The sequence below is a fragment of the Aquarana catesbeiana genome, linkage group LG12 (genome assembly GCF_042186555.1).
Source record: "Aquarana catesbeiana isolate 2022-GZ linkage group LG12, ASM4218655v1, whole genome shotgun sequence".
Classification (NCBI taxonomy): Eukaryota; Metazoa; Chordata; class Amphibia; order Anura; family Ranidae; genus Aquarana; species Aquarana catesbeiana.
Genome location: NC_133335.1, coordinates 103,315,059 through 103,459,237, shown reverse-complemented (window position 1 = coordinate 103,459,237; position 144,179 = coordinate 103,315,059). Strand labels below are relative to the sequence as shown.

The 144,179-nt window shown below is 45.1% G+C and overlaps 1 pseudogene; it reads right to left on the bottom strand.

The window, feature by feature from the left end:
- Positions 1 to 74,219: 74,219 nt before the first annotated feature.
- Positions 74,220 to 129,364, bottom strand: LOC141113358 (uncharacterized; annotated as a pseudogene).
- Positions 129,365 to 144,179: the final 14,815 nt, after the last annotated feature.

Here is a 144,179-nt window from a genome sequence, read left to right as displayed (position 1 = left end):
TGTCACGGAACGCCCCACACTCCGCTTGAGTGCTTCCGTCATATACCACTTCCTAAGTTCTGGAACACGAGTCCAATGGATCTGGCTATAGGAACCCCAAGAACTAGACAACACCAGTCTTGGAGTACATCAGAACTACCTTTATTTTTAGATCTCACAGACCTTTATACAGCAGGGATGACTCAAAGCTAACCTAATTAACATGACCTAATTTACTACAAAATGTACCCAGACCAGATGACAGTCTTGTGGGCACCGAGCTTCACACATTAATACAATTAACAATACAAATTTAATGGAACGGTTGGGACTTTGAGTGAGGCATGGGGTTGTGCCTCCATCCCGAATACATGAAAAAAGGAGGGGGGGGAGGCCGGAGGCCACATGGGACTTTAAATGAGGCAGTAGACAGGTTGGAGTAAGGTAAAAAAATGTGTACAAGTTTATTAGTAAAAAATTCTGAGTATACAGCACATGTGAAAGGTTACGTGTGCATGCGCACAAACCATAGCCTACATGAATGCATGTGTAGACAACAATCAAAGAAAGTGTATCTAACCATATATAATTGTAACAAATATACACTGTACAATAGATGCATAAATATATGCTGGGGAGCACAGAACACATGATGTAAAAGGTGAGTATGAAAAATAAAAAATAAAATGATGAAGTACATCAAAAAATTGATCAATATCAGATCCAATTAAAAGCCCAGTGGCTGCATCCTTGGTGCCCGACGCGTTTCTGTGAATACACTTCTTCAGGGGCGGATGCTACAGGATTTCTGAAATTACAAAATATGAAGCCATCAAAAAATAAAAAATAAAAATAAATACGACCAGAAAGGACAGTATGTCAATTTCTGGGTACTCACAATGTAGCCAGACTGTGGTACAAGGCAGGGACTGGGCACGGAATATGCTCTCCCCCGGAGCTGGGGTGGCAGGCACTTGAGCGCAGGACAGGCGCACACGGGCATCATCCTCAAAGCACAACCATCATCTCCACAACAAAGCCAATCATGGGTCAGGGTGGTGGACAAGGATCTAAAGTGGATGAGTAAATCCATGAGGATAATCAAAATGCTGGCACTTAAGAGTAAGGGGAGTAAAGAAAGTAATATGATCATGGGGTATTACCTTGGAGGTGCTTGAAACCAGAGCTAACCACCACTGTGGCGTCTGCATGGTGTAGAAAGGAGAGGGGAGGATGTGCCCGGGGCGACGCCTGATATGCGTCCCGACCGCGCCAATGATTGCCACCGACGTCACGCTACGGGCCGACAGTGCGTGGGGCGGGGCCCCTGCTCGGCGGCAGGGACCCACCCAGGCTGACGCCATTGCGTACAGCTACGTCGGCACCAGATGGAAAACAATGCGCCCGCACATCGGCGCCAACTAGTGACGTCATGCGCAGGAGCATTGCGTGGCGCCGATGCGGTGTGGGCATCCACCCGATCCCCCACACCAAACCAGCCCAAAAACAAGGGGGCGGACGTGGGGGGGATGGGGAGGGCACGCAGAACGCATCGCAGCTCCGGGAGAGAAACAACCCGAAGCCCAGAACCCAGCCAACACACTGGATAGTGCAAGGTGCGCCCAAAGTTGAAGCAACATGTAGTTGCACACAACTATGTGTGTGGACCATAAAGGTACACTGCCACACATAAATCAACCCCAACAATGGCCAGCAGGGGATAACTGCTTGGCAAACTGTCTACTGCCTCCATCCCTATTGAAATTTAATGGAACGGTTGGGACTTTGAGTGAGGCATGGGGTTGTGCCTCCATCCCGAATACATGAAAAAAGGAGGGGGCGGAGGCCGGAGGCCACATGGGACTTTAAATGAGGCAGTAGACAGGTTGGAGTAAGGTAAAAAAATGTGTACAAGTTTATTAGTAAAAAATTCTGAGTATACAGCACATGTGAAAGGTTACGTGTGCATGCGCACAAACCATAGCCTACATGAATGCATGTGTAGACAACAATCAAAGAAAGTGTATCTAACCATATATAATTGTAACAAATATACACTGTACAATAGATGCATAAATATATGCTGGGGAGCACAGAACACATGATGTAAAAGGTGAGTATGAAAAATAAAAAATAAAATGATGAAGTACATCAAAAAATTGATCAATATCAGATCCAATTAAAAGCCCAGTGGCTGCATCCTTGGTGCCCGACGCGTTTCTGTGAATACACTTCTTCAGGGGCGGATGCTACAGGATTTCTGAAATTACAAAATATGAAGCCATCAAAAAATAAAAAATAAAAATAAATACGACCAGAAAGGACAGTATGTCAATTTCTGGGTACTCACAATGTAGCCAGACTGTGGTACAAGGCAGGGACTGGGCACGGAATATGCTCTCCCCCGGAGCTGGGGTGGCAGGCACTTGAGCGCAGGACAGGCGCACACCGGCATCATCCTCAAAGCACAACCATCATCTCCACAACAAAGCCAATCATGGGTCAGGGTGGTGGACAAGGATCTAAAGTGGATGAGTAAATCCATGAGGATAATCAAAATGCTAGCACTTAAGAGTAAGGGGAGTAAAGAAAGTAATATGATCATGGGGTATTACCTTGGAGGTGCTTGAAACCAGAGCTAACCACCACTGTGGCGTCTGCATGGTGTAGAAAGGAGAGGGGAGGATGTGCCCGGGGCGACGCCTGATATGCGTCCCGACCGCGCCAATGATTGCCACCGACGTCACGCTACGGGCCGACAGTGCGTGGGGCGGGGCCCCTGCTCGGCGGCAGGGACCCACCCAGGCTGACGCCATTGCGTACAGCTACGTCGGCACCAGATGGAAAACAATGCGCCCGCACATCGGCGCCAACTAGTGACGTCATGCGCAGGAGCATTGCGTGGCGCCGATGCGGTGTGGGCATCCACCCGAACCCCCACACCAAACCAGCCCAAAAACAAGGGGGCGGACGTGGGGGGGATGGGGAGGGCACGCAGAACGCATCGCAGCTCCGGGAGAGAAACAACCCGAAGCCCAGAACCCAGCCAACACACTGGATAGTGCAAGGTGCGCCCAAAGTTGAAGCAACATGTAGTTGCACACAACTATGTGTGTGGACCATAAAGGTACACTGCCACACATAAATCAACCCCAACAATGGCCAGCAGGGGATAACTGCTTGGCAAACTGTCTACTGCCTCCATCCCTATTGAAATTTAATGGAACGGTTGGGACTTTGAGTGAGGCATGGGGTTGTGCCTCCATCCCGAATACATGAAAAAAGGAGGGGGGGGAGGCCGGAGGCCACATGGGACTTTAAATGAGGCAGTAGACAGGTTGGAGTAAGGTAAAAAAATGTGTACAAGTTTATTAGTAAAAAATTCTGAGTATACAGCACATGTGAAAGGTTACGTGTGCATGCGCACAAACCATAGCCTACATGAATGCATGTGTAGACAACAATCAAAGAAAGTGTATCTAACCATATATAATTGTAACAAATATACACTGTACAATAGATGCATAAATATATGCTGGGGAGCACAGAACACATGATGTAAAAGGTGAGTATGAAAAATAAAAAATAAAATGATGAAGTACATCAAAAAATTGATCAATATCAGATCCAATTAAAAGCCCAGTGGCTGCATCCTTGGTGCCCGACGCGTTTCTGTGAATACACTTCTTCAGGGGCGGATGCTACAGGATTTCTGAAATTACAAAATATGAAGCCATCAAAAAATAAAAAATAAAAATAAATACGACCAGAAAGGACAGTATGTCAATTTCTGGGTACTCACAATGTAGCCAGACTGTGGTACAAGGCAGGGACTGGGCACGGAATATGCTCTCCCCCGGAGCTGGGGTGGCAGGCACTTGAGCGCAGGACAGGCGCACACCGGCATCATCCTCAAAGCACAACCATCATCTCCACAACAAAGCCAATCATGGGTCAGGGTGGTGGACAAGGATCTAAAGTGGATGAGTAAATCCATGAGGATAATCAAAATGCTGGCACTTAAGAGTAAGGGGAGTAAAGAAAGTAATATGATCATGGGGTATTACCTTGGAGGTGCTTGAAACCAGAGCTAACCACCACTGTGGCGTCTGCATGGTGTAGAAAGGAGAGGGGAGGATGTGCCCGGGGCGACGCCTGATATGCGTCCCGACCGCGCCAATGATTGCCACCGACGTCACGCTACGGGCCGACAGTTTAATTGGATCTGATATTGATCAATTTTTTGATGTACTTCATCATTTTATTTTTTATTTTTCATACTCACCTTTTACATCATGTGTTCTGTGCTCCCCAGCATATATTTATGCATCTATTGTACAGTGTATATTTGTTACAATTATATATGGTTAGATACACTTTCTTTGATTGTTGTCTACACATGCATTCATGTAGGCTATGGTTTGTGCGCATGCACACGTAACCTTTCACATGTGCTGTATACTCAGAATTTTTTTCTAATAAACTTGTACACATTTTTTTACCTTACTCCAACCTGTCTACTGCCTCATTTAAAGTCCCATGTGGCCTCCGGCCTCCCCCCCCTCCTTTTTTCAATTAACAATACAAACAACAATCTCCCCCCTCCTCAGCCTAGACCATTCGTCTATTAGCCAGGGCTGGTGGCTAATGTGATCAGCTCTCTCAATTAACATAAACACATGTTGATAACACCAGCATTTCCTCACAGGATGTGTCCCAGCAGAATGAATCAGTCTTATCAGCAGGGGGCTGCTGGAGGAATCCCCCCTCCCTCTTCAGGGACACAAATATACAGTAAGGAGTCCCCATACAATATATACATGACTGAGTCCGATTAATACAGTTCAGACTGGATTTCTCATTCACCTCAAATGCTAGGGCCCATAATCGGTGGGCAACAGGCTTGCACACAGTCCTCTCCAACAGCCTCCGCTCTGGCCATGCCCGTGACACAGGCCCACTCATATCACAACCCTATGGGACTCATCTGGAACTATCAAAAAGACACCACAAGAGGTCAATAGAGTCATGCAAACATTCTATTCTTCCCTTTATGCTCCATACCCCACAAACCACAGTTTAGCCCAAAACTTCCTTGACAAGCTTGAATTACCATCAGTTACTGCTTCCCAGTTAGAGACACTAAATGCGCCTATATCCAACACAGAACTTTCTATCGCCATCCACCAACTTGCCCTTGGCAAGGCCCCAGGTCCCGACGGACTCTCAGGGGAGTTTTATAAGACTCTCCACAAGGCCGTTGAACCCGTCCTCCTCAATTTCTACAATAACATCTGGAAAGGAGGGCCATACCTACCCTCTGGAAACCAAGCCATCATAAAACTAATTTAAAAAAAGGGGAAAGACCCTCTAGACCCGGGTTCATACAGGCCCATTTCACTATTAAATTTGGATGTCAAGATCCTCTCAAAAATAGTTGCCACCAGACTTGCCAATATCATCCCCTCCTTAATCCATCCAGTGCAGTCAGGTTTTGTAAAAGGGAGAATGGCTTCACTAAACATCCGCAAGGTACTGATGGTATTGGACCATGCTAAAAAACACCCAAGGGGGGGATTTTGCCATTATCACTCTGGACGCGGAGAAAGCCTTTGACAATGTCAGCTTCAATTGGCTTTCCTTAGTCCTGGCAAGGCTAAGCCTAACAGGTCCATTTAATCATCTCCTTAACTCCATATATTCTCTACCCGCAGTCAGACTGGTAGTGGCAGGTCTCCTCTCTGAAGAATTCCATCTATATAAAGGTACGAGGCAAGGCTGCCCCTTATCACCCTTACTCTTCAACTCGGCCTTGGAACCCCTCTTTAGATTCCTAAATACTAAGGCATCTTTACATGGAATTCACTTAGGTGAACACGAGCTGTGGTCAGCTCTTTTCGCAGATGACGTACTCATATTCTCGGGCAACCCCACTTCCAACATGACCACCATTAAACAGATCTTCGATGAGTTTAGACTCTGCTCAGGTCACTGTATCAATTAAAATAAAAGCAAAATTCTTCCTCTAGGCCCCACATCAAACCCACCCTGGACATCTCATTCACCCTTCACCATAGCCAAATCTCACATTACTTACTTGGGTATTAAGATTGGTAAAATCCCTTCTTCTATGTATACCTTAAACTATCCACCTCTAATAAACAAAATCATTCAAGAATTGGAAAACTGGATGGATCTGCCTATTTCGCTCCTGGGGAGATGTCATTTATTTAAAATGGTTAGTTTCGCACGTCTTCTCTACCCACTTCAAACCATACCTTTGCTCATAAAGCATAGAGACAGCCTTTGAATAAAGCCACCTCCAAATTTATCTGGCGACTGAAGAGGCAGCGCATAGCGCTGACTAAACTGCATCTCCCCAAGGGCAAAAGAGACATCAGTCTACCAAATATTACAGTTTATAACTTAGCTTGCTTATTGAGGATAGGCCTAGACTGGATACAACAGGCATCTCGGTACTAAAATTACTCTCTCGAATCTGCAATGACACACCCTTACTCTTTGGTGGCCCTACTACACTGCCATTGGAAATCTTTACGTCCAGACCTACAACATAACCTTCTCCAAAGAGATACAGTCATCGCATGGAGGAAGGTACGAAAGAGTGAAAAACGATCCCCCTTCATATCTAGGCACTCACCTATCCATTTCCTCTGGGAATGGACCACAAAATCTACACTTTATGGTCAAGAAATGGTCTCACAAAATTTTCCTCCCTATGGGATATGGAAACAGGTACACCATATGCATTTTTAGACATAGCCCAGAAATTCTCTGTACCAAACTCTTATGTATTCTTCTTCTGGCAATGTGTCAACTTTATCTGCACCTCTTGTAGGGAAGGAGACAAGATATTTAGTAGATCCATCACAAACTGATTGCTACATGCAGGTTCATATACCACGTCGGGCATTTACAAACCTTTACTATGCAAGATCACCTCCTCTATTTCATCTTCTTCTGTTGCGCACTGGGGCAAAGACTTTCTGGATCCAGAGTTGCTTGACAAACGAATGCTGGGATACAACAAAGTCCTCCAATTGATACCATGTGAATAGTGGAGGGAAACACAGATGAAAATTCTGCATCTCGCCTACATACCATTCCTCCCATCAACCCCCAGTCGTTCCTCTGCCCTCTCTGCAAACAGGCAAGACCTACTTTAACACACCGCTTCTGGTCATGTTCATTCATCTACACTTTCTGGGAACAAATTATATCTTCATACAATTACCTTGCTGCACCTCCCTAAAGACCCTCTGCTTCTGATCGTTGGATACTGGGACAAGCAACTTATGACTTGGTCCTCCAATGCTAATTAGCATCCTAAAGAGTGGATTCTCATCAGCCTCTTTGCGGCTAGAGCAATTCCTAAAAACTGGACTTCTTCATCCTGTCCAAAACAAGAGCTACTGTCGCAACTAAACAAGGAAATAATCACTACTGATTTTAACCTTCCTGTCGCAAACAAATGCTTCTTCTCATGATGGGGGGCATTCATAAACTCAACAAAACATCCAGAGTCACTCAAGTCTTTTCATAGCCCGGTCGTCTACTACAAGAATCTCCCATTGCAAGAGGACAACGATGGCACTCCTTGAGTTCTCTTTCACCCATTATACCCCTTTAAGCCTACTGGGTGTGGATCCAGACCATTTACTTCTAACCCGCAAATGTCCAACTTATAAGGTCAACTCTCCACCCTTGGCTGATTAACTAGTACAAATTATACACCCAAGGAAAATAGTTGCAGGTTGCCCCCCCCCCCCTTTCTTTACTTCCTAGTTTCCCCTCATAACTTAGCATTCTTTAACAGGAGAATCCATCCATCCAGTTCTGTATTGCGGTTTTCAGTTATTATTACCAGTTTCACTGGATTTACTGCTTTATGTAGAAAACTTGTTTTTCTAACAATTGTCCCCTCCCCCACGGGGTACCAGAGTACATTGACTACCCACCCCCACTTATTCATTTACATATTTCATTAGTTTTATCAATTATATATTTTCATTTGTATCAGTATATTTTACTTTATATTATTTTATTTTATTTTTATATTTTTATTTTCTAAATTTATGTTGTATTAATCTCTACTCTTCCAATGTTACAATGTATTATTTCAGGCGACGCAGAGTTCTTCCTGTCGCTCACAATATATATCTTGTCTCATTCTTACCCAGTCGATGGGCTCTTTTCTTGTCTAGTTTCAATTACATTGTCTCATTCTTACCCGGTACTAAGAATGTAAGGGCTGACGCCTTGTCACGACAATTTTCCTTCACTTCCAAGTTGAAGTCGGTTCCGGTTCCTGTGATTCCTCCTGATCGTATTCTGTTTATGGTTCGCACCAGTCTCACTTCTCCTTTGAGGAGAAGACAACATTTTTGCTGCTCAGGTCCATGTTCCTCCTGAGAAACCTTGTGACTGCTGCTTTGTCCCAGAGAGTCTCCATACTGCCGTGTTCCTGTTCTCCCAAGGCTGCTGGCCACCCTGGGAAGAATCAACTCTTTTGGGCCATTTCCCAACAATTCTGGTGGCCTAGTCTACGTGCTGATGTAACCGCCTTCATAGCTGCCTGTTCCATGTGTGCTCAGAGTAAGACTCCACAACACCTTCCAGTGGGCCTCCTACAACCCATACCCAATGGAGAGAGGCCCTGCACCCACCTGTTTATGGATTTAATTGTGCAGTTACCCAACTCCCAGGGAATACAGTTATCCTTATGGTGGTTGACCGGTTCTCAAAAGTCTCTCATTGTATTCCACTTAAGAATAGGGATGAGCCGAACACCCCCCGGTTCGGTTCGCACCAGAACCTGCGAACGGACCGAAAGTTCGCACGAACGTTAGAACCCCATTGACGTCTATGGGACTCGAACGTTCGAAATCAAAAGTGCTCATTTTAAAAACTAATTTGCATGGTATTGTCCTAAAAAGGGTTTGGGGACCCGGGTCCTACCCCAGGGGACATGTATCAATGCAAAAAAAACTTTTAAAAACGGCCGTTTTTTCGGGAGCAGTGATTTTAATGATGCTTAAAGTAAAAAAAAAAAAGTGAAATATTCCTTTAAATATCGTACCTGAGGGGTGTCTATAGTATGCCTGTAAAGTGACGCGTGTTTCCCGTGTTTAGAACAGTCCCTGCACCAAATGTCATTTTTAAAGGAAAAAATCTCATTTAAAACTGCTTGCGGGTTTAATGTAATGTCGGGTCCTGGCAATATGGATGAAAATCAGTGAGACAAACGGCATGGGTACCCCCCAGTCCATTACCAGGCCCTTTGGGTCTTGTATGGATATTAAGGGGAACCCCACACCCAAATTAAAATAAGGAAAGGTGTGGGGCCACCAGGCCCTATATACTCTGAACAGCAGTATACAGGCGGTGCAAACAAGACAGGGACTGTAGGTTTGTTGTTAAGTAGAATCTCTTTGTAATTTTGAACGGGTACATTTTTAACGTGTTTAGCTCCAGCCAAAAAATCTTTTTTAAGCTTTTTGGAAAACATAGGGAAGGGTTATCACCCCTGTGACATTTGTTTTGCTGTCTTTCCTCCTCTTCAGAAGATTTCACCTCACTTTTTGTCCCAATGGATTGGAAAGCATCAGTGGAAAGGAGAAATGTTTTTCCCATATTAACTCTTACAGGAGAGAATTTCCCTTCCTAGGGGTAGATTTCATCTCACTTCCTGTTGTCTCCTTCCGTTTGTAAGTTAGTTGTTTGAAAGTAGGGTCCTGCCCTATATACTCAGCAGAAATTTGGGCCTTAGGTGTTGCTGTGGCCACAACACTGTAAGCCCTCACAGGGCCCTGCTGTGAAATATTAGATCAAGAATTGTAATTACATGCCCCTGTTGAACAGGAGCTGAAAAATTAGGCCTTAGGCACTGGTGCTGGTGCCACAACACTGCAACTCCTCACAGACACTCTAGTTGGAACGCAGGAACGAGCCCTGCTGCAAAGTATTGCATCAAAAATTGTAATTACACACCCCTGTTAAACAAGGGCTGAAAAATTGGGCCTTAGGCACTGGTGGTGGCGCCCAGAACCAAAAATGTTCTTACAAGCTATCAGCGTGATGATTGAGGAGGAAGAGGATAATTACTCAGGGATAGTCACTCAGCATCAGCATAGGCAGTCTTTGAAGGGATCTGAGATTTCAAAAAAAATTATTCGGTTACATCAGCATCAGGTGCTTGGTAGCTGGTGGTGATCCAAGACTGATTCATTTTTATGAAGGTCAGTCGATCGACCGAGTCAGTGGACAGACGCACCCTGTGATCGGTTACCACGCCTCCAGCAGCACTGAATGTGCGTTCCGAAAGAACGCTGGATGCAGGACAGGCCAGTAGCTCAATTGCATACTGTGCAAGCTCTGGCCAGTGATCCATCCTCAAAACCCAGTAACCCAGAGGATTTTCGGTGGGAAAGGTGTCCAAGTCTGATCTTGCCCCTAGGTATTCCTGCACCATGTAAAACAGACGCTGGCGATGGTTGCTGGAACCGATCATACCTTGGGGCTGCGGACCAAAAAATTGTCTGAACGCATCGGTCAGACGGCCACCTTCTCCACCGCTCCTTCTTTGACTGACCGAAGCCTCAGCAACACGTTGTCCAGAAACAGGAGTTTGTAACCTCCCAGTCTCTGGGAACGCGTTGCACAGACCTTTCTGCAAGGCCTCCCGAAGATGTTTCATCCTCTGCTCCCTCTGCGATGGCAAGAAAAGGTCCGCAACCTTACCCTTGTAACGTGGATCAAGGAGGGTTGCCAGCCAGTATTGGTCCTTCTCCTTGATACCACGAATACGAGGATCCTTACGCAGGCTTTGCAGGATCAGGGAGGCCATGCAGCGTAGGTTTGCTGAGGCATTCGGTCCGGAGTCCTCTGGGTCACTAAGGACGACATGGTCCGCAGCCACCTCCTCCCAGCCACGTACAAGTCCATGTGTTTCTTGGGACTGATCCCTTAAAGACTGCTGCTGATGCTGAGTGCCAGGCTCCACCTCCATACTGACACAATCTTCCTCCTCCTCCTCCTCCTCCTCCTCCTCCTCCTCCTCCTCGTCCTCTTCCTGTGTGATCGGCGGGCACGCAGGAACACTGTCTGGATAAAGGGGGTCTTGAGAGCTAAGGAAGTCCTCCTCTTCCTGCCTCTGTTCTGCCTCAAGTGCCCTGTCCATTATTCCACGCAGCGTGTGCTCCAACAGGTGGACAAGGGGGACAGTGTCACTGATGCATGCACTGTCACTGCTCACCATCCTCGTGGCCTCCTCAAATGGTGACAGGACAGTGCATGCATCCCTGATCATGGCCCACTGGTGTGGGGAAAAAAAACAAGCTCCCCTGACCCTGTCCTGGTGCCATAGTCGCACAGGTACTCATTGATGGCCCTCTGCTGCGTGTGCAGCCGCTGCAGCATGGCCAACGTTGAGTTCCACCTGGTGGGCATGTCACAGATTAGGCGGTTCTTGGGCAGGTTAAACTCCTTTTGGAGGTCCGTCAGCCAAGCACTGGCATTATATGACCGGCGGAAATGCACACAGACTTTCCTGACCTGCCTCAGGACATCCTGTAAGCCCGGGTACCTGCCCAAGAACCGCTGCACCACCAAGTTAAGGACGTGAGCCAAACAGGGCACATGGGTCATTTGTCCCTGTCGGAGGGCAGAGAGGAGGTTGGTGCCATTGTCGCAAACCACCATTCCTGCCTTAAGTTGGCGTGGCGTCAACCACCTCTGAACCTGCCCCTGCAGAGCTGACAGAACCTCTGCCCCAGTGTGGCTCCTGTCCCCCAAGCACACCAGCTCAAGCACCGCATGGCATCTTTTGGCCTGCGTACTTGCGTAGCCCCTTGAACGACTACGGAGCACCGCTGGTTCCGAGGAAGAGGCCATGGAGGAAGAAGAAGAGGAGGGGGTGGAGGAGAGAGGTGTGTCACAATCATTAGCATTTTGGAGGCGTGGTGGCGGAACAACCTCCAACACTACTGCACCTTGCCCTGCATCCTTCCCAGCTGCCAGCAGAGTCACCCAATGCGCCGTGAAACTTAGGTAACGTCCCTGTCCATGCCTGCTGGACCATGAGTCAGCGGTAATATGCACCTTACCGCTGACCGCCCTGTCCAGTGAGGCATGGACATTGCCTTCCACATGCTGGTAGAGAGCCGGAATCGCCTTCCGTGAGAAAAAGTGGCGTTTGGGTACCTGCCACTGAGGAACCGCACATTCCACAAACTCACGGAAGGGGGCAGAGTCTACCAACTGAAAAGGCAGCAGTTGAAGTGCTAGCAATTTTGCCAAGCTAGCATTCAACCGCTGGGCATGTGGATGGCTGGGAGCAAACTTCTTTCGGCGGTGCAGCAGCTGGGGCAGGGAAATTTGCCTGGTACAATCTGACGTCGGTGTACCAAAATCAGATTGCCCACAAGTACTTGGCTGTGACACACCTAATTCTACACCTTCATTCCTCTCAGTGCAGGTCTCAGAGAGGACTGAAGGTCTAGTGGGGTTGGAAATCTCAGCTGATGAGGAGCAAGGAGAGGTCCTCTTTGTTCTTTGGTGTGGGTCTTTTAGATACGCTTGCCAACGAACTGCATGGCAGGTCAACATATGTCTGGTCAAGCATGTGGTACCCAAGCGGGAGATGTTTTGGCCACGCGAGATACGCTTGAGACATATGTTGCAAATAGCAGCGGTGCGATCTGATGCACTCGTCTCAAAAAAGGCCCACACCAAAGAACTTTTTGAATAACGCGCAGAGACTGCAGCGCCCTGCACATGTGGAGCTTTGGGGTGTGATGCAGTCAATGTGCTGCCCTTAGGCTGGCCCCTGGAGGGCATCCTGCCTCGTTGGTGATGTGCCGCCTCCTCCTCCTCCTCCTCCTCTCTCCTATCAGGCACCCACGTTGAGTCAGTGACCTCATCATCCCCTCCCTCCTCATCACTGGAGCAAACCTGGCAGTATGCTGCAGCAGGGGGAGCATGACTGCCAGATTGCTGTCCTTCTTGGGCACCCCCTCTGTCTGTGCTCATGTTACTGCCTTCATCGAGCTCAGTATCATCATCAGAGCCTTCCAAACGCTGGGCATCCTCCTGGAGCATGTACCCAACACTGTGGTCAAACAGTTCGAGGGACTCCTCAGGAGGACATGGTGGGGCTAGGGAAGGAGTCACTGATGACATTGAGCCGAGGGAAGAGGCCGCTGCTTTGCCAGACAAAGTACCCTGGGCATGGGTGAGAGAGGATGAGGAGGATGAGGACGGCTTGGTCATCCACTCGACCAAGTCTTCCGCATGTTGTGGCTCAACATGGCCAGCTGCCGAAAAAAAGGCCAAGCGTGTCCCATGGCCACGTGCTGATGAGGATGCACCGTCTCCACGACCAGCACTAGACACAGAGCCTGCTTGCCCTCTCTTATTGGCTTGTGACTGTCTGCCTCTCCTTCTTGGCCTTCCAGACATACTAATGGCCTGTAGCTGCACTAAGCTGGGATATATATATATATATATATATATGTACTGATACTGCAGCTAGCAAAATCAACTGCCTGCCTGTAGTATGAGAACACCACCAACCTTCTACAGGTAGCTTTAGCTGAACACTGTGAGGTGGACGCACCCCACTAACTTGTAGGTTTAGCTGAACACTGTGAGCAGGACGCACTGCACTAACTGTAAATAGTCTAGCTGCCTGACTGTGGTACTAATAGGATCAAAAGAACACCAGCAATTTTCTTCAGGTAGCTGCATTTACTGTAACAAGACAAGCCTGCCTGTCAGTAAGAAGATAACAGAAACGGATCTAGCTGAACACTGTGAGCAGGACGCACCCCACTAGCTTGTAGGTTTAGCTGAACACTGTGAGGTGGACGCACCCCACTAACTTGTAGGTTTAGCTGAACACTGTGAGCAGGACGCACCCCACTAACTTGTAGGTTTAGCAGAACACTGTGAGCAGGACGCACTGCACTAACTGTAAATAGTCTAGCTGCCTGACTGTGGTACTAATAGGATCAAAAGAACACCAGCAATTTTCTTCAGGTAGCTGTATTTACTGTAACAAGACAAGCCTGCCTGTCAGTAAGAAGAGAACAGGAACGGATCTAGCTGAACACTGTGAGCAGGACGCACTGCACTAAATGTAAATAGTCTAGAAGATAACAGGAACGGATCTAGCTAAACTGAATACAGTGTGTATATATATATATATATATATATATATATATATATATATATATATATATATATGCAACACCTGGGATGCATATATATAGACAATACACTTTAAGTGCAGCTAACTGACTGACTGTCCTGCCTAATCTAGCTAACTCAAATGAAATGACACTGTCTCTCTCTCTCTCTATTTCTCAGCACACCGGAACACACTGCACAGGGCCGCCGTGAAGGCGGCCTTATATAGTGTGGGGCGTGTACTAAATCCCCTGAGCCATAATTGGCCAAAGCCTCCTTGGCTCTCTGTTAAGGCGACGGTGTGATTGGCCAAGCATGCGGGTCATAGTGCATGCTTGGCCAATCATCAGCAAGCAATGCACTGCGATGCCGCAGTGAATTATGGGCCGTGACGCGCCACACGAATTTGGCGCAAACGGCCCATATCATTCGCCATTCGACGAACGATCGAACAGCCGATGTTCGAGTCGAACATGGGTTCGACTCGAACACGAAGCTCATCCCTACTTAAGAAGATGCCCACTTCGAAGGAACTGGCTTCCATTTTTGCTTGAGAGATCTTTTGCTTACATGGGCTACCCAAGGTGATTGTCTCAGACGGGTAGTCAGTTTGTGTCCCGGTTTTGGAGAGCCTTTTGTGCACAGTTGGGAATTCAGCTTGCTTTTTCCTCTGCGTATCACCTGCAGTCTAATGGGGCAGCAGAACGAGCCAATCAGTCCTTGGAGCAATTCCTACATTGCTATTTTTCTGACCATCATAACAATTGGTCAGACCTATTACTGTGGGCAGAGTTTGTGTACAATAGTGCCTTGAATTCTGCTTCCTGATTGTCCCCATTTATGGTGAACTATGGTTTCCAACCTTCCATGTTGCCTGACTCATTTGTTCCGCAGAGTATTCCTGCGTTAGAGGAGCATCTCCATTCCACTTGGGCACAAGTCCAGGAGGCTTTGTGACATGCTAATGAAAGGTACAGACTCCATGCTGACTGCAGACGCCTGCCCCCGCCTTCCTACCAGGTTGGGGACAGGGTCTGGCTGTCATCTCATAACCTCCAACTTCGTGTTCCCTCACTGAAGTTCTCACCTCAGTTTATTGGGCCTTTCCGTATTCTTTGCAGGATTAACCCAGTGGCTTAAGCATTAGACTCCCGTAGGTTCCATGGGCACATACAGTACCTGGTGCAATGGAAGGGGTACGGTCCAGAGGAACGCTCTTGGGTCTCATCCTCGGGCGTACATGCCCCTGTCCTCTGTGATTTCCATAGACGTTTTCCCCTCAAGCCTGGTGGTCCTCCGAGGGGGAGGGGTCATTGAGGAGGGGGTACTGTCAGGGTTGGGCTCAGCCCTTCCTTCTCTGAGCTGGACGCTCAGCTGTTGGTTAATTGCCAGCTCCTATCTCTCCACAGGTACTCAGCTGTTGATGATATCCTGCTTGTCAGTCCTGCCTACTTAAGCCATCCAGCCCAGAGGATCTCTGCCTTCACCTTAGTCAACATCACAGAGACGCAATCCTGCATTCCTGTTAAAAGACTTGCTTGGCTGACATCCCTTCTGGCTCCAGACCCCGCTTGCTGTTTTACTACGCTTATCTCCGGCTCCCTGATGTTTGGCTTGTCTGACTATCCTTTCCGGTTCCTGAACTCTGGCTATGTTTTGACTACGTTTGTTCTATTTATTTTTATTATTAAACAAGTGTGATTAAACTGTACTTCTGCTTCAGTCTGATTTCATGGTTTCTGACACCGACGTACACAAACGGCGATTCACCCTGGAGAGCCAACCTGCCGCAGCATAATGACGGTGGCTGGTCCTTAATCGGTTAAAGTAATGTACTTACAGCAAACTTTACTCAGATAAAGAGACAATTTGTTGACTTGGCTTGCTAATGCACTATAGTGTGCTTTATTCTTTGCATATAAGGGGTTTACTGTGGTTGGTACTGGACTGCACAGAGTGGTGAAAGGCCACTTTTGGGAGAAAGCCATCATCCCTGCATTGTTGCTTTTTGAGTGAAGTGGCTGCAAATATAATTCAAATGACAAGCACACATGACCCCATAATTTTAAGAGGACAATTTTTTGGTAAGCAGATGGTGTGTGCCCTGTCTTGGTGGTGATACACTGAAGTCGGTGCAAATAGCTTGCAGTGGATCTGCACAAGTTAATCATGACACAATTTTATTGGACTTTTTGTATGAAATGTATTTATTTATTGCACTAGCACTTTGGACGTACATATATTAATTATTCTCTCTATCTATCACATTGCACTTTAGGCACTTTTACATGAGCAGTCCAATTGGATCCTCCTGTCTGTTTTTCTGGTGGACCCAAGTAAACCCATTCTCTTGGAGCAGCAGGTGTAATCTCCTATCCAATCCGGTCATCTAAAAACAAATGTAATGGGGATCTGTTCCCCTCCGTCTGGGCGGATCGGATCAAATTGCAGTTGGGTGTAAACGGACAGCAAAGTCTGACATCTGACCGCCCGTGGGTCTTCCGTTCTGTCACCATCTCCTATGCTCTGTCTGTGTAGCTTCACTAACTGTCTCCCCATACAGATGGGCCCCCATGTGCATGCAGTGGGCTGTAAAATAGGCAGCACACAGTCATACATAAAAAAAAGCATTTAATCCACCATGCCCTCCTCCCTTCCACAGAGAATCTTCATCTGTGCCATTCCAGTTCCTGTGTCTGCTGACCCCACCCCCTGTTCTCATTCAGCTCCTCCCCCTGGTCTCCGGAGCTCCCTCTTATCTTAATCACCTCCAGTTCAGCAGCGTTTGAGTCTGTGCTGCACTGGAGGTGGGAGTCCATGACAGGGGATTGATTATAGGGCTGGCTGCAGGGGGAGAGAAACAGCCATCATCTCCTGCAGCTGACTATGCGAGAGGAGGAGGGGCCGGGAGAGCAGATGGTAGTGTGTGTGGAGGCAACTCTGAAGTCACAGTGCCCTGGGCTGTGCTGCCTGTCACTGTGTTCAGCTATGCAGAGCGAGGGAAACATGTGAGTGGGGGCAGCGCCAGCATAAGCTTTTATGAGAAGACCCGCCGGCTTTAGTGCCACCCCTCTCCTGGCGCACTCAGGCAGCCGCCTGGGCTGCCTTGTGCTGGCGCCGGCCCTGCTACTATATTTAAGAAGGCCAGCAGGGTGGCCTGAATTTATAAGAAAAAAAAGGTAGGAATTGAAACATCAATTCCAAGAAAGCAATTCTTCATGGAGGAACCAGCAATTAAGCTAAAATATATAAAGTTTTATTATGCAAATCACTTAAACACGGATCAAACAAATTGTATCAAATAAATACCACCAATAATTCATTAAAATAGACAACGTTGCCTATGCACGCTAAATGGCCATCACACATTCCTCCATGCGTTCCCCCTTGTGGATGACTGTGAATAAAAATAGTCACTGCTGGATTAACTTCTCCGCTGAAGTATAAACGGTCATAGATCAGCAGCAGCAAAGTGATAATGAATTGCACTTGCTCTTAGTAATGGATCAATGGACACAGGGCTATATGTATTCATAAATACTGGGTCAATCCGGGTATGCTAGGAGGAAAGTCCAATGTCTAAGCTGAGGTTATAAGGAGCTTGCTGCTAGCTCAGAACGATCAACATGAGTGGGTTGGTGCGTGTCTAGAAACCAGATGGTATAGTGTATAGATATAGACCTCCCAGCCGGGAGGTATAAAAGGTAAGAGCTCACCGCTTTCCTGACAGCGAACACTGTCTCAGCAGTCCCCAACGGTAAACAAGCAGCTCCTTCAATGAAAAGTCTTCCTTCAGCTCATCGGAAAAGTTTCCGGGATTTCAGGGGATATTCCGAGTATTGCAGAGTATTGCCGTGTTTGGCCGAGTGAGACAGGCAAATCTTGGTTGGCTTCGTAGCCCCAACAGTGCAGCCGTCACTGAGACTCGCAAAGCTTGCGGGAGTGTCCCTTTGGTGTGTGAGTGGACCAGCGTGTGTGCTACATAGTGCGTGATGGCGTCATGCTGGCGCGTTTTACCCGTCACAGGGTTTCTTCAGAGCATGCGCAGGAGCCAGCAAAACATCCCTAAATAGCCATAGCATCAAATTATGTAATTGGTACCGTATCTGGTTGTCTAAGCAGCTGCGCAACCAATGGACTGCCATACATACAGGACAACAACAAGGAAATGGAGGACCAGTCTGGGAGTTTTAACAGCCCGGGAACAAACAAAACGGAGATAAATACTCTACAAAGAAAAAGGGGGGGGGGGAGAATAAGCGAAGAAAACCAAAATATAACAGAAATGAATGATCAAATAAAAAAAGTGATGTTATTAAGAATACAAAGGGAAAAACAAAATAAATAAAAAACTGACATAGGACCAAAAAAACGATATGTCAGATGTTACCATTTGATAGCCCAAAATTAAGAAGTAAGAAATACAGCAAGGTTACATTCATTATTTAACCCTTGGGGTTGCATACTGTTTAAATTGTATATCCACATTTTTTTCTTCTAGCAAATAATTTTATCAAAATCCCCCCTTCTGACTGGGAGGTTCAATCTATAAATGCCCTTGAAGGAAAGTCCAGTGGGATCACTATTATGACAATTGATAAAGTGCAGCGACAGTGGTCGTTCATTATCCTTGCTGAGGTTACTTTGGACGTGCTCACCGACTCTGATCTTGAGTGGGCGTTTGGTCTTACCCACAAAATGCTTGCCACAAGGGCAAGTTAGCATATATACTACTCTGCTGGTGTGGCAGTTAATGAAGTTGTTAATTTTATATTTCTTATGTCCCTCAGAGTCGGTGAACACGTCTGTTTTCTCCACATATTTGCAGACCGAGCATCTGCCACACCTATACATCCCCCTAAGGGGCGGCAGCAGGGTTAGCCAATTGGGAGTAGGGGATCTCTGGAATTCAGAATGAATGAGACTATCTTTGAGATTTCGGGAACGGCGGGCAGTAAGGAGAGGACGTTTGCCCATAATGTTACCAGGGAGGGGTAACTCAGCAAGGATATGCCAATGGCGGCTAAGTATCTCCCTAACCTGGTCCCATTGGGCACCAAATTTGGTGATAATTCTAATTGGGTCCTGCGACACCGTGGTAGATTTGGCTTGTTTATCATTAACAAGTAAATTCCGTCTGTCCATCTGTGGGGCTCTATTTTTTGCCTGCCTTATAGAGGAATGTGAATAGCCTCTCTCTCTAAATCTACCGTAGAGGTGCCTGGCTTCTGTTTGGAAGATTTGTTGATGAGAGCAATTCCTTTTAATTTTGAGGAATTGACCAACAGGTATTCCCTTAATAAGGCTTTTAGGATGGTCACTGGAGGCCTGTAATAGGGTATTAGCTGCAGTAGATTTTCTGTGAGTTTTGGTTGAAATAAACCCATTCTCCACTCCGATGGTCAAGTGAAGGAAGGGGAGAGATTGAGAATCGGCAGAAAAAGTGAGTTTTATATTCCTGTCATTGATGTTGAGTTCATCCATAAATTGTATCAATTCCTGATGAGTGCCCCCCCCAGAGCATGAGCATATCGTCTATGTATCTCAGCCAGAGACGACTGTGGCTGAGGTACAGAGACGAAGCAAAAACGACCTCCTCCTCCCATAGACCAATATGCAGACATGCATACGACGGGGTCCAGGGTGCACCCATCGAGGTCCCCCTAATCTGCTGATAATATGTGCCGAGGAACTGAAAGCAGTTATGTTCGAGTAAAGATTCCAGAATCTCAACAAAAAATTCATTTTGTTGACCCAAAAGGGGAAATTTCTTTTCAAGAAAGAACTGAACTTCCCTGAGACCGCATATGTGGGGAATCGACGTGTAAAGAGATTCCACGTCGATCCCCACAATGAGGGCCCCCTTCGGTAAGGCCATAGCGTCCAGTCGCAGGAGTACGTCCCGGGTGTCCTGCACATAAGAGGGAATATCATGTACCAATTCTTTAATGAGTGCATCAATGAATTTCCCCGTTCACTCCAGGGGACCATTGACGGCAGACACTATGGGTCTCCCGGGTGGATTGGAAATGGACTTATGAAGTTTGGGTATGATATAAAATGTAGGGGTGTTAAATTGAGATACCCGCATATAATTTAATTCCTTTCGGGTAATCAGGTTTTCCTCCATGCCCAAACTTAGTTTGTAATTAAGGGCATTGACAATGGCAGGGAATGGACTGGAATGGAGCCTACGATAGGTAGATTGATCATGGAGCAGTCTCATTACCTCTTGTTCATATTGGTCCTCAGTAAGTAGAACTACATTGCCCCCCTTATCGCTATCTTTAATAATGATCCCGGGGGCTTGTTCCAGTTCTCTCAGTGCCCTTCTCTCCTCCACTGTTAGATTGTCAATGCCTCTGTATTCCCAATTAACCTTGGAGAGATCCCTCCTGACCTGCACCAGGAAGAATTCAATCCATTTATGGCTGGACAATGGGGGCATTTTGACAGATCTAATATGCAGTCCAGAGGGGCGTGCCAAACCACCCACAGAATCCGGTGTCTCTGAGTCTGAGTCAGCGTTTTCCTTTAAAAGTGATACAAGTGAGTCTAGGGCTTCCTTTTCCGCTTTGTCTGGTTGATTTATTTGAGATTTATTATGTCGTACAGAATGCCAGTATCTCAAGATGACTTTCCTGAGAAAGAGGGAGATTTCCTTATAGACTTCAAATTAATTCATTGAGGATTTAGGTGAGAATGAAAGGCCTCTCTGGAGCAGGGAAAGGTGATGTTTGATGAGGGGGAACTTAGTAAGATTAACAACTTTCATATCTGTTAGAGGGACCAAACCAATAGGGCCACTAGTAGTGAGAGGATTAGTCAAGTTCGATGTGTTCTCTTTCTCAGTTGTCTCTGACTTTTGCGCGCTTCCCTGATCCTGTCCTGGTCTACTGGGGACGTATGTAGGGATGATTTCCCTTTCATGCTCTGTTTTATTTTCCCTTTGGTTGGGCCTAGATTGTCTACGGGATTCTGACCTTGCTCTAAAAAAGTCACTGCTAAATCTTTACGTTCACTTTCACTTTCTGTGGAGGAATCGGACCTGCGGTTGGATTTAAAACGATTGGAATTTTTGGAATTGTTACTTCTCCGTCTGCTCCTACGAGATCTGCTTCTACCTTTAAAGATAGTGGGATCAAAGATGTCCCCACATTCAAGATCTAATAGGTTTTGTTTAAACTTCTCCTGTTTAATAGTTTTCAGATTTTTTTTGTGTTTTTTCACTTCCTTTTTCAGGAATTCATTAAGTTTTTCAAATGAGGGATCCTTCTTGAAAGGCTCTCGGAGGCCTACACTCACATCTATTTCTGCTTTCATTTCATCTAGTTGAATTTGCTCCTCATCAACAATCATCTGCATTACTTCAAGGCCACGTTTCACACAACTGGCTTTCCACAGTTCAAGGAAGTGCGGAGAATGAAGGTGACCTGCTGGAGTAACCCGTTCTCTCAGACCTCTAGGTATTATACAGTGTTCAATATATGATTTTAGAGAGGAGATGTCCCATTTCCTATTTAGATATTTAATGGTAAGTTTTTTATGGTTCCTAAACAGGGTTTGGAGTGAGTCATCACCAAAACTACTAAAAGCAGATTGCTCGCATGAGAAAGCGGATCAAATTGCAGTTGGGTGTAAACGGACAGCAAAGTCTGACATCTGACCGCCCGTGGGTCTTCTGTTCTGTCACCATCTCCTATGCTCTGTCTGTGTAGCTTCTCTAACTGTCTCCCCATACAGATGGGCCCCCATGTGCATACAGTGGGCTGTAAAATAGGCAGCACACAGTCATACATAAAAAAATAAGCATTCAATCCACCATGCCCTCCTCCCTTCCACAGATGATCTTCATCTGTGCCATTCCAGTTCCTGTGTCTGCTGACCCCGCCACCTGTTCTCACTCAGCTCCTCCCCCTGGTCTCCGGAGCTCCCTCTTATCTTAATCACCTCCAGTTCAGCAGCGTTTGAGTCTGTGCTGCACTGGAGGCGGGAGTCCATGACAGGGGATTGATTATAGGGCTGGCTGGAGGTGGAGAGAAACAGCCATCATCTCCTGCAGCTGACTATGCGAGAGGAGGAGGAGGAGGAGGGGCAGGGAGAGCAGATGGTAGTGTGTGTGGCGGCAGCTCTGAAGTCACAGTGCCCGGGACTGTGCTGCCTGTCACTGTGTTCAGCTATGCAGAGCGAGGGAAACGTGTGAGTGGGGGCGGCGCCAGCATAAGCTTTTATGAGATGCCCCGCCGGCTTTTGTGCCACCCCTCTCCTGGCACACTCAGGCAGCCGCCTGGGCTGCCTTATGCTATGCCCTGCTACTATATATTAGAAGGCCAGCAGGGTGGCCTGAATTTATAGGAGGAACCCGGGGAGATATTTAAGCAGACCACTCGCCCATGTTCCTTGTCGGTTCCAGTGCGCGATTTGTTACGTCACCAGACCGACTCTTCACAACTCACTTCATGTTCATGAGTCTGTTGTTCCCGAATTTAGTGTGTTGCAGTTGCTCTATTTGTGGTTTTGTCGTTCGAGTCTTGCCCACTGTCGCAGGTAGGATTCTTAACTATTATGGTATCATATTCAATCATTCGGTTCATTATATTCCCCATTTCGCATGTTGGGTCCTCGCAGCGGAACTTACAAATCGTTTGTGAGTCTCCTAAGGCACAGTTGTTATTTTTCCAACATACCAATCCCAAAATTTGTTGCCCAAATGCGTCATGCACGACGCCACACCACGCGGCCAGTCACAGGCCTGTTTTTTTTGTTTGTTTATTTGTCCGATTCATATCAGATACATTGCATACCTACTACAGTCCAATTCAAACCTAGTCGTGTTGGCGGCACAACAGTTCGCATCGGATACATTGCACGCCGATTCGTATCAGTTCATATCACTTACCCTACAACCAATTTGTATCGGTTCATGTCACTTACCCTACAACTGATTCGTATCGGTTCATGTCATTTACTCTGTTCATATAATTTACCCTACTAACCGATTCGTATCGGGTCCATTTCATACTCATCACCGTCTGATTCCAACCTAGTTGCATAAGCGGCACAAGAGTTCGCATCAAATACATTGCACACCATAGGCGTCACCAGGGGGGGCTATCGAGGCTGGAGCCCCGAATGTGGAGCCCATAGCCCCGAGTCTCAGCGGGTGTGGAGGAGAGAAGAGCCGGCGGGTCGGGGCTGCGGCGGACGGCATTGGAGGTGGAGGAGGGACGATCAGGCATGTACAGGCACTGAGCCATCGGACCGCCACCTCCCCCCACCCCCCCACCGCTCACATCGTCTCCCTGCTTAGTTATGCAGCGCGGCTGCATATAGACATGATCCTAGGAGTGGACACTGATAAGCTTATCGTACGATCCAGAAGTCATGCAGCCGCACACAGCTGTGACATGAACTTCCTCGGCACTCGTTCTCTTGTTCTTTCCTTCCCCCGCTCTTCATCCTGTCTGCTGCCGCGGAGAATCTAGATGAGAGCGGGGGAAGGAAAGAACAAGAGAACGAGTGCCGAGGAAGTTCATGTCACAGCTGTGTGCAGCTGCATGACTTCTGGATCGTACGATAAGCTTATCAGTGTCCACTCCTAGGCATACAGACATGATCCTATCTAAGCAGGGAGAGGAGGTGAGCGCTGGGAGGGGGGATAGAGCAGCATGGGGGGGGGGGCATAGAGGAGCACGGGGACCAGAGCAGGGGGGGGGGGCCAGCAGAGCACATGTGGGACCAAAACAGCATTCGGGGGATCAGCGGAGCATGCAGGGAACCAGCGCAGCACACAGCACGCGGGGGACCAGAGGAGCACAGGGGGACCAGAGGAGCAAGCGGAGGACCAGAGGAGCACAGGCGGACCAGAGGAGCACGCGGGGGACCAGAGGAGCACGCGGGGGACAAGAGGAGCACAGGCGGACCAGAAATGCACAGGCGGACCAGAGGAGCACGCGGGGGACCAGAGGAGCACAGGCGGACCAGAGGAGCACGCGGGGGACCAGAGGAGCACAGGTGGACCAGAGGAGCACAGGCGGACTAAAGGAGCACGTGGGGGACCAGAGGAGCACGCGGGGGACCAGAGGAGCACGCGGGGGACCAGAGGAGCACAGGCGGACCAGAGGAGCACAGGCGGACCAGAGAAGCACAGGCGGACCAGCGCAGAACGTGGGGGACCAGAGGAGCAGAGCGGGACCAGCGTAGCACGCGGGGGACCAGAGGAGCACAGGGGGACCAGCGCAGCACGCGGGGGACCAGAGAAGCACAGGGGGACCACAGGAGCAAGGGGGACCACAGGAGCAAGGGGGACCAGAAGATCTGGCATGGGTGAGACCTGTCAAAGTTGGCCGGTCTGGATGAAGTCCAGGGCCAAATTTTTGTCTCAGTCCAGCCCTGGAGACGAGCAGGCGGACAAGCAGAGATGACATCATCTCTTTCCGCCCGCCTGTCACCACTCTTCAGCTTTCACAGCTGGGACTTCAATGTGGGAGCGATGTGCGGCGGGGAGCAGAGAGAATAAATCATCTCTAACTGCCCGCCCTGCATCTCCGCTCTCCTGTCCTCACTAAATGGGCCAGTGCTGCCAGCCTGCCACCAATGCAGCGAGAATGCACATTTGGTGGCACTGGCTGGCATAGCAAGTGACAATCTGCAAATGGTAGCAAGTGACAATCTGCTAATGGTGGCAAGTGACGTGGCAAGTGACAATCTGCTAATGGTGGCAGGTGACATGGCAAGTGACAATCTGCAAATGGTGGCAAGTGACAATCTGCTAATGGTGGCAGGTGACATGGCAAGTGACAATCTGCAAATGGTGGCAAGTGACAATCTGCAAATGGTGGCAGGTGATGTGGCAAGTGACACGCCCAGGGCTCCCACTGATTCTGCATTATGGTGAGTTGAACCACTTCATTATATATTACAATATAACAATAGAAACAATGCGCTTTGATCACCCTGACACCATATCAACCATGGTGCCATGATGATTGAAACACCAACACCAGCCTTCTTTTGCTCGCAAAAAATTGCTTACCACCGGCATGCAACCCCCCCCCCCCCCCCGGTTGGTGACCGCTGCTATGGGCTCTAGCCCCAGATCTTTTTCAGACCTAGCAACGCCCCTGTTGCACACCAATTCGTATCGGACCATGCCACTTACCCTACAACTGATTCGTAACGGTTACGTCATTTTTACTGTTCAGATCAATTACCCTACTACTGATTCGTATCGGATACATTGCATACCTTCTACAGTCCAATTCAAATCTAGTCGCGGCGGCGGCACAACGATTCATAATGGATTCATTTTTCTTATACCCTCAAGCACAGCTACAACCGGTTAGGGTCACAGTTCATTCCTACAAATTCAATTTTTCTGCTATCCTTTTCGCCTATCAGTAGGTTACTTTCTTGCAATTGTTGCAAGCATGCCTCTTACAGCACAGACTTTTGCAATCGTTGCAAGTACTTCTACAGTAGCACAAACATCTTGCAATTGTGGCAAGCACACACAGAAATACAAATTCTCACAGTCACTACAAGCACATCTTTAGTGACACAACTCCCTTGCAACTGTTGCAAGCGCACATCCAGCACAACGTCTTGCAAGTGTTGCAAGCACGCATACAAGCATAACTTCTTGCAATCGTTGCAAGCACGTATCTCAGCATAACTTGCATCTCAGCATAATTTCTTCCAATCGTTGCAAGCATACTCCTAGTGGCACACAAACAGCCACACGTTATTTTTTAGTGGCACTTAATCGGCCACTCGTCTTTCATACAAGCCACTCACCGTTTTCTGTCTGTCATTTCTCCCTTAGGTCAGTCAAGTTCAGGTTCCAGCCTGCACCAGGTTGGACATTACTCTAAAGGTAAAAAAACCCAAAAAACATAGAGATTGCATCTTCACCAGGGCCAGTCGCATAACAGGGGTGGGACAGCCCATTCCAAGTAAAAAAAAAAATTATATATATATATATATATATATACAGTGGTGCAGTGGGTAGCACTTTCGCCTAGCAATAAGAAGGGTCGCTGGTTCGAATCCCAACCACGACACTACCTGCCTGGAGTTTGCATGTTCTCCCTGTGCCTGCGTGGGTTTCCTCCGGGTACTCCAGTTTCCTCCCACACTCCAAAGACATGCTGGTAGGTTAATTGGATCCTGTCTAAATTGTCCCTAGTATGTATGAATGTGAGTTAGGGACCTTAGATTGTAAGCTCCTTGAGGGTAGGGACTGATGTGAATGTACAATGTATATGTAAAGCGCTGCGTAAATTGACGGCGCTATATAAGTACCTGAAATAAAATAAATAAAATATATATATATATATATATATAATATATATTGCACTTATGTCACCCTTACTGTTTCGATCCTAACCAGAACCTTGCTACTAGGGTGTCAGTCAGGTGTGTAGTCCACAGGTTCCTCTGTCACATTGTCCTGCAGCACCCTTGCACTAAACGTTTACGTCACATACATCATTTGGGATGCTTCGGGCGCTAGTTACTGTCACATGTATCTCTGTCACTAAACGTTGAGCTTGCTCACAGTGCAAGTATTAGCAGACCGAGCATGTGTCACAAACTACAGACTGCAACATTCATACTTGGGCTGCACCAGACTTCAGATGCTTGCCCCAGTATGCCCTGTGGCTCTGGTCTTCAGGTTTGTGCTCAGCACAGACAGGTACCCGAGCTATCTGTTACCTGGCAGTGGCCATCTCCTGGGCCTAGGGTGCCCACGTGTCCAGGACTGCCCGGGACATTCCCACAATTAGCAGGTCTGTCCCGGGTTCCGGGCACCTTCATTCCAGGACAATACAGTGTCCAGGAATGAAATTGACAGAGCGAACAAACCCCACTATAGTGCTGGTGCTCGCTCTGCCTCCAGCCGAGGGAGCTAAGACCGCCCCTCCGCCCGAGCACAGCCGAGCCAAGGGGAGCTGAGACCACCCCCCCACCCGAGCACAGCCGAGCCCACCCAAGCCGAGGGGAGCTGAGACCTCCCCCCTACCCAAGCACAACCAAACCCGCCCGAGCCGAGGGGAGCTTAGACCGCTCCCCCGCCCGAGCACAGCCGAACCCGCACAAGCTGAGGGGAGCTGAGACTGCCCCCCCGCTCGAGCACAGCTGAACCCGCCTGAGCCGAGGGGAGCTCAGACCGCCCCCCTGCCTGAGCACAGCCGAGCCTAGGGGACCTACCCCCCGGCCCCCGCCCAAGCCCAAGCCCAGCCGAGCCCACCCGAGCCGAGGGGAGCTGAGACCGCCCCCTGCCCGAGCACAGCCGAGCGGAACTGAGATCACCCCCGCCCAAGCACAGCCGAGTGGAGCTGAGACCGCCCCCCGGCCCGAGCAAAGGGGAGCGGAGATCGCCCCCCAGCACAGCCAAGCCAAGACTATTTTTACTGCTGACAATTACCTTCTGTGCTACTTCTCAATCTGTTAGCTCTGTCTAGCACAAGTTGAGAGGGGGGGGTCTGTACTAAGGGAGGGGGATCTATACTGAGAGTAAGGGGGGTCTGTACTGAGGGGGGTCTATATATATTGGGGGGGTCTGTACTGATTAAGGGGGTCTATACTGAGGGGGGTCTGTACTGAGGGGGGGTCTATACATATTGGGTAGAGTCTGTAGTGAGGGAGGGGGATCTATACTGAGGGAGGGGGGTCTGTACTTAGTGGGGGGGTCTGTATTTATTGGGGAGGGGGGTCTATACTGAGGGAGGGGGGTCTGTACTGAGGGAGGGGGGTCTGTACTGAGGGAGGGGGGTCTATACTGAGGGGGGACTTTACTTGGCAGGGGGTGACACCATGTTTTACCACACCGGTGGGGTGACACCAACCCTAGCGAAGCCACTGCTACCCACTTCCTCTATCTTCTCTGGGCCCACTCCAGCATGCTCTAAAACAGGTCCCCGGGCCGCACTGCCACGGTGGCAAGTGGCACGCTGCATCTAGTGGCAGGTGACGGTGGCAAGTGACACACCGCATCTGGTAGCAGGCGACGGTGGCATGCTGCATCTGGTGGCAAGCTCAGGGTTCCCAATGATTCTGCATTATGGTGAGTTGAACAATTTCATTATATATTACAATGTAGTAATAGAAATAATATGATAATATGGATTTGATCATTCTGACACCATATCAAGCATGCTGTTGGGATGATATAGGTGCTAAAACCAGCCATTCACCTGACAAATCACCTCCCCCTGAAATCCCCGTCAACTCCGAGACAACATTCAACCCCCCCGGTTCTTGGCAAAATTGTCCCTGAATGGCAGTTTGGAAAGGTGGTCACCCTACTCCTGGCTCACCTCGTTTGCCACGCACTCTTATGAGATTTCTAAATTTCCACTCAGCAGGGTTCTACACAATAGAACACAGTTGGTTGAAATCTGCACCTGTCATTCCTTTTTCTGTACTTCGTCTTTTTCAATCTTGTCTGAGTTTTCTGTATCCCACTCCGCTCACTATCCTACTGCTACGTCTCATCTTAACACATACCCCCTTGTTTTGTCTTACAGCCACAGAGCCATGTCGCAGGCTGGCAGTGAGGACGTCACTCCTGCCCCTCTGTCAGGCTCCTTTTCCCGCTGCCAGCTGCATCTGGGCCCAGCAGGCATCCCTGCAATCCATCTCCGGGGCCAATTCTCAGCTGCACTCCTTGGTCTCTTCCTTATCCACAACAGTCTCTGATGTCCAGACCAGAGTGACAGTTTTGGAAGTGCGCCCACCCACGGCCCTCCCTGACCCAGTCCTGGTCCCGATACCAGCATCTCCTCCTGCAGGCTACACCTAACATCCTCCCCACTCATCTTGTCCCGGCCAGTGTCAGAAAGGGCATCTTGGAGGGCAAGGACTTTAATCTGGCATCACTTCTCATTTAAATTCATGGCCTGGCTGAAAATAAATTGAACGCCTGGGGGGACGTCTCAGTGGTCGTTAAATCAAAAGACCCCAGGCTCAATCTTAAGCTGATGGTCACTGAGTTCGTCCTGGCTTTTGGGATGTTCAAAGATGTCATTTGTTCAGTCACCCACAGCAGGAGGGATGAGCTGGACTTATATCTCCAGGCAGTGATGGACTTAGGTTACAAGTATGGAGGATACTGCTTTTACGACTACCATCAGTCGTTTTCAGCCAAAGCAGCAGCCAGGCTTGCCCAGTTCCAGACCATGACAGAACTGTTTTGTCACCACTTTGCTGGTCTACGCTCCCCGCTCTGCGCTATCTACCAGTCTTTTACCCACACAGTAAACTGGTGCTCTGAGGCAGCCACAAGGCGTCCCTTCAATTCCCCTTCCACCTCCGGTATCAGTCAGGGCTTGCCAGGCCCGGCACAACAGGGGCAGGTAGACAAATTGGGACGGCCTGCCTTATCACTGGGGGGCGCGGCCATATGCAATAACTTCAATTATGGCGTATGCTCCTACAACCATTGCTGGCTACTGCATATTTGTACATCATGCCATAGGGCACACCCAAAGGTCACATGTCACTTGAAGCAGCTAAACAAGTCCTGACTAAGCCAGGTGGATGTCCTTTGGTTGGGGTTCTACCTCTCCACACACCCCACCCCTTCACTGGGCGTATTCCTGGTACACGGCTTCACAGCAGGATTCCACACCATCCTCATCACCTTACCCCACTCCACTCACGAATGCAAGAACGTCCAGTCAGCGGATAGCGACGAACAGGCCATAGACAGTCTGCTACAGGCTGAACTAGACAGAGGTTTCATCACCGGCCCCTTCTCACAGTCACTTTTTCAGACCTGAAGAGTAGGCCCTATTGGGCTTGTTAAGGGCAATTTCTCCAATAAACTTTGCTTAGTGTACGATTGGTCGGTGCCTCATTCTTCTCATATCCCAAGTCTGAATTCCCTGATTCCTTCCGAGGAAGTCTCCCTCAAGTACGCGTCAGTTGCCTTGGCCATCCCGGCCATCATTTAACCACTTCCCGCCTATAGCAGAATGAGACAGGGTGGTGGTTCAGTTATCCTGACAGGATAACAGCTGCCGCGGGCCCGTGGGGGCACGCATCGCGGCGATCGGTGGTGTGGTGTGTCAGTCTGACACACCGCTCCACTGATCTTGGTCACCTCATCAGCCATGTCCAATCACGGCTGATCACGATGTAAACAGGAAGAGCCGTTGATCGGCTTTTCCTTACTCGCATCTGACAGACGAGAGTAAAGGAGAGCCAATCGGCGGCTCTCCTGACGGGTGGTCTGTGCTGATTGTTTATCAGCGCAGCCCCACCTTGGATCCTGCCCAGGACCACCATCATGCTGCCCAGGACCACCAGGATGGCCATCCACACTGGACCACCAGGTATGCCCCCCCTAGACCACCAGGGAAATGCAAATCTGTGCCAAATCAGCTGCCAATCAATGCCCAGGCAGCTGCCAATCAGTCCCCTCTCACAATGCCTACCACTGCCAGTACCACCAGGGATGCCCATCAGTGCCACGTATCAATGCACATCTGTGCCCTGCAGTGCCACCTATCAGTGCCCAGTGCCACCTATCAGTGCCATCCATAAGTACCCATCTTTGCAGCCTTTCAGTGCCCAGTGTCGCCTATCAGTGCCCATCAGTGCCCACCAGTGCCACCCATGAGTGCCCATCAGTGCCACCTATCAATGCCCATCAGTGCTGCATATCAGTGCCACCCATCAGTGCTGCCTACCAGTGCCCGTTCATTGGTGCCACCTCATCGGTGCCGCCTTATCAGTGCCCATCAGTGAAGGAGAAAACTTACTTATTTACAAAATTTTATAACAAAAACAAAAGCAAAACTTTTATTTTTTTCAAAATTTTCAGTCTTTTTTTATTTGTTTAGCAAAGAATAAAAACCGCAGAGGTGATCAAATACCACCAAAAGAAAGCTCAATTTGTGGGAACAAAATGATAAAAATTCTGTTTGTGTACAGTGTAGCATGACCGCGCAATTGTCATTTAAACAGCAACAGCGCAAAAAGCTGAAAATTGGCTTGGGCAGGAAGGTGTATAAGTGCCTGGTATTGAAGTGGTTAAATAGGTAACGTCGCCTGCCTGTCGAAAGCGGACATCTCAGATGGATTCAAACTCCTGCCTATCGAGACATCCCTCTGGCGATGGCACGGCATTAAATGGAGGGATTCCCATTACTTTGCCACCAAGTTGACCTTTGGGTCCAAAAGCAGCCCGTGGCTGTTTGATTTTCACCCAGTCCCTTACATGGATCCTATCGCACCAGGCCCATTGCCAGATGGTCATCCATTACCTCGATGATTTTCTGCTCATCAGTCAGACATACCCCCGGTAGATCTAGACAGATTAAGAGTGGTGTTTAACAACCTCAACGTGCCCATAGCCAAACATAAAGTGGAAGGGCCGGCACATTCCATCACCTTCCTAGGCATCACTCTGGATACGCGTGCCATGCAGGTCAGCCTGCCTTCTGACAAACTGGCCCGTATTAGGTCGGTCATCCATGACTTTACCCTGTCGCAAGGGTGCACTAAGAGACAGCTGCAGTCTTTGTTAGGGATGCTCAATTTTGCTATGAGAATTATTCCTCAGGGGCGGTCTTTCATTTCACGGCTCTTGGTTTTTCTCGCTCAAGTACAAGACCTTGTTCAAATTCTCAAGTTAGACCCGGTAGCGATGGTGGACTTAGCAATGTGGGAGGAGTTCCTCACCTACTGGAACGGCATATCGATGTTCATCCCGTCAGCATCAGCTTGGTCACCACAGGTAGTCACAGATGCCGCAGCCTCCACAGGCTTTTCTGCAATCTTTGGCCATCACTGGTTAGCTGGATCTTGGCCTCCAGAAATCCTCCCAATCCCTGGTTTCACTCAATCTTCATCATTGTTCAAACTATATCCCATCGTGGCAGCTGCCCAGGTCTGGGGCCACACGGGGACAGGACAAACGGTGTTCTTCACTACAGACAATCAGGCTACGGCCGACATCATCAATAAGGGTAGGTCCAAATCGCTCCCCATAATGTCCTTCCTGCGCAAGCTGGTGCAATTGTCACTGCATCACCAATTTAACATTCACTGTAAGCACATTCCAGACAAGTGCAATGTTGCAGCAGATGTGCTGTCTCGTTTCAATTTTATTTTATTCTTCCAGCAGGAACCTGGAGCCGATCCAGCGACTACTCCTATCCCACCTTGGACACGGCTAAGAATGGATTGAAACCACACCTTGACAACGCAACCCAGCTCATTAATCACTCGTTGTCCCGCCACACACTAAAGGCCCCCGGAGCAACGACAGGTGACATTAGGCACGTCTTAGCCTTCGTATCATATTGCCACATGCAGCTGGCTCTCTTATAACACTATCAGGCTATACCTAGCCGGCATCAAGCATTTCCCGTCCTTACAGGACCCCGGAAATCCATCTGTGTTCACAGCCCATACAGTGAGATCCCTCCTACGTGACATCTAGAAACATCAGCCCGTAGCCAACGGCATACTCTTGCCCATCGCAAGTGCCATCTTTAGGCACATGTTTTAAATCCTTGCACGTTCCCCGTTCAGGGTTTTGCCCAGTCTAGTCATCCAAGTGGCCATCTACCTGGCCTTCTATGGTTTTCTGCGGCTTAGCGAATTCACCATTTGTGACACTGGCAGCCAGATACTATACAGACACCACCTGACTTGCTTTCAAATTCATCACGTCCTTCATCCTGCAGTCTCCAAAACTCAACAATTCGGACCCCTGGTCGTCATCAACCTCTTTCAGACTAACAACGCCTGGTGCCCAGTAATGGTACTCGACCAACTACTGTCTCACCTACCCAGCCAATCAAACTCTTGCCCGTTGTTGCCTTTTCCAACCAGCCCCCTGAGTGGCAGCCAATTAACCAGGCATGTTAGGATCCTACTGGTCAACTTGGGCCTTGACCACGGTCGGTACTTCAGACATTCCTTCTGGATTGATGCAGCCTCAGCTGCATCTCAGCATGGAGAATCAGACCATGTGATCAAGAAATTAGGCAGATGAAAATCCGCCTGCTTCGCTAGATACATTCCAAATCTTTAGGTGGAAATGGCACAAGCCTTTACCAAGCTTGCTCAAGGATGACGGAATCAATAAAGAATGACTTCCCTATATGGGTATTTTTGCCCCGTTTTCTTGGCATACCGACCAACATGTTATGTTGTAAGTCTTGTCGCGTGTTTATGTGCTCCGTATTTGTCTCGGTCATAGGGCCACGATCATAAATAAGAAGGCCTGTATGGTGGCCTGAATTTATGGGAGGAGCCCGGGGGGGTATTTAAGCAGACCACTCGCCCATGCTCCTTGTCGGTTCCAGTACGCGATATCCTCCCATCCCCTTTTTCAGGGTACTTCTCAGCACATTCTTCTCCACAATCATCCATTACTTATCTTGGGTATGCCCCCTTTTCTTGCCATACCAACCAGACAACCAAGGCACACCTCAGATCTATGTTATAAGTCTTGTCGGGTGTTTGTGATCCATATTTTTGTCGGTCAAAGGGTCACGTCCATAAATTCTAGTTAATACTATGGGCAGCATAGTGGTTTATTGGTTAGCACATCTGCCCAGCAGCACTAGGGTCACGGGTTCAAATTCCAACCATGACATCAGAGTCCACGTGGTGCAAAATGCTATAGGCGGGCTATAAGATATCTCTCAATGTTATATTAAAACAAAGTTTAACCACATCTCTCTTACCGTAACAGAAATTTCCCCTTCCCCATTTAAATTTGCCCAGCCTGTCTTTTGTGTGTGCATTTAGTTTACTCAGCTGCCTGTAGCTGCTGTAGTGTTTTTTACAGGTGCTATAGGGGTATGCTATTTATTGGGGTAGGGAGGAACCTCCTCAGTTGCAGGCTTCCTCGCTTTTTTATGAGGGATTATATACTGTTTACAGGGAGTGTACAGACAGATTGGTGGGATCCCCTTTACTGGTGTTCTCACCATATCTGTCTTTGTGTGTTCAGCTTTGTATAGCTAATAAATCTTTTTTGTAGATTACTCTGTTTGGTGTGCTTTGGTCTTTTAGTTTTTTATTTTTCATTTTTTCTTTATATATAGTTTTTTGATCACACCCCCTTTAATATATGTGATGAGTACTTCTAAATTTCTATCCTGACGGGATTCCCATTTTCTCATATTTTTTGATGCCACCCTAGACCACCAAGGAAATGTCAATCAGTGCCTAGGCAGCTGCCAATCAGTCAGTAGTGTAACTAGAACCTTCAGGGCCCCAGTGCAAGAAACCATGGAGGGCCCCCCTGACCTCCAGCCAGGGCCCTTCCCACTGATCCCGGGGGCAGCAGGACCCGGATGGGGGGGGGAACAAACCCCCTCCATTTTTGTCTTGCAGCCACTTAATGACTATCAGAGGGAGAGGAGGAGAAGCAGACTTTTAGTGGCTGCAGGAAAAAAATTGAGGGGATTTGTCCCAGAGGAAAATATAACAGGTAATTCTGCGCTGCCCTAAAGAACAGAATTAAGCAGCTAACATGGCCAGTAGTATTTGTGCATGTAGAGAAAAACAAAATAAGTGTAGCGCTAATATAGACAACCATAAAATGTCTAACATAAAGACAATAAAGTCCATAGACTAGTAAACCTCTGAAAATAAATTAGACAAGAGTCCTCCATGGATATATAACTCATGAGAAATATGAAAAATAATAGTCCATAGGTAGATGTGTGACTTCATATGTGAAACATATCAATGAGTACGTGACATCTGGAGTGAAGTGAACACCACCACCGACAATAAGAAGGCTTACCGAATCAATTGGACCCAAAGAAACATACGCTTGGTTGGGTCAAACAGGCTTAGGTGGTGAGCAGCTATGGGAGATCCGGAAGAGGTGGAAAGATGGAGGTCCTGGGATGAACCGTGGACCGGTATGTCCCTCAAGGTGATGTCAAAAGCAGATGGTAGTTACAATGGGTGGAAAGGAAGAAGGAAAGGCCACATAGTGTAAATCCATAAAAAATATCTACCGAATTTATTAAAAAACTAGGAAATACACTCACATGTACATCGTTAAAATCAGCGCTGTAAGGTAAAAATGGCAGCAGTGGGGTCCTATCCGACGCGTTTCGTCTCCTTGGACATCGTCTGGGGGTCCCCCCACTGCAGCCAGCAAGGTATATATAGACAGTGTGACCGCACAAATGAGAATCAACTCTACAGTGTGTACAGCCTGTATCTAATGTCACTTCCGGGAAGTGTGCTAAGCACATATATAATTTAGTGAAACACATGTGCATGACACATATACATGAAAAAATAATAAGAAATAATACAAATATACAAAAAATGGAATCTATATAGAGATAAGAAAACAAAAATTGATAAAAGGAGGAGATGAAAGAAAAAAGGGGAAGGACCAATGGAACGGGACATCAGGCTCTGTTAATAAAGGCGTTGATGTCCAGCTCCACGTTCATGCATGAACGGCATAGTGAGAGCTTTCTGTGGTCATCCTCTCACCCAAGAGGAAGGATATATTCCACCTCTTCCCGGCCCGTGCACATGCGCACTACGGTCCTTTGGAACGCAAATGCCTCGGAAGTTGATTTGAGGAGCTGCGTTGTTTCTATTTATGCACCTTTCATTATTTTTTCACATCCACATATTTAAAACTATTGGATGCTGTTACCTAATGTGCAATAAGACCAATATGTGGATATATTATTGATTCTACTAGAGACACTTCCGGTGCTTACAATGGGCCCTATAGTGAGGCGTGGAACGCACGCCTAGCGGCCATTTTGCCTGATTACCGAAAGTGACATTAGATACAGGCTGTACACACTGTGGAGTTGATTCTCATTTGTGCGGTCACATTGTCTATATATACCTTGCTGGCTGCAATGGGGACCCCCCATACGATGTCCAAGGAGACGAAATGCGTCGGGTAGGACCCCACTGGGAATGGTATCAGTGGCAAAGATGGTGGTTGTGGGATGGGATCAGTGGCAGTAGTGGTCATGGTGGGGTGGATCAGTGGCAGCAGTGGTTGTGGTGGTGTGGGGGGAGGGGGATCCATGGCAGTAGTGGTGGTGTGGGGGGGTATCAGTGGCAGTAGTGGTGGTGTGGGGGGTATCAGTGACAGTAGTGGTGGTGTGGGGGGTATCAGTGGCAGTAGTGGTGGTGTGGGGGGTATCAGTGGCAGTAGTGGTTGTGTGGGGGGTATCAGTGGCAGTAGTGGTGGTATGGGGGGGTATCAGTGGCAGTAGAGGTGGTGTGGGGGTATCAGTGGCAGTAGTGGTGGTGTGGGGAGTATCAGTGGCAGCAGTGGTGTGGGGGATCAAATGGGTGCCACTCACTTTCAGACCACTTGGTACCCACTCCTTGCTCGGTCTTGCTTGGGCGAACAGAGAGGATGGGCAGGGCCTTGAGTGAAGGCGGAGCTGGAGAAGATGGACTGAGCGGACAGGGACTGTGCCCGTGAATGCAGGCGGTGACAGAGAAGATGGGCAGGGACTTGAGAAAAGGCGGAGCGGGAGAAGATGGGCGGAGCGGGTGGGGACAGAGACGATGGGCGGGGACTGTGCGGGGTGGAGAGGATGGGTGGAGATGATGGGCAGGGTGGGCGGAAAGGATGGGCGAAGTGGGTGGGGACTGTCACCGTGAGTGCGGGAGCAGAGGATGGGTGGGGACTGTGCAGTGTGCCCGTGAGTGCGGGCGGAGAGGATGGGCGGAGCAGCCAGAGAGGATGAGCGGAGCGCACCGGGACTCCACGTGAATGACTATCTCCCGGGCGGCAGGGGGCCCCCCTACAGTGGCGGAACTCAAGGGCCCAGTCGCAAATGCGACTGGTGCGACCCTGATAATTCCGCCACTGCAATCAGTGCCAATGAAAAATGCTTGCCAGTGCCACCAGTGATGCCTATCAGTGCTAGCCATCAGTGCCCATCAATGCCCATCAGTGCGGCCTATCAGTGCCACCCATAAGTACCCATTAGTGCATCCTTTCAGTGCCCATCAGTGTTGCCTATCAGTGCCACCTATGAGTACTCATCAGTGCCACCTATCAGTGCTGCCTATCAGTGCCCATTAGTGCCATCTTATCGGTGCAGCTTTATCAATGCCCATCAGTGCAGCTTATCAGTGCCCATCAGTGAAGGAGAAAACTTACTTATTTACAAAATTCTATAACGAAAACAAAGAAACACTTTTTTTTTTCAAAATTTTCTGTCTTTTTTATTCATTTAGCAAAAAATAAAAACTGCAGAGGTGATCAAATACCACCAAAAGAAAGCTCTATTTGTGGGAACAAAATGAAAAAAAAAATTAGTTTGGATACAGTGTAGCACGACCACGCAATTGTCATTTAAAGGGTGACAGCACTGAAAGCTGAAAATTGGCCTGGGCAGGAAGGTGCGAAAGTGCCCTGTATTGAAGTGGTTAAGGGCCAGATCACACCACATGCAGTCCAGTGTGCATGTAATACAGTACAAAAATTTTTGAAACATAAATCATCACTTTCATCTGAGTAGTTCAGTGTCACCATAGTAACACCACTGCACTACTCTGGGTGGAGGAGTCCAGTTTTTTTATGTTAACATTTTGATTGGTGATACAATGAAAATTTTTGTACCAGCAATACTTTGAACTGTCATGCATGCGTTTCATTCATGACAGCTGTGATTATTACTGATCTGTGATTGGCTAAAGTTATTCACATGGTACAGGGTGTTGTGATAGGCCCATGTAACAGGTAATAGCTGTGGGCCAATCACAACTCACTAGTATAGGAACCAAAACTGTTAAAAATGAGATTCATTCATAACAGCTTTGTAAATGTTGTGATCATGTAATCGCATAGCGATTCCATAAGTCCAGGGCTGCTCAAAGCAGTACTGTGAGCCACAATCCTCTGTGTCCAGTGGACACAGCAGTTGTGAGGAGCATGCTACGCACCCCAGCAGACGTGCAGCGACCCCCTTAGCCCTAGTAGGCACAATAACATATATGCACATGATTGTGCCTGCATGTGCCACCCTGTCACAGTATATGTATTGTGGTAGGACAGCATTTCCGTATACTTTAATATTAATATACAGTATTTATATAGGGTCATCAGATGTTGCAGCGCTTTACAAAATGCATATATATTTGGAAACTATTTGACTTTATTTACAAATTGATTGGTGTTCCTGGGATTGCAACTGGTGATTTTAAAAAGGAAGGCCCAGGTTGACATGTTGAACACGCTTACTTATCCACCAGCTGAATTCAATGGTCCAATAAATTCAGCTTTGGAGATAAAAGGTTTTGTTTTGTTTTTCTTATTTAAAGAGGAATTAAACCCTAATGGGTTTACTTTCTCTTTGTTTCCCTGGAAAGGTAAAGCATAATGGGCTACTATGCATCACATAGTAGCTCATTATGTGTCACTTACCTGACACAGGAGCCTGTGATGTCACCGCTGTCCCCTCTGCCACAGAGCGTCCATCTTCTTTCCGGGTATCGTGGCTAAGGCGCTGTGATTGGCCGGAGCGGCGATGACGTCACTTCTAAGCATGCGCATGGGAGCCGCCACTAATGGCATATCGCCGTTAGCATCGGCATGCTCAGTGCGCCTGCGCCGTAGACAGCGGTGCCTGTCTTTTAGCAAATATCTCCTAAACAGGTAATCTAGGCTTACCTGTAGGTCAAAGTGGTCTGTAAGGGTTTACAACCACTTTAATGCCTTGCATGTGTGTAGAGTAAAATGTTTTTTTGCTGGAAAATTACTTAGAACCCCCAAAACATTATATATTTTTTTCTAACACCCTAAAGAATAAAATGGTGGTTGTTGCAATACTTTCTGTCACACCGTATTTACGCAGCAGTCTTACAAGTGCACAATTTTTGGAAACAATACACTTTTTTGAATTAAAAAAATAAAGACAACATTAAAGTTAGCCCAATTTTTTTATATTGTGAAAGATAATGTTACGCCGAGTAAATTGATACCCAACATGTCACGCTTTAAAATTGCACCCGCTCGACAATCTTTTACCCTTAAAAATCTCCATAGGCAACATTTAAAACATTCTACAGGTTGCATGTTTTGAGTTACAGAGGAGGTCTGGGGCTAGAATTATTGCTCTCGCTCTACCGTTCGCAGGGATACCTCACATGTGTGGTTTGAACACTGTTTACATATGCGGGTGCTACTCATATATGCTTTCGCTTCTGCATGCTAGCTTGGCGGGACGGGGTGCATTTAAAACATTTTTTAATCTTATTTATTTTTCCTTTTATTTTTACACTGTTCTTTAAACAAAAAAAAAATGGTGTCACTTTTATTCCTATTACAAGGAATGTAAACATCCCTTGTAATAGAAAAAAAGCATGACAGGACCTCTTAAATATGAGATCTGGGGTCAAAAAGACCTCCAATCTCATATTTACACTAAAATGCAATAAAAAAAAATGTTGTCATTTGAAAAAAAAAAAAAATGTCCCTTTAAGAGCTATGGGCAGAAGTGACCTATTGACGTCGCTTCCACCCTGCAATGATATGGAGATGGGTGGCCATCTTCCCCTCACTCGTCTCCATGTCAAGGCAGGAGAAGGATCCAATCGCCTCCGCCGCTACCGACGGCTCCGATAAGCGGCGGAGGGCACCGGAGCGTGGCGGGAGAGGGGAAAATCCCGCCGCAAAGACCACTTTTATCTGAAAGTGGACCGCCCACTGAAGAAGAAGATACCGGGGTTATGGCAGCTAGCTGCTGCCATAACAATGATATTCCTCTTCAAAATACCGACATAAGACTGTGGCGGGCGGTCCGTAAGTGGTTAACCAGGCAACGCATTTTACTGCAGTCTTTTATATAAAATAGATTGTATTGTGAGCTCGCCTACACATGCCCAATAAAGGACACACCCACCAGTGTTATTCAATCTGTTTCTTCATGAATGCCTAAAGTGGCTGCACTTGTGTTAGCCTTTGGCTATGTGCATTAATTCACTCACTACAGACCAAAGAGTCCATTACATGCACAGAAAGAAAGTAACAGTTATATAAGAATATGTACCTGTGCCGTGCACAACAGGAAATTTTCAAGTGCCTGGGCATGCTCAGTGCTAAAAAAAAAGAAAAAAAAAAAGCCCCAAAAATAACCTAAAAATGCAACCCAGCAATCACCAGCAGTCAAAAAGCAAAACTTGTTCACTCTCCACTCAAGGTCCCCACTGTTTAGCTTCCAATCAGCAGTCTGGCCCATGTGAAGGGAAAGGGGGCCCACTGTGCTCTGACATACACTGCCCACATGGAGTAAATAAAAATAAGTCAACCACATTTTCCTGGGGCCTGGCCCCAAGTGATGTACTGGCATCCATGGAACTTTCCTTCATTTTTGGGGAGCAGGCAGCGGGTGTAATCCTATCAGGTGGCAGAGGGCTGGTATGCAGCAGGCATCATTAGAAGATTGTGTGCATTTTTTTTTCTGGTAAGATAAAGAAGAATCTAATGTCCTGTCTGTTGTAAGGTGAACGGTTTCTATACTGTTACTACTCCTGTCAAAGGAGAAAAAGGGTAAAGGGCCACAGGGCCCTAATTCGGACTTTACAGGCTAGATGGACAATGATATGGTACAAAAATATATTTTATTAAAATTAAGTCATATCAAACAAGTCAAGTAAAAAAGAATTAAAGACATACGATAGGCATATGATAGTACTGAGTATCTAGTGTAAACGAGAAAGTTGACACCAAATAAATGGCAGTGAGCCCCTGTGCGTCCTGTTTACTCCTGTCAAACTCTGTCTGCAGCCTTACAGCTATTGCACCTTTGAATCACAGGTGCTATAGCTGTATGGCTGCAGACAGTGTTTGCATTGTACATCCATCAGCCACAACATTATATCCATCTGATAGGTAAAATCAACATATAGAGGTAAGGGACCTCTGCCGGGTTAGCCCCCCCATATCAAAATTTTTGAAAAAATCTTATGCAGTTTGTTAGATCTTTGTTAGATCAGGTTAGTTCAACCGTTGATTGCGTTAGATCTCACACAGAAGAAGCAATATTAACAGTTATTTGCTGGGGGGGCTAACCCATCATAAGCACCCCTTATCAAAAAATTGACCAAACATTTAGTTATTTTGGAGGCTATTTGTTAGATCAAGTGGTTTTAACATTAACATTAGATCTCACATAATTAGAGACTTATTAAGTGATTAATGGAGGGGGGCTGGCCCCCCCTTATCAAATTTTCTGGCCAAAAATCATTCAGACTAATAGATATTCATTAGATCCGGTAAAATCAAGTGGTTTTAACATTAGCTCTCACATAATTTCAGAGATATTCCACATAAAGATAGAGATATTCGGTGGTACATAAGGACGGGTTGGCCCCCCCTTATCAAATTTTCTGGCCAAAAATCATTCAGGCTAATAGATATTCATTATATCCGGTAAGATCAAGTGGTTTTAACGTTAGATCTCACACAATTTCAGAGATATTCCACATTGCAATAGAGATATTAGGTGGTACATAAGGACGGGTTGGCCCCCCTTATCAAATTTTCTGGCCAAAAATCATTCAGGCTAATAGATATTTGTTAGATCAAGTGGTTTTAACATTAGATCTCACATAATTTCAGAGATATTCCACATAAAAATAGAGATATTGGATGGTACATAAGGATAGGTTGCCCCCCACATGCAATGTTTTACAGAAATCAGCCAGGCTAATAGATATTTGTTAGATCTGGTAAGATCAAGTGGTATTAATGTTAGCGCTCACATAATTTCAGAGATATTCCACATAAAAATAGAGATATTAGGTGGTACATAAGGACGGGTTGCCCCCCACCTGCAATTTTTTTGGGCAGAAATCAGCCATTCTAATAGATATTCCTTAGATGCGGCGAGATCAAGTGGTATTAACGTTAGTTCTCACATAATTTCAGAGATATTCCACTTAAAAATAGAGATATTAGGTGGTACATAAGGACAGGCTGGCCCCCCACATAACATTTTCTGGCCAAAAATCATTCAGGTTAATAGATATTCATTAGATCAAGTGGTTTAAATGTTTGATTATCCATAATTACAGGGATATTATAGGTATTTGGTAGGGATGCACGGATACCCATACTAGTATCTATATCGGAGCCGGTACTGAGCATTTCCACGTGTACCAGTGAGGAGTGCCATTGAGCATACCGAGGTATGCTGAAATTATGTGGGACATTATCGACGGGCCTGTACTCTGCTTTTCCACCCCCCAATAAATTGGCTCAACTCACTTGGCACAGCTGTGTAACAGTGTGCTCAGGGTGGTAATGCCTTGACACTGAGCTTTTCCACCCCCCAATAAATTGGCTCAACTCCCTTGGCACAGCTGTGTAACAGTGTGCTCAGGGTGGTAATGCCTTGACACTGAGCACCTTCCCACTTCCAGCATGGCCGTGCAGACACAGTAAACCCGCAGCACACTATGCAATGCTAGCAAAACAATACAACACAATATAATTACTTAAGAGCTCCCCCAGTGGTGAAATGCAGTCCTTTGTATATAGAAGAAACACAAGGCCTTACAGCGAATGGTATAGTCTCTTGTCTTCTTTCTTTAGCTAGCCATTATACTGCAGTATTTATATTGCATAGGGTTTGCAGATGGTAATGTAACATAAAATAGTGAATAACAGCAACTCCAGTTATGCAATGCACTTTAAAACTTCCTTTTGTGAGAATGCACCCCGACCGTCAGCCAGTTTCTAGTGGAGTACAGACTTTGAGGCCTGAATGAGCACAGTCTAATTGGAAGAAACTGTTCTGTGGGACTGCAGTTTTCAGCAGTACTGTGAAACTAGTGTATAGTATATTACTCCTAGCTCAACAAAGTTTGGAGAAGGAAAGGAATGGAGTCTTCTGGTCAAAACTGTAAGGTCGATCCATCCATCCATCCAATAGTCTCATCTCATCCAGGTGGAGTCTATCCGGTCATTTAGTTAACTGCTTTTTGAGTCTGCCATCTGGTAAGCAGGCCCTCTGTGTGGTGTTGGTGCACTTATCGATTTCTTCACTGGCTGATGTTTCACATACCTGTTGGGATTTTGCACTAATTATTTGCCATTTGGTAAGGAGGCTCTCTGTATAGTGTTGGTGATTGGAATTTTTACCACTGGGTGTTTTATATGCACTTTTCTAGACTTCACAATGTGAGTGCTATTCCTATCTTAAATTTATTTAATAATTTTTTGTGTCAGTATTACGCTATGTTATATATTATTTTTTTGGGTTAACTCTTCAACGCACACCCGCCGTCCAAGCGGATTACTGTTACACCTTACTGTGACTGGCTCGTACCAAGGCCCAGGCTGGGTTAAGCCACCTGTCTATTTTGGCTTACTATCTGGTAAGCATTCCATTCATCAGTTGTGGATACACTTCGTTATGTCAAGTCACCGAATGTTTTTATTTGTAATGTTGGGACATTCATTATTTTGGACTTTAACTAGTACAACACATAAATAATTTTTTGTTTTCCTGATATATATTCACTTTTAATTCACTTATTTTTTATACCATATCTACATAGATTATTTAAGTTTATTTATTAGGGATATTTTTATCCCAATAAATAATTCTGATACTAATTTCTCAGCGCAGCTTCTCTGTTTCTTATAGTATATTAAGTGCTTTATATAAGTTCTGGGCAACAGCCCTCTCACCACACCAGGTCCGGAAAACTGGATGACTCCACTACAGTGGTCTCAGTCCTGCTGCCAGCCAGCACCGTCACGCTGCTCCGTTCCGCAAGATGACCGGGACCCTCGCTTGGCTCCGTCAGGTGTTCTGGATCCTCAGACCCGATCACACAGCTTCTCCAGCACACTGTGGTAAGTCACTCTCAGTGGTTGCTGTTCTGCTCTGCTCAGTAGCAGGCTGCGGCTCCTCCAGGCACACACCCACCGATCCCTACAGGCAGGTCATGCGTCCCAGGCCAGGTTCACACTGGTGCAACAAACGCTCCGACATTGGGAGCTCATGTCGCATGACGAGTGAAAATCAATGTTTCCCTATGGGAGCCGTCTTAACTGGTCCGACACAAGTCGGTCCGACTTTGATCCTACTTCAGCCCATTGAATATCATTGAAGTCAGATCAAAGTCGGATCGCCGTCTTGCCTGATCCGACTTTGGAATGCGACTTGTGCAATGATGATCTTGAGGGGGAACTCCACGCCAAATTTAAGATAAAAAACCGGCATGGGTTCCCCCTCCAAGAGCATACCAGACACACTAGACTGGTTTTTATAGTAATTCATTAGGCAGCTCTGGGGGTCTCTTCCGACTTGGGGGGGTCTCTTCTGACTTCTCCGGCCTCTTCTCCCAGTCTCCAAGTCCGGTGTCTTCTGCCGGGCTCCTCCGCTATCTTCTGCTCTTTTGCCCACTCTTTTGCTAGCGTTGGCCCGGTCTTCTCTGTCATCTTCTTCCCTCCGGTCTTCTTCCGATGTTGACACGACGCTCTCTCCCGTCTCTCCCGCCCCATCATGCCCCGGGCGGTGACGTCATAAGGGGCGGGGTCACCTGATGACATCACCCGGTGACCATGCCCCATGCCTATATAAGTCGTTGCGCACACGGCATTACATCGGGAGAGAGCGTCGTGTCAACATCGGAAGAGGACGACGGAGAAGACCGGGCCAACACTAGCAAAGCAGCGGGCAAAAGAGCAGAAGATAGCGGAGGAGCCCGGCAGTAGACACCGGAGAGCAGGAGAAGAACTAGAGACTGGGAGAAGAGGCTGGAGAGAGCAGAGAAGTCGGAAGAGACCCCAAGTTGGAAGAGACCCCTGGAGCTGCCTAATAAATTACTTAAAAAACCGGTCTAGTGTGTTTTTTTTTATTGACACTTTGTTACCCCCAGGTGAATTGGTGGGGGTACGATGTACCCCATACTCATTCACATAGGTTGGGGGGGCCGGGATCTGGGGCCCCCTTATTAAAGGGGGCTCCTGGATTCTGATAAGCCCCCCACCCACAGACCCTGACAACCAACGGCCGGCGTTGTCGGGAAGAGGCCCTTGTCCTCATCAACATGGGAACAAGGTGCTTTGGGGTGGGGGGGCAAGAGTGCGCCTGTCAGGGCTGAGCCCAGCCCTTCCTTCTCTGAGCTGGCCGCTCAGCTATCGGATAATTGCCAGCTCCTTTCTCTCCACAGTGACTCAGCTGTTGTTGACCTGATCCTCAGTGCTGCCTACTTAAAGCCGTCCAGCTCACTTCATCTCTGCCTGCGCCTTTGGTCACATCTCAGAGACTTTTCTCCTGCGTTCCTGTTGAAGACTTGCTCGGCTGACAACCCTTCTAGATCCTGATCCTGCTTGCTGTACTACTACGTTGATCTCTGGCTCTCTGACATTGGCATTGGCTGACTACCCGATCTGGTCACTGAACTCTGGCTATGTATGGACTACGCTTACTCTGTTTACCTTTTTTATTATTATTAAACAAGTGTGATTAACTGTACTTCTGTCTCAGTCTGATTCATGGTTTCTGACAGTAGGCGAAGGCCATGAATTCAGAAGATGCAGTCAGTCCAGATTGCATGACCAGGATCACTGCATGGATCAGTTTTCCATGGCGTTACAAACGCTCCTGAATCACACGGCTAACCTGGAATCTTCCACTATGGCTGCTCCGGTACAACCTGTGTTGCAGGCCATCCCTGCTGCTGCTCCAGTCTCTGTGCAGGCCTGTCTTGGGTATTACCGCTATAAGAGGCATGTCTGGTTCCGCTCCGTTTCCCCATCGATTTGGGGGCGATCCAGTTCAATGCAGAGGGTTTCTCAACCAGGTTGAGATATACTTTGAATGCTGCCCCAGGCGTTTCCCATGGACAGAAGCAAAGTAGGTTTCATGATATCTTTGCTTTCTGAGAGAGCCCTGGCCTGGGCAAACCCTCTATGGGAGACGCAAAAACCTGTGGTTCTGAGTTACCCAGAATTTGTGGCTTCCTTCAAAAGGGTATTTGACGTTCCCGCAAGCTCCGCTTCTGCTGCCAAGAGCCTCATGTCCATCAAACAGAGTATACGAGAACTGTTGCCGATTAGGCCATTGAATTCTGTACTCTGGCAGCAGAGGTTGCTTGGAACAATGAGGCCCTCGTGGCTGCCTTCTCTCATGGTCTCTCGGATAACATCAAGGATGAGATAGCAGCCCGAGATATACCCACTGAGCTGGAGAGGTTGATCACATTTGCCATCCTCATTGATTCCAGACTCAGAGAAAGACTCTTTTAAGGAGCACTAGCGCAAGCCCCCTGTACATTTGTCTCTGAGCTTTGCAGTCCCATCCTTGCCTCCCTCACCTCCCATGCCTCCTGGTACAGAGTCAGTCTGTGAAGATGAACCCATGCACTCGGGCTTCATGAGTCTCTCTGCGGATGAGAAGAGGAGGGAGAGATTGTGCCTTTATTGTGGCCAGGCTGGTCACTTTTTGAAGTCTTGTCCTACTCGTCCAGGGAACGCTCGATCCTTGAGGTCCTGTCACGGACAGACCTTAGGTGGCGTTGTTTCGTCTCTAGTTTCCCAGAAAGATAAGCCCCTGGCTTCGGTTACCCTGTCTTGGGCTGAGTCATCTGTCGAGATACAGGCTCTAATCGACTCTGGGGCTGCAGACCTGTTCGTTGATGCTGCCTTTGTATCGAAGCACTCGATTCCGCTGCAGCTGCCTGACACTCCACTTGCCATTGAGGCTCTTGACGGGAGACCTCTACAGCCTGTCTATGTGACTCATGAGACTGTTCCGTTGTCCATGGCCGTAGCGGCACTTCACCATGAGATAATTCAATTCCAAGTTATTTCCTCACCCAAGTTTCCGCTGGTTATTGGTTAAGTGCGAATTCCATTGTGAACAGGTGAAATTCCTGGGCTATGTCATTTCCACTGCTGGTTTTTCGATGGACCCAGAGAAACTTTCATCGGTCCTACAGTGGCTTCGACCCGTGGGTTTACTTCCTCTGCAGCGTTTTCTTGGCTTTGCCAACTATTATCGGAAGTTTATTCGTAACTTCTCATCTCTGGTCAAGCCCCTGACTGATATGACCAGGAAAGACGGCAACCCACAGAGTTGGTCTCCGGAGTCCATTAAGGCCTTTGAGAGTCTCAAGGTTGCCTTTGTTTCTGCTCCTGTGTTGGCACACCCTGATCCTATGTTGCCTTTTATACTAGAAGTTGATGCTCCCGAGACTGGAGTTGGCGCCCTTCTGTCTCAACGTCCTAACTCTGAGTGCGCTATGCATCCGTGTGGCTACTTTTCCAAGAAATTGTCACTGGCAATTATGTGATTGGTGACAGAGAGCTGTTGGTGATCATTTTAGCCCTGAAAGAATGGAGACATCTCCTTGAAGGTACCACTGTGCCGGTTCTCATTCTTACTGACCATAAGAATCTCACATTCTTGTCTGAGGCTAAGCGCCTCTCTCCCAGAAGGGCGCGATGGGCTCTTTTCTTGTCGAGTTTTAATTACACTGTCTCATTCTTACCCGGTACTAAGAATGTAAGGGCTGACGCCTTGTCACGACAATTTTCCTCCACTTCCAAGATGGAGTCAGTTCCGGTTCCTGTGATTCCTCCTGATCGTATTCTGGCTACGGTTCGCACCAGTCTTACTTCTCCTTTGGGTGACAAAATTCTTGCTGCTCAGGTCGATGCTCCTCCTGAGGAACCTTGTGACCACTGCTTTGTTCCCGAGAGTCTCCGTACTGCCGTGCTCCAGACTTACCATTCTCCCAAGGCTGCTGGCCACCCTGGGAAGAATCAACTCTTTTGGGTGATTTCCCAACAATTCTGGTGGCCTAGTCTACGTGCTGATGTAACCACCTTCGTAGCTGCCTGTTCCGTGTGTGCTCAGAGTAAGACTCCACAACACCTTCCAGTGGGCCTCCTACAACCCATACCCAATGGAGAGAGGCCCTGGACCCACCTGTCTATGGATTTCATTGTGGGGTTACCCAACTCCCAGGGCAACACAGTTATCCTTATGGTGGTTGACCGATTCTCGAAAATGTTGCATTGTATTCCACTCAAGAAGTTGCCTACTTCTAAGGAACTGGCTTCCATTTTTGCTCGGGAGATCTTCCGCTTACATGGGCTACCCAAGGTGATTGTCTCAGACAGGGGTAGTCAGTTTGTGTCCCGGTTCTGGCGAGCCTTTTGTGCGCAGTTGGGTATTCAGCTTGCTTTCTCCTCTGCGTATCACCCACAGTCTAATGGGGCCGCAGAACGAGCCAATCAGTCCTTGGAGCAATTCCTATGTTGCTATATTTCTGACTATATTTCTGACTGGTCAGATCTCTTACCATGGGCAGAGTTTGCTCACAATAGTGCCTTGAATTCAGCTTCCCGTTTGTCCCCGTTTATGGCGAATTATGGTTTCCAACCTTCCGTGTTGCCTGCCTCGTTTGTTCCGCAGAGAATTCCTGCGTTAGAGGAGCATTTCCATGGTCTTCGTTCCACTTGGACACAAGTCCAGGAGGTTTTGCGAAATGCTAACGATAGGTACAGACTCCATGCTGACCGCAGACGCCTGCTTGCGCCTTCCTACTAGGTTGGGGACAGAGTCTGGCTGAACAGAAGGAGGGAACTAATGCGCAAAACCAAAGTGAGCTGAAGCAATTATAAATAAAAAGATCAAAGAAGCCGCCAAACATAAAAAAAAGTGTTCCCACACAGAAATAAACAATATGATTATAAAAGATATGTGGCGCTAACTAAAGTGCATGAAAAGATCATAAATAATGTGATTAAACATAAAAATAATGACAATTCTTCGGTGTGACATCAATACACTAACAAAATCAAAGTGATAAAAGAATCCAATAAGAGTGCATAAGTCCGATAATACTCTTATGCCCTGTACACACGATGGAAAATGTGTGATAGGACCTTGTTGTCGAAAATTCCGACCTTGTGTAGGCTCCATCACACATTTTCCATAGGAATTTCCGACACACAAAGTTTGAGAGCTTGCTATAAAATTTTCCGACAACAAAATCCGTTGTCAGAAATTCCGATCATGTGTACACAAATCCGACGCACAAAGTGCCACGCATGCTCAGAATAAATTAAGAGACGAAAGCTATTGGCTACTGCCCCATTTATATTCCTGACGTACGTGTTTTATGTCACCGCGTTCAGAACAATCGGATTTTCCGACAACTTTGTGTGACCGTGTGTATGCAAGACAAGTTTGAGCCAACATCTGTCGGAAAAAATCCATGGATTTTGTTGTCGGAATGTCCGATCAATGTCCGACCGTGTGTACAGGGCATAAAAAAAATGGGGAAAAAAAACGCATAAAGCGAAAAAATTTGCATATAATGAATAAAATCGCATAAAGTGCAAAAAAAGATCCAATATGAATGCATAAGTCCAATAAAACTCTAAAAGTGCATAGGAGTGAAAGAAATTGTAAAAAAAAATGCTACACTTGCCGTCATACCAAAGAAAGTAAGAAAAAGAAATCCAGTTTTATCTCTACAGTGACGACAAAAGAGTATCCAATAGAGGACATCATATCATGTCGGACTGAGGGGGTGGTTTATTTATTTGAATGCCCGTGCCGGATTCAATATTGGTAGAACGAAAAGGGAACTCTGGAAAAGACTGAGGGAGCATGTCCAAAATATTAAAAAGGGCTTCCTAAAACATAGTCTGTCAAGACATTACGCAGAATTCCATAATAAAGATGCCTCATCCCTATTGGTATGTGGCATTGAAAAATACAAACCCCACTGGAGAGGAGACAATAAGGTGATAAAAATTAGTCAGAGTCGAGATGGATACACGAATTACGGACTTTAACTCCTTTGGGACACAACGTTGAATTCGATCTCAACTGTTTTATTTCTAACTATTAGTACGCCATTTACACTTTATTATTCTCTCCCTCTTGCTGTCTTTTTTCCCCTATTGATTTTTTTGTGACTATTGCTAGGGCTCAAAAGATTCATATATTCACATCTACCATCCTCTATGTATGTTTTAATACCCTCTTTGCTTCACATATCGGAGTAACCAGCTTACATTATGAAATTCATTTATGGCTTTTGTTAGTTATCCACAAGATGGCAGTATATGTGAAGTAGATTAAGGAGTCCATTTTATGTATTGTGTTTTAGGAATGAGTTTATACCTTTTTACCACTAGATGTCATCTGTGTGCTAGATTTTTTAGGTCTTACTGACCGATTACCACCAGATGGTGCTGTCCTATGGGGATTTTACATAAGCTTTTTTATAGTTTTTATCTTCTTTATTTTATCTATTTTTTTATTAGACTTTTTACTAGAAGGTTTATCCATTACAATTAACCAGATTTTGTTGAGATATTCCTAATATTCACTTACCTAATTACCTATTCATCTGCTCTGCTAATGGAAAGGACCATATAAATAGACACCTGACTCCAGCACCCTTTGATGAAGTCACGTGAGCAGTGACGCAACACCTCAGGGAGGATTCAGGTGTCGTCACTTATGGTTGCGGCCGATACCAGAAGTACTGTGCTCTGTGCTGTTTATCCTGATCTTAAATGTAAGTTACTACGTTGTGGTTAATAAAACTGTGTTGAATACTACACAATGGGGATACTCCTTTTTATTGCATGCCTCCACCCTACCTGCCGAGCTTGAAGCCTGGTTCTCATCTGCTTCCAGACTGCAGGCTCAACTTGACCCGTAGGTGTCTTTAGAGGTGAGAGACTGGGGGAAACGTGTGACGCACCACGGATTGCTGATAATTGGTGGAATCTGAAAGTGATCATTTTCTGCACATGCACTTTTTGTTCTTTGCACGAACTGTTATATGAAGATTTACTTCCCCCACGTTGGAATCTTATTGCACTTGTTGGATTATGCACTCTTGTCTATTTTTATAGCGTTTCTTCAATATTTTGCACTTTATGCGATTTTTTTTTCATTATATGCAACTTTTTTCACTTTATGAGATTTTTTTCCACTTTTTTGTTTTTTTTACGCTTTTTCACTCTTATGCACTTTTAGAGTAGTATTGGAGTTATGCATTCACATTGGATCTTTTTTTGCACTTTATGAGATTTTATTCATCATATGCTACTTTTTTCACTTTATGCGATTTTTTTTGTTTTTTGTGATTTTTTTTCATCTTTATGCACTTTTAGAGTATTATTGGACTTATGCACTCTTATTGGATTCTTTTATCACTTTGATTTTGTTAGTGTCACACCGAAGAAGTGTCATTATTTTTATGTTTAACCACATTATTTATGATCTTTTCGTGCACTTTAGTTAGTGCCACATATCTTTTATAATCTGACAGAGTCTGGCTGTCGTCCCGCAACCTCCGACTTCGTGTTCCTTCTTTGAAGTTCGCACCTCGGTTTATTGGGCCTTTCTGTATCCTTCACAGGATTAACCCAGTGCCTTACGCGTTGGACCTTCCTCCTAATATGAGCATCTCTAATGTGTTTCATGTCTCCTTATTGAAACCTTTGGTCTGCAACCGCTTTACCACCTCGGTGCCACGTCCTCACCCTATACAGGTTGAGAGCCATGAGGAGTATGAAGTACAATCCATTGTTGACTCCCGTAGGTTCCGTGGGCGCATACAGTACCTGGTGCATTGGAAGGGGTACGGTCTGGAGGAACGCTCTTGGGTCTTATCTTCAGACGTACATGCCCCTGTCCTCCTCCGTGATTTCCATAAACGTTCTCCCCTCAAGCCTGGTGGTCCTCCGAGGGGGAGGGGTCATTGAGGAGGGGCTACTGTCAGGGCTGGGCTCAGCCCTTCCTTCTCTGAGCTAGCCACTCAGCTTTCGGCTAATTGCCAACTCCTTTCCCTCCACAGTGACTCAGCTGTTGTTGATCTGCTCGTCAGTGCTGCCTACTTAAAGCCGTCCAGCTCACTTCATCTCTGCCTTCGCCTATGGTCACATCTCAGAGACTTTTCTCCTGCGTTCCTGTTGAAGACTTGCTCGGCTGACGTCCCTTCTGGCTCCTGATCCTGCTTGCTGTACTACTACATTGATCTCTGGCTCTCTGACATTGGCATTGGCTGACTACCTGATCTGGTTACTGAACTCTGGCTATGTATTGACTACGCTTACTGTTTACCTTTTATTATTAAACAAGTGTGATTAACTGTACTTCGGTCTGATTCATGGTTTCTGACAGCGCCCCCCTGCCCCAAAGCACCTGCCCCCCCATGTTGAGGGCATGCGGCCTGGTATGCTCTTGGAGGGGGAACCCATGCCGGTTTTTTATTTAAAATTTGGCGTGGAGTTCCCCCTCAAGATCAGAGCACAAGTCGGATGCCAAAGTCGGATCAGGCAAGACGGCGATCCGACTTCAATGATATTCAATGGACTGAAGTAGGATCAAAGTCGGACGAAAGTAGTGCAGAGAGCATTTCCAAAGTCGGACCGACTTGTGTCGGACCAGTTAGGACGGCTTCCATAGGGAAACATTGATTTTCACAAGTCATGCGACATGAGCTCCCAATGTCAGAGCGTTTGTCGCACCAGTGTGAACCCGGCCTTAAGCCTGATCAGGAAGAAGACATTACTAATAGAAATGTCTGGAAATGTGGATTAGGACAAGAAAAGTAAGTGACTCTAGATTTAATGAAAAGCTTTGATATTTTTGCAAAAAAAAGTATATGAATGCTATATTGGTGCATAGGGGAGCTAGAATTTAGAAAATAAAAGTGTACAAAGGTGAACTTACATTTTAAGGTTGGTTCACACCAGATGCAGTCCAATTCGTTTTTATTCTGCGTCAAAAATGCATGAGCAGTTTTTACCACGGATTCCAGTACAGTTAACTAAAGTAGGACATGTTGCATTTTTCCTGTATGGAACTCATCTGTAACATGGCAAAACACATTGAATGTTCTGGCTGTCTTAAATGGAAGGCAGTTTTTTATAGCATTGCAAGCCTTTCAGGATCTACCTCCAAGGGGGCCCCAAGTGAAGTTGATGATTAACAAGAGAGCAGTAGCCTTCATTGCCCGCCAAGAGGGCACCAAGAGTCTTTTCCTGTTACGCTTCCTAACATAGGCTTTTCACTGGGCGGAGAGCCACTTACTGGCAGTTAATGGAAGTTTACTTACTGGAAAAGCAGAATCCACTTACAGATCAGTTAGGCAGAATATTTTGCAATGGGTACCTCAACCAGTATTTGCTCTATAGGGCATTCCAGCTGTAATTATCATAGAGACGCCACTGAACACGCAGCTTCTGGTATTTCAAGGTACAAACGCAAAGTGATAGAAGATGGTTTACAGTGCCATGGGTTTTTGCCATTGGTCTTTGTCTTCCTCAAGTGTCCTTGATTATGAAGATTGTTATGAAAATTTGGCCAGAACATGTTTATGCCATACAGGTGCATTCCCCCTGCCGAGAAGGCCTTGGATTTCATTGCTCCTCCAAAGGTCATCAGCACTACCAATCCTGTTTCCGATCAAACAAGATCTTTTATGCCAACTTTAATGGTAGCACCCCAATCCAGTGAGACTGCTTTTATTAGCCTGGCTCTCAGCAGGACTTGAGGTGCAGGGATTCCCATCCAAGGTGGTTCAGACCTTGGTGAAGGCCATCCATTAACGCTACATGTGAGAGGATATGAAGGAAGATTTCTCTCCTGGGCCCCCAGCTCTAGCCAATATCCTGGACATTTTTACAATCAGCACTAGAGGTTGGTCTGGCATACAACTCCATTAAAGTACAGGTCTCTGCCTTTATCCTCTTTTTCAGGAGGCAAATGGGTGGAAGAGCCATTGACCAGATGTTTTATGCAGGCAGTAATCAATATACGACCACCAAGGAAATCCTTGTTCCCTTCATGGGACTTAGGATTGGTTCTGAAAGCACTAGTGCAGGCACCCTGTGCTCAATAGCTTAATTTCCATTGAGGTTCCTTGTGGTAAAACAAGTTCTTTTGAAAGAAATTGCTTCCGACAGAAGGATGTTCGAGATTGCAGCACTTTCCTGCAAAGATCCCTTTTGTGTCTTTTTACCAGAAATAGTGATATTACATCCATCTCCAAAGCTCAATTCTAAAGTTGTATCCAGTCTCCAGGAAAACTGATATATGCGAGACAGCTAGCCTTTCATTTGACTTTACAAGCTAGTCGTGCGGTCAGCAAGTTCTGCAAAGTTTCGGACGAGACAAATTCTTTTTGTCTTTAGCAGCTTTTTTTTGACTGTCAGTGTTTTCTTTTCATGTGTTCTCTCCCGCCCATGTATTCTGCTAGTTATATACCATTGCGTGGTAACATGAGGTAGGGCCAGGAAAACTAAAAATTGTTATCAGATACTTATCGTAATTTTTCTGTCCTGGCCTATCCTCGTGTCAGCACAGGACCCCCACTCTAGTGGCCTGTCACAGGCTAGGTTATTAACACTTTAGTTGGGGAGGAGCTTTCTTTTATTTAGCTAGGAAGAGGTGGTCCTGTGGGTTCCAGAGGAGGAATTAACCCATTGTGCACTGATGTAGGGCTAGGCCAGGAAAAGAAAGTTACGGTAAGTAGCTGCTAACAATTTTCCGTTATTTTGTTAGCTGAGAAACACATCTAATCATATTTTGAATGTAACTACACTCCCCGTTGATACCACTGTGAAAAGGGAGTTCCACCTCTTCTCCGTTCTAATGCCCCATACACACGGTCGGACATTGATCGGACATTCCGACAACAAAATCCTGGGATTTTTTCCGACGGATGTTGGCTCAAACTTGTTTTGCGTACACACGGTCACACAAAGTTGTCGGAATTTCCGATCGCCAAGAACGCGGTCACGTAAACCACGTATGACGAGACTAGAAAAGGCCATTTCAGAACCAAGCGAGGCACCCTTTGGGCTCCTTTTGCTAATCTCGTGTTAGTAAAAGTTTGGTGAGAGACGATTCTGGCTTTTTCAGACTCGTGGTTTTCAGATCGTTTTCTGCTATTCAGTTTATGCTTGTGGGTTTGTATCTGCTCTTCAGTGCATGCAGTGAGTTCGTATTTGATTATTCATTGCGTTCTTGTCCGCTCGTTGCTGTTTTGCAGGTCGCTCTCCACAGGCCTTGCTGTTCTTCAGTGCATTCTGTTACTTCGTTCTGAGCAGCCAACCGTTTTCTAGCCATGTTGCGTATATGTACTCCTCGTAGAGTTCGTGCTGTGCGGGGGCTTGGTGTTGGGGTCCTTACCTTGACACAAGTCCAGTCCATGAACAGGGTGGGGAGGAGTTCATGGACCAAGAATTGGTTGCTTCAGCGTGACCAGTTCTGTCATATGACTTTGCTCCGTGAGATCCGTGAGAATAATCCTGATGATTTCAGGAACTTTCTCCGGATGACGGACCCCGTATTTCGCCATTTGTTGGCTTTGCTGACCCCCTATATCAGCAGGCAGGATACCTGCATGAGGCAAGCCATCACTCCGGAGCAGAGGCTCGTCGCCACCATGCGGTACTTGGCGACGGGGAGAAGTCTGCAGGACTTTAAGTTCTCATAGGGCATCTCCCCCCAGGCTCTGGGGATCATTATCCCAGAGACCTGTTCTGCCATCATCCAGGTCCTGCAGAAGGAGTATATGAAGGTAAGATTTTTATCCTTTAATATCACATTTTATTGTATTTAATGTTTGCTAATAGATAGTATTTCTTTCCTCATTCCCTAATTACCATGATTGTAATATACTGTGAATGTCCCCTTTGTTCTCATGCATGCTGGATTTTTATGTAATTATTTTTTGTCCTTCATACATATTTGCCTTCACTTACCTCCCCAGCATGGTCTCCTGCCCCTATATTCACCTCATGTAGTCACTTAACAATGTATTTTATCAGATCCATAGTAGTGCAATACCCCAAACACCCCCTAAAATGTTTAGAAATGTGATTTGTACTTTAAATTCAGGCAGAGTGCCAGAGGCTTTTTTTTGGTGTCCCCAAATCATTTGGAACCCTCCCTCACCCCAACTGCTAAGTCAGCTGATAACAATTCTCTATATATCCTGAATCATCTATCTGCTGACTTTGCCAAACCCATACACACTATACCCATCTCTTTTGTGGTCAGATTTATGGATGAATTCCCCAAAGCATGTAGTGCAAGGGCCTGCCTGTATACTTTCAAATGGTACTGTTTAAAGTTTTTGTATACTATTATTATCTTAATAGGTAATAGCAGAATTTCCAAATGTGCTCAAATGTGTACAATGTGTAACTAAGGAGGGGCTGTTCAAAGTAATACCCATTATTTAGGCATTTATTTAGGCATTCATATCTCAATGAAGTGGAGAGGGTAACCTGTCCCAGAGCCCCCCCCCTATAATGTTAGAAATGGCCCAGGAGGGGGGGGAATCTGATAGGTGTACCTTATACTTTGGGCTTAAAAAATTCCCTCATAAAAATGTTAGCTTGATGTTGGGCAAGAATGTTTGTGTCTAATCTGCTTTCCATGTTTATGTGCAAAATGACTAATGTTTGATTTTGTTTTGACTCCACAGTTTCCTTCCACGCTACAGGAATGGCAGACTGTGGCCTCCCACTTTGCCCAGCGGTGGGACTTTCCTAACTGCGGAGGGGCAATTGATGGGAAACACGTCCACATCGTCCCACCACCCAACTCGGGGTCGTACTATTACAACTACAAAGGGTTCAATAGTATTGTGATGTTGGCGGTGGTGTCGCCTAATTATGAGTTCCTGTATGTGGACGTGGGGAAGAATGGCCGGATGTTGGAGTCATCGCCCAGACAGAGTTTTACAGGCGTCTCCAGAATGGCAGATTGGACTTGCCACCTCCAGAAGACAATGTGGAAGGACTCTCATTTGTCTTCGTTTTGGATGAAGCATTTGCGCTGGGGGACCATCTTATGCGGCCATTCACGATGAGGACCCTCATCCCGGACCAGAGGGTTTTTAATTACCAGCTGGCCAGAGCCAGAAGAGTGGTGGAGAACACGTTTGGAATCATGGCCAGCCAGTTCCGCCTATTTCTTACACCTATACATATGGCGGAGTACAAACATTCTGCCAACTATGCTGGCTCAGTTGGGCCTGAGGCCGGCTGGAATTCCTAATGAACCAACCCTGGCGGCGCATGAAAGTGACCGTCCTGGCCTGCCCTCCCTGAGTGCCGTGATGTCCGGCTAAGATACCTTGAATTCTTTGCGGGTAGGGGGGCCATCAATATGCCAGACAATGTCTAAAACATTTTTTAAATTAAAAAAAAAATAAAACCAAGGTTTGTGACATTTCCTGCTTGTGTTTGTTTTAGCTGACCCTGAGAGAAATGTGGTAAGTCCTGAAAATGGCGTGACTGTGTAACCTTACAAAGTACTTTTGGGTGTTATTTCCTAAAGGCAAAGACACTTTGCACTACAAGTGCACTTGAAACTGCACTGAAACTGCACTGAAACTGCACTTGTAGTGCAAAGTGGATTTGCCGTTAGGAAATAACACCCATTGTCACAGAAAACACCCATTACAGCACAACAAAAGTTTAGTAGCGTTGAGACAATAATCCACACAATTTTGATTAACAATCTTTTTAATACCAGCACAATCACATGTGCATTTAGAAAAGGTTTTTAAAACAAACCAACATGTTTGTTGTATAACAATTTTTGGGGTCACATTAGAAAAATTAGAAATGTCCATTTAAGATAAAACAGGCATGTTTAAAACCAACCAGGAAGACACAAATATTGCACTTACAAAGTTCACATTTGGTAGAACTTGAAGGCAATATCAGACATGAGTATTTACAAACTGAGTTTGATACTGCGTTCAGATGGGGTGAAGTCACCCCAGGAAAAGCCAAATTTTGAAGATGCATACAAATTTAAGAATGTCAACATGTGCTAGCTGCCATCATGGGGGATCAAGGGACGTGTTTTGGGGGTGCAACCCCTTCCTCACAGCTACTTTATTATTGAGGAAGGGGTTGCACCCCCAAAACGCGTCCATTGATCTCCCGTGATGGCAGATAGCACATGTTGACACATTGTGTGCATCTTCAAAATTTGGCTTTTCTAATATTTGTTAAAAATTTTCAAAAATTGAAGCACACCAAAAAACAAAGGGATTTGGAGGGCTTTTAAACTCGCCCTAAAACATCAATGATGTTCTTATTTTTTTGAAGAACATCATTGATGTTTTTCTTCATGTTTTCCAATGCAACATTACACCCCATGATCTCCCCAATCACTATCTGGGCACTTTCAGAGGTGAAAGGATCAGGATCCACAACATCACGATCACCTAAAAAGAGAGAAACCAAAAAAAAAAACAGGAATTATAAATATGCCGGCATCCATCTCCTACCTGAGCCTGTGGTCGCAGACACTCACCTGTTGTGGTGACAATTTCCACCACGTCTTCCTCCTCCTGCTCTTCTTGTCTTTGGGGGATTTCACCTTCTTCCAGAGGTGGGGGGTCTGTGGTCTCCTCAGATGAGGGGTGTCCTCCGAGTCTTTTATCCCCTATGTAAAAAAAAATAGGTATACTTAGCACACAGATATTTAATGTCAGAACTATAAATATGAAGCATTGTTTGGAAGTGGGGTACAATTGCCTATTTTGGCAGAGTTCCAAGATGTAGCATTTTTATTGTCCTTTGTCAAGCTTCAATACTTTACCTGTCTTGTACAAGCTTCACAGATGGAAACCCCCCTATAGTATACACTGGAGCACCTGTGTGGGCCCCCTAATAAAAAGGGTGTTCTTGTGTCCCACACTAGTGCTCCAGCGTCCAGATGTGAAAACTGCTGCTGAGTGTCCTCTCCTTACACAGAATCTAGTTGGCATTTCATTCTAGTAACAAACACATCTACACCACCCAATTTTTCACACAAGTCCCCAAAGGCCCAAAGGCCCCAAAAAATGATGGAAATTGCATATGGCCAAACAAACTATGTTTGATACGAACTAATAATGTGCCCATGAACATGAAAGTTGCCATTTTAAACTAGATAACAGTTATTAAGAAAAGCACATGGAGCAGCACGAACGTAATAAACAGAAAGAATAGGAACACAAGACAACTACTTACTTTTTTACAGCACTCTCCGGATCTTTCTGTACTGCTCATGCTCTCTTAATTTCAGATCCGACCACCGCTTCCTGAGCTGATCTTTCGATCGCCGTACCCCGAAATTCCGGTGCAGACTCTTGACTACTTTCGTCATTATCTTGACCTTTCTGACATTGGGGTTGGGGTAAGGTCCATACTTCCCATCATAGTCGGCCTTCTTCAGGATGGCCACCATCTCCAACATCTCCCCAAAGGACATATTTGATGCCTTATATCGTCTCCTTCTGGATCGGGACGTTTCAGGCTCCGGGCTTTCCTCCTCCTCCTCCTTGTTGGTGTAATTATTTATCTTCCCCCACTGCACCAAACGAGAAGGGGCGGGGAATATACTAGAAAGAACGCGTGCGTAGTACGTACGATCTGTGAGCGGAGGAAGGAGTAACGGAGGCACCGATCGTGATTGCTAAGGTAAGATTTAACATTGGGCCTATACTGCTTCTAGATTTAAGCCTGTATTTGCAGTTTAGTAGACTTTAGGCTGACATTAGGGTTTGTCTTGTGTTGTGTCTTGCATTGAAAATGGATATCTTTAGAGAGGATGAATTTATGGCCATATTCATTGATATGTTCAGGGAGCTGCCTTGTCTGTGGCAGATAAACCACCCACATTATAAGAACCAAACAAAGAGGAAGGCAGCGCTGGATAGTTTGTTGGAATTTGTGAAGTCGGTGATCCCCACAGCAGACATCACCTATTTGAAGGTTCTAATTGGTGGCCTGAGGAGCACTCATCTAAGGGAGCACAAGAAGATCCAGCATTCCCAGAGATCCGCAGCTGCAGATGACATCTATGTCCCCAGGCTGTGGTACTATGACAGGCTGCATTTTCTGGCAGGTCAGACTGAATCCAGGCCAGCACTCTCCACTCTTCCTTCCACGCTTCCTTCCCCCCCAGCTGAGGCTTCTGACACCCAACCTGGACCCTCCAGGTAGCAACATGTGGAGGAGCCCAGATTGAGTCAGGTATAGCATTCCTCTAAATATTTCTGCTTGTCCAATCAATGATGTTAACTAGATGTTAGTTTGGAGTACTAATTTATGATTGTGATTGGTGAAGCAAAAACTAAAACCATGTCCCTTTTTCATACACAGGGAAGTCTCAGCCAGGAGGTGGCCGGGCCAAGCAGGCTGCCTGATATGCAGGTCTTTCCCCTACACCTTCAAAGACAAAGTGGCAGGAAGAGGAGTAACCTGGAGGAGGCTGCCATAGGCCTCTTTTGGAAGGCTACAGAGGCCCTGAGAACCCCCCCACACTGTGGAGGAGGACTTTGCTGGCATAACTGCCTGCAAAATGATGCATATGGAAGAGGGCCAATGACTCCTGTATGAGTTCCTAATTTTGGAAGCTCTCAATAAGGGGTTGAGGGGCCAAATAACATGTGCTACCCACATTTGTGACCTCACACATGGTCCTCCTCCTCCTCCAGGTCCTACTCCTCCTCCTCAAGGTCCTAATTCTCCTCCTGGCACACTTTCCACACCAGAGCCACAGCGTGGAAGGAAGCGTCTAAGGAAGACCAGAGAGTGATGGCCCTGGGTTCAGTCTGGTCTGGCAAAAAATGCAGCCTCTTGTAGTAGCACAGCCTGGGAATATACATGTCATCTGCTGCTTTCCGGATCTCTGGGACTTCTGGACCAGACTGCACTCCCTTAGATATGGACTTCTCAGGCCACCAATTTTGCTGGTAAATAATTGATGTCTGCCCTGGGGGTCCAAGGCTTCGCCAAATTCTGCTGTTTCTCCAGCGTTGCCTCCTTCTTTGTTTGGTTCTGAGCCCTTAATAAAGGAATTTTTGTTTCAATTATACTCGCCTATGTGTGTTTTCCTTCAAAAAGGACAGTTTGTTTGTGAGGAGGCAGGTACATTTCAAAACTACAATGTGAAATTAACAAGGGACACAAACACCAAGCAATCTCCTTGAGATTCAATAATACAAGATATCAATGGTGTTGTGGTAACTTGACACACAAAACACACACAAAAATATTATGGAGTAAAACACAAAAAAAAAAACAACAAAAACACAGCCTTGAAAAAAAGACAAACCCCAAAAAATAAAAAAAAACAGCCTTGTAAAAAACATAAAATATTTAAAAACAACCCCAAAAAAATTTGGTCAGATGTGACAAATGTAAATATATTGAGGGAATCCCAATAAATAATAAAGAAATAAGTTTGTGAGAAGTCTGTGTGAATATGAGCAGCAAAACGACTTCATTCTTCTCACATTATAAAGAAGAAGAGAGTGCGCTGCATTAAACTATTTTTGACATTGCAACGTGACGAAAGTGCTGTATCCATTCCGAACGCTAATTTTACCAGACCGAGCTGTCCCGTCTCGGAATTTCTTCTGAGCATGCGTGGCACTTTGTGCGTCGGAAATGGCCACACACGGTCGGAATTGACGCAATCGGATTTTGTTGTCGGAAAATTTTATAGCCTGCTCTGAAACTTTGTGTGTCGGAAAGTCCGATGGAAAATGTCCGATGGAGCCCACACACGGTCGAAATGTCCGACAACATGCTCCAATCGGACATTTTCCATTGGAAAATCCGACCGTGTGTACGGGGCATAACAGTAAAGAACCTCTAGTGTTGAACCCCTTCTCATCCAACTTCATTGTATGGCTGCATGTCTTCTTTATCGACCTGAGATAAACAGTTTTCTCCAATGCTGCAGTCACCATTGATAGATTTGTATATTGCAATCATAACCCCTCTTGAGCACCTCTTCTCTAGGGAGAATACACTTAAAAGATAAGTTCACCTTTTTGACAAAAAAAATCATGAATGCAATTTTTTTGCAGGTAAAAAGAATGTGCATTTATTATTTGTTGCAGGAGCAGCAGATTGCTGATGCCATGCAGGTCTCCTGCAGACCTGTCAGTGTATTTGCATGCTTGTACTTCGTATGAGTAAGCCGATACACGCTGACAGGAAGAATCAATGAACTACAACAGCGCTCACAGCTGGAGAACTACAAGCCAACACTTGCTAAGGCTGTCAGGACTTGTAGTTTTCCATTCACAGAACACTGGGAATGAGTGACAGCCGCGTTTTTTTTTTAAATTGTGACAGCTAGCAGGGAGAGGAGACCCCTGCTAGCTGTCAAAGCGGAGACGGTCCGGTCCTTTCATAACATTTTAGAACCTAAATATGGGTGTACCATATTATAAAAGGTGAACAATAAATAAATCAAGAGAAATCACCTAAGACTTAATTCTCAGAAAAACTCCTACCACATTCCATATTGTAACAATTAGGAAAAGAGGATGCCCTTAAAGGGATTGTACGGGTAGGAGTATGAGTAAGGGATGAAAGCAAAAAGTACTAGAGTATATAAAAAGAAAACAAACAAATTTTATTACAAAATGACAATTCCAAAATACAATTAGATATTTATAAAATCATAGAATAGGATGTATATGCATATACAGTTGCTTGTTGTTTGAATCACATATGGAGTCCAAAAAAGGGTCATGCAGACGATATGATCACAAAAAATCCCAACATGTTTCGGAAATACAGGGAAATAGGGATAAACATATTCATTTCCTTCCTCAGGGGTTAAATAGAAGCGAACTGTTATATGTCTAATAAAGAGAAAATTTTGTATTTCAGTATGATAATAAAAAAATAATTGTAGCGCTGTGTGTAAAATTATAAATGTAAAGTGCAAATCTCTAAAATAAATAAATCTTACATATAAATGAATAGTCCATAAAATGAAAAAATGAAGAAATAAAACATGAAAAACTCTTCTTGTGATCAGTGTATCCACACAATTCCACCACAGTGATTGTTCGTCCTCAAAAGGAATGCACACCACCACCAGTAAAAATGCGCGCTCACCTCCCAGATGAGTCAAAACTCATATGCAGATCTCCCCACAAGCTCTTTGCTCTCACTTCCTCTTCCCAACCAATTGTGGGTAATCCAGATGGCTCTTTTCTTAATGGTAACTCAGCTCATTAATATCCAAAGAAGCGGATCATCTCCCAGCTTAGCTCAAGATTCCATGAGTTTAGGACATGTAAATAATAAGTATAGAGACCATAGTGTTCTCCGTATACAAATTTATTCAAAGCCCCCAAACAGACAAGTTGCACTTACAAGATAAAAACTTTTAAAATCACATAAAAACCTCCATAGTAGCACCACCGTGTCCACATACACAGTGCACTGGAGGACCGGAGGACCCGGCGGTCACGTATGTTCCCGGGTGCGCGCCCCAGGTGGTCACAGCCAAACTGCGCTGATAACATGGAAAATTGAAGATTGAAGCAGCCCACGCAGCTTCAATTTTCCATCTTATCAGCCCCCATGTTCCATCTGGTATGGCAGTACTGTGCTGCGCGGCTGTTTGGACACTCTCACATATGTTTCCTAAGCACGGCAGATCAGCATATATTGCTGACAGTACTATGAATCTCCCAGCGCTTGCACCTGCTTCCAGCTTACTCTAATAAACAAATTAACAAACCACTATTGACCTATTCTGGCTTAAATACTCCTTGTATGCATCAGTTTTCTGCTGCACAGCCAGGATTCGGTCACACATGTAGTCTGTGAAACAAGGTGAGCGCTTTTCTCAGAGTTTTAAAAAACCTGCATATGAGTCTTATACCGCTTACACACGATCTGAATTTTGGTCGGAAAAAGCTCTGATGGTTTTTTCGACGAAATTCCGGTGGGATTTTGCTCAAGCTGTCTTGCATACACACGGTCACACCAAATTCCGACCGTCAAGAACGTGGTGACATACAACACGTACGACGGGACTAGAAAAAAGTTCAATACCCAGTGTGCCACCCTTTGGGCTTCTTCTGCTAATCTTGTGTTTATCTCGTGTTAGTAGAAGTTTGGTGAGAGACGATTCGCGCTATTCAGACTCGTGCTTATTCCGATCGTTTTACTGCTGTTCAGTTTGTGCTTGTTGGTTTGTATCTGGTTTTCAGTGTGTGTAGTCAGTTCGTAACTGTTTTTCAGTGCGTTCTTGTCCGCTCGTTACTGATTTTCAGCTCGCTCTTCACAGGCCTTGCTGTTCTTCAGTGAGTACTGTTTAGTTTGTTCTGACAGGCCGACCGTTTTGGAGCCGTGTTGCGGGTACGTGCTTGTCGTAGAGTTCGTGCTGTGTGGGGGCTTGGTGTTGGGCTTCTAGCTTTTGACCCAAGCCCAGTCCATGAACAGGGCGAGGAGGAGTTCATGGACCAAGAATTGGTTACTCCAGCGTGACCAATTCTCTCATATGCCTTTGTTGCGGGAGATCCAGGAGAATAACCCTGATGATTTCAGGAATTTTCTCTGCATGACGGACCCCATTTTTCACCGTCTGCTGCCTTTGCTGTCCCCTTATATCAGCAGGCAGGACACCTGCATGCGGCAAGCCATCACTCCTGAGCAGAGGCTAGTCGCCACATTGCGGTACTTGGCGACAGGGAGAAGCCTGCAGGACCTCAAGTTCTCGACAGGCATCTCCCCCCAGGCTCTGGGGATCATTATTCCAGAGACCTGTTTTGCCATCATTCAGGTCCTGCAGAAGGACTATATTAAGGTAATATTTCTCCTTTAACATCACATTCTATGTATTTAATGTTTGCTAATGTATTGTATTTCTTCATCATTCCCTAATTACCATGATTGTAATATGCTGTGAATGTCCCCTTTGCTCTCATGCATGCTGGAGTTTTTCAAATTTCATTTTTTGTCCTTCATGCACATTTGCCTTCACTAACCTCCCCAGCATGCTCGGGTGTGCACAATATTTTTTTTTCATCTTTTAAAACATTTCATAAAATTTCTTAGGACACAGTTTTTTAAGGTTTAAATAAATCACTGAATTTACTGCCCACCACAATATGTTGCCCCTTGCACCTGCTCAACTTGCACAGTAAAGTTAGATAAAATCCAGTCTTGGGTCTCATTCATACATCCTACATGACCATGGTGCAGCAAGTATACTGCAAATACCTTCACCCGGGATCTCAGATGTTCCAAACTCTGCTCAGCCTGTACACCTGAGTGATGGGCTGAAAAGAGCCAAGGCTGTCTGCTGCTGTAAACATGTATTCACATGTATCTGCACATCCAGTGGTCACTTGCAGGTAGGAATAAATTTTTGCCCATGGATAAAATCTCTCTGCATCCAGGGTCAGAAATTTGTCCCTAACAGCAGGTAACCTTGTCAGTGTGTCGCTCAGGCTCATTCGATGTGGGGAGTAATGTAGATGATACCGAATGTGCTACAGGAGTGTCGGTAATGTAGTGGTGATGGGAGAGACTACCTCAGCCCGGGTTCCCGCCAGGCCACACCCCAATGTGTTTTGCTTTGTCCCCCGCAGCTTAAATATGGGGACCACTGGATGTGCAGATACATGTTAACAGCAGTGGCTCTTTTCAGCCCATCACTCAGGTGAACAGGCTGAGCAGCTGACAAAAATTGGAGCATCTTGGATCCTGGCTGTAGGTATTCATGGTATATTTGCCATTTCATGGCCATTTAGAACATATGAATGAGATCTAAAGCCTGGTTCACACGGTAAGTTTTTTTTAAGTTCAACCCAGTGGGCTAAATGAAAACTAGGGAGCTTAGGAGGAGCTCACTGTACTAATGAGTACGCTATCGCACGACAACTGCGTGCATTGCGTTCTATTCAGTTGAATGGGGATAATTTTTGCTGCATTGCAAATCCTCGTGGCCCCACTCTGCTGTCACATGATTTAACCGTACCTCCCCCAACATAAAAGTGTAAATGAAGTTTGAAAGACCTGAACCCCCCCCCAGGAAAAAAAAATATCTACGGCCCTGCCCCCTAGCGAGTATCTTGCACGCATATTTTTACTTCCAAGTGCATTACATTATCCATATTAAACCTCATCAGCCATATAGCTACCCACCACCTCTATTTTATTAAAGTCTTCATGTATAGTTGCATTGTCCTTATTCAAAGTTATTGCTCTACCCAGCTTGGTATCATTAGTGAACACTGAGATTGAATTTTTGGGTACAACCTCCTATACCATTTGTTTTTTTATTTAGTTATTTACATGGATTTGTGGCATATTTTATATTCTCCTAATTCCTGCCAATATCAGATTTCTTTTAATAGATATCACTGAACACAAACCTGTAAAGTAAGTCAAACTAAGACTATGAAAAACAATACATAAATATAAAATAGCTTCAGTGGTAACCACATGACAAAACAATCATCAGAGAAATAGACAGCTGAAGGTATACCATATGTAGATCGCAACATTACCTTGGTGGGAGGGGATAGGGCCTCAATCTCATGTTTTTACAACTCCTCCTACCCAAACGCAAGTGCAAACATAGCCTAATGGCTTTTTCTTACAGGCAGTAATGCTTAGGGGGGTATAGGAGCAGCTGGCAGGCTTTTCAGGTGCTACGGCTGTTTCCTTACACCTGATTTTTAGTTTTTGTGTCTTTTCTTTTTACTTTGCAATTTTACATCGTGGGACCGCTCTGCAACCACGAGCCAAGCTTTTGGCTTGCAGTTGCAGTGCAGCTCTATTGATCTCAATGGGCGAGTTTGACAAGCAGTGCTTCCTGTCAAATTCTGCCGCCCAAGTTAAATTGCCACGGTATTTGCATAGGACTTTCAGGCTGTAATGTTAGAATTCCGTTGGGCAGTAAAACTGCAGCCTGTTTTACTGCCCCCCTCCGGGGTACCAGTGTAAGGGCCAGTTCAAACCAGATGCAGTTTCATGCGCTCTTTTTCTGCACAAAATGCATGCACAGTGTTTTCCATGTATTTCAATGACTCTAGTTCACACAATGCAGTCAGTTTCTGCAGAGGAAAACTGAAATGGAACTGACTGCACTGGTGTGAACTAGAGCCATTGGAATACATGGAAAACACTGTGCATGCATTTTTAGTGCAGAAAAAAAGCACCCCAAACTGCATCTGGTGTGCAATGACCCTTACAGTTCACACCATACACAGTTCCAGTGCGTTTTTGATACAATTTGCTAATTTCCAGTACAGTTCTGTGGAGAAAAAATGCAGCACGCTCTACTTTTTTTTTTCTGCACCAAAAACTGACTGCACTTTGTGCTAGTTCACATCAGATGCAGTTCCGCGCGCTTTTTATTCTGCACTACAGTGCTAGTTCACGCCAGATGCAGTTCCATGTGCTTTTTTGCGCACTAAAAATGCATGCAGTGTTTTCCATGTATTCCAATTACTCTAGTTCACACCAGCGCAGTCAGTTTCCGGTGCAGAAAAAAGAGTAAAGCGTGCTGCATTTTTTCTGCACAAAACTGTACTGGAACCTAGCAAATTGTTGTGAACTGTAAGCAAAAACTGAATGTATCCTGAGTGCATTTTTGTGGTGTGAACTGGCCCTAAAAATGCATGCACAGTGTTTTCCATGTATTCCAATGACTGTAGTTCACACCAGTGCAGTCAGTTCCAGTCAGTTTCCGATGCAGAAACTGACCGGAAACTGACTGGAACTGACTGCATTGGTGTGAAATAGAGCGATTGGAATACATAAAAACACTGTGCATGCATTTTTAGTGCAGAAAAAAAGAGCCCCGAACTGCATCTGGTGTGAACTAGCACTTAGCAATAAGGTGAGTATTATATACCAGGTATAGGCCAGTTTTTTGGGGAATAATCTGACATTGTGTTAATCTGAAAACATGTTTTGCTTTGACAATGTAATAATAATTGTAAAAACGTAAGCATGTTGTATCTAATGGTATTAGAGTAGTTAACCTACACACAATTAAAAAGAGCCCCTATCTGATATAAACATTTTTCTATTGATCATGTATGCAACATCCTACTTTTGCCAATAGAGGGAGCATTCATTACTACTTTTTGGATCAGTTAACATTAATTGCAAGTGCAGAGACTGTTAAAAGCAGGCGAGATTTGGAGCCTCATCTGTGACTTATTAGTGATTTAATGATTGTAGGACAGAAGGAATTTTACCAGTCTGAAACATTCACAGCCCTAATAGCCAAAGTCTGGGGAAAATTAATGTTGGTTGTGTAGGAAGTAAAGGTCAATAATTGCCAGTATCTCAGTTATAATTAAATAGGATGGGGGGAGAAGTACCAGGATCATCAAAGAAAAAAAACAATGAACTGTTGCAGCGAATGGATGTGTATTTATCCTATTCAATTATATAGAACAGATTTTTACCAAATTCCTCGTATTTGTCTTTTCTTTTTACATTTAAAGACAAGAAGTAATGACAACTGTGTTCACAGCAATCTGATATATGTTCAATCTAAGTGTATGTTAATTTATTTTTAAGAAAAAAAAATTGTTAAAATGGAATATATTTCAGCCAAATGGCAGCATGTGCTGTTGGGGTCCATGACTTCACCTGGCCCAGAAAATCAGATGTTTCTACAGCTCACTATACACATTACAATCTAACCAATCTACACCAACTCTGTACAATGAACTTTATATCTACCAACATAAAATAATAAGGTGACCTATAAAATCAATTTACTGTATATCCAATCAGGCCAGCTCTTGTGCTACATTCTTCCTCATATAAAGGAGATTGTACAGTCAGATTGTAACGTGTGTGTGATGAGTTTAAGGGGTTATGTGGATTCCTCAGCCTAATTTAGTCCTGTTTTAGTAAAACTTTATAATGGTCTTTATGCAATATATAGTGGGGACGGAAAGTATTCAGACCCCCTTAAATTTTTCACTCTTTGTTATATTGCAGCAATTTGCTAAAATCATTTAAGTTCATTTTTTTCCTCATTAATGTACACACAGCACCCCATATTGACAGAAAAACACAGAATTGTTAACATTTTTTACTTAAACCCAATTGAGCAGCCCTGGAGAGACCTAGAAATGGCTGTCCACCAACGTTTACCATCCAGCCTGACAGAACTGGACAGGATCTGCAAGGAGGAATGGCAGAGGATCCCCAAATCCAGGTGTGAAAAACTTGTTGCATCTTTCCCAAAAAGACTCATGGCTGTATTAGATCAAAAGGGTGCTTCTACTAAATACTGAGCAAAGGGTCTGAATACTTAGGACCATGTGATATTTCAGTTTTTCTTTTTTAATAAATCTGCAAAAATGTCAACAATTCTGTGTTTTTCTGTCAATATGGGGTGCTGTGTGTACATTAATGGGGTAAAAAATGAACTTAAATGATTTTAGCAAATGGCTGCAATATAACAAAGAGTGAAACATTTAAGGGGGTCTGAATACTTTCTGTCTCCACTGTATATTATGAGTTTGATGGTAATAGGTTGAGAGGGGCACAAATACATATTATTGCATGCTACTAGGTTTACATTTATTCTAATGCAGAGAATCAAGCACTGCAGGCACATGCTCTGCTATGGCTTTAGATAACAGCGCTGCATAAAAGTATATGATACTGTTAGATTGTTTTTAATAATATTAATTAAAGGCTAAGTTCACCTTTTTTCTCTTTTTTTTTTTTTTTTATTAATTAAGCTCAAACACCCTATGTACCAATATACCATTAACCACTTCAGCCCCGGAAGATTTGGCTGCTGAATGACCGGGCCATTTTTTTGCAATTCGGCACTGCGTTGCTTTAACTGACAATTGCGTGGTCGTGCGACGTTGCACCCAAACAAAATTGACTTTTTTCCCCACAAATAGAGATTTCTTTTGGTGGTATTTGATCGCCTCTGCAGTTTTTATTTTTTTTTAAACAAAAAATGAGCGACAATTTTGAAAAAAAAATACAATATTTTGCTATGATAAATATCCCTATTTTTTTTAAAAAAAGGATATTTTTTTCTCAGTTTAGGCCGATATGTATTCTTCTACATATCTTTGGTAAAACAAAATCGCAATAAGCGTATATTGATTGGTTTGCACAAAAGTTATAGCGTCTACAAAATAGGAAATAGATTTATAGCATTTTTATTATTTTTTTTTTTTTTACTAGTAATGGCGGCGATCTGCGATTTTTATCGGGACTGCGACATTATGGCAGACACATCGGACACTTTTGACACATTTTTGGGACCATTGGCATTTATACAGCGATCAGTGCTATAAAAATGCACTGATTACTGTAAAAATGTCACTGGCAGGGAAGGGGTTAACACTAGAGGGCTATCAAGGGGTTAACTGTGTTCCCTGTGTGTGTGTGTGTTTCTAGCTTTAGGGGGAGGGGACTGACCTAGAGGAAGTTATGGATCGTAGTTCCTAGCTAATAGGAACTCACAATCTGTCACTCCTCACAGAACAGGGATTTGTGTGTTTACACACACGCGTCCCTGTTCTGCCTCTCATGCCCGCGATCGCTCGTGGCCGGCGGTCAACGGCACCCCTGGTGTGCAGCGGGCACATGCGCGCGCGCGCCTGCTAGCTCGACCCCGCCAGCCGACATATAGCTACGATGGCTCGCGGGATCGTGCTGACCTGCCGCATTAGAATGACAGCGGCTGGTCGGCAAGCGTTTAAAGGAGAAGTATGGGAATGCAAAAATAGGTAGTACATGCTACCCTCATACCTGCATTGCATTTCTTTCTTTCCCCAGTTCTTTAGTTTTTGCAGAATAGTCTTCTGAAGATTCCAGAATCAGCCTCTAATGGTTCTTTCTCAGTTCAAAAGTTTCCAGGGGGTGGAAAGATCTCCAAAATCCAGCCCCTCCTTCACTCCCTCCCTCTGGAGGACATGTGTTTAGTGAAGAGGTAATCACCCAGGATGCTATCTAGAATGAGCACGTTCTTCACATGCCTCTGTTTCCATGGCAGCATGTCCCCAGCTAAAACCCGGAAGCAGGAGCAGTGTGATAAAAACAATGAAATCCTCACCTTTCTCTGGCTGTTATCTGCAAGCTCTGCTCCGAGAGACTCCAACAACTCTCCCCTGGGCTTTGATGTTCCTTCCTGTGATGGGGGAGAGTCACTGTTCAGAAATGAACACAGGTAATCTCTCTACACATAGCACTGTGTTAATCAGAAGAGGAGACATGGTGAGGAGCATAGTGACCTGTGTCTGTCCTCTGAAATGTACACATTGCTATTTGTAGAGAGCATACCTGTGTACAGTACATAGGAGAGGAGACTGACAACTCCCCCACATCTAAAATGACCCTCGATATGTCCCCAGGGTCTCCTTTATTGTACATACAAATCATCCCTCTGTCACTGTACTCCTATACAGTCCTATCATCCCCATCCCTGTACGGCAATGAATGACACTGCACGGTATGTGATGGCTCTGTACGGCATGTGATGGCTCTGTACGGCATGTGATGGCACTGTGCGGCATGTGATGGCACTGTGCGGCATGTGATGACTTTGTGCGGCATGTGATGGCACTGTACGGCATGTGATGGCACTGTACAACATGTAATGACACTGCACGGCATGTGATGTCTCTGTACGGCATGTAATGTCTCTGCACAACATGTAATGACACTGTACAGCATGTGATGACTCTGTACGGTATGTGATGGCACTGTACAACATGTGATGGCTCTTTACCGCATGTGATGGCTCTGTACAGTATGTGATCCTGTAATACTCTATTTACAATGAAGGAATAAGGAAAATTGTTATCCATACTTACCGTAATTTTCCTTTCCTGGATCCTCCCCATGTCAGTCTACTATGGGTCAGGTCCGCCCTCTCTGACCCCTCCAGGACCACCTCTTTCTTAGCCCATAAAGGGCGGCTGTCTGCCCACACCAGTGTTCAAAAAAAATACCCGCCTCGCGACGGATAAACTGGGTGGGAATCCTCCGGCTGACATGGGGAGGATCCAGGAAAGGAAAATTACGGTAAGTATGGATAACAATTTTTCTTATTCCTGGACCTCCCCATGTCAGCCTACTATGGGATGTACCAAGCAATATTAAGAAGGGAGGGAAGACAAAAACTAAGAAATAAGCCAAACCCTCAATACAATGCTACTCAAATTTTTTAATGGGCAACAGCCGCCTAAAGGGGGCTTCCAGATTCCGATAAGCCCCCCTCCCACAGACCCCGAAAACCACTGGCCAGGGTTGTCAGGAAGAGGACATTGTGCCCATCAACATGGGGACAAGGTGCTTTGGGGGGCACCTAAAGCACCCTTCCTGTCAGGTTTCTGCAGCAAGGAGACCAGACACATAGCTGCACAAGGAAATTGGGACCAAACAAACAAAGTATATATCCTTAAAGTGAGGTTTATTCACCTTGCCGACCACCTAACGCAGATATACTGCGGCAGAATGGCACGGGCAGGCAGAATCACATACCTGGTACGTGATCTGCTTCCCGCGGGTGCCCGAGGCGGTCAGCTTTGTTAAAGGAGCGATCCAGGCTGAGGGGGAGACCACTCATTCGTGGCCACCCCCTAGCGATCGCTCCCAACGAATGAGAATCTTCCTCTGCTGCTGTAATGTAAACAGTGGCAGAGGAAGTGATGTCATCTCTCCTCGGGTCGGTATTTTCCGTTCCGGCGCTGAGGAGAGAAGACATCTGAGTAAGTGCACCAACACCACACTTACAGTAAAACACACTAGGCACACTTTTCACCCTCCATCACCCCCCCCCCCCCAATAGCACCAATAGCAGTTTTTTTTTTCTGATTACTGCTTTGGTGTCAGTTTGTGACAGTTAGAAGTGGCAGGGCAGTTAGTGGTAGCCCCCTTTAGGTCTAGGATACCCCCCTAACCCCCCCCCCGTAATAAGGTTTTAAACCCTTGATCGTCTCCGTCGCCAGTGTCACTAAGCGATCATTTTTCTGATCGCTGTATTAGTGTCACTGGTGACGCTAGTTAGGGAGGTAAATATATAGAAAAGGCAGTACAGCGCATAGAGATTAAAAAGGAAGGACATTCAGGGCCCCCCGACGAGAAACCCTCTAGGAAGGGTCTGAAGATATACACGTATACAAGATATACACGTATTTAACCCAGGTGGTTGGGTGGCCCTGAGTCTGAAAATCCACCTGGATTTTCAGACTCAGGGCCACCCAACCACCTGGGTTAAATACGTGTATATCTTTCAGACCCTTCCTAGAGGGTTTCTCGTCGGGGGGCCCTGAATTGGAACCTGATGAGACACCTCACTAACCCATATGTACATTATATATATCCTCTACCTTTCTTCTTAATAGTTGTATATTATGTATATAGTGTATGTTTTGTACATAGCAAGATTTTATAGCAAGATTTTTCAATTTTCAGATGTGCCCAAGATCCGTTGGGATATACCTCACTATACATTGTTTATGCAAGCCATGAGGTTTTTCCTCTTATTGGTATTTACTTTTCTTTTCTCCTTGTGTAACTTCCTGTTTATAGTTCCTGACATCCACCCACCACTGGGCGTGTCCTGCCCCTCCTCCTCATGCTGCGAGGCCGCCCCGCTCCGGGGCATGGCACCTGGATCTCTCTCCCCACTCGGCGCGGGGGGGCCACCCGACGCAACCATGTTTGCCGCGGGTGGCGTTCTTTGTAACCAGGAGGCGCCTGACCGGGTTCCGGCCCGGCGTCTCCCGACTCCCGCGCCGCGGGCCTTCGGCGCGGGCCTTGGCTCCGCCCCATGCAGTGCACGTCATCACGCCTGGGGTGTGTGTCACCGCCCACATGCATCAGCGGCGGTGTCCAATGGGGCCGGTGCGCGCGCCCCAGGCTCGGGGGGCGTCTCCCTTTCCACCTATTGGTCGCGCCCGCAACCAATTGCGGACGCGACCTCACTATATGACGAGGCTGCGACTCTGTGACCATTACGGCGTCCTGCACTGTCAGAACGCCATCTTCGGACTCACTATCTCACACGGGGGACCCCATCAGGTAAGACTGCCATATTTGGGACGCACACTATCTGGGCCACACCATACTTCTTTACTCATTGTTTCCCTCTGCAATTTTTCTTAGACTGGACCCTGCCGGCCTTTCCTGGCCGGACCCCATTCAGTATATCTGCTGGCCTGGCACTACATTACCCCCGGCAGGCAACACCAAAGCATTTGGGACATTACATCTTTTTAGGACTCAGGCCCAGACGTCCTTCATCCATAGGGAAAAATGGTGGGAGAAACTGCGCTAAAAACCAAGTACAAAATAAAATACAATGAAAAGCAGCAATCCTCACAAAAACATCAATTGTGAAAAGGCATAAAGAAAATAAGAGGTTGCGCTAGTACTAATAGAACACAATAAATACTTTACAGTGAAGAAAGAATTCATATGAGGATTATAAATAAATCAATGTGCAAAACTCAGTAGAAAAAAATTTATATATAAAAGTCCATAGATTAAAACATCACTCAAGTGTTGTGAAAAAGTCCATGAGAATAAAGTATCAATGAAGTGTTATAAAACGTCCAAATCACCAAAAAAATATTGTGATGTAATAAAGATTGAAAAAAATCCAAGTGATAAATACTCAAGATCTGTGTTAACTAGGAGGGGTCCACCACCAGATATTGAAGGGGTTACTCCTTACCAGAAGGCCATGACCCCCCACTACAGAGGATCACAGCAAGCAGAGATCTTTAAAGCCAAAATGGGGATTACCAGCGGTGTCCACTAGGGGTCATCTCGTCAGCAGCCTCTCCAATAGCCCAGGGCATGGGTACCAAAAAATAGAAGGGGCTCACATAGTGTAAAACCACTTTAACATTTTATTAAAATAGATAAAAACAGATATACACTTACAAAGTGTCAAATGGAAAACAGCCTTAAGTCCGGCTCCGTGGCCACCGGAGCACGGACAAACCCGTCCTACTGGAAAGCAGCTCGCTTGGGGGTGACGTCAGCGCGTCGTCTGGCTCCGCCCTACGCGTTTCGTGACATCATCACGTCTTCCAGGGGCACAGGCGGCGCGCTGCGTCACCCCTCTTAAGTAGTGCTGAGCCGAACCAAGCCTCACTATGGATCGCTGTGCACAATGGACCGCACGGACCGCCGCACGCACTTCCGGTACTGAAGTGCGCTCCACAGTGCCAGCAACCCCCGGAGACCACATAGCCCAGACAGCACATCTAAATCGATACATATCCATAAAGGCTAGCACATTAAACTGTTACCCAACAAGGTGCCTAGTACAGAATAAGCTTAATGACCAATGTATATATACATACACATATACAATTCCACACCAAACGGACAGAGCATACCAAAATAAACTATCCCTCCAATTCATGCCACCATAGACTCTCCAATCAACCACAAGCGATCTGAGTTGGAGGAGTTAAGCCAAACAGAGATCTTATTGGCATTGGGGGAGAGTTGGTGGGCCAATAAAAGCCTCCAAACAAGGGGATGGTGAGGGGCCGATAAAAGCCTCTAGCATAATCCCATTTTGTACAAACGACAGCGCCAAAAGGCGTATGTCGTTTTCCCTAGTGGTCGGAGGAAGAATTGGACTTTAAGCAAAAAATAAAATAAAATAACATAAAATAAAGAAATTTGTTCAAAAACCCAATTGCCTCCAGGCAGATGGATAAGGGCTGGAGCAGAGGGGATCATCAGAGATCCAGCATCCAACGGCTCCAGCACAATCCAAAAACTCCAAACATGCTCCTCTCTACCCCATATACCGGGGCTATTGAACCGGAAGTGGAGTATTATAACAGTTGTAGTCACCAGCCACCTCACCTGATGGATAACGCCATCTAGTGGGTGAATCAGAGAATACAACAAAAATCCATGTTACAATGGGAATGTCAGTACATATCCCACTGATGTAAACCAAAATACCAAAAGGTATGTGTAAACTGTATCTCTTTGCGGTTGAAGGATTAAGGATAAATAGATAACAGATAAATGTATAAAAAAATTTATAATAATAAAAAAAAAGGTAAAATATAATGCATAAGTGGAGTTAGGAATGGACTTCAGCCAATAGACATATGGTGTGCATGCGCATAGTCGACAATGAGACCCCCCAGACACTGACGTCAACATACGTTAGGAGTTATTGATAAACGCATTGACGTCAGTGTCAACATTTAACCCAAAGGGGGTATAAGTTCGGAGTCGGTAAATCCAAGACATTTCGCATTTGGAAATTTCCCTTACAAGAGAACTCCCCCTCCAATGTGGTCTGTATTTGTCGATCCCAACGTACAGAGTATTGGAGGGGTCCCTACCATGTACCTACCATATACCCCCTCTAACCCTCCGTCCTCAAACTATTGACGGGCCCACTTAGGTATGTAACTTTGTTTGGCTGTCACCCTCTGAGTGGGACACTCTACCCCCAGGGGCCCCACCGAACTCCAAAACCCCTCCCCCCTTTACCACCTTCGCCTCTTCATTACCCTACTCCCCTCTCATTTTTTGCTCCTTACAGATTGGAGCCCTCCCAGGACCATTCTACTCATTGGTGGCTTCTTTGACGCCCTCTGTTGGGGATTGCCTTCCCGGGTTGTCGTGCCTTGGGTGGGTACACAGGCCTTGCGGGTTGTGGACCAGGGGCAGGACCTACGTCCGATGGTGTTACGTTTCCCCCCCCCCTCCTTTTCTTTCCCTTTTTATGGATGCAGCATTTGATACATGCCTCCCTAGCAATACCACATGGTCAGTATTCACTGTGTCTTTTTACAGATATTGTATACTCGCATTCCCTACCATGATTATCTTTTCCTCATATGGTGTATATGCTTTATGATGATGTATACTAATTACTTTTCCCTTACAATTGGTTTATGATTGTTATTACTGTTTTTAATTTATAGACACATCTGTCTGTTTGCTGATTCCAATCTGATACCCCTGAGGAAGAGCATAGCTCGAAACGCGTCGGGTACTCCCCGCATATGTACTTTATGTGTATTGGAGTTCTAGGATTGTGAATTAATCCATGCATGTTTTGTATTGCCCATTTTTTGTATGTATCACGTTTTGCTGCACATTTACCCCTTGTACTACAGACCCACTGTAAGATCTACATTATTAATTAAACACTTTTTCATATAATCCCTATACTCTCTATACTTTTTATGACCTATAAGTAGGTGTTCCCCTTTTAAAGTCCCATTAGAGGATCAATTTCCACAAAGCAAGTTTACCTTGGGATGTGGGGTCACCTACCCTTGGACCAACCCAGCACCAATCCCCGTTTTATTCCAATTGTAGTACACGTAATGAGTTGGTCTATTTTATATTCCTTACCTGTGGAGGTGGCCCTAAAACTTCTTGACAAAGGGCTAAAGTTTGCTCCCGTTCAAAATTTGAATAAATTTGACACTTATGTTAATATCCATAAATTTGTCAGACATCTTAATATGAAAAAATACTTTTTGTCAAACTCTAGTAGACCAGTTACTACTGCAGGGGGTTATCATTCCAATTTACGTAATAAATCTACTTTTAATCCTCTCAATGCCGATAACAAGTATCTTGAAGTGTTTAAGAATATGTTATTTAATGATTTGGATAAAATGAAAGTTAGAAAGGCAGTAGACCCATTACCCATTAGGCAGGGTAGAAAATCTTTGGAAACAAGGAATGACATCATAATTCGCCCTGCGGATAAAGGAGGTGGTCTGGTGATTTTGGATAAATCCAAATATTTGGAAGAACTACACAGGTTATTGGAAGACCGTGATACATACCAAATTTTGAATAAAGATCCTATGTTAGTGTATAAGGATGAGCTCCACTGGCTAATAGAGGAAGGGAAAATAGGGAACATTCTCAACAAAAAGGAGGCTTCCTATTTGGACCCTCTTTTTTGCAGAACCCCTATCATTTACTGCCTCCCAAAAATCCATAAGGATATTAATAATCCTCCGGGGAGGCCCATAGTAAATGGTATCGACTCCATATCCTCTAGGTTAGGCCAATATATTGACCATTTTCTCCAGCCCTTGGTATTTAAAACGGATGCCTTTCTTAAAGACACTAAACACATTATCCAAATCATCGAATCTGTTAGATGCTCTCCCTCCAGTATTTTGGTCACAGCCGACGTTGGGTCCCTTTACACCATTATCGGGCATGAGGATGCCTTATCCTCTGTCCAATGGGCCCTATCTTTGTTTTCGGACCTTCCAGAGAAACACAAACAGTTCCTGTTGAAATGTTTAACTTTTTGTTTAGCCAAAAATAATTTTTGGTTCAACCGCCAATTTTTTCTTCAAAAAAGGGGCGTTGCAATGGGCGCCCGTTTTGCTCCCAGTGTGGCCAACCTTTTTATGGCCCACTGGGAGGAAGATGTGGTGTTCAGGCATCGCCCCCCTGAATTAGTGTGCTACAAAAGGTATATAGACGACCTTATCATGATCTGGGAAGGGGATCAGTCCAGTTTAGATACCTTTGTTCAGAAACTTGTTAACAATACCAAGAACATTCAGTTGTCCTGGAATTTTAGCAAAGAAAAAATAGTGTTTCTGGACCTTGAGATTTGGAAAGACAATGAAGGGTTTAGATTATGCAATTATCTCAAACCCACAGATCGTAATTCATACATTCCTCTGGGAAGCTGCCATCTTAAATCATGGCTATGTAACATTCCCAGGGGACAATTCGTCAGACTTAGACGTAATTGTACACGTGATAGTGATTTCATTTCCCAATCCACGTTACTTTCATCTAGATTTGTGGAAAAGGGATATGATATACACAATTTAAAAGGTGAGGTTGAGAAAGTTTTAACTATGGACAGAGCTTCATTGATCTCTGACAAGGTCAAGGACACTGGTTCAGATGTCCCTAGTTTTAAAATGGTGCTGAATTACAACATTCAACACAAATAATTTGAAAAACTTGTCTCAAAAAATTGGTCAATTCTTAAGCAGGATCGTGTGCTGGGTCCCCTGCTGCCACCTCGTCCAATGTTCATATACAAAAAAGCTCCATCTTTGCGTGATCGCCTAGCACCAGGTATGGTAGATCCCCCCCATACAATCAGAAAGTAGATTGTTTTTCCTTTCTCTCAGGGCTCTATGCCTGTGGGCGATGCACAGCCTGCAGGCATTCTAAATGCAATAATAAAAAACGTAAAAGTTTTAGGGCCACCTCCACAGGTAAGGAATAGAAAATAGACCAACTCATTACGTGTACTACAGTTGGGGTTGTCTATATGCTCCAGTGTGAGTGTGGCCTTCAATACATAGGAAGGACCTCTCGTCCCTTACATGTCCGTTTAGGAGAACATGTTAACAACATTAAAAAGGGACTAAAAACACATAATGTCTCTAAGCACTATTATTTTCCCTCCTGTCCTGACAATCCTGGTCTTTGCATTGGTGAATGTTTTGAACGCTACCATACACTAGTTGAGTATTAGTGTAGGGTACAGCATTGCACAGACTAGGCACACTTTCACAGGGTCTCCCAAGATGCCATTGCATTTTGAGAGACCCGAACCTGGAACCGGTTACAGTTATAAAAGTTACAGTTACTAAAAAAGAGTAAAAAAAAAAAAAAACACAAAAAAATCAGCTGCAGTGCGAATTTATTTATCTTGATAGCAACAGCGTTTGCTCCCACGATACATAAAGCCGTGACTCCAGCGCTGTCGGAGGTGATATATGCCAAAGCATGGGGGCAGCAGGGGCAGAGGAGCGATTTGCTCCTAACTTTTGGGGCGGATGCCCCCATGCTTCAGCATATATAAATAGTGCATGTATGCCCATCATTAGAAGTGGGTGGATGAAGAGAGGTATTCTAATGGTGGGCATACCCACCAATCAATCTCTTTTTTCGTTCAGCCCACAGGCTGCATGGAAAAAAAAGATTACAATATATGCCCAACAAGGACCAGCAACGTACTGGTATGTTGCTGGACTTTGAGTGGTTATACCAGAATGATGCCTGCAGGTTTAGGTATCATCTTGGTATCATTCTTTTCAGCCAGCGGTCGGCTTTCATGTAAAAGCAATCCTAGTGGCTAATTAGCCTCTAGACTGCTTTTATAAGCAGTGGGAGGGAATGTCCCCCCCTCCCACCGTCTTCCATGTTTTTCTCTGGCTCTCCTGTCCCAACAAGGAACCTGAGAATGCAGCCGGTGATTCGGCCAGCTGACCATAGAACTGATCAGAGACCAGAATGGCTCCAATCATCTTTATGGCCTAAGAAACCGGAAGCTACGAGCATTTCATGACTTAGATTTTGCCGGATGTAAACAGCGCCATTGGGAAATTGGGAAAGCATTTTATCACACTGATCTTGGTGTGGTCAGATGATTTGATGGCAGAGGAGAGATCTAGGGTCTCATAGACCCCATTTTTTTCAAGAAAGAGTACCTGTCACTACCTATTGCTATCATAGGGGATATTCACATTCCCTGACATAGCAATAAAAATGATAACAAAAAAATGAAAGGAACAGTTTAAAAACAAGATAAAAAAAGAAAAAAAAAATAATAATAAAGAAAAAAAAAAAAAGCACCCCTGTCCCCCCCTGCGCTCGCGCAAAGGCGAACACAAGCGTTGGTCTGGCGTCAAATGTAAACAGCAATTGCACCATGCATGTGAGGTATCACCGCGAAGGTCAGATCGAGGGCAGTAATTTTAGCAGTAGACCTCCTCTGTAAATCTAAAGTGGTAACCTGTAAAGGCTTTTAAAGGCTTTTTAAAATGTATGTAGTTTGCCGCCACTGCGCGTTTGTGCGCAATTTTAAAGCATGTCATGTTTGGTATCCATGTACTCGGCCTTTTTTATTTCATCAAACATTTGGGCAATATAGTGTGTTTTAGTGCATTAAAATTTAAAGTGTGTTTTTTTCCCCAAAAAATGCGTTTGAAAAATCGCTGTGCAAATACTGTGTGAAAAAAAAAAAATGAAACCCTCACCATTTTAATTTGTAGGGCCTTTGCTTTAAAAAAATATATAATGTTTGGGGGTTCAAAGTAAGTATAATGTTTGGAGGTTCAAAATATTTTTTCATGTAAACAAATAGTGTCAGAAAGGGCTTTGTCTTCAAGTGGTTAGAAGAGTGGGTGATGTGTGACATAAGCTTCTAAATGTTATGCATAAAATGCCAGGACAGTTCAAACCCCATTTTGGAAAGTAGACACCCCAAGCTATTTTCTAAGAGGCATGTCGAGTCCATGGAATATTTTATATTGTGACACAAGTTGCGGGAAAAAGACACTTTTTTTTTTTTTTTTTTGCACAAAGTTGTCACTAAATGATATATTGCTCAAACATGCCATGGGAATATGTGAAATTACACCCCCAAATACATTCTGTTGCTTCTCCTGAGTTCGGGGATACCACATGTGTGAGACTTTTTGGGAGCCTAGCCGCATACGGGACCTCAAAAACCAAGCACCGCCTTCAGGGTTTCTAAGGGTGTAAATTTTAGATTTCACTCCTCACTGCCTATCACAGTTTAGGAGGCCATGGAATGCCCAGATGGCACAAACCCCCAAAATGACCCCATTTTGGAAAGTAGACACAAAAAGCTATTTGCTGAGAGGTATAGTGAGTATTTTGTAGACCTCGCTTTTTGTCACAAAGTTTTGAAAATTGAAAAAAGTAAAAAAAATAAATTTTTCTTTTCTTTCTTCATTTTCAAAAGCAAATGAGAGCTGCAAAATACTCACCATGCCTCTCAGAAACTGTGATAGGTAGTGAGGAGTGAAATCAAAAATTTACGCCCTTAGAAATCCTGAAGGCGGTGATTGGTTTTCGGGGCCCCGTATGCGGCTAGGCTCCCAAAAAGTCCCACACATGTGGTATCCCCATACTCAGGAGAAGCAGCTAAATGTATTTTGGGGTGCAATTCCACATATGCCTATGGCCTGTGTGAGCAATATATCATTTAGTGACAACTTTTTGTAAATTTTTTTTTTTTGTCATTATTCAATCACTTGGGACAAAAAAAAATAATATATAATTAATATAATAAATAAATATAATTAATAATATCAACATACTTCTCAGCAATTTTCTTGGGGTGTCTACTTTCCAAAATGGGGTGATTGGGGGGGGGGGGGGTTGTACTGCCCTACCATTTTAGCACCTCAAGAAATGAGATAGGCAGTCATAAACTAAAAGCTGTGTAAATTCCAGAAAATGTACCCTAGTTTGTAGACGCTATAACTTTTGCGTAAACCAATAAATATACGCTTATTGACATTTTTTTACCAAAGACATGTGGCTGAATACATTTTGGACTAAATGTATGACTAAAATTGAGGTTATTGGCAACCTCCTGGCTGACACTTACCCCCGCCACCTCCTGGTTGACACTTACCCCCGCCTCCTCCTGTCTGGCACATTCCAGAGCCTCATCTTGACTGAGGTCTTCCTGTGTATGAAAAAGGGACACAGTTTTAGTTTTTGGTTCATCAATCACACACAATTTTCAGCTCATGACTGTTGCAAATTGAATGTTAATAAATAGAAAAGACTATCATTCTGAGCCCAGCATTTTTCATTCTTGTCCCAATCATTTTTGGCCCCTACTGCCTATTGATATGTCAAACACTTTTTGTTCAATCATTCATTTGTTATCAATAATAACATCTAGTTAACAACACTAATTTTCGGACAATAAATATGTTCAAAAATACTATACCTGGCTCCAGCTGGGCTCCTCAAATTCGTTCCAGGATGGAAGGCCCAGGTTGGTCATCGGAAGCCTCAGCTGGGGTTGAGGGAAGGTTTGAGGGAAGGGTGGTTGGAAGTGTAGAAAGTGATTCCCTGGCTTCAATCTGGTCTTCCAGACACCACATCCTGTTGTAGTACCACAGACTGGGTACATACACATCCTTTGCTGCTGCTCCTGATTTCATGGAAGCCTGGACCTTATTAAGGTCCTTCCTATACGTGCTTCTCAAGCTACCAATTTTCTTATCCACAAACTCAATGTCTGCGTCGGGGACCTGCATCTTCACAAATTGCAGCAGTTTCTCCAGTGATGCCTTCCTAGCTGGTTTATTTCGATATAAGGGGTTTTTAACCTCCCACAAATTTCTCATATCCCTGTATCTGTCTATGAACTGGCCTATGAATTCCGGGTCTTTGAATTGTTTCATATTTGCTGCAAGACAAAAACACTAATATCAGGCTAAACTCTCCTAATCTTATCCCAATATAGGCCTCAATCTCGAATCACTATAGGCCACTGATGTCCCAAGTTAAAATGTTACCTTCGTTCTCATGATTGGCACTTCTTCCACTCACAGATCGTACGTACGACAAACGCGTGTTAGCTTTATATACACTGCGCATGCATGAAACTCCACCCGCATCGCCCGTCCCTGATGTTCTTTCTAGAATATCCCCCGCCTCTTCTCTTTCGTCGCAGTGGGAGAGGAACATGACGGAGACACAGCAGGTGCATAATAGCAGTAATGAGGAGGAAAGCCTGGAGCCAGAAACAAGATGGTGGAGATGGTGGACATCTTGAAGAGGGCCGACTATGACGGGAAGTATGGCCCTTACCTAAACCCAAATGTGAGAAAGGCCAAGATCATGTCTAAAGTTGTGAAGAGTCTGCACAGGAATTTTGGGGTACGATGATCCAAGGAACAATTGAGGAAACACTGGTCAGACCTGAAATTGAGGGAGCAGGATCAGTACAGAAGGATCAAGAAAGTGCTCCTAAAAAGTAAGTAGTTGTCATGTGTTCCTATTATTATTATTATTATTATTATTATTATTATTATTACTTGGATGCTGCTCCATGTGCTTTTCTTTACTGTTGTACAATTTAAAATGGCTACTTTCATGTTCATGGGCACAGTAATCGGTCGCAGTAAACATTGTTCGTTTGGATGCCTGTTAAGGGGAAACATGTCGGGTGGAGCATGAGCCTGTGACATCACCACGCAGAACAGCTGACTCGTAGACACTGCGGCTGATTCAAAACTGCTTTTCTTACCTGCTTGAATCTATGGACTTTGTATGATTTGTTATTTAAATAAATACCTTTGCTGGAACATACTGCACCATGAAGCCCTCTTGTATTCCTCCTTACATGAGAATACCCAGATCCTGGCTTTTATGAGAGTGTCCCGGAGAGTGAAGTTTTGTCCTTGCTAATTCCTGGATAAACAGGTGGATTCCTCCCTGCTTTCAATCACTGTGAGTTCACCTGCCGGCAGGCTAATGCTTCTGACCTCTATCATTTCAGATCCAACGGAGCAGCTTGTATTTGCATTTTATGCTCCGTATTCCAGATGATTCGAATGAATATGTGTCCTGCTTTTCGAGATTAAGTGAAGAACTTTTGCATCTCCTAAATTTTGAAGGATCATTTTGGGATATTCTGTTTTTGATAAATTCACTTTTGGTTTTATTTATTTATTTTTTATATCACATGGACTATTTGTTTTTTGATACACCACTCAATTTTTCATATTATCATCTTTTAAAGAATTTGTTCACAGCAATAGTTATTGTTATTTGTAGGGGTTTCTTTGCGCATCTTTTTCTTTCTTAATATCGGTTTTAGGTTTTGGTATTTGACCTATAGAGGTGCAGCATTTAATCACGTTTTATTTAGTTATATCACTTGTGCACATATATTTTTTGTATATATTGATTGGTTAGCACAAATATCCCCTTGCTTTTTGTCTTTTTTTTTTTTTAACATCGTTCGTTTGCCAACTAAATACAATGTTTTTGGCAGATACAGGGTTAACTACATTTGGTCATGCTAATTTGTATTAAAAGAAGTTTGTCTAGATGTGTTTGAAACTAGAAAGAATTGCAAACTTGATTCGGTGTAATGTAAGGAGAGGACACTCAGCAGCCATTTACACATCTGGACGCAGGAGCACTAGTGTGGGACACAAGAACAAACTTTTTAGGGTGTCCCACACAGGTACTCCAGTGGATACTTGGGGTGTCTCCATGTTTGAAACTTGTGCAAAAAAGATAAGCATTCCAGCTTTGGTAAGGGAAAAATTCATGTCTTCAGCTTGGAACCCTTCCAAAAACAGACAACTGTACCCAACTTCCAAGCAATGTTTCATATTCCTATTTCTGGCCTCAAATATCGGTGTGATAAGTATACCTTTTTGTTTCATTCTCATAGGGGAGAAAAGACTCCGGACATCTGAGGACATCAGGAACCCCCCACCTCCTGAAGAAGGGAAACAGAGGACACCACACCCAGAGGATGGAGATGTGGTTGAAATTGTCACCACAACAGGTGAGTGTCTGAGACCACAGATTCAGGTAATAGATGTATGCCTGCATATTTATAATAGATGGTGTGTATTTTTTCTTTTAGGTGATTTGCATGTTGTGGAAGAACAATCTCCTTATTTCACCAATGACAGCGCACAAAGGCTAATCCATGACATAATGTTTTGTAGTTGCAATTTAGACATCATCAAGCAAAAAACAAATGAGATTGAACAAAAACTGAAGAACATGATTGATGTATTAGAAAGAATCTAAATAACAACAAAATGACACAATTTTATATTTTTTGTGAACAATTTTTTAAAAATTTTTGACGCATTTTAAAAGCCAAATTTTGAAGATGCACACAGTGTGTCAACATGTGCTATCTGCCATTAGGGGATATCAATGTACGCGTTTTGTGGGTGCAACCCCTTCCTCGTAACTCAAGTAGGTGAGAGGAAGTGGTTACACCCCCAAAACACATCCATTGATCCCCCATGATGGGAGATAGTACATGTTGACATTAGGTATGGGATCAGGAGGGAAATCCCCAGTTTGTGATTCCCAATTTGTGTGCATCTTCAAAATTTGGCTTTTACAGGGGTGACATCACCCCATCTGATGAAGGCAATATCAACGCATTTTTGACACTATAATGTCTGATATTGCCTTCAGTTTTTCAATGTTGAACTTTGTGTATTGAGTTGTGTATGTTATGTTTTGAAACATGCTTGTTTATGTACTAAAAAATATTTTCAAGGTAAAACCTTATAAAACCAAGATGTTTTTTTTAAAACAAAAAATGTTTTACAACGCACATGTGAATGTGCATGGAGTAAAAGGTTTTATAATAAACAATGTGTGGCTTCTTCTTTCAATGCTCAATACCAGTTTTTGTATTAAGTTGGTGTTTACAGTGACAATGGGTGTTATTTAATAATGGAAAAAACACTTGGCACTACAAGTGCACTAGGAGAACCTAGGAGACAGCTAAAAAACACAAGCAGTAAATCAAAATCAAGATTTTATCAGATAAAATTTTTCTTTAATATCGAAAATATTTACAAATTTGCTGGCATAGCAATGGCCCCTCTACCCGTAAAATAATCTACATATTTTTGACGCACTTCACAGGCGCTTTGGGGGGGGAAGCCAGGACGATCAGCTTCCAGGGCCATCATTGTATTTTCTGCAAGTCCGGCCTCAGGCCCAACTGAGGCAACATAATTCGGAGCATTTCTCTTTTAAAAGTTGTGAAGTATGCAGCATGCTAGAACTATGTGGTTCAGTTTGTACTCCACCATATTTATTGCCATAAGATATAGGCGGAACCGGCTGGCCATTATCCCAAAGGCATTCTCCACAACTCTTCTAGCTCTGGCCAGCCGGTGATTAAAAACCCTCTTCTCCGGGGTGAGGGTCCTCTGGGGGAATGGCCTCATCAGGTGATCACCCAGCCCAAATGCTTCATCAGCGATAAAAACAAATGGGAGTCCTTCAACGTTCTCTTCTGCAGGTGGCAATCCCAAGCCACCACTCTGGAGACGAAGGTAGAACTCGGTCTGGGAGAAGACTCCACCATCTGATATCCGGCCATTCTTCCCCACTTCCACATAGAGAAACTCGTATGTCGCCGACACCACCGCCATCAACACAATACTATTGAAACCCTTATAATTAAAATAGTATGACCCCGAGTGGGGTGGTGGGTGTCAGAAACCATGAACCAGACCGAGACAGAAGTACAGTAAAATCACACTTGTTTATTAATAAAAATAAAAAGGTAGCTAGAGTAAGCATAGTCAAAGCATAGCCAGAGTCCAGTAACCGGATCGGGTAGTCAGCCAAGCCAGAGTTCAGTAACCAGATCTGGTAATCAGCCAAGCCAGAGTTCAGTAACCAGATCGGGTAATCAGCCAGGCCAGAAGTCAGGGATCCAAGTAGAGGAACAGCAAGCAGGATAAGGAGCCAGAAGGGATGTCAGCAAAGCCAGTCTTTAAACAGGAACACAGGAGATGGTTTCCTGTGATGTGACCAAGGCGAAGGCAGGAATGAAGTGAGCTGGAGATCTTTAAGTAGGCGGGACTGACAAGCAGATCCACAACAGCTGGTTAACTGTGGAGAGAGATGAGAGCTGGCAATTAGCTGACAGCTGAGCGGCCAGCTCAGAGAAGGAAGGGCTGAGCCAGCCCTGACAGTACCCTTCAGGGGACCACCGGGCTTGAGGGGAAAACGTCTATGGAAATCACGGAGGAGGGCAGGAGCATGTACATCCGAGGATGAGACCCAGGAGATTTCCTCCGCACCGCAACCCTTCCAATGCACCAGGTACTGTATGCGCCCACCGAACCTACTGCAGTCAACAATGGATTTTACCTCATACTCCTCATGGTTCTCAACCTGTATAGGGTGAGGACGTGGCACCGAGGTGGTAAAGTGGTTGCAGACCAACGGTTTCAATAAGGAGACATGAAACACATTTGAGACGCGCATACTAGGAGGAAGGTCCAACGCGTAAGCCACTGGGTTAATCCTGCGAAGGATACGGAAAGGTCCAATAAACCGAGGTGCGAACTTCAGTGAGGGAACACGAAGTCGGAGGTTGCTAGATGACAGCCAGACCCTGTCCCCAACCTGGTAGGAAGGCGCAGGCAGGCATCTGCGGTCAGCATGGAGTCTGTACCTATCATTAGCATGATGCAAAGCCTCCTGAACTTGTGCCCAAGTGGAACGAAGACCACGGAGATGCTCCTCGAGCGCAGCAATACCCTGTGGAACAAACGAGTCAGGCAACATGGAAGGTTGGAAACCATAATTCGCCATAAACGGAGACAATCGGGAAGCAGAATTCAAGGCACTGTTGTGAGCAAACTCTGCCCATGGTAAAAGGTCTGACCAGTTTTTGTGATGGTCAGAAATATAGCAACGTAGGATTTGCTCCAAGGACTGATTGGCTCGTTCTGCGGCCCCATTAGACTGCGGGTGATACGCAGAGGAGAAAGCAAGCTGAATTCCCAGCTGTGCACAAAAGGCTCGCCAGAACCAGGACACAAACTGACTACCCATGTCTGAGACAATCACCTTGGGTAGCCCATGTAAGCGAAAGATCTCCTGAGCAAAAATGGAAGCCAGTTACTTAGAAGTGGGCAACTTCTTAAGTGGAATACAATGACACATCTTTGAGAAACGGTCAACCACCATAAGGATAACTGTGTTGCCTTGGGAGTTGGGCAACTCCACAATGAAATCCATAGACAGGTGGGTCCAGGGCCTCTCTCCATTGGGTATGGGTTGTAGGAGGCCCACTGGAAGGTGTTGTGAAGTCTTATGCCCCGTACACACGGTCGGACATTGATCGGACATTCCGACAACAAAATCCTAGGATTTTTTCCGACGGATGTTGGCTCAAACTTGTTTTGCGTACACACGGTCAGAAGTTGTCGGAATTTCAGATCGCCAACAACGCGGTGACGTCAACCACGTATGACGAGACTAGAAAAGGCCAGTTCAGAACCAAGCGCGGCACCCTTTGGGCTCCTTTTGCAAATCTCGTGTTAGTAAAAGTTTGGTGAGAGACGATTCGCGCTTTTTCAGACTCTTGGCTTTCAGATCGTTTTCTGTGGCTCAGTTTGTGCATGTGGGTTTGTATCTGCCCTTCAGTGCGTGCAAGCAAGTTCCGCGTGACTTAGTCATTGTGTTCTTGTTCGTTCGTTACTGTTTTTCAGGTCGCTCTTCACAGGCCTTGCTGTTCTTCAGTGCGTTCTGTTACTTCGTTCTGAGCAGCCGACCATTTTCTAGCCATGTTGCATATACGTACTCCTCGTAGAGTTTGTGCTGTGCAGGGGCTTGGTGTTGGGGTCCTGACCTTGACACAAGTCCAGTCCATGAACAGGGTGGGGAGGAGTTCATGGACCAAGAATTGGTTGCTTCAGCGTGACCAGTTCTGTCATATGCCTTTGCTCCGTGAGATCCGTGAGAATAATCCTGATGATTTCAGGAACTTTCTCAGGATGACGGACCCCGTATTTCACCGTTTGTTGGCTTCGCTGACCCCCTATATCAGCAGGCAGGATACCTGCATGAGGCAAGCCATCACTCCGGAGCAGAGGCTGGTCGCTACCCTGCGGTACTTGGCGACGGGGAGAAGCCTGCAGGACTTCAAGTTCTCGACAGGCATCTCCCCCCAGGCTCTGGGGATCATTATCCCAGAGACCTGTTCTGCCATCATCCAGGTCCTGCAGAAGGAGTATATGAAGGTAAGATTTTTATCCTTTAATATCACATTTTATTGTATTGAATGTTTGCTAATATATATTGTATTTCTTTCCTCATTCCCTAATTACCATGATTGTAATTTGCTGTGAATGTCCCCTTTGTTCTCATGCATGCTGGATTTTTATGTCATTATTTTTTTGTCCTTCATACATATTTGCCTTCACTAACCTCCCCAGCATGCTCTCCTGGTCCTATATTCACCTCATGTAGTCACTTAACAATGTATTTTATCAGCTCCATAGTAGTGCTTTAACCCAAACACCCCCCTAAAATGTTTTTACATGTGATTTGTGCTTTAAATTCAGGCAAAGTGCCAGAGGCATTTTTTTGTAGTGTCCCCAAATCATTTTTATTAACCCTCCCTCCCCCCAACTGCTAAGTCAGCTGATACCAATTATCTATCTATCCTCAATCCTCTATCTGCTGACTTGGCCAAACCCATACACACTATACCCATCTCTTTAGTGGTCAGATGTATGGATGAATTCCCCAAAGCATGTAGTAGGGCCTGCCTGTATACTTGCAAATGGTACTGTTTAAAGTTTTTGTATCCTATTATTATCTTGATAGGTAATAGCAGAATGTCCAAATGTGCTCAAATGTGTACAATGTGTATTTATATCTTTGTATTATGACACTTCTTACCTGTCCAGTGGGCTGCCAATAGTGTAACTAAGGAGGGGCTGTTCAAAGTAACACCCTGTATTTAGGCATTCATCTCTCAATGAAGTGAAGAGGGTTACCTGTCCAAGATCCCCCCACCCCCTATAATGTTAGAAATGGCCCATGAGAGGGGGGGAGGGGGAATATGATAGGTGTACCTTATACTTTGGTGTTGTAAAATTCCCCTTAATAAATGTTTTATCTGGATGTTGGCCAAGAATGTTCGTGTCTAATCTGCTTTCCATGTTTATGTGCCAAAATACTAATTTTTTTTGGTTTTCCTCAACAGTTTCCTTCCACGCCACAGGAATGGCAGACTGTGGCCTCCCACTTTGCCCAGCGGTGGGACTTTCCTAACTGCGGAGGTGCAATTGATGGGAAACACGTCCACATCGTCCCGCCACCCAACTCGGGGTCATACTATTATAATTACAAGGGGTTCAATAGTATTATGATGTTGGCGGTGGTGTCGGCTAATTACGGCTTCTTGTATGTGGACGTGGGGAAGAATGGCTGGATGTCCGATGGTGGAGTCATCGCCCAGACGGAGTTTTACAGGCGTCTCCAGAATGGCAGCTTGGACTTGCCACCTCCAGAAGACAATGTGGAAGGACTCCCATTTGTCTTTGTTGCAGATGAAGCCTTTGCGCTGGGGGACCATCTTATGCGGCCATTCCCGATGAGGACCCTCTCCCCGGAACAGAGGGTTTTTAATTACCGGCTGGCCAGAGCCAGAAGAGTGGTGGAGAACATGTTTGGAATCATGGCCAGCCGGTTCCGCCTATTTCTGACACCCATCCATATAGCGGAGTATAAACTTAATCATATAATCTTGGCGTGCTGTGTTCTACATAACTTTTTACGCCAACATTCTGCCAACTATGCTGGCTCAGTTGGGCCTGAGGCTGGAATGATAAATGAAACAACCCTGACGGTGCTTGAAAGTGGCCATCCTGGCTTGCCCTCCCTGAGTGCCCGTGATGCCCGGTTACGATACCTTGAGTTCTTTGCGGGTAGGGGGGCCATCAATATGCCAGACCATTTGTGAAGCCTTGATCAAATAAAATCCAAAAAAAACAAATCTTTGGTGACATTTACTGCTTGTGTTTGCTTTAGCTGACCCTGACAGAAATGTGGGGAGTCCTGCAAATGGCGTGATTGTGTAACCTTATACAAAGCACTGTTGGGTGTTATTTACTAAAGTCAAAGACACTTTGCACTACAAGTGCACTTGAAACTGCACTTGTAGTGCAAGGGGATTTGCCCTTAGGAAATAACCCCCATTTTCCCTGAAAGCTGCAATTACATCACCACAAAAGTGTTGTAGCGTTGAGACAATAATCCACACATTCTTGATTAACAATCATTTTAATACCTGCACAATCACATGTGCATTTAGAAAAGGTTTTTAAAACAAACCAACATGTTTGTTGTATAACAATCTTTGGGGTGGCATTTTCAAAAATAGAAATGTCCATTTAAGATAAAACAGGCATGTGTAAAACCAACAAGAAAGACACAAATCTTGAACTTACAAAGTTCACATTAGGTAGAACTTGAAGGCAATATCAGACATGAGTATTTAGGAACTGTGTTTGATATTGCGTTCAGATGGGGTGAAGTCACCCCAGGAAAAGCCAAATTTGGAAGATGCACACAAATTTGCCAATGTCAACATGTGCTAGCTGCCATCACGGGGGATCAAGGGACGTGTTTTGGGGGAGAAATCCCTTCCTCACAGCTACTTTATTATTGAGGAAGGGGTTGCACCCCCAAAACACGTCCATTGATCTCCCGTGATGGCAGATAGCACATGTTGGCACACTGTGTGCATCTTCCAAATCTGGCTTTTCTAAAAAGTGCTAAAACATTTTGAACTTTGTAGCTCACAAAAAAAAGGGATTTGGAGGGGTTTTAAACTCGCCCCAAAACATCAATGATGTTCTTATTTTTTTGAATAACATCATTGATGTTTTTCTTGAGTTTTTACAAAGCTAAATTACACCCCATGATCTCCCCGATCAGGATCTGTGCACTTTCTGATGTGAAAGGATCTGGATCCACAACATCACGATCACCTAAAAAGAGAGAAAACAAACAAAAACAGGTATAAAAAATATGCCGGCATCCATCTCTTACCTGAGCCTGTGGTCGCAGACACTCACCTGTTGTGGTGACAATTTCCACCACATCTTCTTCCTCCTGCTCTTCTTGTGTTTGTGGGATTTCCCCTTCTTCCAGAGGGGGGGTCTGTGGTCTCCTCAGATGAGGGGTGTCCTCCAAGTCTTTTCTCCCCTATGTAAAACAAAAATGGTATACTTAGCACACAGATATTTGATGGCAGAACTATAAATATGAAACATTGCTTGGAAGTGGGGTACTATTGTCTATTTTGGTAGAGTTCCAAGATGTAGCATTTTCAGTGTCCTTTGTCAAGCCTCAATACTTTACCTGTTTGGTACAAGCTTCACAGATGGAGACACCCCTATAGTATACACTGGAGCACCTGCGTGGCCCCCTAATAAAAATGGTGTTCTGGGGTCCCACACTAGTGCTCCAGTGTCCAGATGTGAAAACAGCTGCTCAGTGTCCTCTCCTTACACAGAATCTAGTTTGCATTTCATTCTAGTAACAAAGCCATCTACACAACCAAATGCGTTTCATACAAGTAGGGCGTTACAAATGTGGCAAAATGCATATGGCCAAAACAATGGTGTTTTCTAGGCCGAAAGAAAAATGTTTGATATGAACGAATAATGTGCCCATGAACATGAAAGTTGCCATTTTAAAATGGACACTTTTAATAAAAGCACATGGAGCAGCACGAACGTAATAAACAGAAAAAGAATAGGAACACAGCACAACTACTTACTTTTTTGCAGCACTCTCCGGATCTTTCTGTACTGCTCATGTTCTCGTAATTTGAGGTCCGACCACCGCTTCCTGAGCTGATCCTTGGATCGTCGTACCCCGAAATTCCGGTGCAGACTCCTGATCACTTTCGCCATGATCTTGGCCTTTCTGACTTTGGGGTTGGGGTAAGGTCCATACTTCCCATCATAGTCGGCCCTCTTCAGGATGTCCACCATCTCCAACATCTCCACAAAGGACATATTTGAGGCCTTAAATCTCCTTCTGTATCGGGACGTTTCAGGCTCCGGGGCTTTCCTCCTCCTCGTTCCTGTAATTAGCATGCACCTGCTGTGTCTCCGCCATGTGCTCTTCCCCCACTGCGCAGAACGAAAAGGGGCGGGGAATAGACTAGAAAGAACGTCAGGGGCGGGCGGAGTTACACGCATGGGCAGTATGTATAAAGCGTAACACGCGTGCGTATTACGTACGATCTGTGAGTGGAGGAAGGAGCATCGGAGGCGCCGATCGTGATAACGAAGGTAAGATCTAAACTTGGGCCTATACTGCTTCGAAATGGAAGCCTATATTGTAACAAGATTCGGAGAGTTTGGCCTGACATTAGGGTTTGTCTTGTGTTGTGTCTTGCAGAGAAAATGGATGGGTTCAACGACCACAATTTCCTCCCCCTGAATTCAGGTACATTTCTAAAATACAATGTGAAATTAACAAGGGACACCAACACCAAGCAATCTCCTACAGATTAAATATAACAACATATCAATTGTGTTGTGGTAACTTGACACACAAAACACACACAAAAATATTCTGGAGTCCAAATAAAAATCCGATAAAACAAAGATCAGCCTTGAAAAAAATACAAACCAAAAATAACTAATCTGCCTTAAAAGACAGAAAAAAAAAAATACAACACCAAAATAATGTTGTCAGATGTGACAAATCCAAATATATTGAGGGAATCCCGATAAATAGTAAAGAAAGAAGTTTGTGAGAAGTCTGTGTGAATATGAGCAGCAAAACTACTTCATTCTTCTCACATTATAAAGAAGAAGAGAGTGCGCTGTATTAAACCATTTTTAGCATTGCACGAAAGTGCTGTATCCATTGCGAACGCTCATTTTACCAGACCGAGCTGTTTCGTGTCGGAATTTCTTCTGAGCATGCGTGGCACTTTGTGGGTCAGAACAGGCCACACACACACACGGTCAGAATTGACGCGATCGGATTTTGTTGTTGGAAAATTTTATAGCCTGCTCTCAAACTTTGTGTGTTGGAAAATCCGATGGAAAATCCGACCATGTGTACGGGGCATTACTCTGAGCACACACGGAACAGGCAGCTACAAAGGCAGTTAAATCAGCACGTAGACTAGGCCACCGGAATTGTTGAGAAATGGCCCAAACGAGCTGATTCTTACCAGGGTGGCCAGCTGCCTTAAGAGAATGATAAGTATGGAGCATGGCAGTACGGAGACACTCTGGGACATAGCAGCGTTCACAAGGTTTCTCAGGAGGAGCATTGACCTGAGCAGCAAGAATTTTGTCACCCAAAGGAGAAGTAAGACTGGTGCGAACCGTAGCCAGAATACGATCAGAAGGAATAAGGAATCATAGGAACCGGAACCGACTCCAACTTGGAAGTGGAGGAAAATTGTCGTGACAAGGCGTCAGCCCTTACATTCTTAGTACCAGGTAAGAATGAGACAATGTAATTGAAACTTGACAAGAAAAGAGCCCATCGCACCCTTCTGGGAGAGAGGCGTTTAGCCTCAGACAAGAATGTGAGATTCTTATGGTCAGTAAGAATGAGAACCAGCACAGTGGTACCTTCGAGGAGATGTCTCCATTCTTTCAGGGCTAAAATCATAGCCAACAGCTCTCTGTCACCAAGCTCGTAATTGCACTCGGCAGGTGACAATTTCTGGGAAAAGTAGCCACAAGGATGCATAACACTCTCAGAAGTAGGACGTTGAGACAGAAGGGCGCCAACACCAGTCTCAGACACATCAACCTCAAGGATAAAAGGTAACGTAGGATCAGGATGTGCCAACACAGGAGCAGAAACAAAGGCAGCCTTGAGACTTTCAAAGGCCTTAATGGACTCCGGAGACCAACTCTGTGGGTTACCGTTCTTTCTGCTCATATCGGTCAGGGGCTTGACCAGAGACGAGAAGTTACAAATAAACTTCCGATAATAGTTGGCAAAACCCAGGAAACGCTGCAGAGGATGTAACACCACGGGTCGAGGCCACTGTAGGACTGCCAAAAGTTTCTCTGGGTCCATCGAATAACCAGCAGTGGAAATGAAAAGCCCAGGAATTTAACCTATTCCCGATGGAACTCGCACTTCTCCAGTTTACAATAGAGATTGTTCTCTCTTAATTTCTGAAGCACAAGACAGACATCTGTGTGGTGGCTCTCCGGGGACTTGGAAAATATGAGGATATCATCAAGATAAACCACCACACATAACTGCAACAAATCTCGGAGGACATCGTTATTAAATTCCTGGAAAACTGCTGGGGCATTACAAAGGCCAAAAGGTACTTTGTAACGAGATACTCATAATGGCCTGTTCTGTTATTAAACACAGTTTTCCACTCGTCGCCCTCCTTAATCCTCACAAGATTGTAAGCCCCTCTCAGATCAAGCTTAGTGAAAACCGTTGCTCCCTTGAGGTGGTCAAATAACTCTGTAATCAACGGGATTGGGTAGGCATTCTTAATCATGAAACGATTGAGACCCCTAGAATCAATACAAGGTCTCAGTTCACCGGTCCTCTTCTTCACAAAGAAGAAACCAGCACCACCAGGAGACGAGGATTTGCGGCTGAAACTCCAAGAAAGTGCGCCTGCAACATACTCCTCCATGGATTTATCCTCCAAGACCGACAAAGGGTAAACCCGGTCACGAGGGGGAGTGGCACCAGGTTGAAGGTCAATTGCGCAATCATACAGCCGGTGCGGAGGCAAACTATCGGCTTGACCTTTGTCAAAGACATCGCTTAAAATCGCGGTACTCCTCTGGCAGGGAGTAGAGTGAAGAGGTACATAGGACCTTGGCTACCTTCCGGAAGCATGTTTCACTGCATTGTGGTGACCAGGAGAGAACCTCATCACAGAGCCAATCAAAAGAGGGGTTGTGCCTCTGTAACCAAGGATAACCAATAACCACCGGAAACTTAGGAGAGGAAATCACTTGGAATTGGATTATCTCATGGTGAAGAGCTCCTATGGCCATGGACAATGGAACCGTCTCATGAGTCCCATGGGAAGGCTGTAGAGGTCTCCTGTCAAGAGCCTCAATGGCAAGTGGAGTGTCACGCAGCTGCAGTGGAATCGAGTGTTTTAATACAAAGGCAACATCAATGAACAGGCCTGCAGCCCCAGAGTCGATTAGAGCCTGTATCTCGATAGATGACTTAGCCCAAGAAAGGGTGACCGAAACCAGGGGCTTATCCTTCTGGATAACTGGGGATGACACAACACCACCTAAGGTCTGTCCATGACAGGACCTCAAGGTTCGGTTGTTCCCAGGACGGGTAGGACAAGACTTCAAAAAGTGACCTGCCTGGCCACAATAAAGGCACAATCTCTCCCTCCTCCTAAAGGCTCTCTCATCCACAGAGAGATGTGCGAAGCCCAAGTGCATGGGTTCATCTTCACTGACCATCTCGGTACCAGGAGGCATGGGAGATGAGGGAGGCACGGGTGGGACTGCAAGGCTCGGAGGCAAAGGTACAGGAGGCTTCAGCAAGCGCTCCTTAAAAGAAAGTCTTTCTCTGAGTCTGGAGCCAATGAGGATGGCAAACGAGATCAAGCTCTCCAGCTCAGTGGGTATATCTCGGGCTGCTATCTCATCCTTGATGGAATCTGAGAGACCATGAGAAAAAGCAGCCACGAGGGCCTCATTGTTCCAAGCAACCTTTGCTGCCAGAGTACGGAACTCAATGGCGTAGTCTGCTACAATTCTCCTACTCTGATGGACATGAGGCACTTGGCAGCAGAAGAGGAGCGTGCGGGAACGTCAAATACCCTTTTAAAGAAGGCCACAAACTCGGGGTAACTCAAGACAACAGGTTTTTGCGTCTCCCATAGAGGATTAGCCCAGGCCAAGGCTCTCTCAGAAAGCAAAGATATCACAAACCCTACTTTGCTTCTGTCCGTGTGAAACGCCTGGGGCAGCATCTCAAAGTGTATCTCAACTTGGTTCAGAAACCCTCTGCCTTGAACTGGATCACCCCCAAATCGCTGGGGAAGCGGGACGGGACCAGACATACCTCTTATAGAGGTAATACTCAAGGCGGGTGCCTGCACAGACTGGCGCAGCAGCAGGGATGGCCTGCAAATCAGGTTGTACCGGAGCAGCCACAGTGGGGGATTCCAGGTAAGCCATGCGACTCAGGAGCGCTTGTAACGCCAAGGCAAACTGATCCATGCGGTGATCTTGCTCATCCAATCTGGAAAAAATATTACCAACAAGTGGATTGACTGTATCTTCTGAATTCATGGCCTTCGCCTACTGTCAGAAACCATGAACCAGACCGAGACAGAAGTACAGTAAAATCACACTTGTTTATTAATAAAAATAAAAAGGTAAATAGAGTAAGCGTAGTCAAAGCTTAGCCAGAGTCCAGTAACCGGATCGGGTAGTCAGCCAAGCCAGAGTTCAGCAAGCAGGACAAGGAGCCAGAAGGGATGTCAGCAAAGCCAGTCTTTAAACAGGAACGCAGGAGATGGTTTCTGGTGATGTGACCAAGGTGAAGGCAGGAATGAAGTGAGCTGGAGATCTTTAAGTAGGCAGGACTGACGAGCAGATCCACAACAGTTTGTTAACTGTGGAGAGAGATGAGAGCTGGCAATTAGCTGACAGCTGAGCGGCCAGCTCAGAGAAGGAAGGGCTGAGCCAGCCCTGACAGTGGGACGATGTGGACATGTTTACCATCGATTGCCCCTCCACAGTTAGGAAAGTCCCAACGCAGAGCAAATTGGGAAGCCACAGTCTGCCAGTCCTGTGGCATTGAAGGAAACTGTGGAGTAAAAAAAAATATTAGTACTTTTGCACATAACATTGTAAGCAGATTAGACACAAACATTCTTGGCCAACATCAGCATAAATGACTTTTGGACCCCAAAAAAAAGCCTCTGGCACTCTGCCTGAATTTAAGGACAACAGTAACATTTGGACACATTTTAGGGGGTATTTAGGTTAAAGCACTACAATGGAGTTGACAAAATACATTGTTAAGTGACTAGGCTGGGTGTGTATGGGCCCAGGATAGCATGGTGGGGAGGTTAGTGAAGGCAAATATGCATGAAGGACAAAAAAGGAGCATTAAAAGCCTACAGCATGCATGAGGACAAAGAGGACATTCACAGCATATTACAATCATGGTAATGATAAAAAAATACAAAACATTAGCATACATTAAATACATAGAACAGGCATGTCCAAAGTCCGGCCCGTTGGCCAATCGCCGACCGCGTTTCGGTTTTGGACGACCCGCCTGTTAACTTTGACATATATATCTTTTGTGGCCCCCAACGAATCCCCGAGCGCCAGGAACCACAAAAGATAGATATGCTGGCTGCCTTGGAGGGGGTGGGACAAGTGCGGTGCATGCAGGAGGGGAGTATTTCCTGTTTACACGGCATCCTGTGTAAAAGGAAGTCCCGTCTCCAGCGCTGCCATTAGACAATTGTTTTGTCCATCATAGGAGTCGGGACTTTCAATTAAAGAGGCCGCCGATAAAAACAGGAGTTTCTTCTGTATGGCTGTTGGCACTCGTCCCGCCCCCTCCCTGTCTCCTCCAAGGCTGCAGATGGACATGAATCAGGCTGCACTGATGGCAATGGTAAGTCTGCATTCATGTCAATGTGGGTGCTGCATTAATGGCAATGGAGTGGATGCTGCATTCATGGCAATGGAGTGGGTGCTGCATTCATAGCAATGGAGTGGGGCAATGGAGTGGGTGCTGCATTCGTGGCAATGGAGTGGGTGCTGCATTCATGGCAATACAGTGGGTGCTGGCAATGGAGTGGGTGCGGCATTCATGGCAATGGAGTGGGTGCTGCATTTATGGCAATGGAGTGGGTGCTGCATTCATGGCAATACGGTGGGTGGTGCTGTATTCATGGCAATATGGTGGGTGCTGCACTCATGGCAATACGGTGGGTGTTGCATTCATGACAATGCGTTGGGGGCTGCATTCATGGCAATGGAGTGGGGGCTGCATTCATGGCAATGGAGTGGGTGCTGCATTCATGGTAATGGAGTGGGTGCTGCATTCATGGCAATGGAGTGGGTACTGCATTCATGGCAATGGAGTGGGTACTGCATTCATGGCAATGGAGTGGGTGCTGCATTCCTGGCAATGGAGTGGGGGCTGCATTCATGGCAATACGGTGGGTGCTGCATTCATGGCACTTGTGAGGCTGAAGATGGGCACTGATTAGGCTGCATTGATGGACACTGACCCTTATTTTGCTTCACAGTTCTTTATTTAAAATTTAAGATTTTTTTTCCTGAAACTTCCGTTTTAAAGTTAAGGTGCGTGTTATAAGCTGATAAATACGGTATATCCAAATAACACGCTGTCAGAGAACTCACACAGCAAGCACCCGTCTCCGTGCAGGAGCTGCCAACCCTCGTTCTGCTAATGCCAATGTGCATGCACGGAACCGTAGCCAGAGACAAATGAGATCCAGAGTGGGCATGCACAATGGCACCTCCATGCGAAACGCGCGCCCTAACGCGCACCCGCAAGCGCCAATGCACCAATGAGCTAACGCTAATACACTAAGACGCTAATGCACTAATGCGCATGCGTGCACGCACGTACGCTGCCACGAATCCTGGCTCACAGTACTTTATATAAATAGAGAGTCTGCCTAGCATCAGTGCTGGATCGTCTTCAGCTTGTCCCTGTGTTCCTGTTGTTACTCTGCCTGATTGACCTTGTTCCTGAAAACCCGGCTATCTTCTGACCATTCTCTTGGATCTCCCCTGCCTTCTGAACCTGCCTCTACATGCAATACTGACCCTGGCTTGGACATATGATTACGGCTCTGCCTTCTGATTCTGTACCCCGCTGCTAGTCTGTTGCCAACCTCTGCCTGTTCCTGACTACGGTTTTGCCCTCTGATTCGGTACCCCACTGCCAGCCTGTTGCAGACTCCTGCCTGTTCCTGATTCTGCAGTTGATCCTGATCTGGCTCCCGCTGAACTAGTCTGGTGATCAGTTTCCACATCTCCTCAGCAGAGGTTCCTATATCTCCAAGTTCCAGCCTCCTGCCTGCAGGCACCTGCACCCTTTCGTTGCCCTTGCACTCCCTGTACCCACCACCAGGGGTGCTTGGACCAGAACCATGCAAGAGGCCACCCTCATCATTTTGGCCTCTGCTGTAAGGTACATGACACACACCCAAGCTCATCTAGTCACCACACACAGCACAAAGGCAAGAGAATTCTTGTTGGGCAGTGTATTAGTGCTCGGACGAACACACTTAGACCAAATTTTAATGGTTTAAAGAATGTCAGGGAAAATGGTCGGCCCTCAAGCGTGTTCACTTCATCAAATCTGGCCCTCTTTGAAAAAAGTTTGGACACCCCTGACATAGAATGTGATGTTAAAGGAGAAAACTTACCCTAATATAGTCCTTCTGCAGGACCTGTATGATGGCAGAACAGGTCTCTGGAATAATGATCCCCAGAGCCTGGGGGGACATGCCTGTAGAGAACTTGAGGTCCTGGCAACTTCTCCCCATCGCCAAGTACCACAACGTGGCAACTAGCCTCTGCTCCGGAGTGATGGCTTGCCGCATGCAGGTGTCCTGCTTCATAATATAAGGGGACAGCAAAGCCAACAAACGGTGAATAACGGGGTCTGTCATCTAGAGAAATCTCCTTAAATCATCAGGATTATTCTCCTGGATCTCACGCAGCAAAGGCATATGAGAGAATTGGTCACGCTGGAGTAACCAATTCTTGGTCCATGAACTCCTCCCCACCCTGTTCATGGACTGGGTTTGGTTCAAAGCAAAAACCCCAACACCAAGCCCCCGCATAGCACGAACTCTACGATGAGAATGTACCCACAACACGGCTGGTCAGAACGAACTAACAGAATGCACTGAAGAACAGAAAGGCCTGTGAAGAACGAGCTAAAAATAAGAAACGAGCGGACAAGAACGCACTGAAAAACAGATACGAACTGATTACACGCACTGCAAACCAGATACAAACCTACAAGCTCAAACTGAAAAACAGTAACGGAATGAAAAGCACGAGGCTGAAAAGCGTGAATCATCTCTCACCAAACTTCTACTAACACGAGATAAACATGAGATTAGCAGAAGGAGCCCAAAGGGTGGCGCACTGGGTATTGAACTTCCGTTTTATAGTCCCGTCGTACGTGTTGTACGTCACCGCGTTCTTGATGGTCGGAATTTGGTGTGACCGTGTGTGTGCAAAACAAGCTTGAGCGGAATTCCATCAGAAAAACCATTCAAGGCTTTTCCGGCGAAAATGCCGCTCGTGTGTACGCAGCATTAAACCTTGGTTTGAGGGTAATATGGTTTGAGAGTAATTTGGTTTAAGAGCATGTTGCAAGACAAGGAACATTTTTTAATACATTTTGACTTGATATAGAAGCAATGTCTTGATATACAAGTAGCATCATGTCACAACTGAGTATAAAAGAGAAGAGAGGTGCCTCTAAGTGTAGCAATATGGTTACATTTAATGAAGGTACTACTTTTAGCAACATGATGCCACACTTGGAGATGCCCCTCTTCTCTTTAACACTCTGTAGCTCCTGCTGGAGTTTGCTTCAAATCCCCTTGTGGAGGCTTCAATTTGTGGATAGACAATTTATGGTTACACAACCTGGTCACATTGCTTTAATCTTTTTATATGGACTATAAACTGAAGGGCCTATGAATAAATGGTTGTGGAACAAATCATTTGAGTTTCCATTATTTCTTATGGGGAAATTTGCTTTGACATACAAGTGCTTTGGATTACAAGCATGTTTCTGGAACTATGCTCGCAATCCAAGGTTTTACTGTATATACAAAATAAGGGACAAGGGTACAGGGACTGCAAGGTTGCAAGGAAGGGGGGATCATAGCTGGGTACTTGAACAGGAGCAAGGCAAAGGGAGGCAGGAGAAAGGCAGAGGGGTACAGGAAGGTTCAGGACCTCTGGAAGCAAGAAAGCAAACAGAATAGTGACACGATGGGGAAACGGAGCAACAGCCTTAAATAGCCACCTAATGGCTGAACCCTGGTGTGGCTGATTATTACAGCCTGCTGGCTCTTGGGAGACACCTGCTGGTAGACACTGGAGCTGCAGTAAACAGCCCAGAGCAGCACAGTGCCACCAGCAGGTGAACTCAATCCTAACACTCCCCATATTGAGGGCAAGCGGCCTGGTTTGGTTTGGGGGGGTGCTCGCTCGTTTCCCCCACCTTTCCTAGACTGCCAGGCTGTTTGCTCGGATAAGGGACTGGTATAGATTTTGGGGGGACCCCACGCCAATTTTTTTTACATTTTGGCGTGGGGTTGCCCTTACAATCCATACCAGACCTGAAGGGCCTGGTATAGACTGGGGGGACCCCATTTTTTTTTCATTTCTTTTCATCTATATTGCCAGGAGCTCCCGGCAATATATTACAGCCGCGAGCAAGTTTAAATGGCATTTTTTCCTTTAGAAATGTCATTATTGTACACATTGCACAGATGCGCTACTTTACAGGCAGACCAAAGGGACCCCCTAGGCATGATAATTATTTTATTTTTATTGTTTCACTTTAGGCATCATTAAAATCACTGCTCCTTTAAAATACGCGCATTTTAAAACCTTTTTTTGCATTGATACATGCTCCCTAGGGCAGTACCCAGGTCTCCACACACTTTTTATGGCAATAACGTGCATATAAGCCTTTAAAACAAGGACTGGATTTTTCATGTTCCCATAGACTTTAAAAGCATCTGCACCTTTGCTAAAAAATAGCTGAATGCCTAATAGCCAATGCCACATCAGCATGAGAATGGTTGTTTCCATAATATTAATGCCTCAAATGCAAAACATTATTGTAAAAATTTAAAAAATAAAAGCACTAGTAAATGTATTTTCTATATATGATTGTGCTCAGCCATAAAAAGCACCAAGAAAGTCCTTGAATGTAGTACAGTACTGAAACTACACAACAGGGCTACTGTCTCACCGAAGACTCGGTGGTGCTATTGCCCTCAACTCCTGAACACTGTCAATCGTGGCACAAAGAAGTGAGGAGTGCCCCAAAGGAGTTCTAGAGGGAGGAAGGGAATGAGGCACCCGTAGTCTCACCCTCAGTAATAAACTTTAACCAATGAAAATGTCACAAAAATCACACAAATATATAAAAAAACGCAGACTACATGGAAAGTAGAAAATCTACGAGACAACGTTGCCCAGGCAGGGTGGAATAGCAGGAATTGTGCTCAGCCCAATAGCCTAGTGGTCTGTGCTCCTACCTTTGAAAGCTTGCATTGTACTCAACAGCATATGCCGAAAATAGGCGAATGCCTATTAGTCAATGCACATCAGTTTAGTTGATTCCATAATATTAACTCTTCAAATGCATGCAATGGTATGTACAGGCCCAGATTTACTCCCTTTGCCGCCCCAAGGCCGGGTCCTTCAATGCCGCCCCCCCTTCAGTGTCCCCTGCCTCTAAAGACGCACATTAGACTGCCTTACCGAGAGCCATTTAGAGCCAGGAAATGTGTAAGCCGGAGTTTGGCTGCGCAGTGAAGCTGCTCTACTGTAGTGCTAGTTTCCTTCTTTCCTTCCCTTGTGTGGGGGGCTTGGAGAGAAGGCAAAGTAGAGGCAGGTGCTGCATCGCTGTGCCCAGTGTGTCAGCAGGACACAGGAATCAAAACACATTTGAACTTGTGCACTCACTCACAGGGCCACTGTTAGGAATCATGGGGCCCTCTCCCCCTGAGGGAGGAGAAGAGGTGGGGGAGGGAGGTGAGAAAGGGTGAGAGGAGGAGGTAAAGCCCCATACACACTATCAGATTTTCTGCTGATTTTTGTCTTCAGATTTACCAAAACCATATAATATGAGGTCAAACCTTAGGAGTTTCAATTTGTATGCAATCAAGCAGGTCCTTGCACTACATGGTTTTGGTAAATCTGAAGACAAAAATCAGCAGAAAATCTGATAGTGTGTATGGGGCTTTAGAGTCACATAAAAAACAAAATTAACATGTAAAAAAAAAATAGAACAGATATGTAACTGTAAATGTTCAATACATGTAACTTTACAGAATAGCAGACATTACTCTGTAATACTCATTCATAACTGCATTCGTTAGGAAAAGACGAAAACAAACTAGGAATACTAATTTGAATATACATAAATAGATGCACACGAGGTACAGCACATCTCACATAAAAATGTTTTATTCACATTCATGTCGCCGTGGCTGCAGTGCAGTTCCTTATAATACACGGTAGAAATTGGCACTTGCAAAACCACGGAAACGCCGATTAACATCGATCCGGCATTTAAAAACACAAGTTCGGGGGTAATAGCGCTGTTTTTTATTTGCATGTTCACCTAGTGGAAGTCTTAATTGGCTTAATTGGGTGCTATTAAATGTAGAGCGACCATTACTTCCCGGTTTTCTTAATAAATCAACCCCTCTGTGTTGTATTGATTAACTGTGTACTTTATTCATTGTTTGGGAAAATTAACAATACGTTGGGGTTTTTTTACATATCTTTTCTATCGTAATTTGTTTTCATATAAAAGCACTTGCCTATGGTGGTCCTGATTAGCCTAGCTCTGAGGAAGGGGATGCGCCCCCGAAACACGTCAGCTATACCCCGTGTTGTGCTCCTGCATATGTCTACACACGGTGTGTTTTTATGGCTCAATTGAGATTTGTGCTTTGTGAGTACTTACTTTTTATGGATTTTTATTAATTAAATTGTCATTGGTAATGCTCTAGGTGTGCGCACCTTCCATTTTGTCTCTTTTGTAGTTTCCATTGGATTACCCCATCTGAGGAAGGCAGCATCCACCCAGTCTTGGGATACCTTTGTCCCTGTTACCCTTCACGTCAGAAGACCACTTAGTGCTGGAGGTGACTGTGTTTTTTCGTGTTCCTTTGTTACATATATGTTTGCACTGAAGCACCTAATATATGTTTTGTTAATGTGGATTTAAAGGGACAGTGCATTTTGTATTTAAGTACTAAAGTCTTACAATTTTTATATTGATTACATTTGTATAAACCAACTGAGAATGGGAAACTATAGTTTTGCTTACAATTTATTTATTCACAACTGCTGCCTCAGAGCACACACATGGCATCACTACTATTCCCCTGATTCATTCAAAGGGACTATGAGTCCCATCATACCTTGTGGTAGCACAGATGTGTACCCTGTGATTTTTTAATGTAGTAATCTCCGCCTGCTGGCATGTGTAGGTGAAGGCAGCAGGCAGCATCGGTATTTCCCCCCTGATACTGGGAGAAAGCATGAAAGGGTGGCTCCAGAGGACTCTTTTAGAGATAGGCGCCACCCTAGCACTGGAAAGGTGGCCGGCATTTAAGGGAACAAGCCAAAATGGGAAATAAGAAGCTTTTGAAAGCTAAAGAAGCAGTGTACATAGTAAATCATTATATGTGAAGTACATATTGCAATACAAAAATTAGCCTTTATTATCACTTGATTTTTTTTTTAGTTAGCTTGACAGCCAATTGTAGTTCCAGTGACAAATTAGTTACTGTTCTAGTCTGGTTAGCCCCCTTTGCTCGGTTCTTGGAGTTTGCAGTTGCATCTAGTGTGGTTGGTAGCTTAAAGGGTGCCACCTTTTTTTTTTTAAGAAAGTTTTTCCATTGCCAGAATCCAAAAAAAAGATAATCCATCCAACATTTGTCATACTTCTACACACCAGGGTTAAAGACAATTACATAGATGCATTCAGTACAGTTCAGAGAGTTGTATCCAATAACCAGACAATAAAAGTTATTATCCAATAGAAGGTGTCACCTGGCAGCACTTTTTTGTTTTTGTGGTAACAAGCTAATACCTGAAAACACAACCATAAAAAAAAAAAAGAAAACAAAAACCACAGAAAAACCCGCTGGAGTGTTCTGTACTGAATCAGGGCCAAATACAGAAAAAATAAAGAGGTATCCATTCCTCCTTTCTCCACCACACCTGGGAACAATCTGCCCAAAAGGGTCTTGGATCTCTGCACAGAGTTGCAGGACAGTCTTCCCAACAAAAGCAGATTTTGATGAACTTCTTTGAACACCCTAAACACCCTAGTCCTCATGTCATCCTATATACAGTGCCCTGAAAAAGTATTCATACCCCTTGAAATTTTCCACATTTTGTCATGTTACAACCAAATACGTGAATGTATTTTACTGGGATTTTATGTGACAGACCAACACAAAGTGGAGCATAATTGTTGAAGGAAAATGATAAATGGTTTTCAAAATTTTCTACAAATAAATATTTGAAAAGTGTGATGTACATTTGTATTCAGCCATCTTTACTCTGATACCCCTAACTAAAATCTAGTGGAACCATTTGCCTTCAGAAGTCACTTAATTAGTAAATAGAGTCCACCTGTGTATAATTTAATCTCAGTATAAATACTACAGCTGTTCTGTGAAGCCCTCAGAGATTTGTTAGAGAACCTTAATGAACAAACAACATTATGAATGCCAAGCAACACTCTAGACAGGTCAGGAATAAAGTTGTGGAGAAGTTTAAAGCAGGGTTAGGTTATAAAAAAATATCCCAAGCTTTGAACATCTCACAGAGCACTGTTCAATTCATCATCCGAAAATGGAAAGAGTATGGTACAACTGCAAACCTACCAAGACACGGCCATCCACCTAAACTGACAGGACGGGCAAGGAGAGCATTATTCAGAGAAACAGCCAAGAGGCCCATGGTAACTCTGGAGGAGCTGCTGAGATCCACAGTTTTAGATGGGATAATCTGTCCACAGGACAACTATTATTCGTGCACTCCACAAATCTGGCCTTTATGGGAGAGTGGCAAGAAAGCCATTGTTGAAAGAAAGCCATGAGAAGTTCTGTTTGCAGTTTGTGAGAAGCCATGTGGGGGACACAGCAAGCATGTGGAAGAAGATGTTCTGGTCAGATGAGACCAAAATTGAACTTTTTTGCCTAAAAGCAAAACGCTGTGTGGCAGAAAACGAACACTGCACATCACCCTGAAAACTCCAAATTTGCTGTCTCCTCAAAACACACAGCCATTAATGTCTAAACCGCTGGCAACAAAAGTGAGTACACCCATAAGTGAAAATGTCCAAATTGGGCCCAATTAACCATTTACCCTCCCCAGTTTCATGTGACACGTTAGTGTTCCAAAGTATCAGGAGTAAATGGGGAGTAATGCCGCGTACACACGGTCGGACTTTTCGTCTACAAAAGTCCGACAGCCTGTCCGACAGACTTCCGGCGGACTTTCGGCGGACTTGCAGCAGACTTTCTAACGAACGGACTTGCCTACACACGACCACACAAAAGTCCGACGGATTCGTACGTGATGACGTACACCGGACTAAAATAAGGAAGTTCATAGCCAGTAGCCAATAGCTGCCCTAGCATGGGTTTTTGTCCGTCGGACTAGCACACAGACGAGCGGATTTCGGGGTCCGTTGTAGTTACGACGTAAAGATTTGAAGCATGTTTCAAATCTAAAGTCCGTCGGATTTGAGGCTGAAAAAGTCTGCTGAAAGTCCGGAGAAGCCCACACACGATCGGATTACCAGCCAGCTTTAGTCCGTCGGCGTCCGTTGGACTTTTGTAGACGAAAAGTCCGACCGTGTGTACGCGGCATAAGTGTGTTATTTAGTATTATCATTAGTAACAAAGTGAAAAATTGGAGTTTTAAGGTACTGTCAGGTCACCTAGAGGCTGGGTGACAGATGCACACCGTTGGGATCAGGAGTGCACCGCAAGGTAGTGGACCCTACGGCTGACTGCTGCGGACTTAACCCTGGGAGGTCCAGGAAGCAGGTCTACTGTATCACTGACACAGATCCCACTGGGAGCTAGAGCATAGATTCCCGAGGGCGCGGAGTCTAAGAGCCAGCAGGTGTTCACCAGAGCCTTTAATGGTAAGGATGGACTGCGCTGCAGTCTGGCTCCAGGTCACGGCCCCCAGGGTCTCACAGCTCACGCTCACGGTAGACTACAGGAGAAGAGGAAGGAGGCAGCAGGCTGGAACAACAAGGAAAGTAAGGGACAAGCCAAGGTCGGGGCCACAAGCAGGCAAGGACAACAGAGTACACGCCAAGGTTCAGGGTCACAGGCAAACAGGGATGGTCGGGAACACGCCAAAGGTCAGGGTCATGAGCAGACAGGAATGGTAAGAACAGGCCAACGTCGGTAACAGGAATCAGATGTAGGAAACACAGCAAGTACACACAGAGGCTAACACACAATGGTTGATCAGCACTGCTGGCTTGCAGTGCACAGGTTAATATAGGATTCCCTGATAGGGCCTGGGGTGGGGCCATGCTTAGAGGAGAGGTTACAAAAGCAGTCAGGTTAGGGTCAGCTGGTCTCTAGAGATGAACACATGGAGACAGGTATGCTGATCGACAAACTCTATTGCATAACCATGACAGTACCCCCCCCTCTTAAGATCTCCCCCTCCCCCGCCTGTGCCCAGGCTTAAAGGGAAACTCCAGATGGAACCTCCTCAATAGACGAGGAGCAAAGACCTCAGATGCAGTGATCCAAGACCTCTCCTCAGGACCAAACCCTTTCCAATGTACGAGGTACTGAAGAATGCCTTTACGGAGCCGGGAATCCAAAACTTGACTAACCTCGTACTTTAGATTATCCTCAGAGGCCGGAACCGAGGTAAGGAGAGGACGAAAGGGCATCCAACACAGGACCATCAGACTGGGTAGAGGTCAGTGGATCCCTGAGGTCAGGTTGGTTAAAAGGGGACGTGTCACAAGAGTTAAGCTGGATAGCCGGAACACAAACAGAATGCAGAGAGCCCTGAACAAAAGATTGAAAACCCCACCTGGCCGAATGAGGCAGTCTATCCAAAGGATGGATTGAGCCTCTTAAACAGGTTTGAATGGACGTAGTAGCAGTAGGGTGAGGCCAGGTTACAGAAGGTCCTGAACAAGAAGCAGGAAGCTCACTGGGCATAGGCTGGACTGGTGCAGAGGCTGACTGAACAGCATTGCCAGGTGCAGCGACCACCAGAATTGCATCGCAGGGCATAGCGACTGTGGAACTGGTGGACGAGTCAGCCTGGGTGTGTGTCCAAGGGGGTCCAGGGACAGGCAAAGGGAAATGGCCATGCAAACTGGAGTGACTGATTGGCTCAGGTTCACAGGTAGGCTCCTCATCTAGAGTGCCACACGACCCAGAGAGTGCCTAAGCCCGACTATTGCAGGAGACATTCCAGAAATCGCTGTACGCAGCGGGAAGAGCAGAAGATACTGGGATGGTGGCAACAGGAGGATTCTCTTTTGGGGTAACCTTGAGTAGGCAGGAGGAGGAACAGGAGGAACCCCAAGTCAAGATCTGTCCAGCAGTCCAGTCAACATGTGGAGAATGGAGCCGTAACCAAGGAAGACCTAATATGATAGGAGACGAAGCCTTAGGTAAGACAAGGAAGGATATCCACTCCTGGTGGAGTGTCCCTACCGACATCTTAACAGGGAGGGTCTGGAAGCGGATAGGGCCTCCTGGGAGAACAGTGCCATCAATCGCCAAGACCACCAATGGCGTTGTAAGGGGCAAAAGGGTAAGTCTCATGGAAGACGCGGTTCCCCAGTCCATGAAATTGCCAGCGGCTCCGGAATCCAGATGTGTTGAGACCGAACGAGAGGAAGCGCCGACATGAAGGAACACAGAAAGAAGAAGACGAGAAGGTGAAGGTGATACTTCAGGGTCTAATACTCCACCTTCCAGATGTATTAGCCCCGATCGTTTTTCTGGACGAAGAGAACAAGTGTCAAGAAAATGATCTTTGGCCCCACAGTAGTGGCACAGGCCCAGAGTTCTGCGCCTAGCGCGTTCTTCAGGAGACAACTTGGTCTAGCCTAGCTGCATAGATAGGGACTGGGAGCTCAACCTGCCTAAGGGACGGAGAGTGCTGGCGTCTTTTTTCCAGGGCCCTCTCCTGAAAGCGAATTTCGATCTGGTTACACAAGGTGATGACACTGTCCAGATCAGCAGGAAGGGATCTTCCTGCTAATTCATCCTTCACTCTATCAGAGAGGCCATGTAAAAAGGTTGCAACTAGGGCCTATGGCCTCATTATTCCAGCTCATTTCAGCTGTGAGGATACGGAACTGAAGAGCATAATGTCCCACAGAAGCAGACTCTTGACGTAAAAGAGCGCTAGCCGCTGAGGAGACAAGACCCGATTCCTCGAAGATATTCCGAAAAAGTTTCAAGAAATTAGACAGGGTAGAAACCACTGGATCATTCAGTTCCCACAGAGGGGCAGCCCAAGCTAGCGCCTCGCCGGACAGAAGGGATATAATATAGGCTACTTTCGCCCGATCGGACAGGAAGTTTTGGGGCTGAAGTTCAAAATGAATCGTGCACTGGCTAAGGAACCCCCTGCAAGCCTTGGAGTCCCCAGAGAAACGGGCCGGAGCTGGCAGTTGTAATGAATGTGTGGCTGCGACTGATGCGATAGGTGCAGCAGCAGATAGCTGTTGAGGTTGTTGAACCGGGGGTCCTGATGAGTCCTGAACCTGTTCAAAACGGGATGCCAAATCCTGAAGGAATCGCATCACTTGGGTCTGATGCGATTCCTGGGTCTCAAGTCTGCGAACTAAGCCCTGCAATGGATCGTCTGCGGGTAGCAGCACATCAGCCGGGTCCATGGCTGATCAAACTGTCAGGTCACCTAGAGGCTGGGTGACAGATGCACACCGTTGGGATCAGGAGTGCACCGCAAGGTAGTGGACCCTACGGCTGACTGCTGCGGACTGAACCCTGGGATGTCCAGGAAGCAGGTCTACTGGATCACTGACACAGATCCCACTGGGAGCTAGAGCATAGATTCCCCAGGGCGCGGAGTCTAAGAGCCAGCAGGTGTTCACCAGAGCCTTTAATGGTAAGTATGGACTGCGCTGCAGTCTGGCTCCAGGTCGCGGCCCCCAGGGTCTCACAGCTCACGCTCACGGTAGACTACAGGAGAAGAGGAAGGAGGCAGCAGGCTGGAACAACAAGGAAAGTAAGGGACAAGCCAAGGTCGGGGCCACAAGCAGACAAGGACAACAGAGTACACGCCAAGGTTCAGGGTCACAGGCAAACAGGGATGGTCGGGAACACGCCAAAGGTCAGGGTCACGAGCAGACAGGAATGGTAAGGACAGGCCAAAGTCGGTAACAGGCATCAGATGTAGGAAACACAGCAAGTACACACATAGGCTAACACACAATGGTTGATCAGCACTGCTGGCTTGCAGTGCACAGGTTAATAAAGGTTCCCTGATAGGGCCTGGGGTGGGGCCATGCTTAGAGGAGAGGTTACAAAAGCAGTCAGGTGAGGGTCAGCTGGTCTCTAGAGACGAACACATGGAGACAGGTATGCTGATCGACAAACTCTATTGCATAACCATGACAGGTACCAAATTAATCAATTGAAACAAAATCAAAATTTACAAGATTTTATTAAATAAACATTAAAAAGGATTTTAAAATTAATATATGAAAATTCATACGATCGTAGTATATGGTATTTTCAGCTCTACATGTTTCGCCATCAGCATGGCTTCCTCGGGAGCACTGCTCCAAAGAACTACCAGAACCCCCAAATGGACAGTCTTTGGCAAAGTATAAAATTGCCTCACTAAGCAAAAACCATGTCAGAAAAACCACATCAAAAAACGTGTATGGCTTGTGGAAACTGTGTAACCTAGACACATTAATCTTTGAGTGCCAAAAAGGCAATGTCTCTTTATCTATGGCATTAACAGACAGCAGGACAGGATAAATCCAAATCATTAGCCAAGACAATGAACAAGAAACAAGGCTCCTTTCAAAGAAAAACTTTCTCCTGCAGGGATCTAACACTGATGCAGCCGTCCGCCATGTTTGATCCCTGCAGGAGAAAGTTGAGAATACCATGTACTACAATCGTATGAATTTTCATATGTTGATTTTAACATTCTTTTTATCTTGTAAATTTTGATTTTGTTTCAATTGATTCATGTGGCACCTTAAAACTCCCATCTTTGCACTTTGTTACTAATGTTTATATTATGGGGAGGTGGTGCCTTCTAATGAGACCCCACATCCTTGGATAAAAAAACGTAGCGTTATCGCTCTCACTCTCTCATACTGGTCACTGGAAGTTCAATATCCTCTTGGCAAAGAACTCTCTGAGGATCTAAAAAAAGGATTGTTGCTCTACATAAAGATGGCCTAGGCTATAAGAATATTGCCAAGACCCTGAAACTGAGCTGCAGCATGGTGGCCAAGACCATACAGCGGTTTAACAGGACAGGATCCACTCAGAACAGGCCTCACCATGGTAGACCAAAGAAGTTGGGTGCACGTGCTCAGCGTCATATCCAGAAGTTGTCTTTGGGAAATATAGGTATGAGTGCTGCCAGCATTGCTGCAGAGGTTGAAGGGGTGGGGGGTCAGCCTGTCAGTGCTCAGACCATACGCCGCACACTGCATTAAATTGGTCTGTATGGCTGTCATCCCAGAAGGAAGCCTCTTCTAAAGATGATGCACAAGAAAGCCAGCAAACAGTTTGCTGAAGACGAGCAGAATAAGACATGGATTACTGGAACCATGTCCTTAAGGTATCAAGGGTATGGTATGTGGCGGCAACCAGGTGAGTAGTACAAAGACAAGTGTGTCTTGCCTACAATCAAGCATGGCGGTGGGAGTGTCATGGTCTGGGGCTGCATGAGTGCTTCTGGCACTGGGGAGCTACAGTTCATTGAGGGAAGCAGAGCATGATCCCCTCCCTTCGGAGATTGGGCGGCAAGGCAGTATTCCAACATAACGACCCCAAACACACCTCCAAGATGACCACCGCCTTGCTAAAGAAGCTGAAGGTAAAGGTGATGGACTAGCCATGCATGTCTTGTGCACATGGGTTGCGAGTGGACGTGGGCTGTGAGTGGACGTGGGCTGCAAGTGCACGTGGACTGCGAGTGGACGTGGGCTGCAAGTGCACGTGGACTGCGAGTACACGTGGGCTACGCGTGCACGTGGACTGTGAGTACTTGTGTATTGTATTGTTGAGTACCTGTGTATTGTTGAGTATTAGTGTCAGGAAGTTAGTTTTTAGTTAATTTGACAGGGTATAATTCCCAATCCTCATTAAATTAGTAAGTACGATGCCCGGCGGGTGTGGAGATGTGACTCGATGTGTACATCTTACGGCATGTATGCATTCCTTGATCATCTGATTGAGGGCGAATACTGCTGTGCAAAATGAAAGCACATTGTTTCCCTGGAAACCCAGGTTCTGAATCTAGGGAAGCAACTGTCAGCACTGAGAAGACCCTCCATACTAAAGCAGAGCTGGGAACGTACCCAGCAGGTGCCGGCAGGGGCCAGCACAGAGGCAGATGGAGACAAAGAAGTGCAGGCACTAGAAAAGAGTAGATGAGTAACAGTCAGGAAGGGTAGAGGGGAAAGTGCCAGGGAGGCCGATCCTGGGCTGGAACATCCCAATAAGTACACCGCATTGAGTGACATTGGTGAAACTAGTCAGGGACAAGCACTGCTGAAGCTGAGGGACTCCCCTAGCTGCCAGGGGAAGAACTCCTCCAGTGAGAGTGGAGGGAAGTGAAGGGAAAGGAAAGACAAATTCTGGTGGTAGGGGACTAAATTCTAAGAAGGACAGAGAGGGCAATCTGTGACAAAGACCTAAAGCGCCAAACTGTATGCTGTCTACCTGGCGCTCGGGTTCGGCACATCACGGATCTGGTGGACAGATTACTGGGAGGGGCACCAAGGATAAAGTCAGAGGCAGATGGAGTGTCCTAAAGAACGATTTTAGGGACTAAATTAGGCTAAATTGAGGAAAAGGACCTCCAAGGTAGTATTCTCAGAAATACTACCAGTACCTCAAACCACAGCAGAAAGGCAGAGGGAGATTAGGGAAGTAAACAAGTGGATGAGGAGCTGGTGTAGTAAGGAGGGGTTTGGGTTCCTGGAGAACTGGGCCGACTTCTCAGTTGGTCACCAGTTCTATAGAGGGGATGGATTGTACCTAAATGAGGAGGGTGCAGATCTGCTGGGAGTGAAAATGGCCGAAAAGTTAAAGGGGCTTTTAAACTAGGCAACAGGGGGGAGGGTCCAGAGGTAGAGATAGTGTTACGTACCTAATAGGTGAGCCCGAATTGCAGAGGATGGCCTCTCTTACGCCTCTGACTCGAGGCCCCTGGTAGTGAAGACAGGAGTGCAGGAGTGAGGAGTAGTACGAGTGCCTGGTAGAAGATCAGTCCAGTGGTTCAGGAGACTCAAGTAGGAGTTGGAAGTGCAGGCTGGAACCGAACTCAGCGGACAGGAGTCAGAACAACTGGAACAGCAGATAGGCACCAAGGACTGGAACTGGATCAGCAGACTGGAACCAACAGCAGATGGATCAGGTAACAGGCACAGCAGACAGGTACAGCAGACTGGATGGCTCAGCAGACAGGTAAAGCAGACTGGATAGCTCAGCAGACAGGTATAGCAGACTGGATGGCTCAACAAGTAGGAGCAGTGGACTGGGGCTGGAGCTGGATGGCTTCAGCAGGTAGGTATAGCGGACTGGAAGAGAGTCTTGGAAGGTCAGGCAAGCCTGGTCGGTCATCAGGCAGGCAACAGAAGAACAAGAAGAGCAGGCAAAAGAATCTTCAGACAAGCCGGGGATCAGGTTCAGGCGGATAGCAGGTAAAGTCTTCAGACAAGCCAGATCAAGATAGGAACAGGGTTCAGGATATCGGGGAACACACAGAAAGCTGCAGAGCAAACAGCAATGTTTACCTGTGTCAGTCAGGTTTAAATAGCTCGCCAGACACTAACGGACACGCGCGCGTTCCCGTGCGCGCGCACGCGCGTGTGCGCATATTCACACGCAATCGCGCACCTATGGGTCTGGATTGCCTGTTACTGCCAGGATCTTCCTGACATTGCCCCCCCTAAGGGGCAGCCTCCGGATGCCCACCCCGGCCAACTTTTCAGAATAGGACCTTTTGAAGGATTGGATCAGACTCTTATGCCATGTACACACGATCGCACATTCCGACAACAAAATCCATGTTTTTTTTCCGACGGATGTTGGCTCAAACTTGTCTTGCATACACACGGTCACAGAAAGTTGGTGAGAATTTGCGAACGTCAAGAACGCACTAGAAAGAGGAAGTTCAATACCAAGTGCACCACCCTTTGGGCTCCTTCCGCTAATTTTGTGTTAGTAGAAGCTTGGTGACAGACGATTCGCGCTTTTCAGCCTTGTGCTTTTCCGATCATTACTGCTCTTCAGTTTGTGCTTGTGGGTTCGTATTTATATTACGTATTTAATTTTCAGTGCGTTCTTGTCCGTTCGTTTCTGATTTTCAGCTCCGGTCTTTCTGTTTTTCAGTTCTTTCTCTTAGTTCATTCTGACCAGCCGACCGATTTGAAGCCATGAGGACCCTCACCCCAGACCAGAGGGTTTATAACTACCTTCTGGCCAGAGCCAGAAGAGTGGTGGAGAACGCTTTGGGGATAATGGCCAGCCGGTATCAACATGGCGGAATATAAACTTAACCATATAATCCTTGCATGCTGCATTCTACACAACTATTTAAGGAGAAATTCAATGAACAATGTGGCCTCAGTTGGGCCTGAGGCCGGACTTCAACAAGAAACCCTGACGGCGCTTGAAGCTGGCCGTCCTGGCTTGCCCCCCCAAAGCGCCCACGAAATAAGACAGAAATATGTTGAGTACTTTGTGGGTAGGGGGGCCACTGATATGCCAGAAAATGTTTAAGAAGCATTTTATCCTAAATTTTTTGACTTAAACTGAAAGAAGATTTCCTTTGATTTACTGCCTGGGTATCTTTTAGCTGTCTCCTAGGTTCTCCAATGGGCTTTTCTTTTTCGACATTTTTTTTTCAATAGTGCAAATGTAATTTATTTGATACATGAGGTGACAATCTCTTCTTCAGCGAACTATTATTATGTTGTGGGCCTGCTACACACACCTTGTTTTTGTTGTTAATGTATGTAATGCATTACAGAGAAAAATATTCATCATTTTCAGCACCATGAATGAATTTTGGGGAGTCGTGAAAATGGCGTTATTGTGGCAAATTATAAAGCTCTGTGGGTGTTATTTACTAAAGGAAATTCCACTTTGCACTCCAAGTGCACTGCAAAAGTGCACTTGAAACTGCACTGAAAGTGCACTTGTAGTGCAAAGTGGATTTACCTTTTTTTTTTAACATCATTGATGTTTTGCTTTAGATTTTTTGAAATCGCGAATGCACCCTATTCTCTCTCCACTGAGGATCTGGGCACTTTCACTGGTGAAATGAGATTCTTCTTCCACAACATCCACATCACCTAAAAAAAAAAAAAAAAACACACCATGTATTATAAATATGCAGGAACAGATCTCTTACCTGAAGCTGTGGTCTCAGACACTCACCTGTTGTGGTGACAATTTCGCCTACTTCCAAAACCTCTCCCTCCTCATCTTCTGCATGTGTTTTGGTGACTTCCCCTTCTTTCGGAGGTGGGGGGTCCCTGGTGTCCTCAGATGTCCCGAGTCTTTTCTCCCCTATGTGAATAAAAAAAAGTTATACTTAACACACAGATATTGGAGGGCAGAAATAAGAATATGAAACATTGCTTGGAAGTGTCATACAATTCTCTGTTTTGGCAGATTTCCAAGCTGAAGACATTTTTATTTAATTTCCAAAACTGGAACACTTACCTTTTTTGTTCAATTTTCACACATGGAGACACCCCTAGTATCCACTGGAGCACATGTGTGGGACACCCTAAAAAGTTTGATTCTGGTGTCCCACACTAGTGCCCCTGCATCCAGATGTGTAAACAGCTGCTGAGTGTCCTCTCCTTACACTGAATCAAGTTTCCATTTCATTCTAGTTACAAACCCAACTAGACAACAAACTTATTTTAAGACAAATAGGCATGAACAAATGTAGTTAACCTGTATCTGCCTAAAACATCTTATAAGTGGGCGAACGAACAATGTTTCCTATGACCGATTACTGTGCCCATGAACATGAAAGTTGCCATTTTAAAATGTACAACAGTAAAAAAAAGCACATGGAATAGCACGATTGTTAAGAAGAAGAAGAATAGGAACACACAACAAAATACTTACTTTTTTGCAGCACTCTCTTGATTCTTCTGTACTGATCCTGCTCCCTCAATTTGAAGTCTGACCAGCGTTTCCTCAATTTCTCCTTGGATCGCCGTACCCCAAAATTCCTGTGCAGACTCTTCACAACCTTAGACATGAGCTTGGCCTTTCTCACATTTGGGTTTGGGTAAGGTCCATGCTTCCCATCATAGTCAGCCCTCTTCAAGATGTCCACCATCTCCACCATCTCTATAAAGGACATAATTGAGGCCTTCAGTCTCCTCTGGGATCGTGAGGTTCTGGGCTCCGGCCTTTTGTTTTTGCTGCTCTCCTCTGCATGTACATGTTGTCTCTCCGCCATGTTCTCTCTCACTGCGTCGAAAGACAAGGGGCAGGGAATACACTAGAAAGAACCTTAGGGGCGGCCGGAGTTTCACACATGTGCAGTGTATATAAAGCAGAACACGCGTGCATCATACGTACGATCTGTGAGCGGGGGACGAAGTAACGGAAGCGACGATCATTATAACGAAGGTACAAGATTGAGGCCTATATTGGGTCAAGATTAGGAGAGTTTCGCCTGACATTAGGGTTTGTCTTGTCTTGTGTCTTGCAGAGAAAATGGATCTATTCAACAATGAGGACTTTATCCCCATATTCAATGATATGTACAGGGAGCTGCCTGTCTGTGGCAGGTAAACCACCCTTTTTAGAACAATAAACCAAAGAGGAAGGCAGCGCTGGATCAATTGCTGGAATTTGTGAAGCCGGTGATCCCCATGGCAGACATCCCCTATTTGAAGGCCCTAATTGGTGGCAAGAGGAGCACTTATAATAGGGAGCGCAAGAAGGTCCAGGATTCCCTGAGATCAGGAGCTGCAGCAGATGACATTTATGTACCCAGGCTTTGGTACTATGACCGACTGCATTTTCTGGCAGGCCAGACTGAACCCAGGCCACCACTCTCCAGTCTTCCTTCAAGGCTTCCTTCCCCCCCCTAGCTGAGGCTTCCGATGACCAACCTGGGCCTTCCAGGCAGCCACATGTGGAGGAGCCCAGTTTGAGTCAGGTATAGCATTCTTCAAAATATTTCTGGTTGTCAAATTAATGATGTTAAATATATGTTAGTTTTGATAACTAATTTCTGATTTCCCAAAGTGTTTTACATATCAATAGACAGTAGGGGCCACAAATGATTGGGACAAGAATAAAAAATGCTGGGGTCAGAATGATAGTCTTTTCTATTTATTAACATTCAATTTGCAACAGTCATGAGCTGAAAATTGTGTGTGATTGATGAAGAAAAAACTAAAACTATGTCCCTTTTTCATACGCAGGAAAGTCTCCGCCAGGAGGAGGCCATGGGAAGTGGCAGCCAGGAGGTGGTGGGGGTAAGTGGTAGCCAGGAGGTGGCCGGGCCCAGTAGCCTGCCCGAATCCCAGGTCCCTCCCCTCAGCCTTCTATAAAAAAAGTGCCAGGAAGAGGAGTAACCTGAAGGAGGCAGCAATTGGCTTATTTTTGAAGGCTAATGCGGCCCTCAGAACCCCCCCCCCCCCACCCCAGTGTTCAAGAGGACTATGCCTACATGACAGCCTGCAAAATGCTGGAAATAGAGGAGGGCCAATGCCTAATTGAGGAAGTGATCTTGCAAGCCCTAAATAAGGGGTTGAGGGGCGAATTCACAAGCCAAAGCAACTTTTGTGAGTTGAACCATGGTCCTCCTCCTCTAGGTCCTCCTCCTCCATCTCCTGCCACACCTCCAACACCAGAGCCACAGCCTGGAAGGAAGTGTGTAAGAAAGACCAGAGAGTGATCGCCTGGGTTCAGTCTGGTCTGACAAAAGATACAGGCTGCTGTATGACCACAGCCTGGGGACAGATATGTCATCTGCTGCTGTTCCTGATCTCTTGTAGTCCTGGACCGGATTGTGCTCACTATTATATGGACTCCTCAGGCCACCAATTTTGACTGTAAAATTATTGATGTCTGCACTGGGGTACAAAGGCTTCGCAAATTTCAGTAGTTTCTCCAGCGTTGCCTTCCTCTTTATTTTGTTATGACCCAGAATAAATGGATATTTCTTTTTCACAAATACTTGCCTATGTGTTTTAATTCAAAAAGGACAGTTTGTTTGTGAGTAGGCAGGTACATTTCAAAAATACAATGTCAATATAACAAGGGACACCAACCAACCTCCTTGAGGTAAAAAAAATACAAGATAATAATGGTGTTGTGGTAACTTGACACACAAAACGAGAAATAATATTATGGAGAGCACTAGAAAAATAAAATAAAATGCAGATCTTGATTAAAAAAAAAAACAAAAATAAAAAAATAAAAAAAGTATTATGGAGATCTGCTGAAAAAAAAATTAATATTATTCGTGAGATCATGAGAAATTATAAAGAAAGACGTTTCTGAGAACTCTGTGAATATGAGCAGCAAAACAACTTCATTCTTCTAGCATTCTAAAGAAGAATAGAATGCGCTGCATTAAATGATTTCAAAATTTGCAGCGTGACAAATGTGCTATGTCCATTATGAGTGCTAGTTTTACCAGACCGAGCGCTTCCTTCTCATAATTTATGTGTTTTACTTCAAAAAGAACAGTTTGTGAGTAGGCAGGTACATTTCAAAAATACAATGTCAAATTAACAAGGGACACCAACCCTTGAGGTTAAAAAATACAACATGATAATGGTGTTGTGGTAACTTGACACACAAAACGAGAAATAATATTATGGAGAACACTAGAAAAAAAATAAAAAATGCAGATCTTGATAAAAAAAAACAATTAGAAACATTATTATGGAGATCTGACTAAAACCAAATTAATATTATTCATGAGATCACAAGAAATAATAAAGAAATCAGTTTGTCAGAACTCTGTGTGAATATCAGCAGTAAAACAACATTATTCTAGCATTATGAAGAAGAAGAGAATGCGCTGCATTAAACTATTTAAAATGTGCTATCTCCATTACGGACGGTAGTTTTACCAGACCGAGCGCTTCCATCTCATAATTTATTCTGAGCATGCGTGGCGTCGGAATTGTGTACACACGATCGGAACTTACGCAAACGGATTTTGTTTCCGAAAATTTGAGAACCAGATCTCAAATTTTGTGCTATGGAAATTCCGATGGAAAATGTCCGATGGAGCCTACACACGGTCGGAATTTCCGACAAAAGGCTCCCATCGAACATTTTCCATCGGAAGATCCGACCATGTGTATGGGCATTAACGTGGATGTTTTCTTCAGGTTCCCATGAGTTTTCTTCCGGCCATAACCCTTCCATTTGATCAGGAATTGAGTTTGATTGTTCCTTCTCCTGCAATCCAGAATTGCTTCTACCTCAAACTCTTCCTCCCCGTCCACTAATACAGGGTCAGGAGGATCCGAGCTTCAGCCATGAAAGGAATTGGAAACAGAGGGTTTTAATAGTGTCACATGGAAAACAGGATAGATTTTAAGTGACTCGGGAAGTTTAAGTTTGTAAGCCACTTCGTTGATTTTCCTTTTTACAGGAAAGAGGCCTATGAATTTAGGACCCAACTTTTTCAAAGGACATGCCATCTTCAGGTTTATTGTGGACAACCATACTAGATTACCAGGTGCCAGTATCAGTTCCCCACGTTTCTTCTTGTCGAAAACCTCTTCATTGTGTTCCTGTGTCCTGGCCATGGTTTCTTGCAAGAGCTGATTGTTGGAAGAAAAAAAATGTATTGTTTCATGAACTGCTGGTACAGGAAATTCTGGGATGGAACTAGACAGGAATGATGGATGAAAGCCATAATTGTCGAAAAATGGGGTTTGTTTTGTAGCGGAGTGTGTAGATTTCCAGTCATCTTGGATAAAGGAAGAAAAGCAGTGGAGGTATTTATCGAGGGTTTGGTTGGTCCTCTCCGTCTGCCCATTTGTCTGGGGGTGATAAGCGGAAGAAATGATAGCTCGATCTTTAAAGCTTTACACAAAGACCTCCAGAATCGGGAAGTAAATTGTACCCCCCGATCTGAGACAATGTTGGCCGGTACTCCATGGATTCTGATGATTTATTTAATGAATACCTGCGCAGTTTCGGAATCTGAGGGAGTGCCTTTCATAGGGATAAAGTGTGCCATCTTTGACAACCAGTCTACCACCACAAAGATAGTGGTATGGTCCTCTGCTTGGGGCAACTCAACAATGAAGTCTATGGATAACATCTTCCATGGTCTATCCGGAACAGGAAGTGGTTTCAATAATCCCCAGGCCTTAGCTCTACTGCTCTTGTTCTGAATGCAGGTGATACAGGACTCCACAAACTTTCTGCAGTCTCCGCCTACCTATGGCCACCAAAAGGTACATCGGTGGTATTGGTTATGCCAAAATGCCCAGCTAGTGCGTGGTCATGACAAAGCTCCAATAGAGGAACCTGTAGGCTCTCAGGTACAAAAATCTTGTTGTTACGTACCTAAAGGCTGAGCCCGAATTGCAGAGGATGGCCTCTCCTACGCCTCCGACTCGAGGGCCCCTGGTAGTGGTGACAGGGGTGCAGGAGTGCGGAGTGGTATGAGTGCCTGGCAGGATCAACAGCAGAAGGATCAGATGGCCGGCACAGCTGATGGGATGGATCAGTAGACAGGAACTGCAGACTGGACAACTCAGCAGACAGGACAGCAGACTGGATGGATCAGGCAGACAGGTGAGCAGCCTGGATGGCTCAGCAGACAGGCCCAGCAGACTGGATGATCAGCAGACAGGTGAACAGCCTGGATGGCTCAGCAGACAGGCCCAGCAGACTGGATGATCAGCAGACAGGTGAACAGCCTGGATGGCTCAGCAGACAGGCTCAGCAGACTGAATGGGAGTCCAGGATCGTCAGACAGGCCGGGTCGGTAAGCAGGCTGGCAGCAGAGGTACAAAAGGAGCAGGCAGAGGGATCGTCAAACAAGCCAAGGATTGGGTACAGGCAGAAAACAGGAATAGTCTCAAAGCAAGCCGGGTCAAAACAGGAGCAGATATCAGGTTTTCAGGGAACACATACACAGAGCTGCAGAGCAAACAGCAATGATGCAAGTGCCAGATAGGTTTAAATAACCCGCCAGACACTAACGAGTGCATGTGCGCGTGCGCATAGATGCCCGCAATCGTGCACCGATGGGTCTAATCTGCCTGTTACTGGCAGGATCTTCATGACATTGCCCCCCCCCCAAGGGGCAGCCTCCGGATGCACATCCGAGCCAATTTTTCAGGATGGGACCTTTTGAAGGATTGAACCAGACTCTCAGCGTGGATGTTTTCTTCAGGTTCCCATGAATTCTCCTCGGGCCCATAGCCCTTCCATTTGATCAGGAATTGAGTTTGATTGTTTCTCCTCCTGCAATCCACTATTGCTTCTACCTCGAACTCCTCTTCCCCATCTACTAATACAGGATTAGGAGGGTCAGAGCTTCGACCAGGAAAGGGATTAGCAACAGAGGGTTTTAATAGTGTTACGTGGAAAAAAGGATGAATTTTAAGTGACTCAGGAAGTTCCAACTCGTAAGCCACTTCATTGATTTTCCTCTTCACAGGAAATGGGCCTATGAATTTAGGACCCAGTTTTTTCGAAGGGCATGCCATCTTCAGGTTCAGTGTAGACAACCAAACTAGATTACCTGGTGCTAGTAACAGTTCTCCATGTTTCTTTTTATCAAAAACTTCTTTAGTGTGTTCCTGTGTCCTGGCCATAGTTTCTTGCAAGAGCTGATTGTTGAGAGAAAAAAAATTAATTGTTTCATGAACTGCTGGTACAGGACATTCTGGGATGGAGCTGGGCAGGAATGATGGATGGAAGCCATAATTGGCAAAAAATGGGGTTTGCTTTGTAGCAGAGTGTGTAGAATTGTTGTAGGCGAATTCAGCCAGCGGAAGCAAAGAGATCCAGTCATCTTGAGTAAATGAAGAAAAGCAGCGGAGGTATTGTTCGAGGGTTTGGTTGGTCCTCTCTGTTTGCCCATTTGTCTGGGGGTGATAAGAGGAAGAGAAAGATAGCTCGATATTCAAAGCTTTGCATAAGGACCTCCAGAATCGGGAAGTAAATTGTACCCCCCGATCTGAGACAATGTTGGCCGGTACTCCATGGAGTCTGATGATATCTCTGATGAATACTTGTGCAGTCTCAGAAGCAGAGGGAGTGCCTTTCATAGGGATAAAGTGTGCCATTTTTGACAACCGGTCTACCACCACAAAGATGGTGGTATGGTCCTCTGCTGGGGGTAACTGTACAATGAAGTCTATGGATAACATCTTCCAGGGTCTATCCGGAACAGGCAGTGGTCTCAATAATCCCCAGGCCTTGGCTCTACTGCTCTTGTTCCTAATGCAAGTGACACAGGATTCCACAAACTTCTTGCAGTCTCTTCCTACCTGAGGCCACCAGAAGGTACGTTGTACCAAATCGGTGGTTTTAGTTATGCCAAAATGTCCAGCTAGTGCGTGATCGTGACAGAGTTCTAATATAGGGACTCGTACGCTTTCAGGTGCAAAAATGTTGTCCCTGTACCAGAACAACTCGTCTCTTGCTCGTAGTTCCGATTTAGCGGGGGGGCGTCCACCCCAGAGTAGCCTGTTTGATCCGGGAGAGCAAATCTTCCTGCAGCAGAAGAAAATTCCCTGGAGAAAGAATGGTATCGGGGGAAGTCATTTCTTTGGATTTGTGAAACATTCTGGATAGGGCGTAATGTTTTGTATTCTTAGAGCCTGGCCGGTAAGTAACATGAAAAGAGAACCTGGAGAAAAACAACGCCCATCTGGCTTGCCGTGGCTTCAACCTCTTTGCCGACCTCAAGTACTCTAAGTTCTTATGATCAGTGAAGATCAAGATTGGGTGAGTTGCTCCTTCAAGTAAGTACCGCCATTCTTCAAGTGGCGATTTGATTGCCAGCAGTTCCCGATCCCCCACATCGTAATTCCTTTCGGCAGCCGAAAGTTTGCGGAAGAAGAAGGCTACCGGGTGGAGCAGTGCCTTGATTCCTTGGCATTGGGAGAGTACTGCTCCAACAGCGATCTCAGAAGCATCCACCTCAAGTACAAATGGCAGGGTGGAATCAGGGTGTTTTAGAACGGAGGCAGATGTAAACAATTCTTTGAGAGATTCAAAGGCAACTTGAACTTCTGGGGTCCAATGGAAGCGAACCCCCAGTTTAGTTAATTGGGTAATAGGGGCAATGATGGCAGAAAACCCCTTAATGAATTTCCGGTAGAAATTAGCGAATCCAACGAAACGTTGGATTCCTTTTTTGTCAACAGGAACTGGCCAGTCAAGTATTGCAGCGATCTTCTGCGGATCCATCTTGATAGCTTCTATGGAGATGATTAATCCCAGGAATGGTATACTCTCTTGTTCGAATTCACATTTTTCTGACTTCGTGTACAGGCCATGCTGTCGAAGTCGTGTCAAAACACACCTGACGTGTCTGCGATGAGCATCTAGGGAGGAAGAAAAGATTAGAATATCGTCTAAGTAGACGATGATAAACAGATCTAAATAATCCCGGAAAACATCGTTAATAAAATACTGGAACATGGCAGGAGCGTTACATTACCCGAAGGGCATTACTAGGTACTCAAAGTGCCCAAAACGGGTGCGGAACGCCGTTTTCAAATCATCTCCTTCCCTGATGCGGACCAAGTTATAGGCTCCTCGAAGATCAAGTTTAGTAAAGATAGTAGCTGTTCCCAGTCTCTGGAATAACTCAGGGACCTAGGGAAGGGGGTACCTGTTCTTGACGGTAATTTTATTTAGCTCACGGTAGTCTATGCAAGGCCGAAGTGTGTGATCCTTCTTCTCTACAAAAAAGATACCCGCACCTGCCGGGGAAGTGGATGGACGAATGAAACCCTTCTTTAAGTTTTCATCGATATAGTCCTTAAGGGCCACCTGTTCTAACCAGGTTAACGGGAAGATTCTTCCGAAGGGAATTTCGGCCCCTGAAAGGAGCTCGATAGGGCAATCATAAGCCCGATGGGGAGGTAGAGTCTCTGCTCCTTTCTTGCTGAACACGTCAATGAAGTCATGGTAGGCTTTTGGGACAGTTTGGCATAGCTCAGCTTCAGTGTCCAGACATAGCAAAGGAAAGGGCACATGGGGGTCCTTTGAGGCACAGAATTGCTGGCAATAAGGAGAGGAAAAGGTGACCTCCCCTGTGGCCCAGTTAGTTACATAGTTACATAGTAGGTGAGGTTGAAAAAAGACGCAAGTCCATCAAGTCCAACCTATGTGTGTGATTATGTGTCAGTATTACATTACACATTCCTGTATGTTGCGGTCATTCAGGTGATTATCTAATAGTTTCTTGAAGCTATCAATACTCCCCGCTGAGACCACCGCCTGTGGAAGGGAATTCCACATCCTTGCCGCTCTTACAGTAAAGAATCCTCTACGTAGTTTAAGGTTAAACCTCTTTTCTTCTAATTGTAATGAGTGGCCACGAGTCTTATTAAACTCTCTTCTGCGAAAAAGTTTTATCCCTATTGTGGGGTCACCAGTACAGTATTTGTAAATTGAAATCATATCCCCTCTCAAGCGTCTCTTCTCCAGAGAGAATAAGTTCAGTGCTCGCAACCTTTCCTCATAACTAAGATCCTCCAGACCCTTTATTAGCTTTGTTGCCCTTCTTTGTACTCGCTCCATTTCCAGTACATCCCTCCTGAGGACTGGTGCCCAGAACTGGACAGCATACTCCAGGTGCGGCCGGACCAGAGTCTTGTAGAGCGGGAGAATTATCGTTTTATCTCTGGAGTTGATCCCCCTTTTAATGCATGCCAATATTCTGTTTGCTTTATTAGCAGCAGCTTGGCATTGCATGCATCATCTACTAGGACCCCCAGGTCCTTTTCCATCCTAGATTCCCCCAGAGGTTCTCCCCCCAGTGTATAGATTGCATTCATATTTTTGCCACCCAAATGCATTATTTTGCCTCATTTGCCATGTAGTCGCCCACCCCATTAATTTGTTCAGGTCTTTTTGCAAGATTTCCACATCCTGCGGAGAAGTTATTGCCCTGCTTAGCTTAGTATCGTCTGCAAATACAGAGATTGAACTGTTTATCCCATCCTCCAGGTCGTTTATGAACAAATTAAATAGGATTGGTCCCAGCACAGAACCCTGGGGAACCCCACTACCCACCCCTGACCATTCTGAGTACTCCCCATTTATCACCACCCTCTGAACACACCCTTGTAGCCAGTTTTCAATTCATGTACTCACCCTATGGTCCATGCCAACGCACCTTATTTTGTACATTTTGTTGACACCAGGATTGTGGGCTTGAAGCCAAGGCATTCCAAGAATTACAGGAAACAGAGGTGAGGAGATAATGTCCATACGAAGCAGTTCGTGGTGGGCACCGGCAATGGTGATTGGCAAAGGGGAAGTCTCTTGGATAACCGCCCCAGATTTAATAGTGGACCCATCAGCCAGGTGAATGGACAGTCTTTGGGTCCTAGGAAGCAGAGGAATCTGATGTCTTGTTGCAAAAGATGAGTCCATAAAGCAGCTGCAGGCTCCTGAATCAATAATGGTGGGCACTGACAGAGTCTTTCCTGGAAGCTGCAAAGAGATAGAGAGGACAAGATAAGAAGAGGTCTGGATTCCAGTAAGCACATGTTCAGGAGATTTTTGGAAACACTTACGAAGTTTAGTAGGGCAATTCTTGACATAGTGACCAGGTTCCCCGCAGTAGAGACATAGATTATTTGCCCGGCGAAGCACCCCCAACTGCATGGGTTCCGAAGTGTTCGTTGTAGAAGTGGACTGAGAGGTAGGGGCTGGATGCAGGTGACTGGGCACTCTAGGTAACATCCAGGTTGGTCGGGAAAATCCAGTTGCTTTTTCCAACCTACGTTCCCTCAGCCGCCGGTCAATCTGTATGGCAAGATTGATTAATGCGTCTAAGGTGTGGGGCACACCAACTCGGGCTAGCTCGTCCTTCAAGGGGTCAGACAGTCCCATGCGAAAATGGTAACGGAGCGCAGCGTCATTCCAGTCAGTGTCTGCGCTCCACCGCTGAAATTCAGCCACATAATCTTCCGCCGCCCGGCGCCCTTGCTGAAGGGCGTGCAGTGCGGCTTCAGCAGTTGCAGAAAGCTGAGGGTCTTCATACAGTTGAGCCATGGTACTGAAGAAGGTGGTAAGGTTGGTCAACACATCGGCTTTCTGTTCCAGGAGGCGATGGGCCCAGGTTTGAGGTTCACCCGAAAGTAAAGAGACGACAAAGCCCACCTTGGTGGCATCCAAGGAGAAGGTACGTGGCTGGAGGGCGAAGTACAGTTCACAGGAATTGCGAAACGCCCTGAATTTGCTACGTTCCCCAGCAAATTTTTCAGGTGTGGGGACATGTGGTTCAGGCGGAAGCATCACCACCGTAGGAGAGGATGCGGTGCCTGTAGAAGAGGTAGAGGCTTGAGGGGTTCCTTGAATTCCAGTGGGAGAAGACAGTACTTGGACCCGTTCCTCCAACCGGGTGTATCCTTCCTGAAGGCTTTTGACAGCCTGGGTCAGGCCTGCTAAGTGCAAACAAAGTTCCTGCATAGGAGAGGTTCCCTGCTCGGGCTCAGACATGGCTGTTTGCTACTGTTACGTACCTAAAGGGCGAGCCCGAATTGCAGAGGATGGCCTCTCCTACGCCTCCGACTCAAGGGCCCCTGGTAGTGGTGACAGGGGTGCAGGAGTGCGGAGTGGTATGAGTGCCTGGCAGGATCAACAGCAGAAGGATCAGATGGCCGGCACAGCTGATGGGATGGATCAGTAGACAGGAACTGCAGACTGGACAACTCAGCAGACAGGACAGCAGACTGGATGGATCAGGCAGACAGGTGAGCAGCCTGGATGGCTCAGCAGACAAGCCCAGCAGACTGGATGATCAGCAGACAGGTGAACAGCCTGGATGGCTCAGCAGACAGGCCCAGCAGACTGGATGATCAGCAGACAGGTGAACAGCCTGGATGGCTCAGCAGACAGGCCCAGCAGACTGGATGATCAGCAGAAAGGTGAACAGCCTGGATGGCTCAGCAGACAGGCTCAGCAGACTGGATGGGAGTCCAGGATCATCAGACAGGCCGGGTCGGTAAGCAGGCTGGCAGCAGAGGTACAAAAGGAGCAGGCAGAGGGATTGTCAAACAAGCCAAGGATCAGGTACAGGCAGATAACAGGAATAGTCTCAAAGCAAGCCGGGTCAAAACAGGAGCAGATATCAGGTTTTCAGGGAACACATACACAGAGCTGCAGAGAAAACAGCAATGATGCAAGTGCCAGACAGGTTTAAATAACCCGCCAGACACTAACGAGTGCATGTGCGCATGCGCATAGACGCCCGCAATCGTGCACCGATGGGTCTAATCTGCCTGTTACTGGCAGGATCTTCATGACACTTGTCCTTGTACCAGAACAACCCATCCTTTGCTTGTAGCTCTGATTCAACGGGGGGCGCCCACCCCCAGGTAGCTTGATCCGGGAAAATAGATCTTCTTGTACCAGAAGGAAATTTCCTGGAGAAAGAATAGTATCAGGGAGAGTCTTTCTTTAGATTTGTAAAATATCCTGGATAGGGCATCAGGTTTTGTGCTTTTAGAGCCTGGTTGGTAAGTGACGTGAAAAGAGAACCTGGAGAAAAACAACGCCCACCTGGCTTGCCATGGTTTCAACCTCTTTGCCGACCTCAAGTACTCCAGGTTCTTATGATCAGTGAAGATCAAAATTGGGTGAGTTGCTCCTTCTAATAAGTATCGCCATTCTTCTAGTGCAGATTTTATTGCCAGTAGCTCCCGATCTTCCACGTCGTAATTCTTCTTGGCTGCCGATAGTTTAAGGGAGAGAAGGCTACCGGGTGGAGCAGAGCCTTGTTCCTTGGCGTTGGGAGAGAACTGCTCCAACAGAGATCTCGGGAGCATCCAATGGCAGGGTGGAATCAGGATGCTTTAAAACGGAGGCAGATGTAAATAATCCTTTGAGGGATTCAAAGGCAGCTTGGCCTCCTGGGGGTCTAATGGAAGCAAATTCCCTGTTTAGTTAGTCGTGTAATAGGGGCAATGATGGCAGAAAACCCCTTAATGAATTTCCAATAGAAATTAGCGAATTGGATGAAATGTTGGATTCCTTTTTTATCTACAGGAACTGGCCAGTCAAGTATTGCAGCAATCTTCTGAGGGTCCATCTTGATGCCTTCTATGGAGATGATTAATCCCAAGAATGGAATACTCTTTTGCTCAAATTCACATTTTTCAGACTTCGCGTACAGGCCATGCTGTCGGAGTCGTGTTAATACACATCTGACATGTCTGCGATGAGCATCTAGGGAGGAAAAAAAGATTAGAATATCGTTTAGGTAGACGATAACAAAAGAATCTAAATAGTCCCGAAAAACATTGTTAATAAAATACTGGAACGTGACAGGAGCATTACATAACCCGAAGGGCATTACTAGGTACTCAAAGTGCCCAAAACGGGTGCGGAACGCCGTCTTCCACTCATCTCCTTCCCTGATACGGACCAAGTTATAGGCTCCTCGGAGATCAAGTTTGGTAAAGATGGTAGCGGTTCCCAGTCTCTGGAATAGTTTGGGGACCAAGGGAAGAGGATACCGTTTTTTGACAGTGATTTTATTTAGCTCACGGTAGTCTATGCAAGGCCGAAGGGTGTGATCCTTCTTCTCTACAAAAAAGATACCTGCACCTGCAGGGTGATGTGGATGGAGGAATGAAACCCTTTTTTAAGTTTTCATCGATATACTCCTTAAGTGCCCCTTGTTCTAATTCGGTTAGTGGAAAGATTCTCCCGAAGGGAATCTCAGCCCCTGGAAGGAGCTCGATGGGACAGTCATAAGCCCGATGGGGCGGTAGAGTTTCCGCTCCTTTCTTGCTGAAGACGTCAATGAAGTCATGGTAAGCTTCTGGAACAGATTGGCATAACTCAGTTTCAATGTCCAGACATAGCAGAGGAGAAAGCCCATGTGAGTCTTTTGAGCCACAGAATTGCCGGAAATAAGGAGAGGGAAAAGTGACTTCCCCTGTGGCCCAGTTGACACCAGGATTGTGGGCTTGTAGCCAAAGCATTCCAAGGATTACAGGGAACAAAGGTGAGGAGATGATGTCCATACGAAGTAGTTCTTGGTGGGCACCGGCAATGGTGACTGGCAAAGGGGAAGTCTCTTGGGTAACTGGCCCAGATTTTATAGTGGATCCATTGGCCAAGTGAATGGAAAGTCTTTGAGCTTTAGGAAGCAGAGGAATCTGATGTTTTGCTGCAAAGGATGAGTCCATAAAGCAACTGCAGGCTCCTGAGTCAAAAATGGTGGGTGTAGTGATTTAGTATATTAATATATATTGGGTGATATGATAATTAATTAGTAAGTATTATTATAATGATGATGATGTAAGTACTCTTCCGCAGCAACCCAATTCTTCCAGAGAGATGCACTTTAATGACTTCCAACACAGAACAAAGTCCAAAGTCCACAGATGACAAAGAAATCCGACAGAGGAAATATAATTCAGAGACCCATATTATTCAGTCTTCCCATATAATTCAGTCTTCCCAGCCATGCACAGACAAGCCTCACCTCATACACAGACAAGCCTCACTTCCCCCACAACACAGATGAGCCTTACTCCCACACTAAATGCCAGCTTGAATGTCCTCTATGAAATACTAGTCCACTAGGAGGGAGTTTCTGCTAGGTCAACCCAAAATACTCTTTGATCTTATTGTTACCCCGTCAAGTCTAATTACCATCAATAAATACTTCTACTATGGTCCTTTAAACAATGTACCCTTTTAAATGTTCAATTAGGTTTCCAGACCATACTTCACCTCACACACCTAGGTAGACTTGCATATGATTAACACATCAAAGAGTCTTCAGCTGTTCCCTTGCTATGTTAAAATTCAGTTGGACAATGCAACTGAATTTCTGGTCAGCATGGTACTCCAATACAATATTATACATAAATTGGCCAACATATTACAACAGTGGGCACTGACAAAGTCCTTCCTGGGAGCTGCAATGAGATAGAGAGGGCAAGTTGAGAAGAGGTCTGGATTCCAGTAAGCGCATGATCAGGAGATTTTGACAAACACGAAGTTTGGCAGGGCAATTTGTGACATAGTGCCCGGGTTCTCCGCAGTACAGACATAGATTATTCGCCACGTTCTTCCATAGTAAGAGAAGGGTGAAGTACCCCCAGCTGCATGGGTTCAGATGTGTCTGTCGTAGGGGTAGACTGAGTGGTAGGAGCCGGATGCAGGTGACTGGGCACTCTAGGCAACATCCAGGTTGGTCGGGAAAACCCCATCGCTCTTTTCGCCCTTCGTTCCCTCAGACGCCGGTCAATCTGTATGGCAAGATTGATTAACGCATCTAAGGTCTGGGGTACACCGACTTGGGCTAGCTCGTCATTCAGAGGATCAGACAGTCCCATGCAAAACTGGTAAAGGAGGGCAGCATCATTCCAGTCAGTGTCCGCACTCCACAGCCGGAATTTGGCTACAAAATCTTCCGCCACCCTGCGTCCCTGCTGGAGGGCATGCAGTGTGGCATGTGTGGTTGCAGAGAGCTGAGGGTCTTCATACAGTTGAGCCATTGCATTGAAGAAGGTGGTGAGGTTGGTTAACACTTCAGCTTTCTGTTCCAGGAGGTAGTGGGCCCATGTTTGGGGTTCACCCGAGAGCAAAAAGACAACAAAGCCCACCTTGGTGGCTTACAGGGAGAAGGTACATGGTTGGAGGGCAAAGTACAGTTCACAGGAATTGCGAAATGCCCTGAATTTGCTCCGTTCCCCTGCAAACTTTTCAGGTGTGGGAACCCTTGGTTTGGATAGAAGCATCACAACCGTAGGAGAGGATGCTGTGCCTGTCCAGGTAGTTGAGGCTTGAGAGGTTCCCTGGACTCCAATGGGAAAAGACAGTACTTGAACCCGTTCCTCCAACCGGGTGTATCCCTTCGGAAGGCTCTTGACAGCCTGGGTCGGGCCTGCCAGGTGCAAGCAAAGTTCCTGCTGTAATGGAAATTTGTAAGTTCTGTATATAATTGTATTGTATTTTGTATGTATCGCACACTGCCCTCACTGTGCACACAGCACTAATAATGTTTTCAGTACATGTCTACATTCTTTCGAGTCCTGATTAGAATAAGCCTGCCTATGTAACGCCCCTTGTTACGATAAATGTACAATTGTAATATTAATGTGATACCTACGTAATCATGTGCATAAAAACCTTCAATTGCGTCATAATAAAGCAGAACAGTTATTTGGAAAGATGCTGAGTGTATCTTTTGTGTCTGTTCCCTACTGCAGTAGTTATTATTAATTTGGAACCACTAATCAATATGAGGATAGGAGTTGCCTATCATCAATTTAACCGAGTCAGCATGGCGAGCCAGCCAGGAGGGGATTCCAGGTGATCCTGAGTATCCGAAACGAGGAGCTTGAGACGATCCGGGAATTTCTGATAATCAGCCGGCTGAGGTAAGCCTTTTGCTTACATTTGAGTTATCAGACTTCCTTGATCGGTAAGGCATTTTCTGGACAAAGGGTACCTATTTTACTCCCCTTAATCGAACTGTATTGATTGGTGGTTATATGTTATGTTGTCACTGTCTATTGTCCATCGGAGTGTTATAGATAAGAAAGGGAAGAATAGTGCTGTTCACAGGTATATGTAGTAAATCTGCTAGATAAAGTAGTTTAGAGGCAAGAGGATATAGGCACACGTAGAGAAGAGAGAAGACTGGCCAGTCATTATGGGCATTGAATTAAGTAAGGGAATGAAGGGTAAGAGACCCTCAAAAATGCCCAGCGCAAGAGGTGCGCTATATATGAACCGAAGGTGCGGTTCTGCCTATACTGAGCCCCTAGATTAATGGTTAGAGTGGACAGGGATCCAGAATGGGTAACTGGGTTACCAAAGGCCATAGGGACTAAGAATCATGCAGAGTAAACAGCTAGAGAAACAGCTATCTATGTGAGCAGGATGGATCAAGGGTGACATTAACACTAGACAGAAAGGGACATTTTCATGTTAAGTTGTGGGATGAATTTGGGGTCAGGCACTACAACTATTAGAGTCAGAAACAGAGAAATGAGAATTAAAACAGAATACTTTATATGTTGTCAGAGAGGGAAGATGGGATGAGCACTCTGGCTCCCCGTCTGATCACAGAATCATAGAAGCTAGATATAAAAGTTATTTGAACAAAATAAGGAAAGCAGAATTTAGGCAGGGAAATATTAATGAGAGTTAAAAGAAATTGAGAGAATGATATGCATGTGTTGTGTACAAATTGGAAAAATGTAAGCGATTTTAGAGAGATATTGGTGTGTGTGCGAATGCTGGGACCTTTAGTTCTATTGCTTGTGTGTGTCATGTACGCAGATGTGACCCCCTCCTTTGTGCTCTCATGAACGAATGTGGCTGAGATAAGAGGTCAGTGATAAGCTGGAAGGACACCATGCCAATTCCAGTTTTTTTAGACAAAACATTTATAACAAAATGTGCCGGGTTAAGGAATCTAATGGTAAACAATGTGATCACAATTATTTTGAATCTGTTTTCCAGACATGGTAAAATGAAGGTTACATTTAACTGTGTATTGCACACATTGAATATCCTTTGATAGTGGAAACAGTGCATTTAAAAAAGGGAAATTAAGTAAAATTAAGTAATAATGAGTATTCATTTCTAATATGAGTTTAACAATTATATAGATATATTGAAACTGGTTTAGACAACCTTTGGTTGGAAATGAAATTCAGGTTAATGGGGAAATTTGTAAAAATTTGATTAATTTAGATTAAGATAACAATTTTGTAATTTTACATTTATACAATAAGCCCTTTTTGAGAGAAAAAAAGATTAAGATGAGGTTGTTATTTTGAATAAAGTTGCCATAATATTTAACAAAGCCAAGATGGATGGGATACATAAGAAGTTTTTCTACAAAAATGATATTGTAAGGTTTTTGATGATAACTTGCTGTGCGGTCCATGATGTAAGAGTAATAATAAATAAAATTTAAATATAACAGACCCATCACATCAAGTCCACACACACTGTTAGGATAGATGCCACCTGCAGCCAGTTGTTTTATAGTTTTTGATGCTTTCTGGTCCATCATACAGATTGGTCCTTTTGTTTTTATTTATTTTTATTTTTGAAATCCAAAGCAGAATGTGTGGATTGTGAAATGATGTGCCCCTTTTTCTTGTAAGTATAGTGGTATAAGCAGAAGAATAGTTTTGGATTTATGGACATCTCTGCATGACCGCAGGGTATTGTTATCATTTATTATAATATTGCCAGGAAGAAGTTGTCTTTTGAAACATGAAACTGGAGTTCTTACACAAACAGCATGATAGAAAACCATTGTAATATATTTATGCAAGCTGGACCCAGTAATGAAGGGTTCATCCCGATATATCAGAGCTGCAGCTTTTATGCAAAGGTGCTATTAGACAAAGTTAGATATTGTTTTGGTCAAACATTTAATTTTTAATGGTCCGACATTCTGCACAGCAAATATACAGCTAACTAAATGTTTGCCTAATGAAAGGTTTAAAATATGAGTTTGTTTATGTACAAATCTAACAATGAAAAATGCGTACATTTGAATCCAGCCATGTTATTGCCTCTATTGGAGGAGGCCGGAGACAAAGGAAGACACGTGTGTTAAATTGATGGTGTAGGAATCAGCTGCTGTGAGTTCAGTGCGGGACACACTCCCTGAAGACCCAGATATTACATTTTTTGTAGATTTGGGTATGCAGTTTATCACCCAGAAGGATACTCTGTATTCAAAGTCATTGTATCCTTTTTCCCCAGCTCAAGAAGCAGAGCTCCATGTTTTAGCAAAGCCTGTGAGCTATAAAAAGAGTGTATATTTATATAGATAGTCGAGATATAGAGAGCTTTTGGTTCCATTTGAAGGGCCAGAAGTTTGTTTTTACTTCAGCAGGTAAACCAATAAAGCATGCCAAGTTAATTTGATTGGCTGTTTTCAGCCTTCCAGCTTCTTGCTGAGGTAGCCATATTAACTTTAAAACTCACACATGGAAGCAGACCAGGTGACTAAGGATGCTGCATTTACAGCCCCGGACACTTGATGGGTCTGTGCAACTCACAGATTCCACCCTAGTTCTGGCCCAGTATAGCTGGGATAAATAATTCAACTTTAAGGACCCCAGAACGAGAAGAACAAGTGGTCCACAGGGGGGTAACTTCTTATGAAACAGGACTTTGGAAAAGGTGATCATTTATGTCTGCCAGCTACTCTTTTCCCTCCAGCTTGACACATGGACCGTGTCATCAGTCACAAGAAGTTATGGCTGCCTTAGTAAATGAGCTTGGGATAGAGCCAGGGTTCACCACAGTTGTTTTTATAACATACCACTTCTTGTTTTACCTGTTACCAAAGGTGTTACCAAAAGCTGAACATCCCTTCCAGAGATTACAAAAAAGATATATCCAGATGTCCAAGTCAGGATCTTACAAGTATGCATTTTGTCTGTATGGACATGTTTTTTGGATGTCCAGTGGCAAATGCTACTGCAAAGGCCACAGTAAAAATTGTTATCAGAAGTAGTTGGTAAGTACAGAGTGCCAGAAAGTACAGAGAGTAACAGAGGAAATCATTTTTTATAGGAGAGTCCTTACTAGAAGTTTTGAGGTTTTATTTTTACACCCCTTACTGTCTACAATATAGCGGACAAAGTAAAGTAAGAAACTAGAAAACTTTTGCCTGAATGTTTTCTTATATTTTATGAAGCCCCTAAGGGGGATGTTGGACTCTCTCCCTATGGGATTTGGTTTGGGAGTGTGTTACTCACTTATACTCGCTTATATTTTGTCTCAGCAGCTGAAGTCCTCCATTCGGATCTCATGGAGAATGTTGATGATCTTTTAAGGTTTTTTACAAACTCATTTATGTGTTTTCTCCCTAATTCCAGATCCTAAAAGTTTGGAAGGATCTAAAACTAAAGCCAGGTGACTTTTGGATTGTTAAAAGACATTTATATATAAGGAAATGTTTGGAGACTCAATACAGCATCTAGTTCATGTACAGTTTTTGCAAAACTTGAAGGAAAAGTCACCTGGATCCACACCAGACACTGCAAAGATGACTAAATTAAAGAAATCTCTGTGTTTGATTTGTTTCCCTCTTGTGATCACAGTCTAGGGTACTTTTTGATTCCATTACTTTAATTGTAAGGGATATATATATATTTGAGAAGTAGTTTAGCCATGTTGAAGTCATATTTGTCTTTTGTACGTCTTCCATTTTATGTAGAATTGTCTGTGTTTACATGTGCTGATAAGTCAGCATGCCTACAATTCAGCTAGAAGGCCATTCTGGCCACAGCAGTATACAGCCAGTACTCTGTAAATATGTCTTATCAATCATTTGTTTTTCACAATGAAAAGTCATTTTGTAATGAAAAAAATTGCTCAGCTATAATTTTCTCCACAATGGAGTTTTTTGCCTCTTTGGCCAGGACTACCTCTACCTAAGCGTGTGGAGGTTCCAGGTTAAAGGTGATAGCAGGTATGGTTAGTGATCAAAATATTAATCAAAAGAGGGGAGACTGTAATGGAAATTTGTAAGTTCTGTATATAATTGTATTGTATTTTGTATGTATCGCACACTGCCCTCACTGTGCACACAGCACTAATAATTTTTTCAGTACATGTTTACATTCTTTCGAGTCCTGATTAGAATTAGCCTGCCTATGTAACGCCCCTTGTTACGATAAATGTACAATTGTAATATTAATGTGATACCTACGTAATCATGTGCATAAAAACCTTCAATTGCGTCATAATAAAGCAGAACATTTATTTGGAAAGATGCTGAGTGTATCTTTTGTGTCTGTTCCCTACTGCAGTAGTTATTATTAATTTGGAACCACTAATCAATATGAGGATAGGAGTTGCCTATCATCAATTTAACCGAGTCACTGCATAGGAGAGGCTCCCTGCTCGGGCTCAGACATGGCTGTTTGCTACTGTTACGTACCTAATAGGTGACCCCAAATTGCAGAGGATGGCCTCTCTTACACCTCCGACTCGAGGCCCCTGGTAGTGAAGACAGGAGTGCAGGAGTGAGGAGTGGTAAGAGTGCCTGGCAGGATCAACAGAAGATCAGTCCAGCGGTTCAGGAGACTCAGGTAGGAGTTGGAAGTACAGGCTGGAACCAAAATCAGCGGACAAAATGTCAGAACAACTGGAACAGCAGATAGGCACCAAGAACTGGAACTGGATCTGGATCAGCAGACCGGAACCAACAGCAGATGGATCAGGTAACAGGCACAGCAGACAGGTACAGCAGACTGGATGGCTCAGCAGACAGATACAGCAGACTGGATGGCTCAGCAGACAGGTACAGCAGACTGGATGGCTCAGCAAGCAGGAGCAGCGGACTGGGGCTGGAGCTGGGTGGCTTCAGCAGGTAGGTATAGAAGACTGGAAGAGAGTCTTGGAAGGTCAGGCAAGCTGGGTCGGTTATCAGGCAGGCAACAGAAGAACAAGAGGAGCAGGCAGAAGAATAGTCAGACAAGCCGGGGATCAGGTGCAGGCGGATAGCAGGAATAGTCTTCAGGCAAGCCGGATCAAGATAGGAACAGGTTTCAGATTATCAGGGAACACACAGAAAGCTGCAGAGCAAACAGCAATGTTTACATGTATCAATCAGGTTTAAATAGCCCGCCAGACGCTAACAGACGCGCGAGCATGAGCATGCGCATAGGCACCCGCAATCGCGCACCAATAGGTCTGGATTGCCCGTTACTGACAGGATCTTCCTGATAGTCAGTGTGGAACATTTTGCAGAGGGTAGTATTGGGGGCATTAGTGATAGGTTGACTAAAGCACATAAACCCGAGGTAAGTATAGTAACAATTCATATTTGCAACCTCAGGAACACCCAATAAGAAGACAGTATGCGACCGGTCTAAACTACGAGGCATATTCACCAATGCCAAGAGCCTGGCGGACAAGATGGGAGAACTAAAGATACTGTTGTACGAGGAGGATTTAGATTTTGTGGGAATTGCAGAGATTTGGTTCAACAGCTCTCATGATTGGCTGGCAACCATTCAAGGGTATTCCCTTTATCACAGGGATAGAGAGGGTAAAAAAGGGGGAGGGGTATGCCTGTATATCAAGAACAATGTACAAATGAATGTGAGAGATGACATCAATAGGGGAGCTAGGGAGGAGGTGGAATCCTTATGGGTAGAGCTCCAAAGGGATGAAACTAAGAGGAAAGTAATACTGAGAGTATGCTATAGGCCCCCTAACCTGAGGGAGGAGGGGGAGACAGATCTCCTATCACAATTTGGAGTAGCGGCAAGGATGGGAGGTGTCATCATAATGGGGGATTTTAATTATCCAGACATAGACTGGGCGGAAGGAACCGGACAATTTTCTAAGGCTTGCCGGTTCCTAAATATCTTGCAGGACAATTTCATGGGTCAGATGGTAGACGCACCAACTAAAAACAAAGCGTTACTAGACCTACGGATTACCAACAATACAGACCTGATCACGAATGTGGAAATAAGGGGCAATTTAGGAAACAGCGATCACAGGTCAATTAGCTTCAGTATAAATCACACAAATAGGAAACATAAGGGTAATACAAAGACACTGAATTTCAAAAGAGCCAACTTCTCTAAACGACGAACCTTGCTAGAAGATATAAATTGGGATAAAATCTTAGGAACAAAGAACACAGAGGAGAGATGGGTTTACTTTGAGAACATAATAAATAAGAGCATTAGCCAGTGCAACCCTTTGGGAAATACATTTAAAATAGCGAACAAAAGTCCTGGATAGCTTAAGTCCAATGTAAAAATGCATATAAAAGCAAAGGAGAAGGCCTTCAAAAAATACAAGAATGAGGGATCATCAAGCAGTATTCAGACTTTACAAAGAATGCAACAAGAAATGTAAGGGTGCAATTAGAATGGCTAAGATAGAATATGAAAGACACATAGCGGAGGAGAGCAAAAAATATCCCAAGAAATTCTTTAAGTATATAAACAGTAAAAGAGGGAGGACAGACCATATTGGCCCCATAAAGAATGAGGAAGGGAATCTGGTTACAAAGGATGGTGAGATGGCGAAGGTATTGAATTTATTCTTCTCCTCAGTCTTTATGAGGGTATCAGGGGGCTCCAGTAACCAAAACTGCAGTGTTTATCCTCCTGACATATCACAGGAAGCACCCTCATGGCTAACAGAGGGCAGAATTAAAAATAGACTTGGAAAATTTAACATTAATAAGTAACCGGGACCAGATGGCTTGCACCTGAGGGTCCTTAGGGAACTCAGTCAAGTAACTGCCAGACCATTGTTCCTAACTTTTACTGACAGTCTACTGACTGAAATGGTACCAGCTGATTGGAGAAAAGCCAATGTAGCACCAATATTTAAAAAAGGGCCAAAATACATCCCTGGGAATTACAGACCGGTTAGCCTACCATCAATAGTATGCAAGCTCTTGGTGTGGATGATAAGAGACTATATACAAGACTTTAGTAATGAAAACAGTATCATTAGCAGTAATCAGGATGGATTCATGAAGAATCGTTCTTGCCAAACCAATCTATTAACCTTCTATGAGGAGGTGAGCTGCCATCTAGATAAGGGGAGGCCCGTAGATGTGGTGTATCTGGATTTTGCAAAAATATTTGACACAGTTCCCCATAAACGTTTACTGTACAAAGTAAGGTCCATTGGCATGGACTATTGGGTAAGTACATGGATTGAAAACTGGCTACAAGGGCGAGTTCAGAGGGTAGTGATAAATGGGGAGTACTCTGAATTATCAGGAGTGGAAAATGGGGTCCCCCAGGGTTCTGTCCTGGGACCAATTTAATTTGTTAATAAACGACCTGGAGGGTGGGGTAAACAGTTCAATCTCTGTATTTACAGATGATACTAAGCTAAGCAGGGCAATATCTTCTCCGCAGGATGTGGAAACCTTGCAAGTAGATCTGAACAAATTAATGGGGTGGGCAACTACATGGCAAATGAGGTTTAATGTGGAAAAATGTAAAATAATGCATTTGGGTGGCAAAAATATGAATGCAATCTACTCGCTGGGGGGGAGAACCTCTGGGGGAATCAAGGATACACACTGCTGAGCTAAAGCTTCAAGGTGCAGGAAATTATTAGTATTATTATAATTTTACAGGATTTATATAGCGCCAACAGTGTGTTTGCTCTAAAGCCACCATTACTTCTTGAGTTTTTGCAGCGTTGCAACTAGATTGTGTCGTCAGACTTTTTAGCAGCCGAAAGTCATAGGTCTACGTAGCGTGGACAAATGCAGTTAACAGTTTATGTGGAAGAGTTTTGTCCATTGCCATTTTGCTTTGGTAATTTTGTACATTACCAGTTAAGGTCCCTCCCCACATCTTATGTATCCTACAGCGGACTGTACTGCAATTTGTCTGTGGTTTAGCAAACCCACAAGTCTCAAAACAACCTTATAAGCAACCCTGAAAGGCAGGCTGGGTCTCTTGAACTTTGCCAAATACTATCAATCGTAAATAGCACAGCTGGCCAAATATCAGGCAGCATGGGAAACCCTACCGAATGGGAAACCCTACTGTAAGTCGGTCTAAAAGCCATGGATTGTATCCACCTGAGAGCCAGTCATCATGTCAACAATCCTATCACAACCCACTCAAATAGGGGTTTGGGATGACATCAAATACTCATAAGGCTTGTCTCAACTCATCGTCCCTTGTTGTTTTTCCTCATTAATCCTCTCCTCCTTTTCTTCCAGGATTTACCTCCTACAACATTTGCAAAATTGGAAAGATTGGACATTGGGATTTTATAATCTTCAGGTGCAAGTTGAACATTTTCTACTCAAAATTATAAAGATCAATGGGGGTCTCCCCTGAAGATTTGGTGGTTTGTTCTGTTTTTATTTTATGCTGCATTTTGTATTCTGCTGAAAAACTTTGAATAAATAATACAAAAAAGAAAATGATTGCCCTTGTGCATTTCCTTTTAGAAAACCCGGCGAACTCAGTCACTGAAAATGATAAGCTCCCTATGTGACTAGTATCATAAGCAGGGGTTTAGGTTTGTAAAAAACTTAGGGGAACTTTTGGGCACAACTAAGAGAGTAATATTGCAGCGCATTTAACACAAATTGCATTAACAGTGGGAGGAGGAACTTAATGGGACAAGCTTACATAAAACTTAAGCATATTCGCTGTATGTATAGCTAGGCAAAGCCAAAGTCCAATGAAGGAGGTGGCAGCAAGGAAAGGGGGACTCCTGTACCACGTATCTGCCCCTCTTGGCAAATATATGCACGTATGATGTCATGGGACACTCCTTCCCCAGGACATGTGGGCTACTATCAGCATAACAGGAAAATTGTCTCCCTTTTTATGGGGATATTAGCCTGCATTCATGGAGTACTGGGCTGGTTAATTCTGGGAAAATTGACCAAGTTGTTTTCTCATCCAAAATATTTAGTTTATTCCTTCTAGTTTATCCAAGCATTCCCTTCAATATTCATCCAAAAATAACAAAATAACTGCATTGTACATTCTACATTCCAATGATATTCGATTTGCAGCATTTATTGCAAGATTTTACCATCAGCTGCCTACATGATAAATAGAGTGAATGTCGGCAAAAACTAATAGATTTTGTGGATTCTTGAAGCGAATCTTTGGGTTGTTTGCTCAGGAAATCCTTGATAAATAGATGCCAAAGTCTATTTTTCTGTGCAGTCCCAGGCTTTGGAGGTTACTCTGATCTGATAGTAGGCTACATAGTTCACTTAACTCAATCAAATAATCGCTGTGATTAACTCTGTCACTTTTAAGGTGATGGCAGCCAAAAGCTGAAACTGGCATTTGTTTTCAGCTTTGCATTTGGGTTCAGCAAATTATGTAAATGTAATTTGGCCAACGTTAAAGTCACACAATGACTTCTACCTTTGGCTTAAACACTGCATCTCCTTCCCCCATCCCCTCTTGGACTCTAGGCTCATGGAGCCCATCTGTAAGTGTGGGACCTCTGCAAAGGGATTCAGAATCAAAAGGGAGTTCTCCAGTCTCCTTCCATTACTGATCGTCTCTTCTATCAATGTACCCCGCCTGAACACTTCAAGATTCAGAAGTTAGGAATCCAGGAGTCAGGCTAACTAAACTGCAGTTTGGATACTCTCTGTCTCCAATGTGTAAGAGCTGGAAGCAATGGGGGTATTAATAGTTCCCTGATGTCTCTTTAAAATAAATTGTCACTGCATCTGTACTACCGCATATAGGAGGGGCTTTTACTTACAGGAGTAAATTAAAAAAAACTTAAAATGTATTTTAGCAGTAGTGAAATCTAAAACAATAATGAACCAAAAAAAAACAATAAATGTAAGGACACCAGTATAAGTAGGTGTGTAAATGCCTATTGCCTACTATATCACCTATTTGTTATTTCTATAAATACTACAGTACAAGAGTAGTTTTAAAACCATCATTTTATATTTACCCTAAATTAATAAGCTGTAAAGGTCTCTAATACATTGCCTATTTACAATTTTGTGTATGATCAGATCATACAATCATTGTTCTTCAAGCACACACATTTCTGAACGTACAAAGATTTATTTATGAAGTCAATGTATTCTCATCGTTTTTATTTAACCCATTTACAATGACATTACTAATAGTGCCCTTCCGGACAGGCTCTTGTGAGATGAAGAAACCAATTAAAGCAGATCTTTATCATAAACTCATTTTAATTTTGCCCTCTTTCCCCCTCGCTCTCATTCGGATATTGATTTTATTTAATTATTATATTATTATTTATTTTTATTTAAAAACATTTTTTTGCAGCTTTGCCTAGGCAAGAATAATGTTCATAATGGTGATCAATCTGTTCATTAATATTTGTTTGTTTAATTTCTGTTTTCATTTTAATCATATTGCTATATACAGTATGTCATGGAATTATGTGAGCTTTCAATTGTTTTATTATTTATACATTTACACAGTGCAACATCCCTTTGCTCTTTTGTTCCATGAAGTTATGATGTACAGTGTACAGCTGCTATAGGATCCTGCAGGGACTATCTATGATCAGTTTAGCCTGTTGCTAATGAAAAGGTCCGATTTGTCCCAGACTGAAATTCCACTTGTGTTTATTAGAAAGAAAAAAAAAAGTCCCTGAATGTCTGAGCTTTAGTTCCAGGAGGAGAGGAAATTCACAGCAAAATAAAAACACATGTAATTTGCAAAAAAAGGATTTGCCTGTGGGCTAGTAAATGAGACAGCACTTGCTATTGATCCAGGATTAAATGCTTATGGGGGTGGGCAAATCATTGGGAGACCCAAGAGGGGGGTAGACACGACATGAAAAACTCCCTGGAACAAAGAGAGAGAGAAGCCAGAGAAATGCTGTACATCAGTGAAAGCATATGCTGTGCACACGTGTTTTCCATGGTACAATACGTTCAGTATCATGTTTAATCTATATTGAACACATATACATTTACTGCAGGATATGGTATTTTCTTCATCAGATATAATCTTCACTTCACACACACACATATATATATATATTTAATATCATATATATTGTACACACAAATGTGTAAGGATGTGCGTTTTCCAGCCCCTGCTGTTTGCAAGTATTTGTATTTTTGTTGGGGCTCTCTTGCAACATGACATTTAAGGGTTTCCT